A 144,179-nucleotide genomic window follows, 5' to 3' on the forward strand; every position below is an offset into this window, starting at 1 on the left:
TCCCTCCACAACTCCTGTAGTTACTGCGGCTCCCTCCCCAACTCCTGTAGTTACTGTGGCTCCCTCCACAACTCCTGTAGTTACTGCGGCTCCCTCCACAACTCCTGTAGTTACTGCGGCTCCCTCCACAACTCCTGTAGTTACTGTGGCTCCCTCCACAACTCCTGTAGTTACTGTGGCTCCCTCCCCAACTCCTGTAGTTACTGTGGCTCCCTCCACAACTCCTGTAGTTACTGCGGCTCCCTCCACAACTCCTGTAGTTACTGTGGCTCCCTCCACAACTCCTGTAGTTACTGTGGCTCCCTCCACAACTCCTGTAGTTACTGTGGCTCCCTCCACAACTCCTGGAGTTACTGCGGCTCCCTCCACAACTCCTGGAGTTACTGTGGCTCCCTCCACAACTCCTGTAGTTACTGTGGCTCCCTCCCCAACTCCTGTAGTTACTGTGGCTCCCTCCACAACTCCTGTAGTTACTGTGGCTCCCTCCACAACTCCTGTAGTTACTGCGGCTCCCTCCACAACTCCTGTAGTTACTGCGGCTCCCTCCACAACTGCTGGAGTTACTGTGGCTCCCTCCACAACTCCTGGAGTTACTGTGGCTCCCTCCCCAACTCCTGTAGTTACTGTGGCTCCCTCCACAACTCCTGTAGTTACTGTGGCTCCCTCCACAACTCCTGTAGTTACTGTGGCTCCCTCCACAACTCCTGTAGTTACTGTGGCTCCCTCCACAACTCCTGTAGTTACTGTGGCTCCCTCCACAACTCCTGTAGTTACTGCGGCTCCCTCCACAACTGCTGGAGTTACTGTGGCTCCCTCCACAACTGCTGTAGTTACTGCGGATCCCTCCACAACTCCTGTAGTTACTGCGGCTCCCTCCACAACTCCTGTAGTTACTGTGGCTCCCTCCCCAACTCCTGTAGTTACTGTGGCTCCCTCCACAACTCCTGTAGTTACTGCGGCTCCCTCCACAACTCCTGTAGTTACTGCGGCTCCCTCCACAACTCCTGTAGTTACTGCGGCTCCCTCCACAACTCATGTAGTTACTGTGGCTCCCTCCACAACTCCTGTAGTTACTGTGGCTCCCTCCCCAACTCCTGTAGTTACTGTGGCTCCCTCCACAACTCCTGTAGTTACTGTGGCTCCCTCCACAACTCCTGTAGTTACTGTGGCTCCCTCCACAACTGCTGGAGTTACTGCGGCTCCCTCCACAACTCCTGGAGTTACTGTGGCTCCCTCCACAACTCCTGTAGTTACTGCGGCTCCCTCCACAACTCCTGTAGTTACTGCGGCTCCCTCCACAACTCCTGTAGTTACTGTGACTCCCTCCACAACTCCTGTAGTTACTGTGGCTCCCTCCACAACTCCTGTAGTTACTGTGGCTCCCTCCACAACTCCTGTAGTTACTGTGGCTCCCTCCACAACTCCTGTAGTTACTGTGGCTCCCTCCACAACTCCTGTAGTTACTGTGGCTCCCTCCACAACTCCTGTAGTTACTGCGGCTCCCTCCACAACTCCTGGAGTTACTGTGGCTCCCTCCACAACTCCTGTAGTTACTGCGGCTCCCTCCCCAACTCCTGTAGTTACTGTGGCTCCCTCCACAACTCCTGTAGTTACTGCGGCTCCCTCCACAACTCCTGTAGTTACTGCGGCTCCCTCCACAACTCCTGTAGTTACTGTGGCTCCCTCCACAACTCCTGTAGTTACTGTGGCTCCCTCCACAACTCCTGTAGTTACTGCGGCTCCCTCCACAACTCCTGTAGTTACTGTGGCTCCCTCCACAACTCCTGGAGTTACTGTGGCTCCCTCCACAACTCCTGTAGTTACTGTGGCTCCCTCCACAACTCCTGTAGTTACTGTGACTCCCTCCACAACTCCTGTAGTTACTGTGGCTCCCTCCACAACTCCTGTAGTTACTGTGGCTCCCTCCACAACTCCTGTAGTTACTGCGGCTCCCTCCCCAACTCATGTAGTTACTGCGGCTCCCTCCACAACTCCTGTAGTTACTGCGGCTCCCTCCACAACTCCTGTAGTTACTGCGGCTCCCTCCACAACTCCTGTAGTTAATGTGGCTCCCTCCACAACTCCTGTAGTTACTGCGGCTCCCTCCACAACTCCTGTAGTTACTGTGGCTCCCTCCACAACTCCTGTAGTTACTGTGGCTCCCTCCCCAACTCCTGTAGTTACTGCGGCTCCCTCCACAACTCCTGTAGTTACTGTGGCTCCCTCCACAACTCCTGTAGTTACTGTGGCTCCCTCCCCAACTCCTGTAGTTACTGCGGCTCCCTCCACAACTCCTGTAGTTACTGTGGCTCCCTCCACAACTCCTGTAGTTACTGTGGCTCCCTCCCCAACTCCTGTAGTTACTGTGGCTCCCTCCACAACTCCTGTAGTTACTGCGGCTCCCTCCACAACTCCTGTAGTTACTGTGGCTCCCTCCACAACTCCTGTAGTTACTGTGGCTCCCTCCACAACTCCTGTAGTTACTGTGGCTCCCTCCACAACTCCTGTCGTTACTGCGGCTCCCTCCACAACTCCTGGAGTTACTGTGGCTCCCTCCACAACTCCTGTAGTTACTGTGGCTCCCTCCCCAACTCCTGTAGTTACTGTGGCTCCCTCCACAACTCCTGTAGTTACTGTGGCTCCCTCCACAACTCCTGTAGTTACTGCGGCTCCCTCCACAACTCCTGTAGTTACTGCGGCTCCCTCCACAACTGCTGGAGTTACTGTGGCTCCCTCCACAACTCCTGGAGTTACTGTGGCTCCCTCCCCAACTCCTGTAGTTACTGTGGCTCCCTCCACAACTCCTGTAGTTACTGCGGCTCCCTCCACAACTCCTGTAGTTACTGTGGCTCCCTCCACAACTCCTGTAGTTACTGCGGCTCCCTCCACAACTCCTGTAGTTACTGCGGCTCCCTCCACAACTCATGTAGTTACTGTGGCTCCCTCCACAACTCCTGTAGTTACTGTGGCTCCCTCCCCAACTCCTGTAGTTACTGTGGCTCCCTCCACAACTCGTGTAGTTACTGTGGCTCCCTCCACAACTCCTGTAGTTACTGTGGCTCCCTCCACAACTGCTGGAGTTACTGCGGCTCCCTCCACAACTCCTGGAGTTACTGTGGCTCCCTCCACAACTCCTGTAGTTACTGCGGCTCCCTCCACAACTCCTGGAGTTACTGTGGCTCCCTCCACAACTCCTGTAGTTACTGCGGCTCCCTCCCCAACTCCTGTAGTTACTGCGGCTCCCTCCACAACTCCTGTAGTTACTGCGGCTCCCTCCACAACTCCTGTAGTTACTGTGGCTCCCTCCACAACTCCTGTAGTTACTGCGGCTCCCTCCCCAACTCCTGGAGATACTGTGGCTCCCTCCACAACTCCTGTAGTTACTGCGGCTCCCTCCACAACTCCTGGAGTTACTGTGGCTCCCTCCACAACTCCTGTAGTTACTGTGGCTCCCTCCACAACTCCTGTAGTTACTGTGGCTCCCTCCACAACTCCTGTAGTTACTGTGGCTCCCTCCACAACTGCTGGAGTTACTGTGGCTCCCTCCACAACTCCTGGAGTTACTGTGGCTCCCTCCACAACTCCTGTAGTTACTGCGGCTCCCTCCACAACTCCTGTAGTTACTGTGGCTCCCTCCCCAACTCCTGGAGTTACTGTGGCTCCCTCCACAACTCCTGTAGTTACTGCGGCTCCCTCCACAACTCCTGTAGTTATTGCGGCTCCCTCCCCAACTCCTGTAGTTACTGTGGCTCCCTCCCCAACTCCTGGAGTTACTGTGGCTCCCTCCCCAACTCCTGTAGTTACTGTGGCTCCCTCCACAACTCCTGTAGTTACTGCGGCTCCCTCCACAACTCCTGTAGTTATTGCGGCTCCCTCCCCAACTCCTGTAGTTACTGTGGCTCCCTCCCCAACTCCTGGAGTTACTGTGGCTCCCTCCCCAACTCCTGTAGTTACTGTGGCTCCCTCCACAACTCCTGTAGTTACTGTGGCTCCCTCCCCAACTCCTGGAGTTACTGTGGCTCCCTCCACAACTCCTGTAGTTACTGTGGCTCCCTCCACAACTCCTGTAGTTACTGCGGCTCCCTCCACAACTCCTGTAGTTATTGCGGCTCCCTCCCCAACTCCTGTAGTTACTGTGGCTCCCTCCCCAACTCCTGGAGTTACTGTGGCTCCCTCCCCAACTCCTGTAGTTACTGTGGCTCCCTCCACAACTCCTGTAGTTACTGCGGCTCCCTCCACAACTCCTGTAGTTATTGCGGCTCCCTCCCCAACTCCTGTAGTTACTGTGGCTCCCTCCCCAACTCCTGGAGTTACTGTGGCTCCCTCCCCAACTCCTGTAGTTACTGTGGCTCCCTCCACAACTCCTGTAGTTACTGTGGCTCCCTCCCCAACTCCTGGAGTTACTGTGGCTCCCTCCACAACTCCTGTAGTTACTGTGGCTCCCTCCACAACTCCTGTAGTTACTGCGGCTCCCTCCACAACTCCTGTAGTTACTGTGGCTCCCTCCCCAACTCCTGTAGTTACTGTGGCTCCCTCCACAACTCCTGTAGTTACTGTGGCTCCCTCCACAACTCCTGGAGTTACTGTGGCTCCCTCCACAACTCCTGTAGTTACTGTGGCTCCCTCCCCAACTCCTGGAGTTACTGCGGCTCCCTCCCCAACTGCTGAATCGACGGAGGCTCCAACTACTGGACCCACAGAACCACTAATACCAGGTTTGTATGGTGTACTATAAGTAGCTGAGTTTTTAATTTAATTGAACCATTTATATTGTAAACACTGAATCAGAACGTGCAATGTAACTCACTGTGCCTTGTATATATGTATCTATTTTTACCATATTTTTTAGCACTCGCTTGTATTTAAATATGTTTTAGTTAAGTATTGTGTGATTTTGTGTGAAGGGCAGACTAGCAAAGTAAGATTTTCATTGTATGGCAAACTGTTTAACTGTGCACATGACAATAAGCAATCTTGAATCTTGAATCTAATGCATGCTGAAGATCAACAACGTAGACATTTTGATCAATGGCGAGTGATGGAGTTCAAAGTGTTGAGCTATAAATAAGAAGAGTGCTTTTTCTTTGAATTCCAAGATCCTTGCGATCAAAACCCTTGTCCCGAAGAGAGCACCTGCGAGGCTCGCTTCAACGGAACCGTCATCTGCTTGTGTCCAACCGGCCAAAACTATGATGACATTAAGAATGTTTGTGAAAAGGGTGAGTTTCTGTCTTACACCACTACCACGATACTCTTGTCCCATGGTGTTACGCACCCCAGTAAGGGGACGCAACACAAGGCCACAGACAGTTTGCAAAATAATAGTATTTATTTATAAACACAGCAACACAGATCAATGAGGACTACCAGTGGCACCAAATGAAATACAAAAGGAAATTAAATCCCACCCCCCCAAAAGTACAGGTGGTGGTGCTCACTCTAAAGCTGGTGTCTTTAACATCAGGTCACCTACGTGATGCAAAATGTAGACCCCAGGGTATCTTCCTGTCCTCAATGTCCCTGTGTGTGTATAACAAAAGATTAATATATAGGAAAAATAATCACCATTGGCTGGGTGATAAGAGAACAAACAAATATACAAACAGGTTATGGGATAAACAGAAATGTACAACATGCAGGAACATAAAAGGTACAATACTATAGGCAAAGAACCAGAGCCTTGACTAGCTCACACCAAAAATTTGCTCAAACAGAGCTTTGACCAGCTCTGACACAAATGTATCCCAAAGAGCCACAGCTCTATACCACCAAAATGAGAGCTCTACCACCAACACCACCAGATATAATTACCACCACAGACACCGACAGAGCTCTGGCTAACACTGCACACAATGGGATATATAAAGGGAGAGAGAAAGGTTGATTGCTGACGAGCCCCAGCTGTTGCTGGAGTGAGATGGTGATTGACCAGCTGCTGCTGGAACTGAGAGACCCTGAGAGATAGATATGTTACACAGGAGGGAGACAAAAAACAACAAAACAACCTGCCTACATACATAACACATGATATATATATATATATATATTAGAGCTGGGCCGTTAACAGCGTTAACGTGCTGCGTTAACGCTATACTAGTATCGCGCGATAATATAATTAACGCATTAATCTAAAAAAAAAAAAAAAAATGTTTTTTTTTTTTTTTTTTTTTTTTACTTTTTTTTTTTTTTACCTTTATTTACCCAGGGTAGGTTCGCTGAGCACAGATGCTCTTTTTCAGGAACTCCCTGCTTGACATTCACACAGTTCCATTCACACCTGGGATCTGCCCAGTACAACCACAGTTGACACCATTGGCCACTGAGCAACTCCACTGGAGCAGTTGATTCAAGCCATGTCACATAGTTCAAGTTTGAAATGATTCTTTCTGTTTTGCTCCTGAGAGTGCTAGATACTGTACTGTACTGGTAATATTATTTATTTGTGTTAACTTCTGAATAAAACAACTTATTAAACACAAGTACATCTTATTGAACATTATTTTGATATTTCATTACCAATTATCATAGCAAAACAGCTTTTTCAAACGGTCTGTAATGCATTTTGGAAACGGGAGATGGGCTCATGGTGTAATGGGCCACCTGGCCTGAGAAACATAAGGAGGAAAGAAAAAGGAAGGAATTACTTCTGGTCATTATTTGGGTAGAACACACATATTTTGAATGCCTTCGGCAGGTTTTTTTTTTTTTTTTGAGCCATTTTAATCTAGATTAATCTAGATTAAATCCAGGATTGCAGATAGATTAATCTAGATTAAAAAAATTAATCTATGCCCACCTCTAATATTTATATATATGAAATGAAGTGATTTGTAAACCCAAAGCTTATAGGTGTATCAACTACATTACAAGGTCACTGTCATTTCCATATTGTAAACTGTTGCCAGAGAGCTGAGTCTAGCTGAGGCTTTGTGTAGCATCACCCTTGTGCGTTTATGTTTACCCTTAATATTGATTTCAATGGACAATGGTGGAAATTAATTAAATTAAAATACTTGTCGTTGACTGATTTGAAACATATTTGAGAATTGTTGGCCTACAGTATATGTGCGACATTTCATCCAAACTGGATCAGAACTGTATGGCTGGTACAGACAGACACACAGACAGAATCACAGACAGGAGTGAAAACAATGCTTCTTCTCAATGTGTGCAGTGGTGTAATTAATTCATAATTCACACAACCTCATCTTGTTCTATGGTTGTTGATAAATCCTTATTAATATTCATGTACTTAATATTCATGCCACATTTTACAAAATAAAAAAGTAACAAAATGGCTCAATTGTAATATATTTATTATATGTATAGTATTAATAATGCTGAACTCTCTGCAGGCTGGTCCGATGTTGTGTTACTAGGGAAGGCTGTTCTGCTCTAGCCACAGCTCTCGGTTCCAACCCCTCCCACCTGAGAGAGCTGGACCTGAGCTCCAATAACCCAGGAGATTCAAGAGAGAAACTGCTCTCTGTTGGACTGGACAAACTCATGTATGTAAACTGTTGTTATCTCTTGTCTGACCCAGGTACTGTTGTACTGGAGTTCTGGACCAAAACATTGAACAGTGTGGTTTCTAACTTTAAAACTATCAGTGGAGGGTGAATAAAAAGTAATTTCCACAGAGCGGAGACTGTTCTGGTCAAATCAAGTGCAAAACAACGTTGTCATAATGAATAGTTTATTCTGAATCTAACCTTTTATTGAGTCATGTCAGCAGTATACATGTATATACAGTATATAGCTACGAGGTCATTGTCGCAAAATAATTGACCGACACTGCGTTCAGGTGTTCTAAACGCAGTGAAGGTCAATTATTTTGCGACAATGACAGAGTATTAGCTATACATTATCCCGCTTATTACAGGGCTAACTTACTAACAATATACGTATTTCATTTTACACCATCGACAAGACGAGATCAAATGCAGATGCAGTTGTTCTGTTGCTCCTCTGTGATCGCCGGCAGGTGTGTGGACTTGATTGCACCTGATGTAGTGCAGCTGTAGTGCATAATGGTAAAGCTTAGCTTTCGTGACTGCGATCAAAATGCTTGATTGTGATTGGTCAATAGCGCTCTGTTGCCCCTAACAGCGGTCATTATTGCGCGTTGCCCATAGCAGCGGTGAATTATCGAGAAATAATTGACCGCTGCTACGGGCAACCGAGCACTATTGACCAATCACAATCAAGCATTTTGGCGAATGTTAAAACGCCATGTAATAAGGAATATTAATGCAGTCTATTTCCACAGATTAGCTTTAGTTCTTATTTATTTATTCATCCACTGTCATTTCAGTGTTGGTGTATAGGCTATATAGTGTATTTCAATATAAGTTTAATTGATTAATGATATATTCGAAGGAATGCAGGTTTATAGCTATATCAAACAAAGGTCTGTCCCATTGTATACCATTAAAACAGATATGTAACAAATAAGGAATACAAATTCCACAGAAGGCATTAAATAATAATTATTTTCAATCATTTCACAATAATTGCATAATTGTGTTTGAATATCTGAGTAATTAAAGTAATTATACATTTGTCCAAAATAGCTGGTTCAGATATGGTTAATCCAGCTGCCCTGTGATCAGATGAATCCATATTATTAATTTTTCCAACATCAAATGCGTAATTTCTTATTGTACAAATATTGTCATATTTATTTAAATTATGATTAAGTAATTAATTCCAAGGAGGTCTGTAGCGTTGACATGAAGGAATCACTATGAGAACACAGTCTGTCAAGTTAATACAATTTTCAATTAGTCAATCAATCATAAGTGTGCTCCTCAGCACTCTGCTCTCAGCCACGCTCAAATCTGATCTCAGGAAAATTTGGGGAATCGCGCTACCAGCCCTAATATGTCTTAAATGGGCAGAAATCTGTCTAAGAGGACATTTTTGGTCGTAAATCCGTTCGGGAATGAGACTCATTATATTCAGCCACTAACTACAGGATAATAAGATACATACAGCCTCTAGATCCAGGATAATAAGATACATACAGCCTCTAGATCCAGGATGATAAGATACATACAGCCTCTAGATCCAGGATAATAAGATACATACAACCTCTAGATCCAGTATAATAAGATACATACAGCCTCTAGATCCAGGATAATAAGATACATACAGCCTCTAGATCCAGGATAATAAGATGCATACAGCCTCTAGATCCAGGATAATAAGATGCATACAGCCTCTAGATCCAGGATGATAAGATACATACAGCCTCTAGATCCAGGATAATAAGATGCATACAGCCTCTAGATCCAGGATAATAAGATACATACAGCCTCTAGATCCAGGATAATAAGATACATACAGCCTCTAGATCCAGGATAATAAGATGCATACAGCCTCTAGATCCAGGATGATAAGATACATACAGCCTCTAGATCCAGGATAATAAGATGCATACAGCCTCTAGATCCAGGATAATAAGATACATACAGCCTCTAGATCCAGGATAATAAGATACATACAGCCTCTAGATCCAGGATAATAAGATACATACAGCCTCTAGATCCAGGATAATAAGATACATACACCCTCTAGACATACAGCCTCTAGATCCAGGATTATAAGATACATACATGTCTCTAGCTCCAGGATAATAAGACACATACAACCTCTAGATCCAGGATATTAATTCAGGTGGGTGCTATTGGATTTTGTGTTGGTGCTACTAACATTTTCATTTGGTAGCACCATCAGTGTTCCCAGTGGGAAATGTTAGTGTGAAACCTGTAAGACATGCATTATACTGTACTTCCTTAACACTGGAGAATATAAGTATATATATAATATAAATACACTGGTTACATTATTATTAGCAGCAGAGTGCAAGGTACTTTATTCAATAAGACATGGGAAAAGTAACTGCATACAGAACCCAACAAAACTACAACTACAGTACAAACACAGAACCCAACAAAACTACACCAACTACAAACACAGAACCCAACAAAACTACACCAACTAAAAACACAGAACCCAACAAAACTACACCAACTACAAACACAGAACCCAACAAAACTACACCAACTACAAACACAGAACCCAACAAAACTACACCAACTAAAAACACAGAACCCAACAAAACTACACCAACTACAAACACAGAACCCAACAAAACTACAAACACTACACCTACACCAAGTATTCAATAAAAGAAGAAGGTAAGACTGCTATTATGTTACATGAATTAGATGCTACATGGGGGGAAATGGTTAAGGTTAGGGTTTAAGTTAAGCCTAGGGTTAGGTAATGTAAGGGTACTGTTTGATTATCACTGATACACATATAGATATTTAGATGTTTAGAGCTATCAGAGCCATGGGTCTTTCTCATATAGCCTACTCCACCTTTCCCCCCGTTCTAAGATACATTATAGAACAATTACAGTTTTTAATTATTTTACAGAACAGTTGTGAATTACTTTACAGAACAACAGCAATAAGTATGTCTACTTAAAGTATTATTCGTTTTAGGCACAGTGAATAATAAGAAAGCCCAGAGCAGTACTTTGCTCTTAATACTTTTGTTATGGTTTGACTGTGAGACTTTAGCGCAGAGAGAAAGCACAACTGGACAGGTTTCAAGGGTGTTTAATATCAAAAAGGGAGAGTAGTTAGACAAGCGTGAGGGTTCTCAGACGGTGCGTGGGATGACAGAGTAATAGACTGAGGTTTGAGAATAGCCTGCTGTAATGCATTACTCATAGACTGAGGATTGAAAACAGCCTACTGTAATGCATTACTCATAGACTGAGGATTGAAAACAACCTACTGTAATTCATTACTCATAGACTGAGGTTTGAAAACAGCCTACTGTAATTCATTACTCATAGACTGAGGAATGAGAATAGCCTACTGTAATTCATTACTCATAGACTGAGGTTTGAAAACAGCCTACTGTAATTCATTACTCATAGACTGAGGAATGAGAATAGCCTACTGTAATTCATTACTCATAGACTGAGGGTTGAAAACAGCCTACTGTAATTCATTACTCATAGACTGAGGAATGAGAATAGCCTACTGTAATTCATTACTCATAGACTGAGGGTTGAAAACAGCCTACTGTAATTCATTACTCATAGACTGAGGAATGAGAATAGCCTACTGTAATTCATTACTCATAGACTGAGGTTTGAAAACAGCCTACTGTAATCATTACTCATAGACTGAGGAATGAGAATAGCCTACTGTAATTCATTACTCATAGACTGAGGAATGAGAATAGCCTACTGTAATTCATTACTCATAGACTGAGGAATGAGAATAGCCTACTGTAATTCATTACTCATAGACTGAGGATTGAGAATAGCCTACTGTAATTCATTACTCATAGGCTGATGTTTGAGAATAGCCTACTGTAATTCATTACTCGTAGGCTGATGTTTGAGAATAGCCTACTGTAATTCATTACTCGTAGGCTGATGTTTGAGAATAGCCTGCTCATAGACTGGGAGGTTTAGTTTTTATAAATGGCAAAATGTACATTCAATGTAGTTAAGTAAGAGTAACATATATACTTTCAAATGTTGTGAAGTAAAATATATCATTTATATTTAAAATATAGCAAAGCAAAAAATTCAAATAAAAGTACTTGGTATTTGTTACTTAACCTGTTACGTAATTTATCAGATAAATAGTGTGTCCCTTACTATGCTTGAGTAAATTGTAATGAACCAAAGGAGAATATATATATTTTTTAATCATTTAAAGGTGACATGTACTATAAATGTCATTTTTCAGTTTCTAGCATTGTATTATAGTAATAGGAGTTCGTATCAATGTGTTTTAGTGTCTAAATACCATATTGGCGGATTGCTCTGATTCAGCTCAGCCCCTTTCCTCCTCCAGTAAATCAGGCCATTTTGATTTGAACGGCTGATATACGTCATACGGGTAGTGCACAGTGATGCGATTGGCTCTGTGGTTGGAGCTAATGCCCGCCCCCATTCTACCTAGACTAGACAGCGAGTGGAAGCCACCTCCTCATGCTGCGAGGCGGAGTGGGGCCCGATGCCTCTGCGTGCGCTCTGGAGGGAGAGAGGGAGAGAGAGATGGAGAGAGAGGGGGCACTTGGGGGGGGGGGGGGGGGGGACCTGCTGCGCGGCACACGCGGCACTCCCTCCGGAGTGTGTGCACTGCAGAGGTGTCGGGTTTCGCTCTGGAAGAAGCTCTCTCTCTCTCTCCCACCCCCCCCTCTCTCTCTCTCTCTCTCCCTCCGACTCTCCGAGTGTGTGCAGAGGTGTCGGGTTTCGCTCTGGAAGAAGCTCTCTCTCTCCCACCCCCCCCCCCTCTCTCTCTCTCTCTCTCTCTCTCTCTCTCTCTCTCTCTCTCTCTCTCTCTCTCTCTCTCTCTCTCTCTCTCTCTCTCTCTCTCTCTCTCTCTCTCTCTCTCTCCCACCCCCCCTATCTCTCTCTCTCTCTATCTCTCTCAGTCTACCAGTAGCAGACTGTGTGGGCTGACTGTCACTCAAAGTGCTTATGGGCGGAGCCAGGCCATAACAGCCTGAAATCTTGAAGCTGGAAAATGATGGTTTTGAGTACTTGATTAGAAATATAAAACAATGCATTTTTTTGAAAAAAAAACGTACAGATGTCTTCAATAGACTAACAGGAATTGTGTAAAGTTGCCCAAATAGTGCTAGGAATAGCAGTACATAGCCCCTTTAAAAAAGATCTTTGACAGTGAATAACACCATGCTAACATTGACCAGACGTGACAAATCCACTGAGCTCATTCAGCACCTTCTTGAGATAATGTGTACAAAAGATCTAAGCAAATTAATAAAGTGCAGATGATTTACAAGGGGTTTTGTAGATACAGTACAGCATTTTGCCATCCAGACACATGCAATTTGAATATAGAATATAGAATATCAGGCCTATAATTGACCGTATTATGGCCAAGTCATCCATCTATGGATCGGGCCAAATCTCCACTTTCCAATGGCAGAGTTCAATCTGGATTTAGTACCAAAGACCGTGAATGAAATCTACTGTAAGTAACGTTTTTTTTTAATGAAAATAAATGTTGTCTAGATGTTCACAGAAAGGTAAAGAAACAAACTAAGTTCTATTTTATGGCAATAACGTTCAGGTTTGTTCGACCCGTGAGATATAATCGCAAAATGACGTCAGAAATGTTCAACAGCTTTGACAGAGGCTGGCGTGAGCTGGGTAGTGTAGTTTTATCAAATGTCGATGCCCTGGGTCTCTTCTCTCTTAGGACTACAACGCTTTCATGACATCTTACTTCCTCGTGTCTAATTCATCCAGTTTCCGCCGGGATGCGCAGATATATTTATAAACTCATATTTAGCGAATAACTAGTGGTGGGACTCGATTAAAAATGTTAATCGAATGAATTCCAGACTTTATAGTTAATTAATCTAAATTAATCACATTTTAATCGCATATCAATATTTGATGTGAAAAGCAACATTTTTCAATTCAAATGGATTTTGGTATACGAGTGAATCAATGAATATACTTTATACATACGTTTAAGCAGCAACATCCTGTATTAGCTACTACACAGACCAACAGATCAATGCAATTTTTAACAAAGTGCAGCAATTTTAGGAATAATATATATATAGCGCAAAGGACCTTTTGTAAACTCAAGCACTTTCGAGGTAAAAGTAAAACGCAGTACTTTCAAGTACATTCCAGAACAGTTGACCATTGAAAAAAAATAACTCTTCTTGATTCATCTCAATTTCTCTTATTTTTTCAGTATTCTGTATGAACAAACCAGACAAAAAAAAAGTTATTTGCAATTTATTATACTTTATACGTATAGCACATGCATGAGTCTGGTCTCCTTTGAAAGGTAGCATTCTTACACAATAAAGAAAAATCATGATGCGATTAAATGCATACATTTTTTTTACTTTTAATTCTTTCTGTAGTTAATTAATCACAATTAATGTGATAAAGTCCCAGCCCTACTAATAACACTTCAAATCATTGGTAAACAAACGTAGTGCTGAAAATATACACTTTGACTGCTGTTTTGATAGAGTTAGGGTCTTTACTCTATAGGCTACAATTGAAAAAGAACTGTATTGATCTATTTATGAGTGATATTAATTTTGTACCGGTACCGGAACACTCTGGCTTAACACTTTGGATGCCAGCCATTTTAGCCATCCTTCAGTGTGCCACCGCTGTAAAGGATAGGGATTTTCACTGTGCGTCGCAGTGTTTGCAGGGCTATATCTATATTCTATAATATGGAGACAATACTATGGCTTATTTGACAGTAACTATCACTCGTTCAACATGTGAAAAATAATAAGTTTTTCATGTATACGTTCGCGTGTTATACCGTGGTGAATATTGTATAGTTTCAGAGTGATCCTGGCTAATTTCTGGTAATTGCGCTATGGAGCGATATGTGAATTTTGCTAAAAACGTTCACGTTGCTCGCCTGTACACGCTACTATTTCCAAATCAAAGGTATATAATAGGTATTATGTCTCATCATGAATTCATGAACGGGGGGGGTAATTTTTTGATGCTTTGATTGCCAGTAACAGCATTCGTTTTGAACACCACACACGCTGATTAAAAAGAATATTCCAATTGTCTGATCGCAATTTCCAGTATTGATGTCCATCTGGTCCCAGACATAATTTGGCACAACTTATGGATAGAATGTGCTAGATGCGTTTCGAAGTGGTCGGATGAAGCGATTCACTTGGCTTGGTCTACATTCTCCGCCCGGACCATATACAATGTAACACACAGTGTGAAATAAGGTTTCAAATGGTGGGTGATACTGCCACCTAGCAGGATGTGGCCGGTATTGCACTTTGGGGATCTCAGAATGATTTCCTATGGTAACACAGAGGTCCGTGAACCTGTAATGAATAAGAAAATCGAATAAAAGAAAAAACTATGAAAACCCGAGAAATCTCGGGTCTGGCACTCAACCGCTGGTGAGTTAACCAGAGAAATCTGGAGTCTGGCCACCAATGTGTTAAGCGGAAGCGGTTAAGTACAGTACTTGAGTAATAGTTCTTACCTATCAAGGTTGAAAAGTAACTAAGAACATTTACTCAATTACAGACAAATTCTATGAAACTGAAATATCCCTTTAAATAATATTTATATAGTGTATATTACTGTATATAGTATTGATATAACATGAAACTAATATATCATTAAAATAACATCAATAAAATTATATATCAATAGAATAACAGATCAATAACATAATAGATCAATCACTAACTAAGTTTCATCCACATGTTTTTATGCAAATAAAGTGTTATCGAATGAAAAACGTATGATGGAAACAGTAAATCTCCATACAATTTCATGAATATCGGCAAAAGGTTTTTGCACTCAACCTTACCGGATTTTCTCTTTATCAGTAAAAAGGTTATCCACCATGTGTTTCTGCTTTAAATATTAGAATTAGAACCAACAACTAGAGAAGGAGATGGCGAACAAAGGCTATTATACTAAATCTACAGTTATACATCTCCCGTTATACATCTCCATTATGCATCTCCGTTATATATCTCCTGTTATACATCTCTGTTATACATATCATGTTATATATCTCCTGTTATACATCTCTGTTATACATATCATGTTATATATCTCACGTTATACATCTCTGTTATATATCTCCCGTTATACATCTCCATTATGCATCTCTGTTATATATCTCCTGCTATAGATATCACGTTATATATCTCACGTTATATATCTCCTGTTATACATATCACGTTATACATCTCCCGTTATACATCTCCATTATGCATCTCCGTTATACATCTCCTGTTATAGATATCATGTTATATATCTCACGTTATACATCTCCGTTATACATCTCCCATTATACATCTCCATTATGCATCTCATGTTATACATCTTCTGTATTAATCCATATTAATTAGTTTTTGATAAACTTTTTTAATTTTAATTTGTATCTACTTTTTCTCCCCATTTTTCAATTTTTCTCCCGTCCCCAATTTTGTATTGTCCAATTCTACCCTCCCCTGTCTCGAACGTTGTTAGGCCATGCCTCCCACAAGCCGGCTGCAATGTGGACGAAGCCTTGCATCACGTGTCCCCTCCGGTACTTGCGGAGGCAGCCGTCGCATCTTTTCACCTGCACAGCGTGATCTCTCAGCGGCGAGGGTCTGCGTGGGAGGGACACGCCGCCCTCGTCGCTTCCTGATTCTACTGCGCAGGTGCACCAACCGACCTGTAGGAGTTGCTGTCCACAATGTCCGATCCCCACCCACCAGCTTCCCACCCCCTAATACTGCCAATTGTATTAGTATGAACGACTAGCCAAGCTGGTAGCAACGCCGAGAGCTGGGCTCGAACCCAGCATCTCCTGCGTTGGTGGCGAGCGCCTTGCCCACTGCGCCACCTAGCCGCCCAGTTCTTGATAAACTTGATTCCTTTTCATATGTGATTTGGCTAACTGGACAAACATTTGTGTGCACTGTGTGGTTTATTTGCTAATTTTGTGTAAAAATTAAACGCTTAAAATGTATAGGAAATATATTCAATGTAACAATATTTTAGCAAAAGTGTGTTTTTACAGCATGTGACATCATTACACAGGTTTCTATCAAATTTGTTGGATGGAAACACACTTTCACCGGCATAATTCACATTAATGTTTTTTGCAAACTTCAAATAATTTGGCTTTAAATTCAACTGACAAGTGGATGGAAACTTAGCTACTATCTGTTCTTGTTTCTACAGTCTGGACTCTGCTGAAGATTAAATCTGGACAGAAGAAACGTGAGTGTGTGTGTGTGTGCGCGTGCGTGTGTGTGTGTGTGTGTGTGTGTGTGTGTGTGTGTGTGTGTGTGTGTGTGTGTGTGTGTGTGTGTGTGTGTGTGTGTGTGTGTGTGTGTGTGTGTGTGTGTGTGTAGATAGATAGATAGATACTTTATTAATCCCCTTGGGGAAATTCCGGGTATCTCGCAGCTCACACAGTATACAGACATTGACCGTTCTCATTCAGTTATTACACGTTATGTCTGCATCATGAATTAAAAATAAGCACATGATAAAATTCAATTAAATCATATCTATCAATATTAATAGGAGCGTGATTAGATAAAAGCAGGTGTATAAAACAGTGTATAAAAACAGGTGTAAAAACAGGTGTAAAAAACAGGTGTAAAAACAGGTGTAAAAACAGGTGTGTGGGTCAGAGGTCAGGTCCCCCGCACTATATTACGCTGTTGTACAGTCTGATGGCTGTGGGCTGTGTGTGTGTGTGTGTGTGTGTGTCCGTGTGTGTCCGTGTGTGTTTAGGTGTGTGTGTATGTATGTGTGTGTGTTTGTATGGTGATAACTAGTAATGAGGTGTGTGTGTGTGTCTCCACCAGATTTGTGTCTCCTCTGACAGACGGACACACCTCCACACCTTCTAGAGTCTCCTCTGACAGACGGACACACCTCCACACCTTCTAGAGTCTCCTCTGACAGACGGACACACCTCCACACCTTCTAGAGTCTCCTCTGACAGACGGACACACCTCCACAGCTTCTAGAGTCTCCTCTGACAGACGGACACACCTCCACACCTTCTACTGCAGCTTCTCTGAACAGCTCTATCCTGGGTTTAGTGTCCTCATTGTCTCTGTGTCAGAATGATTTCACTGACCTCTTTGATGTCTAACACACACACACACACGCACACACACAGGCACACACACACACACACACACACATACAAACATATACACACCCATACATGTACATGTATGTAATAACATCCTCTTACATGTTAAATAGATAATTTGATCTTTAAAGGTAACATATTATACCTCTCTTTTCTTATACTTTTACTATGCCTTTCAACAAGCGATGACAAACACAAATTTAGCGACAATGCAGATGTTATAATAAAAAAGGCCCATCAGCGTCTGTACTGTCTTCGTAAACTAAACTCCTTTGGAGTCGACCAGAGAATTCTGGCAACATTTTATTCGTCCTTTATTGAAAGTATTCTAACCTTTTAATTTGTATGCTGGTTCACATCCCTCTGTCAAAGAGACAAGAACAAACTGCAAGGTGTTGTCAACCTTAGATCAAAGATTATCGCCAGAACACACAGATTCCTAGTGCAGTTTAACAGCTTAAGTGCTCAAGAAAGCACATAAGATAAATGTCCTTCATGTGTTTTGACCTGCTGCCCTCAGGAAAGCGCTTTAGACAGCCTGCCTGTAAAACAAACAGAAGGAAGTTTGGGTTTGTTCCAGAGGCCATTCGACTGATGAATGGCCACAGTACAAGGAATGGTCAGTTTACTAACATGTCATGCACCTTTTGACCCCTTGATTAAAAAAAAGAAAAAAAAATTGTACTGACCGAATTTATTTATTGGACTTGACAGATCAACAATGTAGGGATCCCATTCTGGCAGTGTCATGTCTCTTGTGCTTTGGTAGTGTCATATGTCTCTTGTCCCCTGTTAAATTAAGGAGAACCACAGGCATTGTGTAAAAAAGGTTGTTTTAGAGTTGATATATATGTGTAATTTTGTATGGCCATGTTGGATATCTGATTTGCCTTATTTCTTTCTTTTCTAATACACAATACACTTTCTCTGCAATCAAGTCTCCTGAGTCTTCATTAAATATTATCATCAGTGTAATTTCTCCTCCTTATTCCGTAGTCGGAATCTTCTGATTATGGTTAGCCATCATACTTGCAAATACATACAGTAAAGGTGTGCCCAATGAGCCATTGCCAAGCTTATGTATGTACCATTTGGTCTGCAGACAACAGGACAGTAGCCAGCAGTGTAACTAGTAAGACTAGGTAAGGGATATGTACAGATATAGTATATGTAAAACTGGATTATATGCAGGTATTTGCAGACATAAATCAATTAAAATCCAATGTGAATATGGATGAATATGAATATGGGGGACCCTGATGTAAACAAGACGAAAGTCTTTCTCTGGTCTGCATCCCCTTAACAATTTTATGTATTGAGCTGTACTGTACTGTACCCATTCTGCAATCTGTTAATAAAGTGTTCAATCAATCAATCAATCAATCAATCATGTATTTGTAAGGCCTGACAACACACGTTAATGTCCCCATGGGCCGGACCCGTCTTCTTTAAACAAGTCAAGAAGAAACATCACAATAAATCAAGAACAAAACAAAAAACACCATGAAATCCAAAAGAAAATGTAAAATAAATAAATGCAACACTCCAAGACATACCCCACGCGAAGGTAAGGAAAAACTAACAAAAAACCTAGCAATAGGAAAAAAGCACCACAGGCAATGTGGAGGGGAGAACCCTTAGAAGGGCCGTTCAAGGGGGGATCTCCCTTCTTAGATGTCGGTGATAGTAGTGTTGCTACTGTATAAAACAGGTGAAACAGTTTGTAAGTATGTACATCAGTGGCGTTGTTAGCCCTGGGCTTCCGGTGCTTTAGCCCCGGATGTTTTTCTCCTAGCCCCGGAGCTTAAAATGTTTTTAAAAAAAAATATTAAAAATAAAGAAATAAAATTATATATATATATTTTTTTTTGGATGGCAGCATCCCCATTGTCTGTGCTGAATGTTTGTTAGTGTTTGTTATTTTCTGTTGGTTTTTAGTACTTTTAAACATCCATTTTTAGTAAGTAGTAGTTTTCATTTGATCCTTTTTTTGTATTTTATTTTTTTATTATTTTTTAAACATAACATCAAATTAGACACACAAGCATTACCAGTAAACATCCAATGAAATCACCATTTGAATCATTATAAGTGTAGTATACGAGATATATACCTAATACTTGCTATCTAATACCCTACATACATATGCTCTTTGTGAGGATTCGCCTGTCCCTGGACCTTTTTCCTGTGTTTTCCCTGTCTACTCTCCTCTACTCTTCACCAGCCCCCACCCTTGCGATGATTTACTCTCCTCTACTCTTCACCAGCCCCCACCCTTGGACATCCTTGATCCTCTACCTTCACGCACCTGTTGGGAGTTTGCAATCACCTCGGGAGAGTACATAGGTTGCAGACTCCCCTCCAGTCCTGGTCGGGTCGTTCTGTGTTCTGGACTCTGTGTTCGTTCTGTATCTGTGTACACTCTGTGTTCATGGAGTTCTGTACGTTACCATCCTGTACGTTACCATCACCTGCCGCGTCTCCGGCGTGAGACGACGTGCCAGCCATCACCACCTGTCGCCGTTTGCCTGGAGTGGGACACCGTCTTCGCTCTCTAATTCTCTACGGGAGGTTTTCCAGTGTTCCCACTCCAGACGTCAAGCCGGCTCGTCATCGCTCCCGATTCCACGGGAGGAAGGCGTCTCTTCGTGATCCTCGTTCCTGGGGGTGAGGCTCGTCGTCGCTCCCTAGTATTCCACGGGAGGACGGCGTGTGCCCATCCCGTTCCCCTTGGACCCAGGCTCGTCGTCGCTCCCTAGTATTCCACGGGAGGACGCCGTGTTCCCATCCCGGTCCCCTGGGACCCCCTTTGTTCTGCGCTGCCCGTCTGCAGCATCCGAAGAGGAGGAGGAGGATCTCCGAGCCAGGCCCCGCTGTCGGGCCCCTGTTCCCGTGCCAGGCCCCCGCCGTCGGGCCCCTGTCCCCGTGCCAGGCCTCCGCCGTCGGGCCCCTGTTCCCTTGCCAGGCCTCCGCCGTCGGGCCCCTGTCCCCGTGCCAGGCCTCCGCCGTCGGAACCCTGTCCTCATCCCTGTAAGCAGCTCTGGCCCTCGCCCTGTCCAAGGCCTTAACCCTGTTCTCTGTCCCTGTCTCCAGCCCGCCTCTCTGGGCCTCTGTCCCTGACCCCCTCTCCAGTGCCCCTGGTCCTGGCCCTGACACTTAGCCCTGGTCCTTAGCCCTGGCCCTTAGACTTAGTCCCTTAGCCTGTTCGCCTCTTAAAGGCACAGTGCCGCATTTTCCAGATTTCCTTGTGTTACGACCCCTGTGAGTCTAAGGGTAAAGGGCTGTAACATAACAGTTGGTTGACAGAAAAGATGGACCAGGTTTGTAAACAACAATGATATTTATTGAATAGAGGCAAAGGAAGCACATGTAGCTCAGGGGTGAGCCCAGGCCAAAACAACAAACAAACACCACTATACTCCAAATAAACACAATCTAATCTATGGTAAAAGAGATTACATTACCTAAACTACTCTTACCTAACCAAAACAGGAGAAAACAATGTCCAAAGGAAATGGCAGCTCACCCCATCTGTGCTTCCTGAGAAAGAGAGAAAAACACATTAATTATACAGAAACAAAAGCAGAATATATCCAAAAACAAACTATGGCTGACAATGCTCTCTCTGTGGCCATACACACACAAGGAAATTACTACTAAGCACCAAAGGCAATAAACGAAATGCAATACTGTCAAAGTTACAGGTTTACCAAAAAACACAACATGCCTAGCCTCATGCCAGAGAGAGAGAAAGACTGGAGTGAGAAGCCATGTTTTAACAGGTGTGGGGGTGATCCATGATTGGGTGGTGTGGATTGAGTGTTGGAGTCTGGAAAGCCATCCACCAATCACTGCTGTGTTGCAATAATGGAAGGATTGGCCTGGCAGGGACCAATGGGGAAGGGAACAATGGCTGGAGGGAGGAAACAAAATGGAGAACACACACACATGGAGACACACACTGGGGAATATATACATTGGGATGTAACACCCCCATACATAAGACAAAAAACATGTCTACATAAACTACCAACTAAACATGTTTTTTTTTCTTTAACAACGAGATAACATCCCCGAGATAACATGCTCCAAAACAAAGAGCTATGAAAAAACTAGCAGCAACATAAAACGAGTCCACAGCAACATAGACCGAGTAGACAGCAAAAATAGATCAAGTCGACAGCACGAGAGATTTAACACCATCAAATGCATTTTGACAATCAGCTGTCCAAATGAATGGTTTGGACGGGCACACAGGCTAGTGAGAGAAGTGACGACAGAAGAAAAGTTCCGGCAAAAACCACGGTAATACCCAGCCATCCCAAGGAATCTACGCAATTCCCGCCTAGTAGTAGGCACTGGAAAAGTTGTGATTGCAGATATTTTTGCATCCACCGGACGCACTTGGCCTTGTCCTACCTGCTTACCAAGATAGGTAACCGTAGCCTTGCCGAACTCACACTTGGCAAGGTTAAGGGTCAGGGAGGCTCCAGCTAAGCGGTCAAAGACAGTTTGCAAGGTTGTCATGTGGTCACGCCAGTTGGTCGAATAGACAACCAGGTCATCGAGATAGGCATTACAATTTGGAACACCAGCCAGGACTAGGGTCACCAGTCGCTGGAAAGTGGCCGGGGCATTACGCATTCCAAAAGGCATTACAGTATATTGCAAAAAATTGTCAGGAGTAACAAACGCCGAGATTTCCGAGGCACGGGGGGTCAAAGGGACCTGCCAGTAACCCTTTAACAAATCTAGTTTGCTAACATAGGTGGCAGATCCAAGGTTGTCAATACAATCTTCCATGCGGGGCAGTGGGAAGGAATCAGGCACGGTGACAGCATTTACCTTTCGGAAATCAGTACAAAATCTAGGAGTTCCATCCGATTTGGGAGCTAACAAGCAAGGTGAACTCCAAGGACTGCAACTTGGCTTGGCTAAACCATGTTTTAACAAATAGTCAACCTCCTGTTGCATCATGGCCCTCTTGGTGATGTTAACACGGTATGCATGTTGCTTGATAGGCACAGCATTGTTAACTTTAATATCATGGGCCAATACAGAAGTACAGGAGGGAACATCACCAAACAGAGCCATGTAGGCCTGAATCAAATTTGTGATGTCCTCTCGCTGCTCCTCAGGTAAGTGTGCTAAGTGAGTGGGCAGGTTCAATAACATCTCAGTGTTGGACAATCTAGCACCCTGATGGGCTGCATTGCGCAACTCCAAGCCATCTACATCCTCACCACTAACGTCAGGAGAGTCCGGAACTATTGGAGTTGAGGCAACAGCAGAGACGGCCAGTCCGGCTGTCTGGTCTGAGGTCTTCACCTGCACACTATCTCTGGAAAAATATGGTTTAAGCATATTGATGTGGCAAACACGAGAGTGACGTTTACGATCAGGGGTGCGAAACGCATAGTCTGTATCACTTATCTTCTTGTCTATTGCATACGGTCCGGAAAAACGAGCGGAAAGAGCAGAACCAAGGATAGGTAACAGGACTAGAACCTTATCACCTGGCTGGAAAGATCGAGAAACAGCTTTCTCGTCATAGTGCCGTTTCATAGTTCTCTGGGAAGAAGAGAGCGCTTCTTTTGCGAGAGAGCACGCCTGATGCAGTCGCTCTCGAAACTGGCTAACAAAATCTAGAACATTAGTGGGTGTGCTGGCATCCTTTGACATGAACCGTTCTTTAAGAACTTTCAGAGGCCCTCTAACAGTGTGCCCAAAAACGAGCTCAGCAGGACTGAAACCAAGAGACTCCTGTATGGTCTCTCGTGCAGCAAATAGAACAAGGGGGACACCCTCATCCCAATCTTTCTCTGTGTCTAAGCAATATTTACGCAGCATGGACTTTAAGGTCTGATGCCAACGTTCTAGAGCCCCCTGAGTTTCAGGGTGGTAGGCACTGGACACTATATGTCGGATACCCAGGGACTGTAACACTTGCTCAAATAACCTAGACAGGAAGTTGGTGCCTTGGTCCGTTTGTACTACTGTGGTATAATATGTCCTCATGTAAATATGTTCCCCTTACCTGTGCCCCCCCCCCTCTCTGTGGAATCACCCCCCTCCCCTGTGTCCCCAAACCTGTACCCCCTCCCCCCCATCTGACCTATCAAATGGGACCACACACCCCCTTTGTTGAACTATAAAGGGCTCCTCCCGACCACAATCAAGGTCTTTACCCGGGTCATTTCAGCTGATCACCTGGGGCGAGAGCCTCAGCCATTCTCTCTATGTACTTACTATCTGTTTGGTTAATAAACCTTTGTTATTATCCAAGCCTCGGTTGACTGAGCACATTCTTCATCAGGATATCTACAAATATCCCACAATTGGCGTCTACGAACTTGTGACAGACTTTTTGCGTCCTCCCGGCATGCTGTATCGTTTCATCTATACAGAGAAAAGTGAGTATATAGACTGGTCGACCAAAAAATTTATGGAAAGGAATTAAAACCTTCCTGCTTTTCTCTGTGCCAGGTGAATATTACAGAATGTTGTCAAATATTGAGATCATGGCTGAGTAAGAATAATGTGCATTAATATATCTGATCTGTATTGAGAATCGTTACCAGGGCGCGCGTGCACCTGGGTCCTTATCAGGCGGTTCTGAAAGGATGGGTTATATGTGCTAGTCCCAAAAGTTTAGGCACAAAGGTTGAAGTGCTATTCCAGGTCGAGTCGGAGCCGACCAAAAGCTAAGGCACACAGTACAGGTTGTTGGATTGCTACCCCTAGTCTAGCTGATGCAGACTAAAAATATAGGCAACAAAAGAAGATACGTGAGCTTATTATGATGTGATATCCTTGAAAACGCTACTCTGTTAAAAACGTTCTGTGATTCCTTTGCAAAGAGGCGGGAAGTAGGACCGAGAAGCTGATGGAATCATAATTAGAAATTACCAGAGTAGCGTCATAATATTCATTGTTTCAACCTCAAACTAAGCTCACAATCTCTTCCATTCCTGAAAACGATGTATTTTGGATTAGATTAACCAATTGATCAATACAGATAGCGGGAAGATGATCACGCGATGTCCTAGTTAGTACATGATTACGCGATGTCCCGGGAGTACGTAAATGTACATTAAACGGGACATCAGTCGCGGAAAGTACATTAAACAGGACGTTAGTCGCGGGTTAAGAGGCCGAGAGTATGATTAAAAGGTATATATAATCTAATATATCGCTGGTAAATTTCGAAGTCAGGTTCGGTCGTTATGATTTTAATAACGATGTGTAGTTATATATCAAGGGTATAAATGCCTTGTCGCAATAGATGTTGGCCGACTAAACGTACAGCGATCCAATACAGTCAGATATACACACACGTTAACTTATATGTATTATTGTTGTTTTGTCTGTTTAAAGTCTCGTTTGTATTTGCGTGCGCCGAGCATTGAGAGACTATTACCGTTATATAGAGAATAACATTGAAGTTCAGGTAATAACATTGAAGTGCAGTTCATGCGGCAAACTAGAATAGTAATTTCCGGAACCGGCCCACGGGAACAACCATTTGGGGAAGTATAGTTTTATCGTTGCAGTTTGTTTACGTTTCACATATGCACAGGCGCGTTCATTCGGTAACAAAACGCTGGTATAGGAATTCCAGGCTATTGAGAGCTCGTTGGAAAAATACTGTATGAATTGCAAAGCGTTATTTCCGAGGCGAATGAGAACGCACGAACGTCGCATGGAGCGATGACGTCACGCTATGCGCGCCGTGAAGCTATGATTTTATATTAAACTATCCATAGGCGAACGTAAAGTTTAATGTGCCCAAGGCCGAAGGTGCGTGAAATCCACTTGTAGTATATGTTTTATTTGTATATGTATGTGCGCGCTGCCATTGGAAAATGTTGAGCTGCGGTGGCGAGATGCGAGTTGCATTATCCCAGACTACCGGAGAAACGAACCGAACATTGCAGCTTTCCCCGGTGAGTATGAAAATCATAAATATAGATGCTTTGATTGATTGATTGAAAACTTTATTAACAGATTGCAGAATGGGTACAATACTGTACAGCTCAATACACACAATTGTTAAGGGGATGCAGACCAGAGGAAGACTTTTGTCTTGTTTACATCAGGGTCCCCCATTTTCAATTCATCAGATAGTCAGTACTGCTACAACTATACATTTATGACATACCAGATTTGCAAATTCAGTACTGTTTGTGATACAAAAGGAGTCAAGAAAAGGGAGTCATTTGACGTAGAAACTGTACATATACACAACTATCATCTCAGTTACAGCAAATTACAACTATCTCAGATCACTTGAGTGTTTATGTTGCTTTAATTTACACATTATAAGTCACATAAAGCTAATTACAATGTCTGTTTCAGAATTATAATACATCTGTGGGCGTACCCTGACCAATACGGGGAGCTAAACAAACACTTCCGGTTCCCAGTATATGGCAGTACAGGAATTGTCCACATAAACAGCGTTAGATTAGACTTTATAAGCTTTCAATGTTAAAAAACGTGGGCACAAACAACATAGATCATGTTTAAAAGTAAGATGTTTAGGTTATATTCACTTGAGTTAATGTGTTTATCTAAAGAACCAATGAAAGATAACTAGCCCTTTCCATTGTAAGACATTTTAAACATGATTCAAAATGTGTGGGTCCACATTCATATGATGCTTGTGTACATATGCGATATGATTGATAAATGATAACACTATCATTACATCCTAGGACGGGATGGATGAGAAATAGCTGATGTTTTGTTAAGCTCACAGACAATCAAGGAGAACCCACTCAGATGGTCTTAGAAAAGAGTGGAAAATTAACATGTGTTTGTATTTACAGATCTGGCTCTGGGTCAAGATGCAGAATGGGTGTAAACACATTGTATCACAAAAGTTGAAACTCCAGTGATTTGCATCTGAACACAGACAAGACACAAAGTGAGACCAGCTACAATCATTTAAATTGAGACCCCAAAGTAATCTACATTTGAACACTCAAACCAGCTGAGGACGATGTGGAGTGAAAGACAATGCAAATAGCCAGTCTGACCACACCTATAGAGACTCAACTTAGTATCTCCACTTAGTATAGTAGGAAGTATCGCTTTAGATGCAGATTTACACTTGGGAGACAAAGCAATGCAAATGCCTACACTCGTGACCACAGACTTGATGAACTCACCTGGCGGTGGATGGCAACAGAGAATCACTTAATTAACATGAATTAGACACCGGTGATGAATTTGCAGTTATGAAAATCTACCTAACTCCCATACTAACAATAACTAACCAGTCGTTTTCATCATCTCTTTTCAAGAGGCACATGAATTAGAGGAGTGCCCGAGATGAAAGATTAATGATGAAAACAACTACTTACAATCCCCTCCTTCTATTCTCTGTTTATAACCAATAACATGCATGACTATTCCTTAGACTATTCTTTTAACAACTAATACATTTCCATGACTGCAAAATATCAACCACAAAATTGAAACACAATTATCTAAATGTACAAGGTATACACGTACATTGATCATTTAGCTGACACTGTATGACAGGACATCAAAAAAGGGCACAACTCTATCAGCTGAGTAACAATGTTCATCAAAGTGTTGAGTGCCACAGTGTAGGTTAGTTTTATTCGTGTTGAGTGCTACAGTGTAGGTTAGTTTATTAGGACAAATGCATGACAGTAAGGTTAGTTAGGGTTAGATGACAAAACGAATGATTGTTTTTCATGCAAAATTAACTGGCTGTCTAGATTTTATGTTTTTTTCCCCCCTATGCCATGATGAGCCACACTGAGATGTGAAGAACGCCAGAGAAGTCGTGGCGAGGTAAGTATCCTGAGGTACAGCCAACGCATCCTGAGGTAAGATCAAATTAAAATTTGACATCACAGACTATGAAGAAAAATAGCTATTTTATCTGATTCAAGACTTTGGCCATTCATTTACAATTTTATTTAAAGCCTAATGCTGTAAGATCTAGTTAGATACAAGATCTGATAAGACTGTAGTGAATGTGACCTTCTTAACATAAAGAATCACTGCTAATGCAATTAGCTTGCATTTCCTATTTTCAATTAAATGATTTTATTTGCAATGAATTGAATAAATCCCAAAATGATTTTCCACTTTAGCAGAAAGGCGTTGAATCATTTATGTGAGGAGTTTTCTAAGGCAGTTTTTATCATCCTCAGATCACGAATTGGTGAGAGGACAGAACGAGGAACACAACCCAGCGACCTGAGCGACCCACGACAGCATACTACCACCAGAGACGCCGCCAAGGAGCTGCGGACACAACCAGAACGACGACAGCAAACGTGGGCGAACCGCCATCCAACCCAGCCCACAGACATCCCCAAGAAAGTGGAGCAGGGGACCACGAAGGAGACTGACCAAGGAGACACTGACGAAGAGGAGATCAACCTTTTGACGGCCTCCACCCCGGCACTGCAGACCACGACAGACCAAACCCATCACCTGCAAACGGGAATTGAAGTCCCCGACCATCAAGGTGGATTCCCATGACAAGATTGTCATCCGTGTGAGAGAGAGCGTCCTACTGACTAGCCACTACACCGGCGGGCCCTCGCCCTCCATCAAGTGGTACCGCAATGACGAGGAGAGGACAGCGAAACCAGCACAACACATTAAAAAACGCCCGCCCCCTCGCCCCTCTAGTACCGCGATGACGAGGAACGGGGGGGACCAACCACCACACAGCACGTTCAAGAACGCCCTGACCACCATGTCTCTAGGCCTGATAGGGGCCAAGCGTGAGCACAGTGGCAGACATGTGATGGTGGTGGAGAACAACATAGGCTGCAGGAAAAGACCACTATAGTTGACTGCTACCGGTGACCCTTGACAAGGTACACAGGGAGCGGACGGCGACCTCCTGTAGGCCCCCTCTGAATGAACGACGACCAGTGAATGTTCCCGACTGCATCGTCAAGAAGAGACATCATCAGAGACCTGTGGAACAAGATACTTCTGAACACACATTGTCCACATTGTTATGTATGTATTGGCCCTGCCACACGACAGACCGAGAACAGATGATCAACACTTCACAGCAACTGTCAGATTCACAAACAAGAACTGTTTCACAGAGTTCATATGTATCTGGAAAATTATTGACTAGGAATATGATGAAATACAATCAGTAAGATTGCATTAACCAATTTTATAATGACAATGAGAAATGATCACAGAGTCACATTGCAAAATGGTATTGTTAAACAGGGCAGAACCAGTTGGATTGTTCCAAGACACCAAGTTTGTTTTGACCATTGATAGTATGCACCACAGAACAATGCATAACGATTATCATAATCACCTTTTATATTAACCACTAGGTTAACGGTTTTCAATTTTATTTTGACACATTAGCCACTAAGGTAATGTCTATTGTATGTATTTATTTAATTTTTATGTGTTACTGTTTGGCCCTGCCACACGACCGACAGAGAACACCTTGTCAACAACGACGCAACATCATTCAGATTAATACCTTCACAAGCAGGAAACTTTTCACACAATTGTATGTATCTGCAAAACGATGAACTAGGGATGTGATGAAAAGAAATCAATGAGAAAGCATTAACAATGGTTAGTAATAATGAGCTAAAATGTATTGCTGAAGGAAGAAGTGACCACATGATCACATTACATCACATTTGAATTACTTAGGTTACAAAATTGTATTGTCAGACAAGAAAGAATCAGTTGTTTTTATTCTCTCATAGAAGAGGACATGTAACGTTGTTTTGCACCTGTATGGTGAACCATTGATAGTATATGCACTAGAATTACATACAGAAGCGATGCATAAGACGTTTTATCTCCTCATTTATAGAGAAGAAATGGAGAAAATTGCCTGATTCTAAGTAAAGACCAACAAAACTGAGGCAATCACAGATGAAAGTGACACTCAAACTCAGGGTAAATACAACTGGATCCTAAGTAATTTCATCAAGAATCATCATAAAACGTGCAAAAATATATATATATATTTTTGAACAGTTTCCCATAATCAATCATGTTAGTTTTATTAACCACCAGGTTAACGGTTGTTAAAATGTTTTTGTACACATTAGCCTTATGTGTAAATCCTATTCCTAATAATTATGCACACAATTTTGTTTTTTCACCCTGTGCACTCTGACCACACAGACAGTGCATGTATTTAATTGGTTTATTACGATGCCTGTATGCACAACGATCACATTAGCTCCCCAGAGTCACGACATGAACGACTGAAGGTATGCCAAGATATTTGCACAGCGATAGCTTCAAATGATTATGTTAATTGTTGTTTGATATCAGAGATGAGGACCACTCATTGATATAGGTATTTTGAGCGATTAATAAAAGAAAAGGGTGACATCTATTCCCACATCTCTGATATCAAAATAACACAGACCGCAGTCCAGTCGATCATGTCATGAATCATGTATATAAATAATACTAGTTTAAATTATTAGGCCAACCAACAGAACACATTGGCCAACATTTTCATTATTTTAATTATTTTCTATTTTTTTCATTATCTGATAACCGATGGATTACATCGGTCCCCACTTTTACCTGTTCCAAACAATCCTGGTATATTATACATTAATCTCACCCACATTATAAGAAAGAAAAGTGAGTATTGTGGTATAATATGTCCTCATGTAAATATGTTCCCCTTACCTGTGCCCCCCCCCCTCTCTGTGGAATCACCCCCCTCCCCTGTGTCCCCAAACCTGTACCCCCTCCCCCCCATCTGACCTATCAAATGGGACCACACACCCCCTTTGTTGAACTATAAAGGGCTCCTCCCGACCACAATCAAGGTCTTTACCCGGGTCATTTCAGCTGATCACCTGGGGCGAGAGCCTCAGCCATTCTCTCTATGTACTTACTATCTGTTTGGTTAATAAACCTTTGTTATTATCCAAGCCTCGGTTGACTGAGCACATTCTTCATCAGGATATCTACAAATATCCCACACTACCTTAGGCAGTCCAAACGTGGAGAAGAACTTCGTCAAAGCCTTAACTATTACAGGCGCTGTAATTCTGCGAAGAGGGATAGCCTCAGGGAAACGGGTGGCGGTACACATTATTGTCAACAAAAACTGATTGCCGGCTTTGGTCCTTGGCAACGGACCAACACAGTCAACTATGACATGTTCAAATGGTTCACCGACCGCTGGTATAGGACAGAGGGGAGCAGGTGGAATTACCTGGTTTGGCTTTCCGGTGATCTGACAAGTACTACAGGTACGACAGTACTGTGCTACATCGGACTTCAAACCGGGCCAAAAGAAATGTTGAAGTATTCTGTTGTATGTTTTAGTGACTCCCAAGTGTCCAGACCAAGGGTGGTCATGGGCCAAGAACAGTACATGCTGACGATAAACTGCAGGGACAACAATCTGATAAACAGTGCTCCAGTCTGGTACCTGATCTGGTAGCCCTATCTCCGATTGTGCATGCTCTGCCAGTCTAGTACCATGGGACCTCCATGTACGCATCAAAACTCCTTCATCCACAAAATAAGAATGCAACTCTCTCCTCTGTTCTATTTCAAGAGAAGAGAAACATTTTGCAAGAGAAGGGTCAGCCTTCTGGGCAGTAATTAGCATTTCACGAGTAACGGGTAACTTCAATGCGTCGGAACTAGTTACAGTTGTCTGTGGGGGTACCTTACTATGAGTCGGTGGTTTGTCAGCGGTATCAGAAGTTGGAGCCAGCAACTCCTCCCTGACAAAAGCTGAAGCAAAAACAGAGTCAGACAAATTAATTTCATCACCTCTCTTTTTCAATTGAGCCCGAGTGACAACACTTGCAGAAAAAACTTCAGGGAAGTTCTGTGACAAGTCATCAGGCAGAGAATCTGTGTCTGGGTGATCCAACACTTCCAGCACAGCGTTCACCTGTCCTCCAGCTAAATCATTTCCCATGATAAAGGAAATGCCTTTAACTGGCAAGGAAGGTCTCATCCCTATTTTAAAGAAACCAGTGACCAAATCAGATTGTACATGAATACAGTGTAACGGGGCTGGCACGAAACCCATCTCAATACCTTGAACTAGGACACTAGAACCACAGGAAGATTTCTCAGACAGAGGTAGTACATCAGAGAGGATAAAGGATTGTGAGGCTCCAGTATCTCGTAAGATCTGAACTGTACACTGATCTTTTGGATCCCCTGTCAAGGAAACTAAACCCTTGGAAGTAAATGGCCTGAAACAAGGATCGAGAACATCCTGATCATTGTGCATCTGTTGATCGGAATCAGGTGCCATTTTAATCAGACCAACCCCTTTGGGTTGTCTAAAGTTCTGAGAGGACGGTTGCTGCTTACGTTTCAATGTTAAACAGTCAGAAATAACATGACCAGATTTATGACAGTAGTAACATGTCCGCTCCTCTTTTGAGCGTGGAGGTGACATTTTTGGTCGGGGGTGTGTGAATTCTGAATGGTTGGGGACAGAAGGTCTCTGAGAGAAATCATGGGGGAGAAACGAGTCACGCCTATCTACAAACACAGTTTTATGGGTTAGCGCAAACTCATCAGCTAATACAGCAGCTTGCTGCAGAGTGGACACTTTCTGCTCACTCAGGTAAATTACAATACGCTCTGGCAAACGATTCTTAAACTCTTCTAATAGAATGAGTTCTCTGAGAGAGTTAAGATCTGAGGCCTTGCTTGCTGCACACCATTTATCAAAGAGAGTTCCCTTCTCTCTAGCAAACTCTACAAAGGTCTGGTTGACAGCTCTCTTGTGACTGCGAAACCTCTGCCTATAAGCTTCGGGCACAAGCTCATATGCACGAAGGATGGCAGCCTTCACAGTATCATACAATAGACTATCTTCTAGGGAAAGTGTTGAACAAACCTCTTGGGCTTTACCAGTCAATTTGCATTGAAGCAACAAAGGCCAGACCTCTCTTGGCCAGCGCAATGAAGCAGCAATACGCTCAAACACATTAAAATAAGTATCAACTTCGGTCTCTCGGAACGGAGGCACCAAAGCAATGTGTTTACTTATATCAAAAGTGTGTGATGAATAAGCTGTGGAGGAGGACATACCCGGGCCTTGTGGAGGAGTCGGTGTAGCAGAGTTGGATCCACTCCTTTGGTCTCCCAGCTCCAACTCCCGCAGTCTGAGCTCTTTTTCCACCTCAAGCTCCAACCTACGGATGTTAATAGCCCTTTCATTTTCCGCCTCAAGCTCCATTTTACGAAGCCGATACTCCACCTCACGTGCTTGTGCCTTCTCCTGAGCCTCCATCTGGAGACGGGCTATTCTAACCTTCACCTGGGCCCCTTCTCGAGACCCAGTTGACACAGGAGAGGTCAAGTGAAAATGTGGCAATGTGACGTTCACACCTGCCTTTTCAGCACCATGGGCTTGCTCCTCAGAAGGCGGTGCTTCTGTAGGTTCACCAGGAGGACTTGCATGTTCATCAGAGACCGCAGGTAAAACAAGCGTCCCCTGCTCCAACAGCTTATCTACCACAAGACACCTGATATCCTGCTTAAGATGCTTTTGTTGAACCGAGAGTTGAAAATGTGTGGCAATCTCCACTAAGTCTGCCTTGCGGCAGCTATCCAGCGCTTCCCAAGTAGGATTGCTCAAGAATTTCCCCAGATCAAAAGTACTAACTGCCATAATTTTTTCTTACACAAAGTAATTAATAACTATACAAGTGTAAACAAACACAGTTCACCAAATCCATCAACCAACAATTGAACACGGGTTACAAAATCCAGGCAGAGCCCCCATTTATGTTACGACCCCTGTGAGTCTAAGGGTAAAGGGCTGTAACATAACAGTTGGTTGACAGAAAAGATGGACCAGGTTTGTAAACAACAATGATATTTATTGAATAGAGGCAAAGGAAGCACATGTAGCTCAGGGGTGAGCCCAGGCCAAAACAACAAACAAACACCACTATACTCCAAATAAACACAATCTAATCTATGGTAAAAGAGATTACATTACCTAAACTACTCTTACCTAACCAAAACAGGAGAAAACAATGTCCAAAGGAAATGGCAGCTCACCCCATCTGTGCTTCCTGAGAAAGAGAGAAAAACACATTAATTATACAGAAACAAAAGCAGAATATATCCAAAAACAAACTATGGCTGACAATGCTCTCTCTGTGGCCATACACACACAAGGAAATTACTACTAAGCACCAAAGGCAATAAACGAAATGCAATACTGTCAAAGTTACAGGTTTACCAAAAAACACAACATGCCTAGCCTCATGCCAGAGAGAGAGAAAGACTGGAGTGAGAAGCCATGTTTTAACAGGTGTGGGGGTGATCCATGATTGGGTGGTGTGGATTGAGTGTTGGAGTCTGGAAAGCCATCCACCAATCACTGCTGTGTTGCAATAATGGAAGGATTGGCCTGGCAGGGACCAATGGGGAAGGGAACAATGGCTGGAGGGAGGAAACAAAATGGAGAACACACACACATGGAGACACACACTGGGGAATATATACATTGGGATGTAACACCTTGACTCTAGTGTTTTTGTGTTTTCCCTTAAAGGGACTGTGCCGCTTTTCGTTCTATAATAAATATTTGCCCTGTTTTGGCTTACTCTCATACCTGTCTTGTGTTGTGCGATTGGGGTCGGTTACAAACCATAACACTCTTGCTCGCTCACCCCCCCCGGACCCCCACTTGGATAATCCATCCATTTTCATTAGTTTCTAACCAGGCACTACAATTCATATGCTAGCTTTTATTCTCTCCACCACTTCTAACCAGATTGCAATGTTGGTTTCACTGACACCTAAAATTCTTGCTGTAGAAATGTCTAGATAAATCACATCGAGATAGGTAAGAACCCATACCTTCCGGCAAATTTTTTCCGGTTGAAACCATCGTGATGCTATCAGCTTTTTAGCCGCTGTGAGACCAGATAAAACTAGTCTCTTTAGCTGTATAGGGGCTGTAAACTGAAAAACATCATTCAACAAAAATACAGAGGGGTGTACAGGTATGTTCAGAAATAAGAATTCTGATAATTGCTGGGACACTTCTTTCCAGAATATCTTAACCGGTGGGCAATCCCAATACATGTGCATAAATGTACCCTCATCCCCATTTGTACATAAGGAACATCTGGAGTCTTGTTTAAGTCCCATTCTGTTCAATCTTTTTTTTTTATCCACTTTTTCTCCCATTTTCTATATTTTCTCCCATCCCAATTTCGTATCATCCAATTCAACCCTCCCCTGTCACGAACGCTGTTTCTTGCCTCCCACAAGCCGGCTGCAATGTGGACTAAGTCATACATAGCACAAGTCCCCTCCGGTACTTGAGGTAACAGCAGTCGCATCTTTTCACCTGCGCAGCTCGATCTCTCAGTGGCGAGGAGTAACGCGTGGGAGGCTCACGCTGCCCCCGACACTTCCTGATTCTACTGCGCAGGTGCACCAACCGACCTGTAGGAGTCGCTGTCCACAACGCCCGATCCCCACCCATCAGTTTCCCACCCCCTAATACGGCCAATGTGTATTAGTACGGACGACCAGCTAAACTGAAAGCAAATGTGGAGCGCTGGGCTCGAACAGGCGAGCCCAGCGTCTCCAGATTTCGTGGTGAGCACCTTGCCCACTACGCCACGTAGCCGCCCGCAATATTGTCGATCTTATGAAAATTCCCCTCCTTAATTGAGTATAAAATCATATTAAGTAATAGGGGTCCTATTACATCCCAGCATGAGAGGTACATTTCTGGTGGGATACCGTCCCTTCCAGGAGCCTTACCACTTTGCATTTCAGATATGGCCTTCCTAAATTAATCTAGTGCAGGGGTAGGCAACCCTAGGCACGCGTGCCTGCATAGGCACGCCGGGGCATTTGCATAGACACAGGGGGCAGCAGTAAAAAAAATAAAAATAAAAATTATATTATAGTGAAATATTTTGCACTGTTGTCGCATTTATCTTGTTGAAATCCTCCCACAGGTTCTTTTTACTACCACATATTTAATTGAGACCCTTTATTTGTTTATTATTTCAATTTAGCTGGAAATACATTGCTACATCTTTCAGTATCATTTGCAGAGCCTTATAACAAAAACATTATTACGGTCACCATTGTGACCAGTGGGATTAATCAACACATTTTATTATTTATTTTTCTATTTCATTGAACATTGCACATGTTAAAAGCCATTTTTTTTAACTAAAAATGTGAGTATTACCAAGTCAACTTGTGTTCTTAAAACAATGACAATAAACATAGTTTTATTAGGTTGAAATAATGTGGTTGTGTACTTATTTTTCTGTTAACTTATTATGGATTGAAAACTGAAAACCTTAATGCACAGTAACTGAACTCAATGTTTTTAAGTTCTGGTAACTTATTATTATTATTTTTTTACAGTGTAGTCTTGCGATCAATCAAAACTTATTTACACGATATACCTCACATTCACCCTCCATTCACATCCTGGTGTTCTCCTTGTGTTCTCCATTAGGCCTGTAGGTGGAGCTATGACAGCACACGTATTATTACATTACATTATTATTATTACAGTATTATTATTACAGTACACACACCGATGGTGTGTGATGTGTCCAAAAATGAATGGGCAAATGTGAGTGAAATGGTCGCACTGTATGCAGCTGTTTGTCTGCATTGCATCCCCCCCCCCCCCCCAACTCAGATTTAGGGTTGATACAACCATCATAATAATATTGTTAATAATAACAATAACAATAATGATGTAATAATGTAAAAATTATCATTAAAAATACCTGATTATGAGAAAAAAAAATTACGATGCATGGAATATTGTTGAGGCACACTAGTTACAACTATATTTCAAACAGGCACTCCATGTCAAAAAGGTTGCTGACCCCTGATCTAGTGTGATGGGTGTTTCTAACTGTTTAGCGTCATCCTCTGATAGTTTGGGAAGGTTAATTTGATTAAGATATATGTCCATTTTGTTTTGATCGAAGGCCATTTCTGATTTGTACAAGTTGGAGTAAATTTTTTTGAAGGTCTCGTTGATTTTTTTAGGGTCTGTAACAAGTCCTTGCTGTGCCTTAATAGTAGGGATATATGCACATTTTGCGTTGGCTCGTATCTGCATAGCTAGTAGGTGACTTGGTTTAGAACCATGAAAGTAATACTGTTGTCTTGTGCTACGTATTTGAACTTCAGATTGTTGTTTTAAAATGGCATTAATCTCTTTTTTTAACACAGTAATTTGAGATTCCAATCGAACCGAGTAGTTGTATTGTAAAGAGGAAAATAACGTAGAGTAAAGCGTTTCCAGCTCTGCCAGTTTTGAACAACGATTCTTGCGTATTTTGGAGGAAAAGACCCCGGTAAAATCCTTGATAAATCCCTTTACCGACATCCATAATATTCTGGGGTCCTGTACCGATTGCGCATTCTCCAGCAGGAATACAGCAAGAGCTTCTTTGAATTGTGTAATGAATTCCTTGTTTTTCAGCAATATCGAGTTAAATCGCCATCTTGGGGCTCGGGATGACAGTATACCAAATGATCCTTTTAAGAGTAAATAACAGTGATCTGATAGTGCATTGGGTACCATTTCCACGTCATAGTTATCAAATAGTCTAACTAGACCATTTACCTAGGTCTAACGGACACCTCGGGGCCAGCTGAAACCAACACCAACAGCAATAGACATGATTATGACGTATTGAATGTGCGGCTGAACTTGTGGACCTTGGTTGTATTATAGTGCCCAGTCACTATAGATTGGCCACCTATGCCTCAGAAGGGTAATATTGTTATTTCAATCGGAGTGACTCCTTCAAAAGGAACCCTATGCCAACCAGGTTTCCATAGCCATGACCTTGTGAATGATTGCATGCCATTTTCTTCTGCTCCCTATTTCGTATTTTTTGTTGTTGCCCCCTTTTTAAATTTTTTATATATATAATTTTCCTTTTTTTTTTTTTTTTTTAACTTAATTTGGTCTTTCTTTTTGTATGGATTTATATACATATGACTCTCTAGGCAGGGTGAGCATATTCAGGGTGCACATGCTCCTCTTATAATATCTGAGGGTCTCAATACAAACAAACCGGATAGTATCTATTGGGTAGTGGGGGTTTTGTATGCATGTTTCAGGAAACACTCAAGGTACTGACTGAACCAACTCAATTTGCACACGCTTCTTTTTACTGTCTGAAGGTACAGGTCTCTAACACTGCCGAATGTAACTAACCACATTACCTCTCTATACATATTTTAGGTACATTTTGAGGTCCCTGAATCGTGTAACCCCTGTAACTGCATATACCTCCTGTTTATTATTATGTTACTCTTTAAATATATGTATATATTTTTTTATTTTTTTATATAGACAGAAGGAGAAAGGGGGAAAAAATAAAAGAAAAAGTGGCGCCTCTTTTTCAACTCTGTTATGGTTTTGCAATTTTTATATCCCTAGGCTTGGTAGCAGGGGCTAGAGACATTCTCCTCGAGCTGTTGTAGGCTGGAGGCGTGCTTTGCCCAGGTCCACTGAATTATAGGTTGACCTACACACACTGGAGCGCCTCGGCTTACTCGTTCACTCTCAACTTTTTATGGGTCACACTCCTTATTGGGAGTCATTGGTAGCGCTTTTACGTCCATGCTCTAATGAATGAGCCCCGAGTTGTGTTGCAAATATCTTTCATTTTTATTCTAATTTAAATTTTTGAATTTAATCATCCCTTTTTTTTGGTTTTTATTTATTTCTTTTTTGGCTGTTCGAATGTTCTTTTAACACAAATTTAAAAGTTTATCCATAACCATATTGGAGGCTGTTCGAAATGAACTGGAGAGAGGGGAAAAGAGGAGTGAGGATGAAGTTTCCACCGGAAGTAACGTATCCGGAGAGGTACAGAGGCTGTTACTGTTCCCTTAGGGACCAAGGGATGTACCCCCGGGTGAGTATGTTTGTGTATGGTTGTGTGGGTGCATGTGTGTGCGTCAACCCCCCCCCCCCTTTCTCTATCCCCCTCTACCTTTCTCCTCTCTTCCAATGTTTTATCTTTTCAACTCAGGTATGTATATACTTAACAGAACATGGCAGTGACGGGCAGGAACATCCGTTTCGTCTCTTGGAATGTCAAAGGGATGAATAACTCTATCAAGGCTAACAAGGTACTTAACCATCTACGGCATCTCAAGGGTGACCTTTGTTTTTTACAAGAGATACACATCTGCACCTCAGATATCCCCCGTATTAAGAGAGCATGGATGGGACACATTTTTCATTCTAAATTCTCAGCAAAAGCCAGGGGAGCTGCAATTATTATACATAGGGATGTACCCTTCGAGCCTTCCACCATTTTAACTGACCTTGACGGACGATATGTTATAGTGTCGGGCAGGCTGCAGAACATTCCGGTGGTTTTGGCCTCAATATATGCACCAAATTGGGACAATGATAAATTTGTATCTAATTTATTTTCCTCAATACCTAACCTTAATGATCATCACATAATTATCGGAGGAGACTTTAATCAGGTCCAAAACATAGAACTGGACAGGTCTTCGGATAGACGTACTACCATCTCCAAAGCGGCGAACATCCTAAAATGTCATATGGAACAGCTTGGCCTTATAGACCCTTGGAGAGCAAAATTTCCTACCGATAAACTTTTCTCCTTCTTCTCCCATGTCCACCACACGTATTCGAGGATAGACTTCTTTTTACTAGATGAAAAACGACTACATAATGTAGTCTCTACTAAGTACCATAGTATAGTAATTTCCGATCATGCCCGACATCCGTTGAAATTAACTTCCCCCAGGGTAGAACACCCTCTAAATTTTGGAGATTCAATTCCCACTTATTATCTGAACCTGAATTTAAGGATTTTATTCATGCACAAATAAAAATCTTCTTTGAGATAAACGACACACCTGAACTTAGCAGTGACATGCTCTGGGAGGCCTTTAAGGCATATCTCCGCGGACAGGCCATCTCCTTTACCTCTCATTTTGGGAAGCAGGAACAATCCAAATTAACGGGTATATCAGATGAGATTAAACGATTAGACATCCAGTATTCGTCTAAACCCACCCCTGCTCTATATAAAAAAACTACTCCAGCTTCAATCACAATATGATTTGCTTTCAACTAGTAAGATCGAGAGACTACTCCTGCACACCAAGCAACGTTTTTTCGAACAGGGGGATAAGGCCGGGAAATTACTTGCGTACCAAGCACGAGTGGCGAGTGCCTCTAGACTGATTCCCAGGATAAAATCCCAATTAGGTGTCACTACAACAGACCCTACGGACATTTCTGAAATTTTCTCTGACTATTATTCCAAACTTTACACGTCGGAGTCTTCCCAGCAGGACTGGGATCGCCCAAACCCCCTCAAGTCTCTCAAGTACCCTCAGGCGAATAAAGCGGAAGCTGAAGAGTTAGGCACGCCTATAACCATCTCTGAAGTGACTGAGGCAATCAAATCTTTACAAAGTGGTAAATCACCCGGGCCAGATGGCTATACTACAGAATTTTATAAAACCTACTCTGTGTTGGTTGCTCCTTTTCTACTGAGAGTATATAACGACTCCCTTCTAAAGGGCCAAATGCCGCCCACGCTATCAGAGGCGTCACTGTCCCTGCTGCTCAAAAAAGGTAAAGACCCTCTCCTTTGTAGCAGTTACAGACCAATCTCCCTTCTTAATGTGGATTGTAAAATATTGGCTAAGGTCCTTTCGTGCCGTCTTCAGAAGGTGGTCCCGTTCCTGATAGACCCGGATCAGACGGGTTTCATCATGGATAGGCAATCCTTCTTTAACACTTTGACTGCCAGGGGGCGTCTTTAGACGTCTTTGCTGGCCATGCTAAAGTTGCCGGGGGACGCTGTACGTCGTCTTTATATCAATATTTCAAAAATCTGCGATCGGATTCATAATGTCCCTCCGCTGGCCTGAGATTCACCAGCAGGACCCACTGAGCTCTCTGGCGGTTCAGGAGCGCCATCTGGTGGCCGATCGGCGCAAGCGCTTAACAGGAAGCGCAGTAGAGGTTGTGCTAGATGTCCGTAGTACTTCCGGCCACTCGGGATAGGTTCCGGCACTCTAGCTCGTCACTCTACATAGCGATCGATTGCCAATAACTCGATAAACAACATGATTTGGACGTATATACCATTATACAAGCTGGAGATGGACCGGGTAATAATATATCCCATAATGATAAAATTTCTACTCGACGATGATCGCCCAACGGCGCGCGGAGACTGGGGTGAGTTTCAGCGTGTAACGTTACCGTCTTCGATAATAACTGATATTATCAACATTTGACCCACATTAGATGATTGGTATAACGCTGCCCACGGAATTATAAACGCCCCCTCGCCCATCCGGTCAACATCAGATGACGTGTAGTAACTTCTAGAAGTACGTCTAGTTGGAATTTTTTATATCGCGCTGATTGCCATCAAACTGTATTTCATCATCAATATAATGCATTTGGGGCTATATATCACGTTCTGGAGAAAGCTGCAGAAAGAGATGAAAACATACTTATACATTAGACCATACTTTACTATGAATATGTGAATGAAAAAGTTTAACGTTGCTACACAATGAACAATACATATAGGACTTTGAATGGGCCCTAATAATGGCAATGTAGCAATAGAATTTAAAAAGTTATAGCCCTGCAAAGAAGGGGACTTTCTCCATAGACAAATAGCGCTGGCAATCTATGGTATATCATTAATTTAACCTTAGGCAACCAAAGTGTTAACACCAGAAGGCTGTTAAATATCCTTTTCACAACCACGACTGGCGCACCAGAAATGGTACTCTCCCTGGATGCTGAGAAAGCGTTTGACAGAGTGGAATGGAGGTACCTGTTCCATACACTTGAGAAATTCGGTTTGGGACAGGGTTTTATTTCATGGATAAAACTCCTATACTCGTCCCCGGTGGCCTCGGTTAATGTGAATGGTACCAAGTCGGGCCAGTTTGCGCTTTATCGCGGCACTCATCAAGGATGCCCGCTTTCTCCCTTGCTCTACACGCTCGCCGCAGAACCTTTAGCCATATGGCTTCGCAGTGAGGACAGATTTGAGGGGATTGAGAGGTTCGGCCTGGTTCATAAACTCTCATTGTATGCCGACGATCTCCTACTTTATGTCTCCAATCCGTCATAGTCCCTCCATGTTATCCTGGATATTCTAGAACAACATAGGCAGCTCTCTTGGTACAAACTTAATCTCCAGAAAAGTGAATATTTACCTGTTAATGCATCTGCGGAACGGCTTCCTCAATCGCTTTTCCCCTTTAAAAGGGCCACGGAAGGATTCACATATCTAGGGATTTTTATGGCCAAATCACAGACGGAGCTCTTCGCAAAAAATGTCCGTCCTCTGCTGGATCGCTTTAAGTTAGATCTGACTAGATGGTCCTCTCTCCCCCTCTCGCTTCTGGGAAGGGTTAACCTGATAAAGATGGTGGTCTTACCCCAATTTTTATACGCTTTTCAGCATATACCAATATTTATTAATAAAGCCTTTTTCACTTCGATTGATCAACTTATAGGTTCATTCCTGTGGGGTAACAAAAGAGCACGTATTAAGAGGACGATCATGCAACTTCCCAAATCGGAAGGGGGTTTGGCTTTGCCCAATCTTCGCTATTACTACTGGGCATGTAATATAAACAAACTCCTTTACTGGAGGACCGGAGGGAGGAAGAAGACCAACCCCAATGGGCTCGGATGGAAGTCTCCTCTTCAAAGTACTCACTCTGGTCTGTGGCAACATCCCAACTACCCATTTCGATCCCTATTAAACAGGTGGCGCGGAACCAAATTGTAACGGATACTTTGAAAATCTGGAATCAGTTTAGGAAACAATTTGGCCTACACGCTCCGTCGGGGCTAGCTCCAATCTCTCACAATCACCTATTCTTACCGTCCTGCTCTGATCCTGTATTCAGAAGCTGGGCGAACAAAGGTTTGCTAACCATTAATGACCTCTACTCCGGAGGTGTGTTCTCGTCGTTTACAGAATTATCAAAAAGATTTGGTCTCCCAAATTCCCACCTTTTCAGTTTTTTTCAGATCAGACATCTTGTTCAGAACCAATTCCCACAATTCCCTGGCCGTCCTCCAGACTCTAGGACTGACCCTCTCCTATCGCTCGGTACCGGGCGGAAAGGGCTCGTCTCAATTATATATGATAAAATATTTTGGATGAACCCAACTTGCTTAGACTCCCTAAAAGCCAAATGGGACGAAGATCTGGGAATTATCATTACAGATGAACAATGGAATCATATATTAGACCTTGTACACACTTCCTCTACATGTGCAAGACACAGTTTGCTGCAGTGTAGGATCCTGCATAGGTTTCACTACACCAATGCGAGGTTAGCAAAGATATACCCGGATAGAACGGATGCGTGTAATAGATGTAAACAATCTCCAGCGGATTATATGCACATGTTTTGGACGTGCCCCAAACTCACAGAGTTTTGGACTGCAATATTTGATACACTGAGTAGGGTCCTGGGTGTGACGTTAGACCCTGATCCACTCACTGCCTTTTTCGGTATCCCGAATACCCCTTCGATCGCATCTAGGGCTGCAAAACGAGTTGTGGCGTTCACTACCCTCCTCGCTAGGAGACTTATTCTCTTTAAATGGATACACCCTTTCCCACCCACTCACAACAGATGGATACATGAGATACTACATTGCATTAAGCTTGATCGAATCAGATTCTCCCTAAAGGGCTCCCTTGAAACATTCCATGTGACCTGGCAACCATTTCTGCAACACATCGATACCCTGACTATCAATGAAGAGACTTAGAAAGGATAGAGCTTTACACCTCTAACTGCACTTCCTTATCTTTTATTATTATTTTATTCCTTTTTTCTAATTCCCCCCCCCCCCCCCCCCTTCCCTGTCCTGGTATGTATGGGTGTGAATGAGACCCCCGGGGGCTGGGTGGGTAACTGGGGGAGGGAGAGGGGAACGGGGGACACAGCTGCAGAAGATCAAACTACTCAAGAATTACCACAATACTATAGGCAGGGGTGGGGGAAAGAGTGAAATAATCTCATTGATGACTTTCTTCCACAGCCACAGCCGTGCTAGAGAGTTTTCTTTTTGTGTTTTTAGTTCTTTCTTTACCTCTTTTTATCTAAATATTTGTGCATAATACAGATGGGTCTGATTGATATTATTATTGTTTTTTGTTTTTCTTTACCAGTAGCATCTATGCTGTATGTTTGGATGTTTTGCGGATGTGTTTTCAACAACCTCGGTGTGGGGGGGATGGGGTGGGTATGAGGGAGGGGAAGGGGAAATGAAAGGGGAAAAAAAGAAATGAGATGGAAAATGTACGATGTTGACAATTGTAAATGTACAAATTATTTTTCCTGCAATAAAGAAATTAAAAAAAGAAAAAAAAAAGCTTGTTTGATGCCGTTTTTGATGTCCAAGCCATAGCAAAGTTATCCAACATAGATAATAAAAAAAAATTAATAAACTTGTCATCCACGATGTGTTTCCTTCATGTACTCTTCGGCCGCTTCAGGCGAACGTAGCCCGATCCTTATTCCATTTCCCCCCACAATGGAAAGAATCGCTGGATAACATAGGCTAGGATGGAGATTTTTCTCATAGAGCTGCTGCATCACATCCTTGTAACAGGCTCGTAGGTTTATAGCCTCCCTGCACATATCTTCGTAGAACGACACTTGTTTACCTTTGTAATTCAATTTTCCCCATTGCTTACGTGCATCCCTGATGATCGTGTCTCTTATTGCAGTTTTACGCAGGGTAGCAATGATCACCCTCACTTTGTTGCCGCTGTGGTCTCGAGTGCTGATTCTGTTACAATGGTCCACTGTCGGTATTGTAGGGAGGGTCTCTGTACCTAGAATTTCAACTAACACTGACGGAAACCAGTCGTCTGTGCATTTGACTGATTCATCCAATCCCACTATACGGATATTAAATCTACGAGAGTAACGTTCGAAATCGAGCAACCTATCCATTGTTTTCTCGTTGTTGTCATGTATCTTCTGCAAAAGCTCCTTGTCACCCTGTTGCATCTCCACCACTAGATCCGCGATTTCATCATGAAGAGCCTTATTGCCCTCATCGACTTTCAGTGTATATTCGCCCACGGTGTTTTCAACTGCAGTAATACGCTCGGTTTGTATTGCAGCCGCTGTTTTAAAATCTCGATATATAACTTGAAAGCGTTAGCATTAGCATCAGCCCTATCAGCAATATTACCAGCCTTGACGTCAGCTTTATCCACCTTTTCGGTCAAGTCCTTTATCAGATTAGTCAGAGACTCGAAATCGGGTGGTGTATTCTCCATGTCTGTCTCGGATGAGGTTGCAGGAGCGTTGGGAACGGTGGTATTGTCGGTTGTTTTCTTCTCAATCTCCACTGCTCTATCCTTCACGGAGCGCATCACCGCCTGGTCTCCCGTTAGATTGTCTGCTCCGTGTCTCTTTCCAGGTTCTTTCTTTGATTCTTTCTGTTGATATAGTTAGTAGAAGGTCTTAGTTAATATATACGTCGAGGTTTAAACACATTAGTGTTGTACAAAGAGGGTTTTGAAGCTAAATTAACGTTAACGGGAGCGGAGCTGTGACCAACGTGACCGCTTACATCTCGTTCTCAAACTGGAAGTTTTCATTTGATCCTATAATTTTTTCATTCACCGATTTGTGGACTGAAAGGCCTGAAAGGCGCCTTATAAATAAAATACATTATTATTATTATCATCTAGGAGGGAAAAGACACTTTGAATAGTAGGGACTGCATCTCTGCCTGTCCTGGCCAGGAAACACTTTGCAACTGTGATCTCCTCTGGCAGTAGTTGGATATTGTAATGTGTGGCCCCGAGGGGTTGCAGCAATTCCACTGAGAGAAACTGGTCTGAGGCTGGATAACATGCCTGCTGTATGAATGAATGAATGAATGAATGAATGAATGAATGAATGAATGAATGAATGAATGAATGAATGAATGAATGAATGAATGAATGAATGAATGAAAACTTTATTTAACAGATTGCAGAATGGGTACAATACAGTACGGCTCAATACACACAATTGTTAAGGGGATGCAGACCTGAGAAAGACGTTTGTCTTGTTTCCATCAGGGTCCCCCATTTTCAATTCATATAGACATTTATGACATACACAACATACATGACATTTATGGCATAGGGACATATAGGTATTTAGTACTGATGCCTCTCATAAGTTGTTCTCCAACTCATGAGAACCTGCTATCAAGCTCTTGCAGCATTCTGTCAAGGACTGGATAGAACAGTCTCTGTCTCAGCTGATCTCCTGTATATACAGCATTATTGTTCATGCTATCATATATAATTAGTCATAAGTGACCATGACACAAGTCCAGTTCACTACCAGCCTGTGACAATCTCTGTTGTCATTGAAAGTCACATCATGATCAGCCTCCCCAGATTTGGTGATTCCTTCCTGGTAATGTTTGGACTAATCTATGCACTACACCTCAGCTACCCCAAGGGACTTACCAACACTTTTGAATTCATTCAGAAGATTTTACTAGGTCTAGAAGCTGGTAAACTGTCGCCCAGGTTGCAGACTCTCAAGAATGACTTGATGATGCAATAATTTTTATTTTTTTTTCTGTTTCTGATTTTTCAATGGATTTTCTCCCCGTCCCAATTAGTCGTTGTGCCAATTCCCCCCCCCCCCCCCCTCCCCTACCTGGTGCTTTATGCATGTTCTCCTACGAGTCGGTATAAGGGCGTCCCGAGTCGATCGCACGCTTCCCCCGAGACGTGCGCCGACAGCCAGTGACGTCTTTTCACTTGGCAGCGAGGGCTCTCATTGGTGAAGTGTAACGCGTGGGAGGGCACGCTATCTCCACCAAGTCCTGCCCCGCTTAGCAAGCGCCAAGACCTAACCTGTAGGCGTCGCTGTCCACAACGCCAGATTCCCACCCGCCAGCTTCCCCACCCCCTAATACTGCCAAATTGTATTAGTGTGAACGGCCAGCCAAGCTGGTGACAACGCAGGGAGTTGGATTCGAACACGCGAATCCAGTGTCTCCAGCGTTGGTGACGAATGCAATCTCCGCTACGCCACCTGACCGCTCTTGCATTAAACTTTTGAAGGTATTATTTTGACATGACAAGGAAATTAATACCTCACCCCACATCCTTCTTTCAGATGAGTTTCTATTCCTTACTGTCATCAGTGACCATGACACAAGTCCAGTTCACTACCAGCCTGTGACAATCTCTATTGTCATTGAAAGTCATATCATGATCAGCCTCCCCAGATTTGGTGATTCCTTCCTGTAATGTTTGGACTAATCTATGCACTACCCCAAACCACTTACCAACACCTCAAAAGTGTGTCTATAGAAACTCATCTGAAATGTCTTGTCATGTCAAAATAATACCTTCAAAAGTTGCTGTACTACTTTGCAGATGTTCTGCCAATAGGTCCAAACTACTCAATGTACCTTGTTCTTTATTTTTTATGTAATATGTTTACATTTGAGAGTTTTACAGTTAGAATTTTCTTAACCGTCTATAGCATTATTGTAATTTCATCCAAGTAAGTTTTAGAGTTGAAAGAGTTTATCAGAATCTCAAAGGCAACATCCAAGTCCCAAACGTTTGTTTCTCGAGGAACAATAGGAGGCAATGGGCATAAATGCCACTCTGCTCTGACTGCTTCCATTGCTTGTAGGCAGTGGTAGAGTTAGTGTTCTCAGTACAGAGTACAAGGCGATATACCAGGAGTCATAAACACAACACAGAAGCGTCATTATTAACATATACAGAATATGAACTTATACAGAATATGAACTGGTCAATTACACAACGAGTGAATAAAGACACAATAATTGATTAATAAAATAACTATTCACCATTAGCTGGACTCAGTTCCGTTTCACTTTAATGAATCGCTTGGGAGTCAGCAGCAGCAGACCATCGATCTTGTATGCTGAGAGTGTGACTGTATCGTTGAGACCTTGTAGGCAGTAGTAATAGTTAGTGTACTGTATAGTGTTCTCAGTACAGAGTACTGTAGTGTTCTATAGTTATCATTCTGCAAACATAGCCTGCTCTAAATGACGGATGGTGCCTCTGACATTCTGACTAACTCTTTCAATGAAAACACCATCTTGTTCCATGATACATCATGGAGCAAGTACAGCTGCATTTCCATATGTAGGTATGTGCACTATTAACAGTATTGCCATCTGTATAGTGTGTAATGTGGATTGGTATTTTGGTTCCACATTGGCAGGACCCAATATACAGCACAACGTTTGTGAATTTTACATGTGCCAAGCGGATTGACAATTTTCAGATAATCTATACATTTTATTCTGTACTGTACATAGATACACTGTGTTATCCCAACGGTCACAATAGTTGCCGTCAACATGTTTGCTCATTCTATGACCACACTATACAAATTTGAGTAATTCAGCCAGGATGTAAACAGCTCTGGTCATGTGCACTGCACATATTGAGACCCTTTATTATTTCAATATTTGCTGGAAATACATTGATACATCATTCAGTAACATTTTCAGAGCCTTATAACAAACATTATTACACTATTGTGACCAGTGGGATTAAATGTGTAATATACATTACATTTTATGTACATGTTATAACATGCATGTATTTATTTTCTATATATATTTTCAGATAATCTATACATTTTATTCTGTACTGTACATAGATACACTGTGTTATCCCAACGGTCACAATAGTTGCCGTCAACATGTTTGCTCATTCTATGACCACACTATACAAATTTGAGTAATTCAGCCAGGATGTAAACAGCTCTGGTCATGTGCACTGCACATATTGAGACCCTTTATTATTTCAATATTTGCTGGAAATACATTGATACATCATTCAGTAACATTTTCAGAGCCTTATAACAAACATTATTACACTATTGTGACCAGTGGGATTAAATGTGTAATATACATTACATTTTATGTACATGTTATAACATGCATGTATTTATTTTCTATATATATTTTCTATATATATATTTTCTATTTTAACATTGCCATAATGTTGGAGAGGGCAACACAATGTTTTTGTAAGATAAATAGATGTATACTCTTTGAATAGAAATAAATATAAAGAGTTTGAAGTTGTAACACAATGTTTTTGTAAGATAAATAGTTTCGATGAAGAACAAAACCTCCTAAATGCATACAAAAAAAGGGGAAAACTTCATATCTGCACTTTGCGAGGCACTAATACCTGGTCGGTATTGTTAACATACGTGTAATATAGTCCAAAAACAGTGTATACAGTGTTTACAGTGTTATTGTACATTGCTAACATACAGTTTATATATTATATATGTATACTCTTTGAATAGAAAAAAATAAATAGTTTGAAGTTGATATAATGTGCTTGTGTAGTTATTTTTCTGTTAACTTATTCACATGGATTTTAAAAGTGAACCTTAAGTTATAGTAACTGCAAATATTTGAGTTGATTAACTTAAAAATTTGAGTTGATTAACTTAAAAGAAATGAGGCATAAGAATGACTCAATTTCTTTGAGTTCTGTTAACTTAATCACATGGATTTAAGGTTGAACCTTAAGTCACAGTAACTGAATATATTTGAGTTGCCTCCACTAGATAACTTTAAGTCACAGTAACTGAACATATTTGAACTGCCTTAACTGAGAACTGTAAGTCACAGTAACTGAATATATTTGAGTTGCCTCCACTTGAGAACCTTAAGTCACAGTAACTGAACATATTTGAATTGCCTTAACTGAGAACTGTAAGTCACAGTAACTGAACATATTTGAGTTGACTCCACTTGAGAACCTTAATTCACAGTAACTGAACATATTTGAACTGCCTTAACTGAGAACTGTAAGTCACAGTAACTGAACATATTTGAGTTGACTCCACTTGAGAACCTTAAGTCACAGTAACAGACCATATTTGAGTTGCCTTAAGGGGAGACACTGCAGGTGAATAGGGTAAAAGAATTAACTAATAGATATCACAATGAAACTTCCCCAGTTGATTACTTATATTAAGACAAGACTTTTTTGTATTACAAGTTTTCTGAAATTGTATGTTTAAATATGCAAATGAGGCATGATCTACTTAAATATGCACTAATTTGCATATAATTCCAGGACAGAAATCTGAACATTGGATAAAGCCATTTTCAAAATTATAGTTTCATTTTGTTGACATATTAGAGCCAAAGGTTATTACAAAGGGGATTTTGGATATGTATTTTTATCACTCCATAAATCAGAAAATACTCCATTCAGTCCATTTTTATGGTAAAATTCCATATTTCGCCATGTTTTTAGGAATAAAATGTGATATAAATCAGGGTATGAATGCGATATCAACAAACCCTTCTGTAAATACCTTCAGAACATAGATATGAATAGAACTGGAAGGTTTGGTGTATGTGAGTGCTACTGAAGTGGAGATTTCTGGCTCAGAGTATGAGGAAAAACTCTTAAAACTCATTTTTGGGAAAACGCCTTCAAAGTTCTGTATTGTAAAATGCCATACTTTTTTTTTTAAACAGATATTTACAAACACAATACCTAATCAAACCATTAGTAATAGACAACCTAAACACATGCCTGATAACTGAATAATAATAATAATGATGTTATTGAACTGAACAGAACTACACACAGGCTACAAACAGTGTAGTACAGTGTAGTACCCCCTAATAGGCAAAAAATATTTGAATAGATATCACTATGAAACTTTCCCAATTTGTTATGTACATATAAACTAAGAAAAAATATATTGCAAGTTTTCTGAAATGTATGTTTATATATGCAAATGAGGCACTTCCCCATTAAATATGTGCACATTTATGGATGCAATAAGGCAAAATTATGTAAAATAAACAACTAAATGTGTGTTATTGATGTTTTATTGTCACTAGTTTCATAGAAGACATGTTTAGGAAGCAAAATATAACAAAATCTCAAAATCAACAAAAAAAGTATATTTGACACCTGCAGTGTCTCGCCTTAACTGAGAATTGTAAGTCTTAGCCAACTGAAAACATTTGAGTTGATCAATTTAAAAAATTTGAGGCAGGAGATTACGTCAATTTTTTTAAGTTCTGGAAATTTATTGGGTTTTACAGTGTATGGATTATATGCAGATGTACCTATAAATAGGTATATAGAAGGATTATGTGCAGGTATATTCAGAGAGATATGGATATATATGAGGTAAACTAAATACAGTATATACACAGCACTATTGTACATGCTGTCATACAGAGTTATGTTGGAGTTAAGCTACAATCTGCTACAAAAACAGTTCCCTTCCTGAAGCACAACTCAAATTGTTCATATTCATCCTGTTGAAAGGGGCGTGGCCTGCCGGCTCGCGGCTCTTCTGGTGCAGCAGATCAGTCTCGAGCCTGCTGACTGTTCTTCTTGTGAGTCCACCATTATTATTGCTTTGGATTCTCCCAGGCCCACGCGCCAGTACGCGCATGTGCAGATCGGTCGGTCTCGAGCCCTGCTGGCTGTTCTTTGTCCTCCATTAAGCGCTCAGGATTCCCAGCCCCACCACGCGCAGGCCCGAAGCAGCAGCAGCGCAGCCGCTCTGAGGTTAGTGCCCTACCGCGCAATCTCCAGCTATTTCAGCCTCTTGGCGCAGCCGCAGCAGCAGCGGCACCGGCGCGTGGAAAAAAGATGCAGATTGTTTTTTAGATGTCGACAGAGACGAGGCGGTTTTAAAACCAAAATGTCGGTTTTTTTTCCTACAATGATATTGTAGAGGCGCGCGACCGACACAACAAGCTAGAGAATAGCTGTGGTGACGTCGCAGGCCGCGCGGGCCTTGTTTTAACGTTTTTAGTCTCGAGATGGCGGCGCGGATTTAGCTGCTAGTCTTTCTGTGTTTCATTTTTTGTTTGTTACCGTTATTAGCCCCCCCGGTGCTGCTGCACACACCCCGCTGTAGCCGTGTTTATGTGCGGACTATAACGGGGGATGACCGCCCGGTAATGTTTACATCCAGTGTAGTTTACCGGTGGCGGATCATACTAAGGACGCTCAGCTAGCTCGCTAGCTAACATTAATTAGCCAAATGTTATGGCATCGCTAGCTTAGCTGGTCATCCTTTTTAGCTAGCCAACCGGTCAGTTGTTTTTAACGTTAGCTTTTTGATTGATTGAAAACATTATTAACAGATTGCAGAATGGGTACAGTACAGCTCAATACATACAATTGTTAAGGGGATGCAGACCAGAGAAAGACTTTCGTCTTGTTTACATCAGGGTCCCCCATTTTCAATTCATCATAGCATGCATGACATACAGATAGACAGTACTGCTACATCTATACATTTATGACATACCAGATTTACAAATACAGTACTGTTTGTGATCCAAAAAGAGTCTAAAAAAGAGAGTATACAGAGTGGTGACTTCTAATGTGAATTGCTATTGTTACACGCTAGGCCTACTGGCTTAGAGACGAGACAATTCAGTGTTAACAGCTTGCCATGGACATCTTTATTATTATCTCTTGGACATCTAACCTTAGTACAAGTGCATGGCTAGTAAACGATACTAGTGATATCCATGGCATTGTATGCAATCGAGCCCATTGGGAATAAGATACATCGTAACTTCTTAATAAAGATAATCTAGTTGGATTTATTTCACTCCCACCCAGTGTTGTTGTTCTCATGTAGCCTGGTCGTTTGCATTGTTTATTTTGCTCTACAGTCGAATGTTACCTGAGTTGTGGATTATTTTCATTCAATCTGTATTTATTAAACTGGAATGACACGCCCTCATCTCACAAAGATGTCCAGTGTACAAAAACAATAGATGCACGATAAAAACAATACGTGTGCAATCGTAAAATAGTTCACGTTTTATTTGTCATGTACATTACACAGTGAAATGTAATGAAAGAAAATGTGCAATAAATTAAAAAATAATTACAGATTGTGGTGGAATGGTTGGTGATCAAGGATCTAAAACTGACCAAAGGATATCAAAGTATTGTTGGTATCCATTATTGATACCTTGTTGTGTGATGTTCCATGTGTCAGCAGCACAGAAGATAAAAGCAGACTTCCCAAGTTCAGTACAAACTCTAGGTACTTTAGTGTGAGAGCCGGTCATGGGAACGTGTACCTTAGGGTCCAGTTCCAGACATCCACTCCAGCACAGAAGTTAGATTAATTGGGCACTCTCAAATGATGGTTTAATACAAAAACTGATGCCAAAGCAGCTCTCACCTCTGGAGTGGATAAACAGCATATTAGAAAGCCATAACGAAGGCTCGTTTTGATGTGAAATTGGAACGGTATGAAGTAGAGACGTCGTTTTTGGCCCAGGGGTGAATGAATGCTGTCAAAAAATACTCCACTCTCATTAGATTAGATTAATTAAAATGTATTGTCATCATACAGCACAAGCAAGTACAGTATAACGAAAAGATGTTTGGCATCCAACCAGAGTGCAAATGTAACAGTAAAGTGCAATAGTAATAATGCAATGTACACGTGGTTTAAACTGGGTATAAAATATATGAATTAGTACTACTGAGTCACTAATCAGATGTATGTACAGAGTTGTAGCATTAATATGTACAGTGATACAGGTATAAAGACACCAGTTGCCGTCCGAGGAGACGGGTCAGGTAACAAAAAAGCGGAAGAATTTTTTTTTAGGTCTGAATTGTGACTCTTTCTTAACCCTTTCACTGCCGCACTACCAAAACGGTTAACCATTTCACTGCGGCAATACAGAAGGTATCACTATCACACAACCGACGGCAATGCTCCATCATTAGCTCCATGAATGCATTGCCGTCGGTTGTGCGATAGTAAAGGGTTAACCTTCTGTCGTGTGGCAGTGAAAGGGTTAAACATTTGAGTAGCAACTGTAACCAACACAATGTGACATGGATCCCCATCAATATTAGGCCCTCTAGTGGTGGCTCTGTGGTACAACGGCCAGAGTCGACCTTATACTGTAAGGTCCATTCTACCACATGTACCATCTAGAATAGTTGTGTGATGTGCATGTTTTAGCCGATAGCAATGAGAGTTGTTCAGGTCTTTCAAACAAGGTTATGCCGCATCGCAAAACAAGGGGGTTCGAAGTTCTGTCCGGGGGGGGGGTTGCAATAAAGAAAGCCATTTTAGATCATTTCCTGCACCGTAGAAACATAATTTCAATAAAATAGCAAACAAAAGTTCCAAATAAGTAATTTGTTGACGTACAGTGTATAAGCTGGCCCCAAGCTTTCACTGCAAAAAAAATGTGATTTAAAAAATATATATACTTTGAGGCACTGGCGTTTTGTCATAGTGACACTGCACCCCTATACCACTGTTTAGGGAAAACACTCACACAGAGGCATCAGCGCATATTATCATTAACACAAGTGTGAATGATGGAGATGCCGTTTGTATCCCCGTCTAAATGACTCCTCTGCGCAACAATGTTTCCCATAAACACTGCCCACATCTCACGATTTCAATGAGCTTTGTTGTCATCGCAGACCATTAACCCTCAGGATGTGTGGATTTCCTACCAATATGGCTGCTTCCTTGAATATTGGTCACCGACTCTTTGATGTGGAAGAAAGTGTACATACATGTTTACTTTGGACTGTTATCCATATTCGAGATGCCCCCGATAATGTCTTTTTATGCTAATCGTCTATGAGCCATATCGCCCTTAGTATACGCTACCGATAGGATGACTTTATACCCTCCGCCCATCAAACCCCACATGGTATTTTATCCTGGCATACATTGCAGGTGGCATGATTCTGTCTCAGACACTTTGCAATAGTTCCACCCTGCTGACATGTTAGTTAGCGTGCGGCAATTACACTAGGGATGGGCAAGACTCACAAAATGACTATAGGGCTGTCACTTTAACAAAAAATCAAATTTGAAATTCGTTGCAGAATTGTAGACAAGTTTGAATTCGAATTTCAGTATATAAAAAAAACTAGGCCTAAAAAAGCTATTTTCAAAGTTTTGGCTTTTTTTTTATACCATGGTATGTTTGGTACTTTGGTATCATTCTTTTCAGCACAGTCTCACCTATATGACCTGACTGTTTTAAACATTTTCTTTTATATTATTATTATAAAAAAAAAAAATTGTTTACATAATGGTGAACATGGGCTAATCAACAAGCGAGGTAGCTGGCTGCTGTCATTGCTGACGCTAGTGGACCAGGCAAGCGTATTTTCGGGAACAAAAGCATTCATTCTGTAAAGTTGCACCACTGATGCTTGAAATGTGTGAATTTAAGTGAAACGACATGGCAAACGTACAAAGCGCTGCTACCATGAAACATCTAAATCCCTAAATGACACAGATTCCACTGAGAATTGTCTCACATTTATTTTTTTGAGTTGGTCGATTGGTTTTCACAATTGGCGACTAGAGAGGCATTATGGGAATTCCTTGATCTCATGTTTATATGAATATCTGCAGATAACAATCAGCGGGCGATTGATTGGGTCATCCCTAATTCCATTACATCATCGTCGCAGGCATCATGGTAGGAAAACAACAGGTGACTGTAATCAGGGTATCTGCGGGGTATTGAAAAGTTCAATTATCAATTTAAGGCCTTAAAAGGTATTAAAAAGTCTTGTTGTTATTGTTTTATTTGCACAGGTATACAATTTGGGGGGGGGGGCATCCCGGCTGTCGGGAGATGAAATAATATTAAATATATGAAACGTTTTTGTATTCGAGTCGTTTTTGTGTGGCTACTGGGAGCTTGGTACGTCTGGCGAGAGCTTATATGGAACGCTTGAGAATTTAAAAAGGTGCAGCCGCCAGTTCAGTGTCGCTATGTTTATATTTTTTTGCTAGTATGGTCATGAAATTGGTATTACATTTAGCTCTAAGTGGTATTAAAAAGTCTTAACTTTAACTTGGTTGAAACCTGCAGATACCCTGTAAAAATAATTGTAATATCAAGATGTACTCGTTTAAATGACAAACTGTGGCCAAAGTGTTCATGGCATTTGCACCATATTGGTAGGAATTACACATCAATTACACACATCATCAGCATACACTAGTAATAATACCCTGACTAAACAGGTGGGATGTGGCCAGACCGTCTGTAACCGTAACGGCATGGTGTGCTGTGTCTGTCTCCACAGTCAGTGTACCCCGGGCCAGCAGTCCACTTCAGGCACCAGCAGGTAATGGAGGACCACACGGTCCACATGACCACCATCGAGGCTCACGCCGTCAGCCAGCAGGTGCACCTCTAGGACCCCCGTACCAGAGTTATATTGATTAGGGATGCCCCGATCGATCGGCCAGCGATCTGTATCGGCCGATATTCACTAAAATAGCTGGATCGGATAATAATAATAAATAAAATAAGAAATAACATGGGTAAATGGGTATTTACATTTATTCATTTAACTCACTCTTTTATCCAAAGCGACTTACAAGTCACCAGGAAGGGCACAACTCAGCTGAGTAACAATGTTGGTTACAATGTTGGTGCTATAGTGTTGGTTAGTATATTAGGACACGTGCATGACAGTATGGTTAGTTAGGGTTAGATAATAAAAAAAATTATTTAATCTATAACAAAACCAAAAACGATCGGTATTGGCCGATATGGCTCATAGAAGATCAGTGATCAGTATCGGTGGCAAAAAAAAAGATCGGGGCATCCCTACCAGTTATTGTTACTGTGGTGTGAGAGGGGGTGGCGTTGTGGTTTGTGTCACGAGTTATAAAATCTATCCCTGTTGTTAAGTGTAAGGAACGCATTGATGGCACCTTTTCAGTCGCTACCGATTCTTAGGCTGTGATCACGTTGGACGCCTTTTTCTTGCGCTCAGACGTAAGGCACGGCCGCGAACAGAATCTAAAGTGCACAGGGATCAACGAGCGATACCACTGATTACCGTTGCTACCTCCGCTAACGTTACATAAGTTACATACATTACCACTGATTACTGTTGCTATCACCACTAAAGTTACATAAGTTACATACATTACCACTGATTATTACTGTTGCTACCACCGCTACATAAGTTATATACAACATTACTACTGATTACTGTTGCTACCACCGCTAACGTTACATAAGTTATATACATTACTACTGATTACTGTTGCTACCTCAGCTAACGTTACATACATTACTACTAGGGATGCCCCGATCGATCGGCCAGCGATCGGTATCGGCCGATATTCAGTATAAATATGAGATTTAGGAATTTCGATAATGCTTTCTAGTCGCTGATTGCGGGGGGAAAAACGATCGATGACGCGTGCGAAAAACATGATCCAATTCTCAGCGGAGTTGGAATCTCGCTGTCTTCTCTCCTACTCGCACACGCTGTGCAGTGCACGCATTGCCCCTCCCCTCCCCCGCAAAGACCAGTCTTGTCAACAAATCCTCTAATTCGCTCCGAAGATGGCAAGAGTCCTAGCCTCCGCAACTTGTCGTGACAGCTCCTCTTTCAACATCACTGAAGCGTTAAACAAAATGGCCCTGTAAACTATTCACTTAGTTTAATACATGAGGCGTTGTCTAACGTTATCTAGCTGGCTAGCTACTGATGGCTCATAATATCAACGTCAGTGATAACATCATGTACCGAATGTTTCTGCTATCTCTCTGATGGGTTTGTTTTGGTTTTCCAGCCTAATGATGGCTTGCGTCACTGATAGTGAAGCTCTCTCGACCTCATATTGAGAGTCGACGGCAACAGATTCCAAATGCAAATACCACACTTGAAATTAACTGCAGACCTTTTGCTATAATAATAATAATAAGGGAATGACGCACACCTGGCCATGGAACAGCTGAGCAGCCAATTACCCGTGGTCCCTTAAAAAGAGGGAGGAGCATATAGAAACGGTTGTAATTCCTACACCGTTCACCCAGTTTGGACGTAAATACCCTCAAATGAAAGCTGAAAGCACACGTTGATTGTTTGTTTCATTTAAAATCTGCTGTGGCGGTGTACAGAGACGGAATGATGAACATTGTGTTGATGTCCAAATATTCCTGGACCGGACCTGTGATCAGGGACTAGACCTGTGATCCCGGACCGGACCTGTGATCCCGGACCGGACCTGTGATCCGGGACTAGACCTGTGATCCCGGACCGGACCTGTGATCCTAACGACCCGCTTGTCCCTCCAGGTCCACGTCGCCACCTACACGGAAGCCACCATCATGATGAGCGCCGATGACGACTCCACCTCCTCGCCCGACGACGACGCCTACGACGACACCGACATCCTCAACTCGGCCGGCACGGACGAGGTCACCGCCCACCTGGCCGCCGCCGGTTAGTGATTGGTTGTGGGGGGGGGGGGGGGGGGGGGGGGGGTAGAATGGGCGGATCCTCTTCAAAGCAGTTCTCCAGGAAAGACACTGGAATGCAGTTAACACTTTCACTGCCGCACTACCAAATGGTTAACCCTTTCACTGCGACAATACACAGAAGGTTAACCCTTTTACTGTCGCACAACAGCAGCTGCTGTTGTGTGGCAGTGAACGGGTTAACCTTCTACCCCCCCCCCCCCCCACAACCAATCACTAACCGGCGGCGGCCAGGTGGGCGGATCCTCTTCAAAGCAGTTCTCCAGGAAAGACACTGGAATGCAGTTAACACTTTCACTGCCGCACTACCAAATGGTTAACCCTTTCACTGCGACAATACACAGAAGGTTAACCCTTTTACTGTCGCACAACAGCAGCTGCTGTTGTGTGGCAGTGAACGGGTTAACCTTCTGTGTATTGTCGCAGTGAAAGGGTTAACCATTTGGTAGTGCGGCAGTGAAAGTATTAATGTCCCCCCCCACCCCTGGACCTTGTCTGTAGTTATTCTACCAGGTTATGTAAGGGATAATGTATAGCTACGAGGTCATTGTCGCAAAATAATTGACCGACACGGAGTTTAAAATACCGAGCCGCCTCGGCGAGGTGTTTTAAACGTCAGTGAAGGTCAATTATTTTGCGATGATGACCGAGTATAGCTATACATTATCCCGCTTATTACATGGCTAACTTAACAATATACCTAATTCATTTGACAAATCGCAGTTGTTCTGTGGCTCTGTCAGCCCAAATAAAGTGATTATTATTATCGCGGGCAGCCCGGCAGGTGTCTGATTGGCTGCACTGAAACAGTGTGAGTCAGTGGGGCTTGATTACTCCAGCTGCGAAAAACAATAATCACCGGTGGTTATCGAAAAATAATTCACCGCTGTTGGGGGCTATTGACCAATCACAAGCAAGCATTTCGGCGAATGTGAAAACGCCATGTAATAAGCTGTAATATTGCATCAGGACCGAGTTGTACCAAAACACTACAGGCTCAAGTTCAACTACCAGTAGTGTAGTGCATCAAGCTGGCCAGCAGGTGGCGCCAGTGGACTATTTTATGCAAACCTCTCATCACGTTCCTTCACATTACCCCCTGCACCCTTTTTGGCCGCCTTTCTTTACCTTTTCTTACAGGGTGCAAGGGAAGCCCATATAAACCTGTTATCCAGATTAGATTAGATTAGATTCAGGTACAGTACAACCAAAATAGGTTTGGCATCCAACCAGAGTGCAAATGTAACAGTAAAGTGCAACAGTAATATATACAATGTGCAGGTGATTAAACTGGATATAAAATATATAAATGAGTACTTCTGAGTAATAGTGCTCATCAGATATATGTACAGAGTTGTAGTATTATTATGTACAGTGATACAGGTATAAAGACACTATGGTAGTAAGTCATACTGGCCAGCAGCGTAACTAGTAAGAGTAGGTAAGGGATATGTATAGATATAGTATCTACAGATATGTAAATAGGATTATATGCAGGTATATACATACGGGAGGAATATAAATATATAGTATATACAGCATTATTGTACATGCTATCGTACAGAGTTATAGACTATAGTATGAGGTAGGTAGTTGTGATTACTATGGTTACAGTGTAGGGCAGTTGTAGACGGTGAAGGCAGTAGGTAGGTATAAATATATAAGTATACATCTGCCCATGAATCAGCGACAGAGTTACTCAATTCCCAAATGAATGCATAGCCCTGATGCGTGTTAAATAGTGTTCCATATGTCTTTCTAATGGAACATGTTGATATATCTGACATTGTTATTATTCAGCCTAAGGCTATTCATTTGTTATGTTTTTCTAAATATAATATATATATATCTGCAGGCATACCAGTTCAAAACCCTCAGAATCGGAGCCAAAACCCTCATGTAGCCCGACAACAGATAAACCTATTCCGTTACCTTATCTTCAACATTCTGAACTTTCAGCAGTATATTTGCTTGTTCTTTTTTTGCATTGACTCGTGCACCTTTTTGAAAATCATCTGACATGAAGATGGAACACATTTTTGTTGTTAATATGATTTATATTACTGGTACTTCATACAAGACATTATCGTCCTCTAAGCCAATCTGCACTTTAACATAGGCCTGGGTTGTTTTTATTTCTGTTAGCGCCGCGGATATAAGAAAGAGGTCTAGTTGAGTCAATGTTGATGGTTTTGTTGAACATTTGTATTTCACAGGAGAGAAACTGTATTCAAAGAAAGCTATTAAAATAGTCTTTGCATCTACATATACTTTCTTTGTGTTGATTTTACATTATTTCCATGATTTTACTCAAGTAAATATCTGTTACAAGCTTCAGTCTTAAGCAGAAAAATGCTATTTTTAATCTAGATTAATTACAGAAAATTGTGAGAATAATTAGTAAAAAAAAAAAAAATTATCTATTGACGGCACTAGTTAAAAGACAGACCTGTTCCTCTCCTCCCTCAGGCCCGGTCGGCATGGCGGCGGCCGCTGCCGTAGCGACCGGCAAGAAGCGCAAGAGGCCCCACATCTTTGAGTCCAACCCCTCCATCCGCAAGAGACAACAGACGCGCCTGCTCAGGTCAGCCTCGCGCCCGGGTCGCTGCGCTGACGTGGCATCTCCCCGGCGACACCGCATGTTTTAAATGATGACGCTCGATATCTGTAGAGCGCTTCCTTTGATATTTAACGTTGCGCTGGCTACATCGATCCACTTATGTGTGTCTACACCTGTTTTTTAATACATTTTCAATGATTAGTATCCATTTGTTGGACAGACAGAGTTCACATTAGTTTCTAAATAAACCAACGGGACAGTAACGCCTTCCGTCACTTTTCTATCCGTTCATTGACGGATCGATGTAGCTGCGGCCTTATTTAGCGCATTGCTTGAACGTACCGCTGCTGGTCGGGACTCGTCCTCAGCTCCTCTCCAGTCGAGCTGCTGGGGGTTTAATCCGAAATAACCTGTTGTGTCGTCTCTTAGAGCCTCCTTTCTCTCCTTCATGCAGAGGAAAATCTACTCTAAATGAAAGTGAAACTTAAGCTACCTTGTACTGCGACCTATACAATAGGTGTGCGCAATAATGTGCGCAGACACATTAACGTTTATAATGTAGTCTGACTAAGTATTGATAACATCTTTGTATTTTACAAATAAATTTTTTTTATATATATATATATATATATATATATATATATATATATATATTTTTTTTTTATGAACATGGGCACTGATATGCGAGAATGAACTAAATGGGTTCTATTTAAAAAGAAAAATTATAATAATAAAAAACATTGAAAAGCATACAGGCAGGGGCGCCCTCGTGGCGCATACCATAGTGCCTTGCGCACCTACGCGGCCGACCCGGGTTCGATCCCAGCTCCCATCGTTATTTGTCGCATGTCCTCCCCACCTCTCCTCCCATTCGCCCTCTCCTCTGTCCAATAAAAGCTGTAAAAATGCTAAAAAATTATATATAAAAAAAAAAGCATACAGGCAAGTAATGTGTTCGGTGGAGCCTGGACAAGGAGTAACGCCGGTATCACCGACGACCACAGAAAGCCCTCTTCACGCGCCTATCGGACTACATCCTGACCGACGCCTCGTCTCTTCAGCGCTAAAAGGCCAACGCCACCCGATCTCAGGAACTCCTACGTGTTGTTCCTATAAACTAGGGTGGTCTGTAATCTGTGGAGCCGCTTTGGATTTGACGTCTCAGTGGTCATTTTCTCTTTCGGCTGCGTCACTCGCTGCTTCTCGTGTATTGCTTTGATTGATTGAAAACTTTATTAACAGATTTCAGAATGGGTACAATACAGTACAGCTCAATAGTAACAACTGCTAAGAGGATGAAGACCAGAAAAAGACTTTCGTCTTGTTTACATAAGGGTCCTCTATTTTCAATTCATCAACTACTAACTGCTACTTGTGAATATACTTGTATGTTTGCATCCAGACAGAACTAAATATATGTATATATGTAACTAAATATATGTATATATGTAACTAAATATATGTATTATACAGGAAACTACGAGCCACCCTTGACGAGTACACCACCAGGGTGGGGCAGCAGGCCATCGTACTCTGCATCTCTCCCTCCAAACCCAACCCTGTGTTCAGGGTGTTTGGCGCCGCCCCGCTGGAGAATGTGGTGAGTGTTACGTTCTTCCTTGGTATAATAAGGAGGTAGCTTACCAATAATGATGTAGTATAAGGAGGTAGCTTACCAATAATGATGTAGTATAAGGAGGTAGCTTACCAATAATGATGTAGTATAAGGAGGTAGCTTACCAGTAAGGGCCATAAAAATTAACAATCCACTTGAATCTTTAAAAGGATTCTCCATGACACTTTGCAACTGGAACAGTTATACTTTGAAGAACAAAGGGGACGTCTTTCTTAGAACTTTGAGAATCCCTCATGGACCTCTGACTGTCCACCAACATCAACATTATTCATTTATTTTTTTATTTAATTTCACCTTTTGTTACCTTCTAAAAATAACCAATAAAAAGATAATTGAAAAAGAAATGAACACTCGTCCTTGGATATATCTTTTAAAATGTGTCTCTGCTCTCCAGGTGAGGAAGTACAAGAGCATGATTCTGGAGGATCTGGAGAACGCCCTCGCGGAACACGCGCCCCCCGGGGGCGACATGGCGTCCGAGCTTCCGCCCCTCACCATCGACGGCATCCCCGTCTCCGTGGACAAGATGACCCAGGTGAGGCCGGGCTCGGGGCGGGGCGTCCCCTGCATCTGGGGCGGTACAGGGCAGCTGTAGGGAAGGTCCCCAGGGCGTGAATACTTTCCCTAAGCCAGTTGTACTTTTGCGCGATCTGATTGGCCACTGACGTTTCTGGTCATGTGACATGTGCGCCAATCGTGGGACGGCATGTTTTGCGCCTATTTCCGGGTCTAACAGCCTGCAAACTACCTAACGCCTAGTTTATCACTGGTTAAAGGGGAACTCCAACATTTTGGGAAATTAGCTTATTTAACATCTTCCCTGGAGTTGGACAAGAAGATACATACCTTTTTTGTCTCTGTGCGTGCATTTTAGCTTTGGGAATAGACGCTCCGTTAGCATAGCTTAGCTTCATCACTGGAAGTGAGGCAGGACAGTAGCCTTACAGTGCCTTACAGTGTATTGCAAGGTCTGACATTGACCAAACTTGATATGCATGACCTTGGTGGGCTCTAGGTCAACTCCTGAAAAGGGGGTCAATGTCAGACTTTGCAATCAAAAGTTAGGGGGCTAATAACCCTTGCCATAATTTCAGTGCGCCCCCTAACTTTTGATTGCAAGGTCTGACATTGACCCCCTTTTCAGGAGTTGACCTAGAGCCCACCAAGGTCATGCATATCAAATTTGGTCAATATCAGACCTTGCAATACACTGTAAGGCACTGTAAGGCTACTGTCCTGCCTCACTTCCAGTGATGAAGCTAAGCTATGCTAACGGAGCGTCTATTCCCAAAGCTAAAATACACGCACAGAGACAAAAAAGGTATGTATCTTCTTGTCTAACTCCAGGGAAGATGTTAAATAAGCTAATTTCCCAAAATGTTGGAGTTCCCCTTTATGCTTAGGCGACTCTTTCGAAGTTGGTTAAGGTTAGAGTTTGGAATCAGGGCTGGTGTTCTATCGGCCTGCTCTAAGACAAACTCTAACCTATTGTAGACATAAGGTATATAAGGTATATACAGCACTATTGTAGACATATTGGCATAGTAGGTGGTAATATAGACAACAAATTTAGCTGGTTTCATCCCTCCTGACTGACATCTTGACTCTTTAACTCGATAATAACTCAAACCAAATTGATTTGTACCAGACCGGGTTTATAGTAAAAGCTTTATTGTTTAGGTGGGATGTTCCTTTAACTCCACTGTTCAGGCTCTCCCAGGGCTTGAGAGATGATTTGAACAGAGCCAGCAGTGGGCCATAAGTCAGACTGTGGTGTTGGTCATACTGTGAACGAGAGTGCAGCTGACTTCATATGGTGCAAGGTCACATCATGAGACTCATGATGTTAAAAGTTCTAGTTGGCTAATGTATATTAAGAGTCACTTTCTCAGTGTTTGAGATCTTATATACCGTATATATGTATCCACATCGGTCTGTATACATACCTGCATATAACCCTTGTTACATATTTATAGATACTATATCTGTACATATCCCTTACCTACTAGTTACGCTGCTGACCAGTATGACTTACTACCATAGTGTGTGTATAGCACATTTCATACACGAATTGTAGCCCAAAGTGCTTCACAGCAGTGATGTACAGTAGACACAACATAGACATAGAATGAGCATAAAATTGGCATATATAATGAGCAGAAAAGTCAAAGCAATGCATAAAGTGCAGACATAAAATGAGTATAAAGGGCGGTCAGGTGGCGTAGCGGAGATTGTGCTCGTCACCAATGCAAGAGGCTGCGGTCTCGACTCCCGGAGAGTCAGCATTGCCTTGGCTCGGGCTGATCGCTATACTAACTCGTTTGGCTGAGTTAGGGGGAGGGGAGCCGTGGGTGGGTCCTGGGCGTTGTGGACAGCGACCCCTACAGTTCGGTCGGGGCGCCTGCTCAGCAAGGGTAGGATCTGGAGAGAAGTAGTGCGACCTTCCACACGTTACACTCCCGGTGAGAATCTGCGCGGCCAGGCTGGCTGCCGGCTGGCTGCACATGCGTCGGAGGAAAGCATGTGACAGTCTCCGGCCTCTCGGACCAACAGTAGGGGAAAGTGCGCAACAACCAGGAAGGGGGTTGGGAATTGGCATAATGACTAACAGTGGGATTGGAGAAAAATCGGAAAAAAGAAGGAGAGGGAAAAAGATAAAAAAAAAAAATGAGTATAAAATAGACAATAATCATAAAATAGACAACATGCATTCATACGTTATCACAATTGATCTGCGCTACGCGTCCTATCAATCAAACGGTCGATAGTATGCTCTTCACCACATCCGCTCAGACCCCAGTCACAAACAAGAGGGTGTATGATGCTCTATGGATCAACAGACTGCATCCCTGGGCTGTGCGCTCTATGATTCAGATTCAGATGACTTTATTCACCATATTGTATATACAAATGGAACGTGATTCGACATTACAGTGCATGATTTTTTTTCACAAATAACAATAACATAATAATAAATAAATTGTTATAAAGTGCAAAACAGGACAGAACAGTGAGACAACGATAAGACAATAAAGTGCAGTGGTTGGTATATACAGTGCAGCACAAAGTTCAAGTCCAAAAGTCCAGCCCTAGCAGCTCGCCATAGAGGAGGGGGGGGGGGGGGGGGACACCTGTCTCGTTTACCAGGCGAGCTGCTGAGGGGAAGAAACTCAGTCTATGGCGGCACTGTAAGTGTCTTGGGCAGCCGTAGCCGCCTGCCGTGGGGGAGAATAGAATAGATAGAATAGAATAGAAATGCTTTTCGAGCCCAGCTCTCCACATTGCTATCAGCTTGGCTGGTCGTTCATACTTACACAATTAGCAGTGTTAGGGGAGGGAAGCTGATGGGTGGGGATCGGACGTTGTGGACAGCGACTCCTACAGGTCGGTTGGTGCGCCTGCGCAGCAGAATCAGGAAGCGACGGGGGCGGCGTGTCCCTCCCACGCAGACCCTCGCTGCTGAGAGATCGCGCTGTGCAGGTGAAAAGATGCGACGGCTGCTTCCTCGAGTACCGGAGGGGACATGTGATGCAAGGCTTCGTCCACATTGCAGCCGGCCTGTGGGAGGCATGGCCTAACAGCGTTCGAGACGGGAGGGTAGAATTGGACGATACGAAATTGGGATGGGAGAAAAAATAGAAAATGGGGGAAAAAAGTAGATAAAAAAAAAAGAATAGAAATGCTTTTATTATCCCGTGGGAAATTTGACACTGCAAATCGCTCAACATTTAAACATTTAGACGGAACAGGTCACGAATAAGAATAATAAAACAAATTATGGTGAAGAGGTTATGACCCGGGTGGGCGGGGTCTGCCATGATCTTCCTCGCTCTCCTCAAGGCCCTGGTGGAGTGTAGGGACTTGAGGGAGGGAAGGGGGCAGCCGACCACCCTCTCCACTGGATCAACATACTGCTGTGTCGCTTCATTCACGCTCGGAGCCACGCTCTCGTTCCACCGCCGCGCTCCGAGTTCTCCGGCAGCTCTCTCTGCGCCGCTCTCTCTGCGCTGCTCTCTCTCCTCCCGCGGGAAGCCGGCTTGTTTACGCCTCTCTCTCCCCCGGCGCTGCTGACGCAGTCGTTGGATCATCGGCGGAGTCGTTGGCATGACACCGGACCTTAGGGGGGGCGGAGCTCGGCGCTCCAGGGAGCACACCAGCCAATCCCGTGGCCCCCGAGAGGTCTGGACCAGGAAGCAGCCTAGTGGCTTGTTGTTCTGGAGCTGGAAGGATGCGATTATTATTAGGAGGAGCGACCTCGCTGAACTCTGCCTGCCAGGTGGGGGGGGGGGGGGTAGTGGCGGAGGTAACCATGCGAGGTGCCAACCTGCTCATCGGGAGCAGTTGGCAGTTAAGTGTCTTGCTCAAGGACACTTTGACACGCTGCCCGGGAATTATTATTAAAAACGAAGGTTCGTACGTCCGTTCGAAAAACCCTGACGAAGTTCGAAGCCCAAAAACAGGCTACGGGGAAACAGCCCTAGTCCAGATATAGTGTGAAGGGGTCTAGGTTGTCCAGATATAGTGTGAAGGGGTCTAGGTTGTCCTCCAGACAGACCTCTAGCACTTCAGGGGAGTCCCTTACAGACGTACCCCAGGGGAAGGCACTGAGGCTGGGCCTCGGGGTCCCCGGCTACTCCCTGGATCGCTCCGGCGGCACATGAACCAGCCAACATGATCCAGGGGCCGCTAGCCTGAGCCAATAATTACCCCCCGCCGGGGCAGACGAGCCCCGCCTCTCTGCATCCTGATTGGACGGCCGGCGTGCAGGGATTAGGATTGGGGGAGGGGATGTGGCTCAGGACAACCTGCCACTTAAACTCTCCAGCCCCTGTAATTACACCTGCCCTCAGGCACACACATACACACACACACACACACACACATATACACACATACATAGAGCAGTAACAGGGGGAGACACCCAGGTGTCTTGTAGGTTCTACCATGTAGTATTATTACGCCTCGTCTCCACTAGTCAGGGTTTAGCCGTGCTGTGGCCTCGTCTCCACTAGCCAGGGTTTAGCCGTGCTGTGGCCTCGTCTCCACTAGTCAGGGTTTAGCCGTGCTGTGGCCTTGTCTCCACTAGCCAGGGTTTAGCCGTGCTGTGGCCTCGTCTCCACTAGCCAGGGTTTAGCCGTGCTGTGGCCTCGTCTCCACTAGTCAGGGTTTAGCCGTGCTGTGGCCTCGTCTCCACTAGTCAGGGTTTAGCCGTGCTGTGGCCTCGTCTCCACTAGCCAGGGTTTAGCCGTGCTGTGGCCTTGTCTCCACTAGCCAGGGTTTAGCCGTGCTGTGGCCTTGTCTCCACTAGCCAGGGTTTAGCCGTGCTGTGGCCTCGTCTCCACTAGTCAGGGTTTAGCCGTGCTGTGGCCTCGTCTCCACTAGCCAGGGTTTAGCCGTGCTGTGGCCTCGTCTCCACTAGCCAGGGTTTAGCCAGGGATTAGCTGTGCTGTGACCTGTCTGTCACACAGTGAGCGTCTCCCATTGTCTTTAGAACCTGGCTGGGACTGTTGTATCATCATGGTTTAGCTTGTGGACCACAGTTGGTGGTGTGCATTTTGAAACGTCGCCTAGCAACGTAATGGAGACACAAACCCAACCGTACCATACCATGTTAGACCATGGCTATAGCCCCAGCCAGGCTGAACATGGCTAATGGAGACACAAACCCAACCATACCGATTCGACCTCACAACGATTCGATTCGATTACGATTCTTCAGGCAACGATTCAATGCATCATGAAATCTCTTCATTTGACCTCGATTCGATACATTTTCGGTTCATTTTCGATCAATCTTCTATCAGTTAATTCCCCACAAAATGTTGAATACACAAATGTGGCTGGGGGAACTGATTCACTCAGCATGAATGGATAGGTCAATAAAAACAATACACACAAAAACAAAAAAAAACAGCCCAGGTAGTAGTATCTGTGTACTTCACAGTTCTACCAGCCCAGGTAGTAGTATCTGTGTACTTCACAGTTCTACCAGCCCAGGTAGTAGTATCTGTGTACTTCACAGTTCTACCAGCCCAGGTAGTAGTATCTGTGTACTTCACAGTTCTACCAGCCCAGGTAGTAGTATTGGTGTACTTCACAGTTCTACCAGCCCAGGTAGTAGTATTGGTGTACTTCACACTGCTACCAGCCCAGGTAGTAGTATTGGTGTACTTCACAGTTCTACCAGCCCAGGTAGTAGTATTGGTGTACTTCACAGTTCTACCAGCCCAGGTAGTAGTATTGGTGTACTTCACAGTTCTACCAGCCCAGGTAGTAGTATCGGTGTACTTCACAGTTCTACCAGCCCAGGTAGTAGTATTGGTGTACTTCACAGTTCTACCAGCCCAGGTAGTAGTATTGGTGTACTTCACAGTTCTACCAGCCCAGGTAGTAGTATTGGTGTACTTCACAGTTCTACCAGCCCAGGTAGTAGTATTGGTGTACTTCACAGTTCTACCAGCCCAGGTAGTAGTATTGGTGTACTTCACAGTTCTACCAGCCCAGGTAGTAGTATTGGTGTACTTCACAGTCCTACCAGCCCAGGTAGTAGTATTGGTGTACTTCACAGTTCTACCAGCCCAGGTAGTAGTATTGGTGTACTTCACAGTTCTACCAGCCCAGGTAGTAGTATTGGTGTACTTCACAGTTCTACCAGCCCAGGTAGTAGTATTGGTGTACTTCACAGTTCTACCAGCCCAGGTAGTAGTATTGGTGTACTTCACAGTTCTACCAGCCCATGTAGTAGTATTGGTGTACTTCAGTGTTAGCCTAGGTCACCTCCCCTCCACCTGTCTGTCTCTTCCATTCAGTCGATGCCTCGACAGCCCTGAGGGGCGTGACGTCCAAGATGATCCGTCCTCCATATACTATTGAAAACTACTATCAGTGGCGGTGGTGTGTTGTCCTGTGTGTCTGTGTGTGTGTGTGTGTGTGTGTGTGTGTGTGTGTGTGTTACAAAATGAGGGAGGGAGGGAGGGAGGGGGGTGGGATTTATTTCTCCCCGGAAACCAAATTTAGCCGGTGATGATGTCGTCAAGGCGGGCAGACGTTGTTGCCTTATCGTGCTGCAACATAATCCATCTGCGATGCCGGGCACATTACCAGGCCACGAGGACGACGGCGCTAAACCCCACCCCCGCCTGTCCCTGTGTGTGTGTGTGTGTGTGTTTCTCTCTGTCCCCATGCACACACCCTGGATGCGTTGTGTATTTGTGTGTGGAGTGCACTTTCCCGGAACGCTCGAGTGGGTGCACTCGTGTGTGTGTGTGGTGTTGGGGGGGGGGGGGGGGGGGGGGGGGTTGCAGAGAAGCAAATAAGATTACATTAAAGTCCCTCCACTGGGACCCTCTTCATCCTCTCATGACGAACGCAGCAATCAGCCCTCCATTGTGTTCTCATCACAATCTGCCGGCGGCTGAAGAGGCTGGTCCACATCAGTGCTGCTGCTCTCACTAATGCTGCTCTCTCTCACTAATGGTGCTCTCTCACTAATGGTGCTCTCTCTCACTAATGCTGCTCTCTCTCACTAATGGTGCTCTCTCTCACTAATGGTGCTCTCTCACTAATGGTGCTCTCTCTCACTAATGCTGCTCTCTCTCACTAATGGTGCTCTCTCTCACTAATGGTGCTCTCTCTCACTAATGGTGCTCTCTCTCACTAATGCTGCTCTCTCTCACTAATGCTGCTTTCTCTCACTAATGCTGCTCTCTCACTAATGGTGCTCTCTCACTAATGCTGCTCTCTCTCACTAATGGTGCTCTCTCTCACTAATGGTGCTCTCTCACTAATGGTGCTCTCTCTCACTAATGCTGCTCTCTCTCACTAATGGTGCTCTCTCTCACTAATGGTGCTCTCTCTCACTAATGCTGCTCTCTCTCACTAATGGTGATCTCTCTCACTAATGGTGCTCTCTCTCACTAATGGTGCTCTTTCTCACTAATGGTGCTCTCTCACTTATTGTGCTCTCTCACTAATGGTGCTCTCTCTCACTAATGGTGCTCTCTCACTAATGGTGCTCTCTCTCACTAATGGTGCTCTCTCACTAATTGTGCTCTCTCACTAATGGTGCTCTCTCACTAATGGTGCTCTTTCTCACTAATGGTGCTCTCTCACTAATGGTGCTCTCTCTCTCACTAATGGTGCTCTCTCTCACTAATGCTGCTCTCTCTCACTAATGCTGCTCTCTCTCACTAATGCTGCTCTCTCACTAATGGTGCTCTCTCTCACTAATGCTGCTCTCTCTCACTAATGCTGCTCTCTCACTAATGGTGCTCTCTCTCACTAATGCTGCTCTCTCTCACTAATGGTGCTCTTTCTCACTAATGGTGCTCTCACTAATTGTGCTCTCTCACACTAATGGTGCTCTCTCACTAATGGTGCTCTCTCTCACTAATGCTGCTCTCTCTCACTAATGGTGCTCTCTCTCACTAATGGTGCTCTCTCTCACTAATGGTGCTCTCTCTCACTAATGCTGCTCTCTCTCACTAATGCTGCTTTCTCTCACTAATGCTGCTCTCTCACTAATGGTGCTCTCTCTCACTAATGCTGCTCTCTCTCACTAATGGTGCTCTCTCTCACTAATGGTGCTCTCTCACTAATGGTGCTCTCTCTCACTAATGCTGCTCTCTCTCACTAATGGTGCTCTCTCTCACTAATGGTGCTCTCTCTCACTAATGCTGCTCTCTCTCACTAATGGTGATCTCTCTCACTAATGGTGCTCTCTCTCACTAATGGTGCTCTTTCTCACTAATGGTGCTCTCTCACTAATTGTGCTCTCTCACTAATGGTGCTCTCTCTCACTAATGGTGCTCTCTCACTAATGGTGCTCTCTCTCACTAATGGTGCTCTCTCACTAATTGTGCTCTCTCACTAATGGTGCTCTCTCACTAATGGTGCTCTTTCTCACTAATGGTGCTCTCTCACTAATGGTGCTCTCTCTCACTAATGGTGCTCTCTCTCACTAATGCTGCTCTCTCACTAATGCTGCTCTCTCTCACTAATGCTGCTCTCTCACTAATGGTGCTCTCTCTCACTAATGCTGCTCTCTCTCACTAATGCTGCTCTCTCACTAATGGTGCTCTCTCTCACTAATGCTGCTCTCTCTCACTAATGGTGCTCTTTCTCACTAATGCTGCTCTTTCTCACTAATGGTGCTCTCACTAATTGTGCTCTCTCACTAATGGTGCTCTTTCTCACTAATGGTGCTCTCTCACTAATGGTGCTCTCTCTCACTAATGGTGCTCTCTCACTAATGGTGCTCTTTCTCACTAATGGTGCTCTCTCTCACTAATGCTGCTCTCACTAATGGTGCTCTCTCTCACTAATGGTGCTCTCTCTCACTAATGGTGCTCTCTCACTAATGGTGCTCTATCTCACTAATGGTGCTCTCTCTCACTAATGGTGCTCTCTCTCACTAATGGTGCCCTCGCACTAATGCTGCTCTCTCACTAATGGTGCTCTCTCGCACTAATGGTGCTCTCTCTCACTAATGGTGCTCTCTCACTAATGGTGCTCTCTCACGAATGGTGCTCTCTCACTAATGGTGCTCTCTCACTAATGGTGCTCTCTCTCACTAATGGTGCTCTCACTAATGGTGCTCTCTCTCACTAATGGTGCTCTCTCTCACTAATGGTGCTCTCTCTCACTAATGCTGCTTTCTCTCACTAATGGTGCTCTCTCACTAATGGTGCTCTCTCTCACTAATGGTGCTCTCTCTCACTAATGGTGCTCTTTCTCACTAATGGTGCTCTCTCACTAATGGTGCTCTCTCACTAATGGTGCTCTTTCTCACTAATGGTGCTCTCTCACTAATGGTGCTCTCTCTCACTAATGGTGCTCTCTCATTAATGGTGTTCTTTCTCACTAATGGTGCTCTCTCTCACTAATGGTGCTCTCTCACTAATGGTGCCCTCTCACTAATGGTGCTCTCTCTCACTAATGCTGCTCTCTCTCACTAATGGTGCTCTCTCTCACTAATGGTGCTCTCTCTCACTAATGGTGCTCTCTCACTAATGGTGCTCTATCTCACTAATGGTGCTCTCTCTCACTAATGGTGCTCTCTCTCACTAATGGTGCCCTCGCACTAATGCTGCTCTCTCACTAATGGTGCTCTCTCTCACTAATGGTGCTCTCTCTCACTAATGGTGCTCTCTCGCACTAATGCTGCTCTCTCACTAATGGTGCTCTCTCACTAATGGTGCTCTATCTCACTAATGGTGCTCTCTCACTAATGGTGCTCTCATTAATGGTGCTCTCTCACTAATGGTGCTCTCTCGCACTAATGGTGCTCTCTCACTAATGGTGCTCTCTCACTAATGGTGCTCTCTCTCACTAATGGTGCTCTCTCACTAATGGTGCTCTCTCACGAATGGTGCTCTCTCACTAATGGTGCTCTCTCACTAATGGTGCTCTCTCTCACTAATGGTGATCTCTCTCACTAATGGTGCTCTCTCACGAATGGTGCTCTCTCACGAATGGTGCTCTCTCTCACTAATGGTGCTCTCTCTCACTAATGGTGCTCTCTCTCACTAATGGTGCTCTCTCACGAATGGTGCTCTCTCACTAATGGTGCTCTCTCACTAATGGTGCTCTCTCACTAATGCTGCTCTCTCTCACTAATGCTGCTCTCTCACTAATGGTGCTCTCTCACTAATGGTGTTCTCTCACTAATGCTGCTCTCTCACTAATGGTGCTCTCTCTCACTAATGGTGCTCTCTCACTAATGATTCTCTCACTAATGGTGCTCTCTCACTAATGATTCTCTCACTAATGGCGCTCTCTCTCACTAATGATTCTCTCACTAATGGTGCTCTCTCACTATTGGTGCTCTCTCTCACTATTGGTGTTCTCTCTCACTAATGGTGCTATCTCTCTCTCACTAATGGTGCTCTCTCTCACTAATGGCGCTCTCTCTCACTAATGGTGCTCTCTCACTATTGGTGCTCTCTCTCACTATTGGTGTTCTCTCTCACTAATGGTGCTATCTCTCTCTCACTAATGGTGCTCTCTCTCACTAATGGTGCTCTCTCACTAATGGTGCTCTCTCACTAATGGTGCCCTCTCACTAATGGTGCCCTCTCACTAATGGTGCTCTCTCTCACTAATGGTGCTCTCTCACTAATGGTGCTCTCTCACTAATGGTGCTCTCTCACTAATGGTGCTCTCTCTCACTAATGGTGCTCTCTCACTAATGGTGCTCTCTCACTAATGGTGCTCTCTCACTAATGGTCTTCTCTCACTAATGCTGCTCTCTCACTAATGGTCTTCTCTCACTAATGCTGCTCTCTCACTAATGCTGCTCTCTCGCACTAATGCTGCTCTCTCACTAATGGTCTTCTCTCACTAATGCTGCTCTCTCACTAATGGTCTTCTCTCACTAATGCTGCTCTCACTAATGCTGCTCTCTCACTAATGGTGATCTCTCACTAATGGTGCCCTCTCACTAATGGTGTCCTCGCACTAATGCTGCTCTCTCACTAATGCTGCTCTCTCACTAATGGTGATCTCTCACTAATGGTGCTCTCACTAATGGTGTCCTCGCACTAATGCTGCTCTCTCACTAATGGTCTTCTCTCACTAATGCTGCTCTCTCACTAATGGTGCTCTCTCACTAATGGTGCTCTCTCTCACTAATGCTGCTCTCTCACTAATGCTGCTCTCACTAATGCTGCTCTCTCACTAATGGTGCTCTCTAATAATATTAATAATAATTAATTTAATTTATATAGCGCTTCTCAATAATCCGAAGTCGCTGACAATAGTCGGGAGCAAGAGTACAAACAAAGAAACAAAAGCAAAGAAACAAAAACAAAGAAACAACAAAGAAACAAAACAAAAGGAACATGGGACCATGGGGGGAACAGGGAAGACAGCATGATAGCACAAAAAAGACTGGAGACAGACATCAATCAGGTTGGAGGGGGGGGGGGGTTTATGGGTGGCGGGGGTTGAAGGCAAGGGAGAACAGGTGGGTTTTGAGGCGAGCTTTGAAGTTGTAGAGTGTAGGGGAGTCTCTGATGGACTGGGGGAGGGAGTTCCAGAGTCGGGGTGCAGTACGAGAGAAGGCCCGATCTCCAAAGTTTTTAAGCTTGGATGTCGGGACAGTGAGGGAAGCAGTGGAGGAGGACCAGAGGGAACGAGTGGGGTGGTCACTAATGGTGCCCTCTCACTAATGGTGCTCTCTCACTAATGGTGCCCTCTCACTAATGGTGCTCTCTCACTAATGGTGCTCTCGCACTAATGGTGCTCTCTCATTAATGGTGCGCTCTCTCACTAATGGTGCTCTCTCACTAATGGTGCTCTCTCACTAATGGTGCTCTCTCACTAATGCTGCTCTCTCACTAATGGTGCTCTCTATCACTAATGGTGCCCTCTCACTAATGGTGCTCTCTCACTAATGCTGCTCTCTCACTAATGGTGCTCTCTCACTAATGCTGCTCTCACTAATGGTGCCCTCTCACTAATGGTGCTCTCTCACTTATGTGCCCTCTCACTAATGGTGCTCTCTCACTAATGGTGCTCTCTCACTAATGGTGCCCTCTCACTAATGGTGCTCTCTCACTTATGTGCCCTCTCACTAATGGTGCTCTCTCACTAATGGTGCTCTCTCTCACTAATGGTGCTCTCTCTCACTAATGGTGCTCTCTCACTAATGGTGCTCTCTCTCACTAATGGTGCCCCATCTCTCTCTCCAGCCACACACTCTACAGCCTCGGACGGACGTTCATTTAGTCTACCGATATAATAATAATAATGAGAATAACGAGGACAATTGTGGTTTGCGTTTCCCACAGAAGTCGAATCAATCGATATTGGAACTAACTTGGCATTATTCTTACCGTGTGTGTGTGTATATATATATATATATATATATACACACACACATGTGTATATATATATATATATATATATATATATATATATATATATATATATATATATATATATATATATATATATATACACACACACATCTGTCTACATACCGGTACCTGCATATAATCCTTTTTACATATCTGTAGATACTATATCTTGATCCAGAGTCAAACTAACAATGATTGCAGTCGCAGACGAGTGCTCCCACTACTTACACACTATTGTCCAAACCGTTAGCTAGTCTGCTCACGCGAGGCTTTGACAGGATCGACGGCCACCGACTTGTGTCGGATCAACCCCCCCGCCCCCCCTCGCCAGTGTCTGCTGAGGGCAGCCTGGAGCCATGGATCGCTCCGTTAATACACGAGGAGTGGGGTTGTTTCTTCTTTTAGAAAGACCAGATCTATTTCTGGACCTCGTCCTCCTCAGCACCAATCAGCAGGTAGCTGATCAATACCCCCCCCCCCCCTCTGTGGTCTCGCTGAAGGGCAACGCATGTGAGAGGGAGAGAAACTTTCTCTAGTGTTTCTTGACGAATTAATGACAAGTGTTTTAGATTAGATTCAAATGTATTGTCATCATGCAGCACAAGTACAGTACAATGAAAATAAGTTTGGCATCCAGCCAGAGTGCAAATGTAACAGTAAAGTGAAATAGTAATATACAATGTGCAGGTGAATACTGGATATAAAATATATAAATGAGTACTAGTACTGAGTAATAGTGCTAATCAGATGTATGTACAGAGTTGTAGTATTAATATGTACAGTGATGCAGGTATAAAGACACTATGGTAGTAAGTCATATTGGCCAGCAGCGTAACTAATAAAAGTAGGTAAGGGATATAGATATAGTATCTACAGATATGTAAAAAGGATCATGCAGGTATGTACAGACAGATGTGGATATATATATATATCTATATTGTACACGCTATCATACAGAGTTATATGGGTAGACTATAGTATGAGGTAGGTAGTTATGATTCCAGTGTAGGGCAGTTTTAGACCGTGAATGCAATAGGTAAGTATACATTTAGTACAGGCAACAGAGTTCTTTCTCTCTATATACTAGGGCTGGGCAATTAATCGAAATAAAATCACGATCTCGATTCATAGACCTATGCAATCTCATTTCTAAATTATGACGATTTTTTTTATTAAAGTTACAATTTTTTTAATTTTAATTTTACTTAAGTAAACTTTTTTAAATGATGACGATTCTGACTTGAGTTATTTTGTATGTTACAAGAGACTTTTAAGTTTAAGTCAAGCACTTTCATATATGTTATGTTGTCTGTTTAAGAAAGAGTGCAATCAATTATTATATTAAAAAAATAAGAATCGTGTGAGAGAATCGTGATCTCAATTCTTAGAGAGAGAAATCATGATTCACATTTGAGCAAGAATCGCCCAGCCCTACTATATACTCTCTCTATATACTTTCTCTATACCGGAGTCTCATGGCCAGTACAGAGCGACTCAGAAAGACCTTCTATCCCCAGGCCATCAGGATGCTCAACGACAATAACACTATGTAACAAACCATCAAATACACTCACTGCACACATATCCATGCGTACACACTCACTTTAAATAAATACGCACCGTAACACCCACTTTAACACACTTTATATTTATTGGTAAAGAGATTTTCACTACAATTCATACCTCATTGCACCTTACCCTAAGTTGTACCTCATCACATTTCTGCATTGTACTGTATACTGTATTGTACTGTAACTCACTGTTACTATTTTTTTTACTCTGTATTGTATATTGTATATATGTATATTGACTGAACACTTTTTGTTTACGGACTTTTGACTTTCTATTTTATACTTTTTATCTATTTTTATCTATCACACTCCATTTAATGGAAAAGTATTCTGTATTTCACTATGCCAACTAATAAAGAAACTTGAACTTGAAACTATATATATATATATATACTCTCTCTATATACTCTCTCTCACTCTATAATCTCTCTCTATATATACTCTTATCTCTTTCTCACTCTCTATATATATATACTCTATATGTACACTCTATTCTCTCTATACTCTCTATATATACTCTCACTCTATATATATATTCTCTCACTCTATATATATATTCTCTCACTCTCTATATATATACTCTCACTCTATATATATATATTCTCTCACTCTATATATATATACTCTCACTATATATATATATACTCTCACTATATATATATATACTCTCACTCTATATATATATATTCTCTCACTCTATATATATATACTCACTATATATATATACTCTCACTATATATATATATATATATTCTCTCACTATACTCTCACTATATATATATATTCTCTCACTATATATATTCTCTCACTCTATATATATATATATATATATATATATACTCTCACTCTATATATATATTCTCTCACTATATATATATACTCTCACTCTATATATATATTCTCTCACTCTATATATATTCTCTCACTCTCTCTCTATATATATATATATACTCTATATATATATTCTCTCACTCTATATATATATACTCTCACTCTATGTATATATATATATTCTCTCACTCTATATATATATACTCTCACTCTATATATATATTCTCTCACACTATATATATATATATTCTCTCACTATATATATATACTCTCACTCTATATATATATATATTCTCTCACTATATATATACTCTCACTCTATATATATATTATCTCACTCTATATATATACTCTCACTCTATATATATATTATATCACTCTATATATATATATACTCTCACTATATATATATATACTCTCACTCTATATATATATTCTCTCACTATATATATATATATATATACTCTCACTCTATATATATACTCTCACTCTATATATATACACTCACTCTATATATATATTCTCTCACTCTATATATATACTCTCACTCTATATATATATATACTCTCACTCTATATATATATTCTCTCACTCTATATATATATATTCTCCCCCCCTCAGGCCCAGCTGAGAGCCTTCATCCCAGAGATGCTGAAGTACTCGACGGGTCGAGGGAAGCCCGGCTGGGGCAAGGAGAGCTGCAAGCCCCTCTGGTGGCCAGAGGACATCCCCTGGGCCAACGTGCGCAGTGACGTGCGCTCAGAGGAGCAGAAGCAGAGGGTGAGGGGGGGCTCCTGTCAATCAGAGAGAGGGGGAGGGAGTATAAAGTGGTGCTCCTGTCAATCAGAGAGGGGGAGGGAGTATAGAGCGGTGCTCCGGTCAATCAGAGAGAGGGGGAGGGAGTATAGAGCGGTGCTCCTGTCAATCAGAGAGAGGGGGAGGGAGTATAGAGCGGTGCTCCTGTCAATCAGATAGAGGGGGAGGGAGTATAGAGCGGTGCTCCTGTCAATCAGATAGAGGGGAGGGAGTATAGAGCAGTGCTCTTGTATAACTCAAGGGTTCCCAAAATGTTAGTGTTAAGATACATACCTTTTTCTTCTCTGTGCATGCAGTAGGAGTAGGAAGACGCGCACCGTTAGCCTAGCTTAGCGTCAGTCACTGGAAGTAGGTTCCTCCAGTAGCCTAGTTCCCAACGTCTTCCTACTCCTACTGCATGCACAGAGAAGAAAAATGTATGCATCTTCTTGTCTAACTCCAGGGTAGATGGCAAATAAGCTAATGAGTGTTCCTTTAAACAAAGTATTCTCTCTCTCTCTCTCTCTCTCTCTCTCTCTCTCTCTCTCTCTCTCTCTCTCTCTCTCTCTCTCTCTCTCTCTCTCTCGAGCTTGACAAATAAAATCTGCTCCAAAAAAAGGTTCCCTTCCTGAAGCGCAACTCAAGTTGTTCATATTCATCCAGCTTGAGAAAAGGACATTTTTACTAAAAAAGTACTTCCCTTACTTACGTCCTAGTAAACAGGGCGGTAAATCAAAAAGTGAACCTCGTTCTCAATTTCACCTCTTAACTCACACACCCAACAAGGTCTGTCCTCCTCTAGGTGGCATTAAACATGCCAGTCTCTACACTGTAAAAAAATAAATGTTTTTTCATGGGAAATTCACTGTATTATTTTACAGATTACTTTTGTTTTTCTACTTTAAGTGTAAATGCCATAAAAATACAGTAAATTACCTTTTATCAAAATATTAACCATTAAATAAAGGTTGTAATCTGTAAATGTATTTGATTTTACTGTAATTTGACAGTAAGTATTTGGAAACCATTGATACCGTTTTCTTGCAGCTTTTTTTTCTTACAGTGTAGGACTAGTGGTGCTGTCTGTCCTCCTCTAGGTGGCATTAAACCTGCCGGTCTCTAGGACTAGAGGTAACGTCCCTGACCGTATCTGTGCACATAGGGATCTTTTGTCATTGGTTTAAATGACACTTAACATACGTTTCTGCACGTCTACATCGAGGTGTTTTCCGTGTCCCCCCCTCCCAGGTGTCGTGGACACAGGCTCTGCGGACCATCGTTAAGAACTGCTACAAGCAGCACGGCCGCGAGGACCTCCTGTACGCCTTCGAGGACCAACAGATCCCCACCCCCGTCACCCAGCACCACCTGACCGCCGCCCAGAGCATCGCCCACCTGGTGCCCTCGCAGACCGTGGTGCAGACCATCAACAACCCCGACGGAACCGTCTCACTCATCCAGGTGAGAGGAGACGCTTCTTTATCGTCTTGTTGTTGTTGGTACGGAAGTGTGTTTTGTGTCAGAACAACACGGTACTGCGTTTACAAAAGAACATAGGACAACCATGTTACAGCAGAGACAGACATACAGACAAGAACTCAGAGAGACAACCATGTTACAGCAGAGACGGACATCAGAGAGACAACCATGTTACAGCAGAGACAGACATCAGAGAGACAACCATGTTACAGCAGAGACAGACATCAGAGAGACAACCATGTTACAGCAGAGACAGACATCAGAGAGACAACCATGTTACAGCAGAGACGGACATCAGAGATGCAACCATGTTACAGCAGAGACGGACATACAGACAAGACATCAGAGAGACACCATGTTACAGCAGAGACAGACAGACAGACAAGACATCAGAGAGACAACCATGTTACAGCAGAGACAGACATACAGACAAGACATCAGAGAGACAACCATGTTACAGCAGAGACAGACATACAGACAAGACATCAGAGAGACAACCATGTTACAGCAGAGACAGACAGACGGACATCGGAGAGACAACCATGTTACATCAGAGACAGACATCAGAGAGACAACTATGTTACAGCAGAGACAGACAGACAGACATCAGAGAGACAACTATGTTACAGCAGAGACAGACATCAGAGAGACAACCATGTTACAGCAGAGACAGACAGACAGACGAGACATCAGAGAGACAACCATGTTACAGCAGAGACAGACATCAGAGAGACAACCATGTTACAGCAGAGACGGACATCAGAGAGACAACCATGTTACAGCAGAGACGGACATCAGAGAGACAACCATGTTACAGCAGAGACAAACATACAGACAAGACATCAGAGAGACAACCATGTTACAGCAGAGACAGACATCAGAGAGACAACCGTGTTACAGCAGAGACAGACAATACGTCAGAGAGACGACCATGTTACAGCAGAGACAGACAATACATCAGAGAGACAACCATGTTACAGCAGAGACAGACATCAGATATACAACCGTGTTATAGCAGAGACAGACAGACATACAGACAAGACATCAGAGAGACAACCATGTTACAGCAGAGACAGACATACAGACAATACATCAGAGAGACAACCATGTTACAGCAGAGACAGACATACAGACATCAGAGAGAAAACCATGTTACAGCAGAGACAGACAGACAGACAGACATCAGAGAGACAACCATGTTACAGCAGAGACAGACAGACAGACAGACAAGACATCAGAGAGACAACCATGTTACAGCAGAGACAGACAGACAAGACATCAGAGAGACAACGATGTTACAGCAGAGACAAACATACAGACAAGACATCAGAGAGACAACCATGTTACAGCAGAGACAGACATACAGACAAGACATCAGAGAGACAACCATGTTACAGCAGAGACAGACAGACAGACATCAGAGAGACAACCATGTTACAGCAGAGACAGACATACAGACAGACATCAGAGAGACAACCATGTTACATCAGAGACAGACATACAGACAGACATCAGAGAGACAACCATGTTACAGCAAAGACAGACAAGACATCAGAGAAACAATGTAATTAACCCCTTCCTTCCCTCCCAGCCAACATTGTTCATTTGATGTGGCCCAGTCCCATAAGTCCATGTTGCACAGCCCTTTTATGTTGCACTGTTCCGTAGGGCTGAGCCCGAACGTTCGAACGTTCAGACCTTTGTTCCTTACGTTGGCATTAGAATCTTAATGAATGGGTTCGAACCTCCGCTTTTCTTTTCTTTTTTTGTTTCTTTTTATTTTACACAAAAAATATATATCAGAATGTGATATATATCAGAATATCACAGTACTATGTTGTGTTTACAATCATTTGAAAGTCACGAAAGTCAATCAGCGTCTTCAAATATGAAGCTGAAAGGGCGATTAATTTAGCGCCCACCCCAAGCAGAGTCAGTGTGTTGGGGAGTGGGGACTGACATGATGACGACAATGATGAACACCCTGAATGAAATGAAAATGAATACAGCAATCAAATGTTGAAATATATATTTTTTTAATTAAGAACAGCTATATATATCCATGGGATATTACAATACTATCCAAAGTGCACTGGATAAAATGTATACGTTCACACTAATAAAACTAATTGTCTATTGGCTGAGCCCGTGGCATTCGTGTGACATCACGTCAACCAGGAAATAACTAACGCTAATAGTTGTTGTCGTCATCGTCGAAAATGTATAATAATCACACAAGATACGCGACGGCTCTTCCAATTCAGGCGATGTTCTCCCGGCAGCAAAAACAAATTTGTCTTGGCTTCTGCGTTATGATATTATGATATGAAAATGTAATTGTAGTGCTGTCCGACCCGGATACAGGTTGTCTTTTCCCTTTATTTTCTTCTCTGAATGCTTCGTTTACATGTTAAAATCACAACGATTTTCCTCTGTGGGACAATGCCCACACACACCCCTACAGGGTTTTGGTTTACAAACATATCACCTTTTTTCATCAGTTTGCAGGTCTGGTTATATACTGTAGTTACTGAAACTGAGTGAATATTTTTCACCAACCACCACTGGAAACAACCTTTTTCACCGATAGTCGCCCCCCTATAATGATTGAATTAATTAATTAAAAACGATGGTTCGAACATCCGTTCGAAAAACCCTAAAAACAGGCTTCGGGGACCACACTACAGAAGGTTAACCTTTCACTACCACACTACAGACAGTGGTAGTGAAAGGCTTAACCTTCTGTAGTGTGGTTGTGAAAGGGTTAACCCTTGTTGTGTGTCAGTGAAAGGGTTAACCGTGTGGTAGTGAAAGGGTTAAGTAGGCTTTATTGAATGAGGTACTTCCATCGTTAGGCTACATGGCGTTTGTTTGTGACATGTGTTCCTGCCTCATACATAGCATAGTTAAAGGTATCCGACTTTACAAGGAGTTGTCTTGTAAACAGTTTGCTTTTGTTTCCGTTCACATTTCCACCAACTAGACAGATTGTTGGAATTACTGAGGTCATTATCTCTTTCATCTCTATCTCTATCTATATCTCTATCTATATATCTCTATCTCTTTCTCCATCTCTCTCATTCCCTCTCTGTCTCTCTCATTCCCTCTGTCTCTTTCTCTCTCTCTCTTTCTCTCTCATTCCCTCTCTCGGTCTCTCTCATTCTCTCTCTCTCTCTCTCTCTCATTCCCCCTCTCTCTCTGTCTCTCTCATTCCCTATCTCTATCTCCCTCATTCCCGCTGTCTCTCTTTCTCTATCTCTTTCTCTCTCTCTCATTCCCCCTCTCTCTCTCGGTCTCTCTCATTCTCTCTCTCTCTCATTCCCTCTCTCTCTCATTCCCTCTGACTCTCCTTTCTCTTTCTCTATCTCTCTCTCTCTTAGGTGGGCACAGGGCATACAGTTGCCACTTTAGCAGATGCCTCTGAATTACCGGGCGTAACGGTGGCACACGTCAACTACTCCACAGTGACTGATGGAGAGGTAGAGAACACAAACACACACCTACACACTAGGGGTGTAACGGTAAACAAAAACCACGGTTCGGTACGTACCTCGGTTTTGAAGTCACGGTTCGGTACGGATTTTCGGTACAGTGGGGGAAAGTTTGGCTTTCCATGTTCCACTCAGGGGTGATGTAGTGTGCAGTAACTAATTATACTTGTAGGGCTGTCAACGAATATTCTATATTGAAATTAATAATCGACTTACTAATTAATAAATTATAATAATTATATTAGATTGTGGGGGAAAAACAGCCCCCGGTGGGCGGTCGTTAGTGGTTAACATACCGTTGTATTCGTTCTGTACACAGCTGTTCGGTACGGTACGGTACACACTGGAACGGTTCGGTACGGATACGTGTACCTTTACACCCCTACTACACACACACATAGACTTCTACACACCTCAACAAACACACACACCTCTACATGCTCTTATCCGTTCCCATCCGTAGTGATGATTTTGAATCTGAATTCTGAATCCTAAATCACCTACTGGTCTCTGTGCTCTTCTGACCATCTGAGAGAATATGGTAGATGGAACTAATAACCATCTGATGGAAGGTGGGAGATGGAACTAATAACCATCTGATGGAAGGTGGGAGATGGAACTAATAACCATCTGATGGAAGGTGGGAGATGGAACTAATAACCATCTGATGGAAGGTGGGAGATGGGACTAATAACCATCTGATGGAAGGAGGGAGATGGAACTAATAACCATCTGATGGAAGGAGGGAGATGGAACTAATAACCATCTGATGGAAGGTGGTAGATGGAACTAATAACCATCTGATGGAAGGTGGGAGATGGGACTAATAACCATCTGATGGAAGGAGGGAGATGGAACTAATAACCATCTGATGGAAGGAGGGAGATGGAACTAATAACCATCTGATGGAAGGTGGTAGATGGAACTAATAACCATCTGATGGAAGGTAGTAGATGGAACTAATAACCATCTGATGGAAGGTAGTAGATGGAACTAATAACCATCTGATGGAAGGTGGGAGATGGAACTAATAACCATCTGATGGAAGGTGGGAGATGGAACTAATAACCATCTGATGGAAGGAGGGAGATGGAACTAATAACCATCTGATGGAAGGTGGGAGATGGAACTAATAACCATCTGATGGAAGGTAGTAGATGGAACTAATAACCATCTGATGGAAGGAGGGAGATGGAACTAATAACCATCTGATTGAAGGTAGTAGATGGAACTAATAACCATCTGATGGAAGGTAGTAGATGGAACTAATAACCATCTGATGGAAGGTAGTAGATGGAACTAATAACCATCTGATGGAAGGAGGGAGATGGAACTAATGACCATCTGATGGAAGGTGGGAGATGGAACTAATAACCATCTGATGGAAGGTGGGAGATGGAACTAATAACCATCTGGTGGAAGGAGGTAGATGGAACTAATAACCATCTGATGGAAGGTGGGAGATGGAACTAATAACCATCTGATGGAAGGTGGGAGATGGAACTAATAACCATCTGGTGGCAGGTAGTAGATGGAACTAACAGAGATCATTTTGTTTGGCCCCCCCTCCTCCACCAAAACACTCCAATAGCCCAGGACAACTCTCCACCCACCTCAAGCCCCACGTCAAGAGCCTGGGCATGATTTTTGACCCAGAGCTCAAATTCGACCGGCAAGTGAATGCCGTTGTAAAATCCTGCTTTTTCCAACTCCGCAACATCACAAAAGTTAAAAACAATCCTTTTACCCATCGACCTGGAAAGAGTAGTAAACGCATTCATCACATCACGCCTTGACTACTGCAATGCCCTCTACACCGGCATTAGTCAGGCAGCCATGTCCCGCCTTCAAATGGTCCATCACTCTGCAGCTATAGGTTCCTTACCGGCACCAGAAAGAGAGAGAACACATTACACCAGTGCTAGCCTCCCTACACTGGCTCCCAGTCCCATTTAGGATAGAATTCAAAATCCTCACTGGGCGGCCGGGTAGCGCAGCGGACTAAGTGTCTGTCTACCACCACAGAGCCAGTGGGATCGAATCCGGCTGTGGTGCCTCCGGCTTGGCCGACCGTCCATACAGACACAATTGGCAGTGTTAGAGGGTGGGATACCCGGAGAGGGTGGGTCCTGGTCGTTGTAAACAGCGACTCCTACAGTTCGGTCGGGGCGCCTGCACAGCAAGGGAAGGATCTAGGAGAGGTCGTGTGACCTTCCACACGTTACACTCTCCCAGTGAGAGTCCGCGCTGCCAGGTGAAAAGAAGTGGTGGGCTGGGTACACATGTGTCGGAGGAAGCATGTGATAGTCTCCGCCCTCCCAGACCGACGGTAGGGGGTAGAGTGCGCAACGACCAGGAAGGGGATTGGGAATTGGCATAACGACGAAAAATAATTCAAAATCCTCCTCCTGGCCTTTAAGGCACTATCGGGTGCAGCACCCCTGTACATCACAGAGCTCATAACCCCCTAGTCGGCGCCCAGGTCGCCTGAATACTTTTACCAACGGATTTCCAGTTCCGCGTTCGTGTTCTGCGCTCTGATTGGCCACTGACGTTTCTGGTCGCGCCAATCGTGTGACGCCTGTTTCTTTCACTGGTTAAGCTTAGGCACTCTTTCGAAGTTGGTTAAGGTTAGAGTTTGTCTTAGAGCAGGGCGATAGAACACCAGCCCTGATTCCAAACTCTAACCTTAACCAACTTCGAAAGAGTCGCCTAAGCTTAACCAGTGATAAACTAGGCGTTAGGTAGTTTGCTGCTGTTCGAGGCTGTTCATGTCACATTGGCCAATCAGATCGCACCAGAAACATCAGTGGCCAATCAGATCGCAGAACGCGAACGCGGAACTGGAAATCCGTTGGTAAAATAATAGACGCACCCAGGTCGCTAAGATCCTCCAACCAGCCTCGGCTGGTCCCCCCCCACCAGACTAAAAAAGAGAGGCGATCGCTCTTTTAAGGCTGTGGCCCCCAAGCTGTGGAACCAGCTACCCCTGGAGATCAGAACTGCCCCCTCGCTGGAGACATTTAAGTCCCAACTAAAAACTCACTTTTACTTTTACTAGATGTAACTAATAACTAACTAATGTGGTAGGTGTAACCAGTGATTTCCCTTGTCTGACTCCATGCTTCTCGAGGTGTGTTGGGTTTAGTAGTTGATTGAGAGGAGAACAACATTGTCGTCCCACTTCTCCTTAAATTTTTTTTGGAAAGGCGTCTTTACACTAGGGATGTGCATGACTGACTAAAATCATTTTCGAATAGTTACTGTTCTTAACACATTCTATGCCACGCAGTTTGCCCATCTTATACCACTCTCTGCCAGTGCTGTAAGCCTATGGAGTCGCTCACCTTCTTTGCAGGGCTATAACTTTTTAAATATTATAGCTATATCGACATTACTATGGCCCATTCAACATCGGGTATCTATCATTCCGGATGTGGGAACGTTATATTTTTCCATTCATACATTGTTGTGTTAGTACCGTCGTGAATATAAGTATGTTTTTGGAGTGTATAGCAGTAATTCCTAGAACGTGAGTTATAGGCCCAGACGCATATTATACATAATCGATTGGCGTTTCGTTCCTATACACGCTATATTAAAAAATTCAAATGCATATGCTCGGTATACATTATGCTCCATCATGCGTGAAGGAAAGGGGGGCGGGGTCGTTTATGATTCCTTGATTGTCAGTAACGGCTTTCCTTAGTAAGACATCATACGTTGAGCAGATGGATTACAATAAAATAAATGGACAATCGAGCTGGAATTAACGTTAGATTCCTCTTACCTGTGGCCAATGCGTCTGGAGAAAAAAAATTCCAATATTTGATGTCGATCTGCTACATCCATTTTTCGTTTGGATGACACAATAAACGCAGAAAGCATATTGATTCTTGTGTCTCGAAAGCGATCAAATGCACTTGAGTGTTTGTCTTGATCAACATAACAAGATATCTCTGCCGGAGGATTTTCCCCGATGCACAGAGCGCCACATCCGGTTTAGAGTGGAGTGCAACTCACCCGAAATCCACCAGGCGGTGGTATTGAGGCGTTGAAATATCAGACAGGGTCCAGCTGGCTCCCGGAGCCTTCCTGGATGAATTATGAATGCCAATAGCGAATAAACGAAATAACGATCATAAAAACGAGTAAACTCGTTGTTGGCGTTATTAGATTGGCGGGCAATAACAAGTATACTCATTTTGGCGCAGAAGCAGTTAAGACAGAATATTTGAAAAATCGATTGTTTGATTGCTTGTTGTTTTCTGTTTCAGTTTAAATTCAGTTAAAATGTTCAGTTAAATGCAGTTATTATTTTTAATAGAATGGATCATTCAAATCAAAGGGCATTGCACATAAATAGGCACTTCAGATAATCAGAACGTTGATCGACTCAGCCGACCGACAATAAATCAAAATGACACCATTCACCATCGTAGCCTATCAACCGGTTTAAAAGATTTACAAAAATAAATATATTAGTAATAATTATATATATATTTTCCGACTCTGACATGAAAATGTAATGTGGAGACTGGCACGACTATTAGAAAAACTCTAACTCCTCCCTACTCGACACGACGGCAAACACCCTCGAGACCTTTTCAATCCGGTTTCAGTCGCTAGGCAACGGCATCGTCGCTCCAGGTGGACGCCATGACGGCTGGTGATCAGCTGATGTAATGTGACACCTGAAGTGGTGAACTGTTGACATGTAAACATGTTTAGACCCTTAAAACCAACTCTTTCTCTCACTTCAATGTACAAGTAAATGTTTATTTTGTTTTACACAAGGGCCCCTTGTGATGAGATAGTTCTTTATCGATCCTTTTCGGGAAATCCGGGCGGCATGGGGGGAGGGGAGGTACAGGTATGGGCAGGGTAATAGCGGCATGGGGGAGGGGAGGTACAGGTATGGGCAGGGTAATAGCGGCATGGGGGAGGGGAGGTACAGGTATGGGCAGGGTAATGGTAGAAAGACATAGATATAGGCAATTACATTTGATCTGAATGAGGGGGGGAAATAAACGGTGTAAACAATATAATTTCTTCTGAATATAAAAATATGAGAAAAATAAACAGTGTAAACATATATACCGTATATATATATATATATATGTATGCATAACTCAAGAACTACTAGGAATGTCTGACCACTAAGTGTGTCTGACTCTTAACCACCAGTTAGGGTACCTTGTGTATACTTCGCCTGGTGTATACTGTTTACTTTTAATCTTACTCATAGTATACATTCAGATTTAAAAAAAATCGATTGTGTGTATTTATTGTAACGTATAATATAACCGATGGGGCATATTATCATCTGCACCTTTTGTTTACACTGTTTATTTTTATATTCAGAGTTAATTATATTCTTTACACTGTACATTTTTCTCAGATAAAATTGTATTGCCTATATTTATGTGTTTCTTCTATTACCCTGCCCATACCTGTACCTCCCCTCCCCCTTGCTGCTATGACGCCAGGATTTCCCCACAAGGGGATCAACAAAGGACTATGTTGGACATGTTTAAAATGTCTTTATTTTTTTATTTACTCTCAGGACAGAACAGTTACTCCATATATCTATATAATGTACAGAACAGTTACTCCATATATCTATATAATGTACAGAACGGTTACCCCATATATCTATATAATGTACAGAACAGTTACCCCATATATCTATATAATGTACAGAACAGTTACTCCATATATCTATATAATGTACAGAGCCGTTACTCTATATCATGTACAGAACAGTTACTCTATATCATGTACAGAACAGTTACTCTATATAATGTACAGAACAGTTACTCTATATCATGTACAGAACAGTTACTCTATATAATGTACAGAACAGTTACTCTATATCATGTACAGAACAGTTACTATATAATGTACAGAACAGTTACTCTATATAATGTACAGAACAGTTACTATATAATGTACAGAACAGTTACTCTATATCATGGTATAAATGTTTAAATGGACATATTTGTTTGGCTCCTCCCCAGATGGTGTGTCGTGCGTTACCGTCGGACGTGTCGCCGATCATCGTAAGATAGACCTGCTCACCACACCTCCTCCTACTACTCATCACACCCTTTGTTTACTCTTTTGCATGACCACTTCATCTCTTCTCTCTCTCATTCATCTCACTCACCCTCTTCTTTGACTTTACCTGCATCTCTCTTCACCTCTTCTCTAAACTCTCTCACTTCCTCTTTTCTTCCCCGCATCCGCCACGCCTCCCCCTCGTCTCTCTTCCTCCCCCTATCCCCTCCTCCCTCTCTCTCTGTCTCTCTTTACTATTTTGCATTATGACCACTTCATCTCTTTCTGTCGGGGGGCGACAGTGGCTCGGGAGGTAGAGCAGTCGTCTGGTAATCCGGATGTTCCTGGTTCGATTCCCGCTCCTCCCGCATGTCGAAGTGTCCTTGAGCAAGACACTTAACCCCCTAACTGCTCCTGATGAGCAGGTTGGCACCTTGCACGGTCGCCTCCGCCGTCGGTGTGTGAATGTGTGAGTGAATGGGTCAAATGTGAGGAACAGATTGTAAAGCGCTTTGGATAAAAGCACCATTTACCATTTTTTCTCTCACTCTGTCTCTCTGTTTCTCCCTCTGTCTCTCTGTCTCTCTCCCTCTCTGTCTCTCTCCCTCTCTCTGTCTGTCTCTCTCCCTCCCCCCTCTCTCTATCTCTCCCCCCCCTCTCTCTCTCTCTCCCCCTCCATCTCTCTCTCTCTCCCTCTCTCTCCCCCTCCCTCCCCCCTCTCTCTCTGTCTCCCTCTCTCTCCCTCCCCCCTCTCTCTATCTCTCCCCCTCTCTCCCCCTCCATCTCTCCCTCTCTCTCTCTCTCTCCCTCCCTCCCCCCTCTCTCTCTCTTTCCATCCCCCCCTCTTTCTCTCTCTCTCTTTCTCCCCCCCCCCTCCAGGTGGAACAGAACTGGGCGACCCTCCAGGGGGGGGAGATGACCATACAGACGACTCAGTCTGAAGCCACTCAGGCTGTAGCGTCTCTGGCGGAAGCGGCCGTCGCCGCCTCCCACGAGATGCAGCCCGGGGCCACCGTCACCATGGCCCTCAACCGGTGGGTGCTGCCCGTAGATGAGGGGTCAGGGGGAGCAGGGGGAGGAGCCACCGTCACCATGGCGCTGAACAGGTGAGTGTTGCCCGTGGGGGGGGGACACACACACTCATATCTGATGATGTACAGAAATATCACCATGTAAATTACTAGTCATGTTGACAGAAGATTACTGAACTAGGGCTGAGCCCGAATGCAGCAATCAAATGTTGAAATGTAAATTTTATTTTTTTAAATAAGCTATATTATACAGGTGCAGCTCAATAAATTAGAATATTGTGGGAAAGTTATTTTATTTCAGTAATTCAATTCAAAAAGCGAAACTCTCATAGATTATAGATAGGTATTCGTTACACACAAAGTGAAATATTTCAAGCCTTTATTTGTTTTAATTTTGATGATTCAGTATCTCAGAAAGTTTGAAAATAAAATGTATATAGAAATGTCGGCCTTCTGTTCATGTATGTTCACTTGGTTGGGGCTCATTTTGCACAAATTACTGCATCAATACAGCGAAATATATGAACTTTTCCACGATATTCAAATTTATTGAAATTGTTTTCACAATATTACAATACTATCCAAATGTCACACTAGGGATGTCTGATATTATCGGCCTACCGATATTGGCATTAAAATGTGATATCGGAAATTATGGGTATCTGTTTTCAAAAAAAAATTGTCTATTGGCTGAGCCCGTGGCATTCGTGTGACATCACGTCAACCAGGAAATAACTAACGCTAATAGTTGTTGTTGTCCTTGTTGAAAATTTATAATAATCACAAGATACATTCAGTGCTGGATCTAACTAAATGGATATATTGGAGACACTTTTATGGAAAGTTCAAGCCCGGACCACAAAGCTTCTGGAAGGGTTAGCGCGACACGCGACGGCTAAGGGTTCTGTACAGACAATTATGTTTGTTACTTTCCTGTCTGCAAACGAGTTCCTGTTAGATAGCAAGTAAACAGTGTTGATGTTGAATAAACGTTTAGCAAGATTTTATTTTACAAACTATATTTTGTGTCGTCGTTTTTAGTCAACGACATTTGGATGAATAATTGTCACGTTAGTGTCACATGATCTCCGTTAACGTCAGGGGGAAAAGCTTCGTTGACGACCATATTTAGTCATCATTTTTATTGGCTAAATTAACACTGGTGTTAAATGCTCGTTTGTAAAACGAAGTCAATAAAGAATAATTTTAGATAAACGTACCTCCTTTGTAAGTATTTTATTTTCTCCATCTTTATTTTTCTATTTCAACTTTTCATATATTTTTCCTGACGTAAAGCAATAACTATGAAGAAGATAAAAAAAAAACACAGAAAAATCGCATGGACTCCTTTGAGCTCTTAATGTGTGAAATAACGTGCTTTTATTGTGAAATCTGTGTCCGCTGTGTCGACCTTGGAACACCTAGAGAGCTTCCTGGGAGTTGAGGCTGTGTTGCACGTCGTAGATATTGAGATGTTGGCTTCTCTCTCACTGTGGTGATGCCAGGGCGCTAATCTCTGTTGTGTATCGGTGTTTCCCCCTGGGGGCTTGTTACCTGTACCACCTGAGCCCCTGCCCCCCCTCCCTGCTGCCCCCCCCCTCCCTGCAGGCCAGTTACACTGAGAGCTCTGCTCAGCAGAAATCACCAGGACATTATGTCCCTGTTATTCCCACTATGGGGGGGGTTGCTTTTCACCTCGCTGTCCTTTACTCTCTCTTTCTTTCTTTCAATCTCTCTTTCTCTTTATATATCTCTCTTTCTCTGTCTGTCAGTGTCTTTCTCTCTCCTCTCTCTTTTTCTCTTTCTGTGTCTTTCTCTCTTTCTCTGTCTTTCTTTCTTTCTCTCTCTCTTTCTCTTTCTGTCAATTTCTTTCTTTCAATCTCTCTTTCTGTCTTTCTTTTTCTCTGTCTTTCTTTCTCTCTCTCCCTCTCTTTATCTTTCTCTCTCTCTTTCTTTCTTTTCAATCTCTCTTTCTCTTTATATATCTCTCTGTCTGTCAGTGTCTTTCTCTCTCCTCCCTCTCTTTCTCTGTCTTTCTATCTCTTTCTGTGTCTTTCTCTCTTTCTCTGTATTTCTTTCTTTCTTTCTCCTCTCTTTTTATCTTTCTGTATTTTCTTTCTTTCAATCTCTCTTTCTGTCTATCTCTCCCTCTCTTTATCTCTCTCTCTTTATCTTTCTCTCTCTCCGGCTATCTCTTTCTCTGTCTATCTCTCTCTCTCTCCCTCTTTCTCTCTGTCTCTCTGTCTGACCTTGACTGAGAACCACCTCCTCTCTGTCTTGCTGTAAAAAGATGTGTTTTATCAACTGAGATCTCAGATATTCTGATGTCGTAGTGTATTGTTATTTATATTGAAGGCTTCCTGGATATCATTACTCTACTGTACATCACAAGTTAAGCACAGACTATTCTTTTTTAGAAGCCGCTTCTATAAAAACGTAACGCAAGATGACTAATAGAGGAAGATTGAACTGAACAGAAAGGAGTGAAAGCAGAATGTTAACTGACGGTTCTGACGGGCAGCTCTGACTCCACTGGGAGACATCCTGATGGAACAGCTTTGTTAGAAACCTCAGCACCTGTCTTCAGGGAGACGTGACAGACTCCATAAGAGGCCCAGGGAAAGCTGCTTAGCCTGCACCCCCAGCCCCCCCTCACTCTAATAACCCCCAGCCCCCCCTCACTCTAATAACCCCCAGCCCCCCCTCACTCTAATAACCCCCAGCCCCCCTCACTCTAATTACCCCCAGCCCCCCCCCCTCACTCTAATAACCCCCAGGCCCCCCCTCACTCTAATAACCCCCAGCCCCCCTCACTCTAATAACCCCCAGCCCCCCTCACTCTAATAACCCCCAGCCCCCCCTCACTCTAATAACCCCCAGCCCCCCTCACTCTAATTACCCCCAGCCCCCCCCCCCTCACTCTAATAACCCCCAGGCCCCCCCCTCACTCTAATAACCCCCCAGGCCCCCCCTCACTCTAATAACCCCCAGCCCCTCCCCTCACTCTAATAACCCCAGCCCCCCCCCCCCTCACTCTAATAACCCCCAGGCCCCCCTCACTCTAATAACCCCCAGCCCCCCCCCCCCCCCTCACTCGAATAACCCCCAGCCCCCCCCTCACTCTAATAACCCCCAGGCCCCTCTCACTCTAATAACCCCCAGCCCCCCCCCCCTCACTCTAATAACCCCCAGACGTGAATCTGGACGTGATGTCACACGAATGCCAGCCGCGCTCAGCCAATAAGACTATTTGTTTTATTAGTGTGAAGGTATACATTTTATCCAGTGCACATTTGGATAGTATTGTAATATTGTGATATCCCATGGATATATATAGCTGTTTTTATACATTTCAACATTTGATTGCTGCATATATTGAGTTCTTTTTCGTTCTGTTTTTTTCAATACAATTCTTTGATATATATTTTATATTTATATATATTTATGTATGTGTGTTGTGCATGCGTTGAATGTATGTGTGTGCATGCGTTCATGTATGTGTGTGTGTGTGCCTTCATGTATATGTGTGTGCCTTCATGTATATGTGTGTGCCTTCATGTATGTGTGTGTGCTTTCATGTATATGTGTGTGCCTTCATGTATGTGTGTGTGTGTGTTGCAGCGAGGCGGCCGCTCACTGCGGTAGCGACGCTCGCCGAGGCCACCCTGCAGGGCGGAGGGCAGATCGTCCTGGCCGGGGAGACAGCGGCAGCGGTGGGCGCTCTGGCGGGGGTGCAGGACGTTAACGGTAAGTCACACCGCAGGACGGGAGGCTAGAGAGTAGGGCTGGACGGTATGGTCTCAAATGTATATCACGGTATAATTTGAAGCATAGACGGTAACGGTATATATCACGGTATATTCATTTATCTTAAAATGTCTATATAAAGGCTTCTGAAGGGGTAAAACACTGGTATGGCAGCTATTACTGTACTCTTGTATTACTAGGGACATATTTCACACAGTACAGAGGTATTTTAATAACATTTATTGTGCAAAACTTCAATAGAAAAATGCAAAACCTTTTCTCAAGTTACTTCCATCTCTGAAAAACACTTTTTTCATGAAATACAAACTACAGGAGGTTTCTTTCCCTCAAACAACTCAAACACAATACAACTCCAACATAACTTAACTTTAGTGTACATGTTTGACAACGTAGAGAGAGAGCGAGAGAACGTGATGTTTGAGCGTCCTAAGTTGCCGTAGTTGATGATGTCACACCAGGATGTCATTGTCAACACACAGAGTTGGAAATGGGAGCGGCCCGATGGCTAAAGCGATATAAAGAAACGAATAGCCAATAAATGTGAAGTTATCTTTGAACCTCTGTTGCCAAGCCTCGTCAATATAACCCCCCCCTTCATCACTAATGGAACTGGTGCCGCGGAGTCACGTTAGAACGTTAGTTAGCGGCTAACGTTAGTTAGCTTAGCGGCTAACATTAGCCTGTTGCTGCGCTAAAGCAAGTCTCCTCTCAGCCTCCTTAGCCAAATTGAAATGCCAAAACTATATGGCAAGGTCCGTGAGCAAGTGGAGAAAGACTCTGTACAATTAAACACTATGCTATGCAACGACCACTGCAAACGTCGAGTGAATCGTCAAGTAGCGTTAGCGGGAAGAAAAAAGCTGGTTACGTCATTGCTACTTTAAGAGCTGCTCTAGTCTACGGGTCACAAGGTATAGTCAAAATGCATACCGTAGCGCAAATTCATACCGGTGTACTTTCTATACCGTTTATACCGTCCACCCCTACTAGAGATATAGTTGATGCTAGAGATATAGTTGATGCTACACTAGAGATATAGTTGATGTTAGAGATATAGTTGATGCTAGAGATGACCCTACTGTCATGCACTTAATCCTAATAAAATAACCTACACTGTCAAGTCAAGTCAAGTCAATTTTATTTATATAGCACATTTTCAGGCAGCGGCAGCTGGCACCAAAGTGCTTCACAGGCAAGTTGATAAAAACAAAATAATGTGATGCAAGATATAAGATTAAAAACATAATAAAGCAAGGCGGTCAGGTGGCGTAGCGGAGATTGCGTTCGTCACCAACACCGGAGACACTGGATTCGCCTGTTCGAATCCAGCTCACAGCTCCGGCGTTGTCACCAGCTTGGCTGGCCGTTCACACTAATACAATTGGCTGTATTAGAGGGTGGGAAAGCTGGCGGGGTGGGTCCGGGTCGTTGTAAACAGCGACTCCTACAGTTCGGTCCGGGGCGCCTGCTCAGCGCGGATAGGATCTAAGGGGGGTAGTGTGATCCTTCCACACGTTACACCCTCTCAGTGAGAGTCCGCGCTGCCAGGTGAAAAGAAGCGGTTGATTGGCTAGACGTGTGTCGGAGGAAGCACGTGATAGCCTCCACTCTCCCAGACCGACTGTGGGGGGTAAGTGCGCAGCGACCAGGAAGGGGATTGGGAATTGGCATAACGACTAACATTGGGATGGGAGAAAATCGGAGGAAAAAGGAGGGGGGAAAAGATGAAAGAGAAAAAAAAAACATAATAAAGCAATGAAAGTAATAAAAACAAAATAATATGATGCAAGATATAACATTAAAAACATAGTAAAGCAATGAAGTAATAAAAACAGGTAGGACACAGTAAAACAAAGAGGATAGAAGGGCCAGGGGTCTAGTGGTGATTAAGTGGGGGGGAAGGCCAAGGAGAACAGGTAGGTTTTTAAAAGCCTGCACGGTCTGGGCGGTCCGTACGCTGAGGGGGAGGCTGTTCCACAGTCTAGGCGCTGCGGTGGAGAAAGCTCTGTCTCCCCTAGTCTTGAGCCTAGTTCTAGGCACCACCAGTAGCAGCTGGTCAGCTGATCTGAGGGATCGTGGGGGGTGTGGCGGTGCAGGAGTTCGGACAGATAGGGAGGAGCCGTGCCATTTAGTGATTTAAAAACATTTAGGGCTAATTTTAAATCGATCCTAAAGCGGACAGGCAGCCAGTGGAGCGAGGCCAAAACTGGGCTGATATGTTCATGTTTTTTTGTTTTGGTGAGGAGGCGGCGAAGCAAGATTTGTCGATGCCCGTGTAAAGGGCATTGCAGTAGTCGAGGCGAGTGGTGACAAAGGCATGTATCACCGTCTCTAGGTTACTTTGGGAGAGGTATGCCTTTGTCTTCGCCAGGGGTCTAAGGTGGTAAAAACTGTTTTTGATTACGGCGCTGACCTGTTTGTCAAATTTTAAATTGCTGTCGAGATGACCCCGAGGTTCCTGAAAAAAAAATCTGTTTCAACAATGTTGACTGCAAACAAGTCATTGATAAACGACAGGCAGATTAGACACATAGCCATAATTTAGAGAGAGAGATTATGCGTTCACAACGCTATCATTGAAGTGGGTGCTGGCATTTAACCAGTTTTTCCCATGTTAATGGCTGGCACTCAAACTGTTTTTTTTTAAACTTTTTCTTTTCATGTCAACGTTCACACGCACAATATATGCTTACCTAGGCCGAAAACTGTCGAAATTGTAGTTATTTGAAGTTTGGATTTTTTTTCACGACTGAGGTAGGTAAATTACATTTCTTGAGACTAAAGTACCGGCAACACTTTGATGAACATTGTTACTCAGCTGATAGAGTTATACCCTTCTTGCTGTCTTGTCGCACAGAACTTGTAAGTCGCTTTGGATAAAAGCGTCAGCTAAATGACTAAATGTAAATGTAAATGTAGGTACCCATCCCTAGTCGTAGAGTAGCAGCGCTCGCAGTTCTACTACTAACGCGCTCCGACGTACAGTACCAATGTATATAACGTGAGATATACAACCATCAAATGCACACAGCACACACACCCACACGCACACACTCACTCAAACAAACAACACACTGCAGCACCCACTCTCCACACTTTAGATCACACAAACACACTTTACACTTTATATTTATTGATAAAGGATTTGCACTACAACTCGTACACCTACTGTGAATTGTACCTAAATTGCACCTCGTCCCATTTCTGCCTTGCACTATATAGTATTGTATATTAGTACACTGCACAGTATTGTATATTGTATGGTAACTACGTCTATTCTGCATCGAACATTGTACATATGTCTAAACTGAACACTGTGCCCTCATTTTTTTACTTCTAATTTTACTATGTTATTTTATTTCATACTTATCTTGTCTTGCACAGTCTCTGGAGCGTAACAGTAAGAAGCATTTTGTATAAAAGTATTCTGTACTTCTGTATGACAAATATTAAAGAAACTTGAAACTTGAACTTGAACTTGAGATGAACTTTGTGAACTGAACATTCTAACGATGTCCTCTGTCCATTTGAAATCTACGGAGGTCGGCAATCCCAAAATAGAATTCTTGAGGGACCCTAAAGTGGTCTGCACACGGCGGGCGACAGACGTCGCCTGGCGATGCGATCGCCTGTTGCTCAACGACAATCGCTTATCCCCCCACACCAGAGGCGACCGTCGCTCTGTCTAGCTGGGGGTGTGGTTACTTGTTTCCCCCCGGGAGATATAGGAGGACGGACCGCCGGGACCGGACGTCATGTTGTTGTGAAGTGAGCATATTAGCAGCTCTTCACTAGCACTAGCAGGTAGCTGTGTTGCGCGTTACGAGGGAATATTAACCTGTAAAACCCATATTGAGCTGGAATTAAACCACCATATACGAATACAACCTCTCCTCATTCTTCCTGACATTACTGCATGCCTGATCGCTACGATACGTTCATTACCAACGATTGGACAAGTATTGTTATGCAGCTGCTGAGAGAGTGTATTTTTCACGGAAGACGCAAACTGTTTTGTTCTCAACCATAATTTTCTTTGGACAATAAACCTTACAAACTACATCAGCTGCAGCCTGGACATTAAACTCTGTCAACATCCACAACTTCTTTTGTTACCCGAGTATAAAAACACTAGTAGATGCATCGTGGCGCATTGTTCATTTATTAGTTAATGACAAGCGGCCACTACAGCTTCTCAAACTAACGTTATTTATTTAAATTGTTCCCATTAATAATAATGAACATAAGTAGCATGGTAATAATACGGAGGTTATTGATCAATGAATGTATTGAATGATACATTAATGGTGTACAAATGATACACCAGTAGAACTACTTAGAAGTCATGTTATTTCCTCATTGTCCTGCCTGCCGTCGCCTCCAAAAATAGGATCGAGGCGATTTTGAGCGAGGCGACAGAAATAGCTGCGCGACCGTCGCTTCAGAATCTCCTGCCGTGTGGGTTCTCTCATTCATAACAATGAAGGCGATACAATTCTGTCTGTCTGCTCGCTAAAAAAATCGGTCGCCTGGCTAAAATCGCTCGCCGTGTGGGGACCCCTTAAGAACCATCCAGTCATCGGAACAGAACATACTTGAGGGTTTCTAAGAACCGTCATTAGATAGAGTCGAATAGGTTCCAATATTCCAATCTTAACAGTGAAGAGATATAAAGAGGTTGCTTACCAATAAGGGCTTTAAAAATTAACAAATAGCAGTGTTTGTTGAGCCTTTCTGCAAGAGAGGACCAACCCACCCTGCCATACAGGACACAGTGGTGCGCATCATATCCGTCCCCAGTAATACATCTAAGAGTGCAGCTCTTAGCAAAGTATTTTTCCATCAGGCCCACCATCCAAATGTACACTTGAAATACAGCCACGGAATTAATTTGTTATGCAATTTACTTTTGCCTGTTTGACCTTCAAGATTGAACTTGAAGCATATTATTTTACTAATCGCAGCACTACTCGGAGTGAGACTGAGTTTGTTTGACCGTGGGACTAGTAGCTGTCAAAAGGCAAATTATGTGAGTTGTAATAATAATTCATCCCTAATATAAAATTAGATTAGGACTAATGTACTGAGGAGAGAGACGGACACGGCACCCACAGAAGGAAGGTATGAAGGACAGAGCAGGAGAGGAGAGAGGGAGCATCAAACCTTTCTGTCTACAGCTAGGTTGATTAGATTAGATTAAAATGTACTGTCATCATGCAGCACAAGTACAGTACAACAAAAAGAAGTCTGGCATCCAACCAGAGTGCAAATGTAACGGTAAAGTGCAACAGTAATATACAATGTACAGGTGATTAACCTCCTTGTCTTTAGTGTTGAGCCTCAATAATGACATCAGGAGCCCTTTCTCCTCCGTGTCTTTAGTGTTGAGCCTCAATATGACACTAGTTTCCAGTCGCTGCCCTGCGTTTGACCCCTAGGAGTCTGGCAGCTGCTCTGCTCTAGAATTACATTTTAGGATCATGTGACTCATTTAACCTCAGGTGTAATGAAAACCTTCAGTGTAAGCGGAAGCTACTCTGGAAGTATAGTTTTACAAGCTACCTGTTACTTCACACTGGAAGGAGTTGAACTACAGCAAAGCTACCCTCAGGGGAAATATAGTTTGTAAAAGTAGTCCAAACTATTTATATATATATATATATATATATATATATATATATATATATATATATATATATATATATATATATATATATATATATATATCAAATCCACACGTGAAATGTAATAACAAAGTATAATCGCTTTAATCCTATTTGGGTTCTTCACAGAACTGATGAACATTTTCATCATAACTTTATCATAACGACGGTCTGAACAATGAGCTTGTCAGTGTAGTTGTCAGAGCGGAATCTCTTACTTATGACACACAAGCAAAGTTCTCTCAAACTTCCTGTTCAGCCTCTCAAAGTCCCCGTTTAGCCTTTCAAACTTCCTGTTCAGCCTCTCAAACTTCCTGTTCAGCTTCTCAAAGTCCCCGTTCAGCCTCTCAAGCTTCCTGTTCAGCCTCTCAAACTTCCTGTTCAGCCTCTCAAACTTCCTGTTCAGCCTCTCAAACTTCCCGTTCAGCCTCTCAAACTTCCTGTTCAGCCTCAAACTTCCTGCTCAGCCTCTCAAACTTCCTGCTCAGCCTCTCAAACTTCCTGTTCAGCCTCTCAAACATCCTGTTCAGCCTCTCAAACTTCCCGTTCAGCCTCTCAAACTTCCTGCTCAGCCTCTCAAACTTCCTGTTCAGCCTCTCAAACATCCTGTTCAGCCTCTCAAACTTCCCGTTCAGCCTCTCAAACTTCCTGCTCAGCCTCTCAAACATCCTGCTCAACCTCTCAAACTTCCTGTTCAGCCTCTCAAACATCCTGCTCAACCTCTCAAACTTCCCGTTCAGCCTCTCAAACTTCCAGTAATGAACTAAACCTCAAACTAGCTTAAAAAAAAACTATAATCACCATGTACATTTGGATTTAGTTGAACTACAGACAAACTACTGTAATTAAATACCCCCTCCCCCCCCCCCCCCCCACGCTGGATTTAAATGAGCTAGTCGCCTGTTGATGGAATGTTCAGTTCTCCAACTCCTAGCCACACATGTGAGGTCCTGGCCTGAAAGGGCTGTTGTTTTAATGGTGTCTCACTCTCTGTTCCTTTAATGGTGTCTCACTCTCTGTTCCTGTTCCAGGTGACGACGAAACGCAAGACACCCGCAACGTTTTCTACTTGAGAGGAAGTGAATTTCAAAGTAAGGCTGTAGCTGTTTTTTTTGTTGTTTTTTGCAAAATGGCTACCCTTGAAAAATATTCAAGCTGGCTGAATAACATGCCCTGCCATACATGTGTACAGTATTGAGTCTTAGGATCTTGTTTTTCTTGACAACTGGGGAAAATCTGGACAATTGGGGGGGGGGCATCAAGAAGAGAGACTGTGGTATTGAAATAAGTGAATTCGCCTCGCCCCGTTGACCCTGTTCACACGGTGGCTTTCAGGGATCCCAACCTGTGCATGACATGGGAGCAAAATGGCCGGCGTGTGAGTAATGGTCAACTGGCAAATGTTTTCACTTGCCTTGATATTTAAGACTCGATACGACATTGAATTGCTGGTTAAGATGTTGTTGTTGTTGTTGTTTTGTTGCAATCTGCGCATCGTGCCAGTTGCTACCTTTGGTCCTTAGTAATACTAATATAAAAATTACTTATCAGCTGGATTTAATTTAATTTTAAACCTTTATTTAAACTTAAAAAATATACAGAGTTAAGCAAAAAAAATTAAAGGCATATACAATCACACAGCATATACAATCATAACAATTAGACAAGTATGGATAACAATCAATTAAATCACGTACAACTTTGATTGACAGACAGGTATGTAAAGCTACACCACTGTATCGCCCGTCTTCACAATATGCGGTCGTCTCACTTATATCTGAGCGAGCGGCGGACGACCCGGAGCCAGGGGTCGTATCGCTGCTCCGGGACTGTTGACCTTTAGCTAATCACCGCCGCGGGGGGGGCAGGGGAGAGGAGAGCACCGCTTCTAAGTGCGCTGCGTTAGACGCTACTGATTGGCTTGTGTGTGTAGAGACCCTTCACTGGCACAAACGCACACCATGCGCACACACAGACGCACACATCTCGGGGGCCACAACAGGCCCTCAGTGTCAGTAATGAGTGGCTGCTGGAGCCACTCGACTCGGTGCTGTTGTTACCTCGCCAGGCCAGGCCTGAGCCCCTCTCTGCTCCGCAATCACCGCTGGCAACAAGGACCTGCATCAACACAGTCAGTCAGTGAGCCCTGCCAGCGCTGTGAGAACCCTCTGTAGAGGAGGGGGCCTCTCTCACCCCCTCTCTCTCACCCCCACACAGAGGAGGGGGCCTCTCTCACCCCTTGATTTTTGAATATTCCAATAGTGGTCAAATTATTTTAAAGAAATCAAATAGTTCATGCGAATATTGTTTTGGCTCCAAAAAAAAGATATTCCCCCTTGGCAACTACACTGTGTGGTGTATTGAGAGGGACCCTATTAACTGTTACACCACTGAACCGCATGCTGGGTACAGCCCGCTAGCTAGCAGGGTAGCATAACGGTCTTTTAACATGCTGGGTACAGCCCGCTAGCTAGCAGGGTAGCATAACAGTCTTTTAACATGCTGGGTACAGCCCGCTAGCTAGCAGGGTAGCATAACAGTCTGTTAACATGCTGGGTACAGCCCGCTAGCTAGCAGGGTAGCATAACAGTCTGTTAACATGCTGGGTACAGCCCGCTAGCTAGCAGGGTAGCATAACAGTCTGTTAACATGCTGGGTACAGCCCGCTAGCTAGCCAGGTAGCATAACAGTCTGTTAACATGCTGGGTACAGCTCGCTAGCTAGCTAGGTAGCATAACAGTCTGTTAACATGCTGGGTACAGCCCGCTAGCTAGCCAGGTAGCATAACAGTCTGTTAACATGCTGGGTACAGCCCGCTAGCTAGCCAGGTAGCATAACAGTCTGTTAACATACTGGGTACAGCCCGCTAGCTAGCCAGGTAGCATAACAGTCTGTTAACATGCTGGGTACAGCCCGCTAGCTAGCCAGGTAGCATAACAGTCTGTTAACATGCTGGGTACAGCTCGCTAGCTAGCCAGGTAGCATAACAGTCTGTTAACATGCTGGGTACAGCCTGCTAGCTAGCCAGGTAGCATAACAGTCTGTTAACATGCTGGGTACAGCCTGCTAGCTAGCCAGGTAGCATAACAGTCTGTTAACAGCTGGGGGAACGGAAAGGAAAGATGAAGAGAGAGAGACCGGACACGTTACATGGTAGCAACGTTTTGTACGTTTGCCGTGTTGTTTCACTATGTTTAATTACAAGCATCAGTGATGTACCTTTCAGAATTAACGCAAATCCGGAAAATACGCTAGCCTGGTCCGCTAGCATTAGCTGTTAGCAATGACAGCAGTGTTGGATTATCTGGGATCATCCCCTTTTTTTTATCCACTTTTTCTCCCATTTTCAATTTTTCTCCCATCCCAATTTTCATATCATCCAATTCAACCCTCCCCTGTCTCCGAACGTTGTTTCTTGCCTCCCACAAGCCGGCTGCAATGTGGACTAAGTCATACATAGCATGAGTCCCCTCCGATACTCGAGGTAACAGCCGTCGCATCTTTTCACCTGCGCGGCTCGATCTTTCAGCGTCGGGGGTCTGGGCTTTGGAGGGGCCCCGCCCCCGTCGCTTCTTGATTCTACTGCACAGGCGCACCAACCGACCTGTAGGAGTCGCTGTCCACAACGCCCGATCCCCACCCTTCAGTTTCCCTCCCCGTAATACGGCCAATGTGTATTACTGTGGACGACCAGCTAAACTGAAAGCAATGTGGAGAGCTGGGCTCGAACAGGAGGCATCCTGTTCGAGCCCAGTCTCCAGCATTCGTTGCGAGCGCCTTGCCCACTGCGCCACGTAGCCGCCGTATCTGGGATCATCCCTATGTTCCCCGGGTCCTATGTTCCCCGGGTTCTATGTTCCCCACTTTGATTGATTAATAGATTGAAATTTTTATTAATTTTTATTATTTTATTAATTATTAATGTCCGCCTTGTTTCGAACGGTTAAGCTTAGGCCCTCTTTCGAACTGGTTAAGGTTAGAGTTTGGAATCAGGGCTGGTGGTCTAAAATGTTCAATCAATCAATCAATCAAAGTGGGGAACATAGATCCCGGGGAACATAGGACCCGGGGAACATAGGACCCGGGGAACATAGACATGCTCCCGATTATCTCACGTTCGATATTTAGTAAAGACTCCATCTTAATTAGATTAGTATTCGAATAGTTCCCAGTGACTATCGAATAGCAATTCTGTGAGTTTTGCGACGGGACTGAATCTTGCTTGTCAGTAAATGGAGCCGCGCAGACGACTAGTTACTGACCTTTTATCCTCGCTGCCACTCTGACAGCTTGTGGGGCAGAGACCCACGTGACTGCAGCAATAATCCCCAGGACGCACACACACACACACACACACACACACACAGCTGGGCAGGGGGGGGCAGAGCGAGGCTCAATCGGACCATTGTTCAGCAGTGCTGTGTCTCTAACATGGCGGCCTGGCTGTCGCACACAGTTACCTGGACTTTACTGCAGAACTGGCCCGGCCTCTCTGTCCATAACGCTGCATGTTCTGTATCGGGGGGGGGGGGGGGGGGGGGGACTAAAAGACAGAGGAGCAGGTGTCTGTTTTAAGAACAGTATTACTTTACAAACCTATTCGCCTTATAATGAGATGGATTGTTTTGCCCACAAAATTCTGTGTTGATTAATTTCTATATAACTATTAACCCTTTCACTGCCACGCTACCAAAACGGTTAACCCTTTCACTGCGGCGACACACAGAAGGTTAACCCTTTCACTGCTGCACGACAGCCGGTTAACCCTTTCACTGCCACATGACAGAAGGTTAACCCTTTACTATCACACAACCGACGGCGACCGTAAAGGGTTAACCTTCTGTCGTGTGGCAGTGAAAGGGTTAAAGTATTAATTAAAAATAAAAAAAAGGTTCGTAAAGGTGCTGTAAGTGGTATTCTTCTGTTAAAATAAGTGTTAAGTAGCTCTACATTCCAACAGCCATCACTGAGAGTGTGTGGTCAATAACATGGGTCTCCCAGTCCCTCCACTCTGCAGTATAGAGTGTCTGGTCAGTAACATGGGTCACTCAGTCCCTCCACTCTACAGTAAACAGCCATCACTTATATAGAGTGTCTGGTCAGTAACATGGGTCTCCCAGTCCCTCCACTCTGCAGTATAGAGTGTCTGGTCAGTAACATGGGTCACTCAGTCCCTCCACTCTGCAGTATAGAGTGTCTGGTCAGTAACATGGGTCACTCAGTCCCTCCACTCTGCAGTATAGAGTGTCTGGTCAGTAACATGGGTCACTCAGTCCCTCCACTCTGCAGTAAACAGCCATCACTTATATAGAGTGTCTGGTCAGTAACATGGGTCTCCCAGTCCCTCCACTCTGCAGTAAACAGCCATCACTGATGTAGAGTGTCTGGTCAGTAACATGGGTCTCAGTCCCTCCGCTCTGCAGTAAACAGCCATCACTTATATAGAGTGTCTGGTCAGTAACATGGGTCTCCCAGTCCCTCCACTCTGCAGTAAACAGCCATCACTGATGTAGAGTGTCTGGTCAGTAACATGGGTCTCAGTCCCTCCGCTCTGCAGTAAACAGTCATCACTGATATAGAGTGTCTGGTCAGTAACATGGGTCTCAGTCCCTCCGCTCTGCAGTAAACAGTCATCACTGATGTAGAGTGTCTGGTCAGTAACATGGGTCTCTCAGTCCCTCCACTCTGCAGTAAACAGTCATCACTGATATAGAGTGTCTGGTCAGTAACATGGGTCTCCCAGTCCCTCCACTCTGCAGTAAACAGCCATCACTGATATAGAGTGTCTGGTCAGTAACATGGGTCTCTCACTCAGTCCCTCCACTCTGCAGTAAACAGCCATCACTGGTCAGTAACATGGGTCTCCCAGTCCCTCCACTCACACAGAAAATACATGGTCTGGTATCCTTTTCCCACTTTATCAGGAGAGAGAATCCTAGATATTTTAACTTATTTCAAGAAATCTTACCAAGTCAAATTTGCTGGCAAATTATGTTCATTGTTTCAAGCACATATTTGTTTTTATTTCTTATTTTTGTCGGACCATTTTTGCTGTGTGGAGTTCTCTCTCCTGATTGGTTCAAGTGAGAACAGGATACCATAACATGTATTTTGTGTTTACTGCAGTGTCGAGGGACAGACTATATCAGTGATAGCTGTCAGAATGCAGAACTATTCTTTTAACATGTTGACTACTTATTCTAACACATAGACCACTTATTTTAACATGTAGACCACTTATTTGAACATGTAGGCCACATATTTGAACATGTAGACTACTTATTTTAACATGTAGACTACTTATTTTAACATGTAGACCACTTATTTTAACATGTAAGCCACATATTTTAATATGTAGAAGACTACTTATTTTAACACGTGGACCACTTATTTTAACATGTAAACCACTTATTTTAACACGTAGACCACTTATTTTAACATGTAGACCACTTATTTTAACATGTAGGCCACATATTTTAATATGTAGAAGACTACTTATTTAGGGGAGCTCCAGTAGCTCACCACGTACCGCGAGTGCTATTTCAGCGCCGTGGACAACCGTGCTCGTCACGGATCTGGGGCTGAGCGAGTTCGAATCCCGGACTGCAGCCGTGCCTTTCCCAGAGTGTCTTCCCCCCCATCTGAACCCTTTCAGCCTGCTTCTGTCGGTCAAACTTGACCAAGTATAAATGCGATAAACGTATAAAAGAGCCAGGGAAATGGCCAAAGTTTAAAAAAAAAGAAGACTACTTATTTTAACACATAGACCACTTATTTTAACACGTAGACTACTTATTTTAACATGTAGACCACTTATTTTAAGAAAGAAAATACCACTTACAGCACCTTTTTAAAATGTGTCACTTTAACCAATCAGGAGAGAGAACTCTACACAGCAAAAATGGTCTGACAAAAATAAGAAATAAAAAAGAATATGTGCTTGAAACAAGGTGTCATGTCCGTCTCAGGTGTGTGGGTGTGTGTAAGAGAGACCCCGCTGTGTGTAACCTCTCCCTCCCTCCCCCTCTCAGGCCTGGTCCAGATCAGCATGTAACCTCTCTCCCCCCCCTCTCTCTCCCCCCTCTCAGGTCTGGTCCAGATCCCCGTCAGCATGTACCAGACGGTCGTCACCAGCCTCGCTCAGGGGAACCGGCCCGTCCAGGTTGCCATGGCGCCCGTCACCACGCGCATCGACAACACGGTCACGCTGGACGGCCAGGCGGTGGAGGTCGTGACCCTAGAACAGTGACATTAAGCCCACTCCTCCGCGACCCTACGACCCCTATCCTGCATCGTGTGAGGAGTTTGTACAAAATGGCTGCCCTGGACATTTTTTTTTTTTATTTTTTTTTCGCCATTTTCCACATTACACTCTGTACAATGTAAAATATATTTTTAGATGTACATCTGCAGGGGAATTAAAAGTGACAGATCTATCAGTACATCATGTTTACTATGTAAAGATGTTCATGTTTTTGTTTTTCCATTAGCTGCGTTGTGTTTTTTTTTGTTTTTCTTAGTATCGTGATGTCGACAATTGTGTTACTTGAGAGGTTAGAGAATTTAGTATTTATTTCCATAAACACTTAACAACCGTTTAACAAAAAAACAAAAACAAAAAAATGATGAACCAAAAAGCCACCTCCTCCTCTTGCCCCTCATTGTGTGCCGGTCTCTCTCCTCTACGTTGGTACTAAGTGTCTTGTCTGCTTCACTTCCTGTCTGTATAGAATGCGTTTACCGACTCAGTGCCATAGCAACAAGCCACTCCTCTCTGTCTGAAACCTCATCTATTATATCTGACTACTTCCCATCACTACTTCACAACCTTTGAAGAGAGCAGCATCGAACACACACTCACAGACATTTCCCCTGATCATAATTGTTCTGAATGAAAACATGTAACTGTGGAATGCCTCCTCTTGTTTGTGCGGTTGTTCCCTGTTCTCTACTAGTCCACGCGCCCCACATGATGTGAAGACTCAGGATATGAAGTGAGCTGTTTTCTACTGCTGGATGAGCTGAGCTTCTCTCAGCAGCCATTTTGTCTACAGAGTCCCATGGGTTTCTATTAATGCATGGGCTGGAACATCCCTCTTCCGTTTTCCTTTTACCCTCCTCTGTGCGTAGGACCGGGGGGTCTTCTGCGATGTTTTGTAAATCAGGGACCGACTGATGATCCGTGATGAGATGTATATGATGATCTGAGACATTTCTTCAAATCTCACGAGAGGGGGGGAAAAAAAGCTAACTGTTTGCAGAAAATCCTCTCGTTTCTCAGTTGTGATGACGAGTTGCTGGAATCGCACCACGCCTCTGTTAAAATGAACCAATAAACTGGCTGCTGTTCACCTCTCGTCCTTCTGTTGCTCCGTGTTAAACAAACACCAGCGGTGTGAAAAGTACCCAGAAATTATACTTAAGTGAAAGTATGGGTAGCGTCTCAAAATTGTACTCGTAAAAGTCAAAGTATCTGGCTAAAAACAAACTTGAGTAAAAGTAAAAAAGTTTCTACTTTTAAATGTACTTAAGTACTAAAAAGTAAAAACTTTTTTTCTGACTGTCTATTCTTCTGATAGCAGGTATTTAATCAAAGATCCCCGCTTTCTAGTCTTGCACAAGGACCAATCAGCATGGGTATGGGCGGGTTAATTTTCCATTGATGGGGATTTGATTGGCTGTTTTTAAATAAAGTGCGGCCGCAGGATTAATAACATTAACGTTAGTTCGGCCAGAGAAACAATATACTAATTAAAATGTTTGGACCTGCAAGATTTGTACTTTGTAGGTGTGCATTTTTAATGTAAGGAGTAAAAAATATGTTTTTTTTCTCTGAAATGTAATTGAGTAAAAGTACAAGTATACAAACCTAATAATACTCAAGTAAAGTACAAATCCCCCAAAACAGTACTTAAGTATTGTAACAAAGTACAATTACTCAAGTACTTTACACCCCTGACAAACACCATGTTGTTCAGTTTTAAACAAACACCACGTTGTTCAGTGTTAAACAAACATGTTGTTCAGTGTTAAACAAACATGTTGTTCACTGTTAAACAAACATGTTGTTCAGTGTTAAACACCATGTTCAGTGTTAAACACCATGTTCAGTGTTAAACACCATGTTCAGTGTTAAACACCATGTTCAGTGTTAAACACCATGTTCAGTGTTAAACAAACATGTTGTTCAGTGTTAAACAAACATGTTGTTCAGTGTTAAACAAACATGTTGTTCAGAGTGTTAAACACCATGTTCAGTGTTAAACAAACACCATGTTGTTCAGTGTTAAACAAACACCATGTTGTTCAGTGTTAAACACCATGTTGTTCAGTGTTAAACACCATGTTGTTCAGTGTTAAACACCATGTTGTTCAGTGTTAAACAAACACCATGTTCAGTGTTAAACAAACACCATGTTGTTCAGTGTTAAACAAACACCATGTTGTTCAGTGTTAAACAAACACCATGTTGTTCAGTGTTAAACAAACACCATGTTGTTCAGTGTTAAACAAACACCATGTTGTTCAGTGTTAAACAAACACCATGTTCTGTGTTAAACAAACATGTTGTTCAGTGTTAAACAAACACCATGTTCCGTGTTAAACAAACATGTTGTTCAGTGTTAAACAAACACCATGTTGTTCAGTGTTAAACAAACACCATGTTCAGTGTTAAACACCATATTGTTCAGTGTTAAACAAACATGGTGTTCAGTGTTAAACACCATGTTCAGTGTTAAACACCATGTTCAGTGTTAAACAAACATGTTGTTCAGTGTTAAACAAACATGTTGTTCAGAGTGTTAAACACCATGTTCAGTGTTAAACAAACACCATGTTGTTCAGTGTTAAACACCATGTTGTTCAGTGTTAAACACCATGTTGTTCAGTGTTAAACACCATGTTGTTCAGTGTTAAACAAACACAATGTTCAGTGTTAAACAAACACCATGTTCAGTGTTAAACAAACACCATGTTGTTCAGTGTTAAACAAACACCATGTTGTTCAGTGTTAAACAAACACCATGTTCAGTGTTAAACAAACACCATGTTCTGTGTTAAACAAACATGTTGTTCAGTGTTAAACAAACACCATGTTCAGTGTTAAACAAACACCATGTTCAGTGTTAAACAAACACCATGTTGTTCAGTGTTAAACACCATATTGTTCAGTGTTAAACAAACACCATGTTCAGTGTTAAACAAACACCATGTTGTTCAGTGTTAAACACCATATTGTTCAGTGTTAAACAAACATGGTGTTCAGTGTTAAACACCATGTTCAGTGTTAAACACCATGTTCAGTGTTAAACAAACATGTTGTTCAGTGTTAAACAAACATGTTGTTCAGTGTTAAACAAACATGTTGTTCAGAGTGTTAAACACCATGTTCAGTGTTAAACAAACACCATGTTGTTCAGTGTTAAACAAACACCATGTTGTTCAGTGTTAAACAAACACCATGTTGTTCAGTGTTAAACACCATGTTGTTCAGTGTTAAACACCATGTTGTTCAGTGTTAAACAAACACCATGTTCAGTGTTAAACAAACACCATGTTCAGTGTTAAACAAACACCATGTTGTTCAGTGTTAAACAAACACCATGTTCAGTGTTAAACAAACACCATGTTGTTCAGTGTTAAACAAACACCATGTTGTTCAGTGTTAAACAAACACCATGTTCCGTGTTAAACAAACATGTTGTTCAGTGTTAAACAAACACCATGTTCCGTGTTAAACAAACATGTTGTTCAGTGTTAAACAAACACCATGTTGTTCAGTGTTAAACAAACACCATGTTCAGTGTTAAACAAACACCATGTTGTTCAGTGTTAAACAAACACCATGTTGTTCAGTGTTAAACACCATGTTGTTCAGTGTTAAACAAACATGGTGTTCAGTGTTAAACACCATGTTCAGTGTTAAACACCATGTTCAGTGTTAAACAAACATGTTGTTCAGTGTTAAACAAACATGTTGTTCAGTGTTAAACAAACATGTTGTTCAGAGTGTTAAACACCATGTTCAGTGTTAAACAAACACCATGTTGTTCAGTGTTAAACAAACACCATGTTGTTCAGTGTTAAACACCATGTTGTTCAGTGTTAAACACCATGTTGTTCAGTGTTAAACAAACACCATGTTCAGTGTTAAACAAACACCATGTTCAGTGTTAAACAAACACCATGTTGTTCAGTGTTAAACAAACACCATGTTGTTCAGTGTTAAACAAACACCATGTTGTTCAGTGTTAAACAAACACCATGTTCCGTGTTAAACAAACATGTTGTTCAGTGTTAAACAAACACCATGTTCCGTGTTAAACAAACATGTTGTTCAGTGTTAAACAAACACCATGTTGTTCAGTGTTAAACAAACACCATGTTCAGTGTTAAACAAACACCATGTTGTCCGCAAGGACGACTTCAAGCTGGAAATGGTAACAACAGATGAGGTACTCAATAAACTGAGCGCCCTCCAACCTAACAAGGCCACTGGCCATGACACATCCCCTCCAAATTCCTCAGAGACTCAGCAGCCGCCATCACCCCAATCATCACACACATAATAAACCTCTCCATAAAACAGGGACACGTCCCCAAGGACTTCAAAATTGCGAGGGTGACCCCTCTGCACAAAAAGGGCAGCAAATTAGACCCAGGCAACTACCGCCCTGTTTCTATTCTCACCTCCATCTCGAAAGTCATGGAAAAAATAGTCTACGAACAGGTCGAAAAGTACCTAGCGGAAAAAAAACGAATCTACGAATTCCAATCTGGCTTCAGAACATCCCTCTCCACTGACGCATGCCTTCTCTATTTGAATGACCACATCAAACAAGAGGTGGACGCAGGCAAATACTGCGGCATGGTCATGCTGGACCTACAAAAGGCCTTTGACACGGTCAATCACTCCATTCTGATTGACAAGCTAAAAGCAATTGGTTTTGATAGTCTATCAGTGAGCTGGATGCAATCCTACCTTGAGGGGAGGGAACAGATGGTGGAGGTAAACGGTACCCTATCCCCCCCCCTCACAGTGAGCTGTGGTGTTCCACAAGGAAGCATACTAGGACCGCTACTGTTCCTAATTTATGCAAATGACATGTCGTCAGCTTGTGACTGCAACTTGTTCCTGTTTGCGGACGACTCAGCCCTGCTGGTCTCTGACAAGAACAAGTTACAGGTTGAAAAAACCCTCAGCTCGGAACTAGGCAGAATCTGCATATGGCTCGCTGATAACAAACTATCATTACACATGGGCAAAACAGAGTCCATTCTCTTCGGTTCAAATAACAAACTCAGCAAGACCGACGGCTTCTCAGTTACAGTGGGTGACAATATTGTCACAAGGAAAGAAGAAATTACCTACCTGGGTTCCATCCTAGAGGCAAATCTTTCCGGTGACAAAATGGCATCCAATGTAATAAAAAAAGTCAACCAACGAACTCGATTCTTGTACCGGATCTCCTCACTGGTAAACAAGAATACCCTGAAGACTCTGGCAGGAGCACTCATTCAAGGGTACTACGACTATGCTTGCACCTCATGGTACCAAAGCACCTCAAAGGCGCTAAAAACAAAATTACAAACATCTCAAAACAAACTGGTCAGACTACTGCTTGACCTTACTCCTAGAACCCACCTCACCCCTGCCCACTTTGACAACCTAGGATGGCTTAGAGTAGACGACAGAGTACAGCAACTTGCAATGGGCCTGGTCTACAAGATACACTACACGACCAAGGTACCCATGTACATGTCAAAATACTTCCCAAAGGTCAGTGAATACCACGATCACAACACCAGAGGGAGCTCCACAAATCATGTTAAACCCAGATTCGGCTCAAACAAGGGACTAAACACGTTTCGCAATTATGCCACATCAATGTGGAACGCCCTACCCAAAGCTGTAAAGGAATGTGAATCACTACCCACTCAGATTCAAAAACACTCTAAAAAAACACCTACGGGAGACTGCAATTCGAAACTGGCCCCTGTAAATGTCCTAACACAACCCCCTCCAATGTACAGTAAATGACCAAGTATGGTCTTGTCAATATTCCAATGTACAGTTTTGCTTGTACAGTTGTACAGTGTCCCCTACCCAACCTCCACCCACCGACCCAACCACCTCCAATGTACAGTCCTACCCAACCTCCTCCAATATACAGTTTCAACGTCAAATGTATATACTCTCTTTTCTGGACTCTTTTCGTATCACATGTATTTGCAAATCTGGTATGTCATAAATGTATAGATGTAGCAGTACTGTATCTGTATGTCATATATGTTATGATGAATTGAAAATGGGGGACCCTGATGTAAACAAGATGAAAGTCTTTCTTTGGTCTGCATCCCCTTAACAATTGTATGTATTGAGCTGTACTGTACCCATTCTGCAATCTGTTAATACAGTTTTCAATCAATCAAGCTGTATGCTCTATGAATTAACAAGTTGTTAATACTATCATTAGCGGTTTGCTCTATGAATTAACAAGTTAATACTGTATCCATGAGCTGTTTGCTCTATGAATTAACAAGTTGTTAATACTGTATCATTAGCTGTTTGCTCTATGAATCAACAAGTTAATACTGTATCCATTAGCAGTTTGCTCTATGAATTAACAAGTTAATACTGTATCATTAGCTGTTTGCTCTATGAATCAACAAGTTAATACTGTATCCATTAGCAGTTTGCTCTATGAATTAACAAGTTAATACTGTATCCATTAGCAGTTTGCTCTATGAATTAACAAGTTAATACTGTATCATTAGCTGTTTGCTCTATGAATCAACAAGTTAATACTGTATCCATTAGCAGTTTGCTCTATGAATTAACAAGTTAATACTGTATCCATTAGCAGTTTGCTCTATGAATTAACAAGTTAATACTGTATCATTAGCTGTTTGCTCTATGAATTAACAAGTTGTTAATACTGTATCCATGAGCTGTATGCTCTATGAATTAACAAGTTGTTAATACTGTATCATTAGTGGTTTCCTCTATGAATTAACAAGTTAATACTGTATCCATTAGCTGTTTGCTCTATGAATTAACAAGTTAATACTGTATCCATGAGCTGTATGCTCTATGAATTAACAAGTTGTTCAGACCCCAGTCACAAATGAGAGGCACCTCAATTGATGCTATGAATCAAAATACTGCATCCCTTGGCTATATCTCTGTCGCTTTGACACCACACATGCTCAGATCACCAGGGCCCAGGAGTTCAAAACTTTTAATCCCTATCTGATTGGATCAGATTTGGATTCATTCATTTCAACGCATTATGAATTGAACATGCGGCACCCTGATGTAAACAAGACTAAAGTATTTCTCTGGTCTGCATCCCCTTAACAATTGTGTGTATTGTACTGTACCGATTCTGCAATCTGTTAATTAAAATGTTCAATCAATATGGATTAAAAGTTTTGAACTCCTGGCCCCAGGGTATTAAAAAGTATTAAATTCATAATTCTCAAGGGCGGCTGAGTGGCGCAGTGGGCAAGGCGCTCGCCTCTAACGCAGGATATGCTGGTATCGAGCCCAGCTCTCTGCGTTGCTACCGGCTTGGCCGGCCGTCATACTAACACAGTTGGCAGTGTTAGAGGGTGGGAAAGCCGGTGGGTGGGGATTGGACGTTGTGGACAGCGACTCCTACAGGTCGGTTGGGTGACGCCGGTGTGGCGGAAACAGGAAGTAGCGGGGGCAGCGTGAGCCTCCCACACGTTACTCCTCGCCACTGAGAGTTCGAGCTGCTGCGGTGAAAAGATGCGACAGGCTGCCTCCTCGTGTACCGGAGGGGACACGTGATGCAAGGCTTCTATCCTCACTACAGCCGACCAGTGGGAGGCATAGTCTAGCAACGTTCAAGACAGGGGAGGGAAGAATTGGAAACACGAAATTAGGATGGGAGAAAAATAGAAAATGGGGAGAAAAAGTGGATCAAAAGAAAATTCATAATTCGCAATTTAAGGCCTTAAAATGTATTAAAAAGGCTTACATTTAATTTGCACAGGTATTACATTTTTGGGGGGCATCCCGGCTGTCGGGGCCCAGGTGTAGATGGTCTTAACAAGCTGGAATCTGAGCAGTCGGGGACAGAGGAGAGAAGTGGGGGACAGAGGAGAGCAGTGGAGGACAGTGGAGAGCAGAGGGGGACAGAGGAGGACAGTGGGGGACAGAGGAGAGCAGAGGGGGACAGAGGAGAGCAGTGGGGGACAGAGGAGAGCAGAGGGGGACAGAGGAGAGCAGTGGGGGACAGAGGAGAGCAGAGGGGGACAGAGGAGAGCAGAGGAGGACAGAGGAGAGCAGAGGGGGACAGAGGAGAGCAGAGGGGGACAGAGGAGAGCAGTGGAGGACAGAGGTGAGCAGAGGGGGACAGAGGGGACCGACGGCTTCTCAGTTACAGTGGGTGACAATATTGTCACAAGGAAAGAAGAAATTACCTACCTGGGTTCCATCCTAGAGGCAAATCTTTCCGGTGACAAAATGGCATCCAATGTAATAAAAAAAGTCAACCAACGAACTCGATTCTTGTACCGGATCTCCTCACTGGTAAACAAGAATACCCTGAAGACTCTGGCAGGAGCACTCATTCAAGGGTACTACGACTATGCTTGCACCTCATGGTACCAAAGCACCTCAAAGGCGCTAAAAACAAAATTACAAACATCTCAAAACAAACTGGTCAGACTACTGCTTGACCTTACTCCTAGAACCCACCTCACCCCTGCCCACTTTGACAACCTAGGATGGCTTAGAGTAGACGACAGAGTACAGCAACTTGCAATGGGCCTGGTCTACAAGATACACTACACGACCAAGGTACCCATGTACATGTCAAAATACTTCCCAAAGGTCAGTGAATACCACGATCACAACACCAGAGGGAGCTCCACAAATCATGTTAAACCCAGATTCGGCTCAAACAAGGGACTAAACACGTTTCGCAATTATGCCACATCAATGTGGAACGCCCTACCCAAAGCTGTAAAGGAATGTGAATCACTACCCACTCAGATTCAAAAACACTCTAAAAAAACACCTACGGGAGACTGCAATTCGAAACTGGCCCCTGTAAATGTCCTAACACAACCCCCTCCAATGTACAGTAAATGACCAAGTATGGTCTTGTCAATATTCCAATGTACAGTTTTGCTTGTACAGTTGTACAGTGTCCCCTACCCAACCTCCACCCACCGACCCAACCACCTCCAATGTACAGTCCTACCCAACCTCCTCCAATATACAGTTTCAACGTCAAATGTATATACTCTCTTTTCTGGACTCTTTTCGTATCACATGTATTTGCAAATCTGGTATGTCATAAATGTATAGATGTAGCAGTACTGTATCTGTATGTCATATATGTTATGATGAATTGAAAATGGGGGACCCTGATGTAAACAAGATGAAAGTCTTTCTTTGGTCTGCATCCCCTTAACAATTGTATGTATTGAGCTGTACTGTACCCATTCTGCAATCTGTTAATACAGTTTTCAATCAATCAAGCTGTATGCTCTATGAATTAACAAGTTGTTAATACTGTATCCATGAGCTGTATGCTCTATGAATTAACAAGTTGTTAATACTGTATCATTAGTGGTTTCCTCTATGAATTAACAAGTTAATACTGTATCCATTAGCTGTTTGCTCTATGAATTAACAAGTTAATACTGTATCCATGAGCTGTATGCTCTATGAATTAACAAGTTGTTCAGACCCCAGTCACAAATGAGAGGCACCTCAATTGATGCTATGAATCAAAATACTGCATCCCTTGGCTATATCTCTGTCGCTTTGACACCACACATGCTCAGATCACCAGGGCCCAGGAGTTCAAAACTTTTAATCCCTATCTGATTGGATCAGATTTGGATTCATTCATTTCAACGCATTATGAATTGAACATGCGGCACCCTGATGTAAACAAGACTAAAGTATTTCTCTGGTCTGCATCCCCTTAACAATTGTGTGTATTGTACTGTACCGATTCTGCAATCTGTTAATTAAAATGTTCAATCAATATGGATTAAAAGTTTTGAACTCCTGGCCCCAGGGTATTAAAAAGTATTAAATTCATAATTCTCAAGGGCGGCTGAGTGGCGCAGTGGGCAAGGCGCTCGCCTCTAACGCAGGATATGCTGGTATCGAGCCCAGCTCTCTGCGTTGCTACCGGCTTGGCCGGCCGTCATACTAACACAGTTGGCAGTGTTAGAGGGTGGGAAAGCCGGTGGGTGGGGATTGGACGTTGTGGACAGCGACTCCTACAGGTCGGTTGGGTGACGCCGGTGTGGCGGAAACAGGAAGTAGCGGGGGCAGCGTGAGCCTCCCACACGTTACTCCTCGCCACTGAGAGTTCGAGCTGCTGCGGTGAAAAGATGCGACAGGCTGCCTCCTCGTGTACCGGAGGGGACACGTGATGCAAGGCTTCTATCCTCACTACAGCCGACCAGTGGGAGGCATAGTCTAGCAACGTTCAAGACAGGGGAGGGAAGAATTGGAAACACGAAATTAGGATGGGAGAAAAATAGAAAATGGGGAGAAAAAGTGGATCAAAAGAAAATTCATAATTCGCAATTTAAGGCCTTAAAATGTATTAAAAAGGCTTACATTTAATTTGCACAGGTATTACATTTTTGGGGGGCATCCCGGCTGTCGGGGCCCAGGTGTAGATGGTCTTAACAAGCTGGAATCTGAGCAGTCGGGGACAGAGGAGAGAAGTGGGGGACAGAGGAGAGCAGTGGAGGACAGTGGAGAGCAGAGGGGGACAGAGGAGGACAGTGGGGGACAGAGGAGAGCAGAGGGGGACAGAGGAGAGCAGTGGGGGACAGAGGAGAGCAGAGGGGGACAGAGGAGAGCAGTGGGGGACAGAGGAGAGCAGAGGGGGACAGAGGAGAGCAGAGGAGGACAGAGGAGAGCAGAGGGGGACAGAGGAGAGCAGAGGGGGACAGAGGAGAGCAGTGGAGGACAGAGGTGAGCAGAGGGGGACAGAGGAGAGCAGAGGGGGACAGAGGAGAGCAGTGGAGGACAGAGGTGAGCAGAGGGGGACAGAGGAGAGCAGAGGGGGACAGAGGAGAGCAGAGGGGGACAGAGGAGAGCAGAGGAGGACAGAGGAGAGCAGAGGGGGACAGAGGAGAGCAGAGGGGGACAGAGGAGAGCAGTGGAGGACAGAGGTGAGCAGAGGGGGACAGAGGAGAGCAGAGGGGGACAGAGGAGAGCAGTGGAGGACAGAGGTGAGCAGAGGGGGACAGAGGAGAGCAGAGGGGGACAGAGGAGAGCAGAGGGGGACAGAGGAGAGCAGAGGGGGACAGAGGAGAGCAGAGGGGGACAGAGGAGAGCAGAGGGGGACAGAGGAGAGCAGTGGGGGACAGAGGAGAGCAGAGGGGGACAGTGGAGAGCAGAGGGGGACAGAGGAGAGCAGTGGGGGACAGAGGAGAGAAGTGGGGGACAGAGGAGAGCAGAGGGGGACAGAGGAGAGCAGTGGGGGACAGAGGAGAGCAGAGGGGGACAGAGGAGAGCAGAGGAGGACAGAGGAGAGCAGTGGAGGACAGAGGAGAGCAGAGGGGGACAGAGGAGAGCAGAGGGGGACAGAGGAGAGCAGAGGGGGACAGAGGAGAGCAGAGGGGGACAGAGGAGAGCAGAGGGGGACAGAGGAGAGCAGAGGGGGACAGAGGAGAGCAGTGGGGGACAGAGGAGAGCAGTGGGGGACAGAGGAGAGCAGTGGGGGACAGAGGAGAGCAGAGGGGGACAGAGGAGAGCAGAGGGGGACAGAGGAGAGCAGTGGGGGACAGAGGAGGACAGGAGAGCAGTGGAGAGCAGAGGGGGACAGAGGAGGACAGAGGAGAGCAGTGGAGGACAGAGGAGAGAAGAGGGGGACAGAGGAGGACAGAGGAGAGCAGAGGGGGACAGAGGAGAGAAGAGGGGGACAGAGGAGGACAGAGGAGAGAAGAGGGGGACAGAGGAGGACAGAGGAGAGCAGTGGAGAGCAGAGGGGGACAGAGGAGGACAGAGGAGAGCAGTGGAGGACAGTGGAGAGCAGAGGGGGACAGAGGAGAGCAGAGGGGGACAGTGGAGGACAGTGGAGAACAGAGGGGGACAGAGGAGAGCAGAGGAGGACAGAGGAGAGCAGAGGGGGACAGAGGAGAGCAGAGGGGGACAGTGGAGGACAGTGGAGAACAGAGGAGGACAGAGGAGAGCAGTGGGGGACAGAGGAGAGCAGAGGGGGACAGAGGAGAGCAGTGGGGGACAGTGGAGAGCAGAGGGGGACAGAGGAGAGCAGAGGAGGACAGGAGAGCAGAGGGGGACAGTGGAGAGCAGAGGGGGACAGAGGAGAGCAGAGGAGGACAGAGGAGAGCAGTGGAGGACAGAGGAGAGCAGAGGAGGACAGAGGAGAGCAGAGGGGGACAGAGGAGAGCAGTGGAGGACAGAGGAGAGCAGAGGAGGACAGAGGAGAGCAGTGGGGGACAGAGGAGAGCAGTGGAGGACAGAGGAGAGCAGTGGGGGACAGAGGAGAGCAGTGGGGGACAGAGGAGAGCAGTGGGGGACAGAGGAGAGCAGTGGAGGACAGAGGAGAGCAGTGGGGGACAGAGGAGAGCAGAGGAGGACAGAGGAGAGCAGAGGAGGACAGAGGAGAGCAGTGGAGGACAGAGGAGAGCAGAGGAGGACAGAGGAGAGCAGAGGAGGACAGAGGAGAGCAGTGGGGGACAGAGGAGAGCAGTGGGGGACAGAGGAGAGCAGTGGGGGACAGAGGAGAGCAGTGGAGGACAGAGGAGAGCAGTGGGGGACAGAGGAGAGCAGAGGGGGACAGAGGAGAGCAGAGGAGGACAGAGGAGAGCAGAGGGGGACAGAGGAGAGCAGTGGGGGACAGGAGAGCAGAGGAGGACAGTGGAGAGCAGTGGGGGACAGTGGAGAGCAGTGGGGGACAGAGGAGAGCAGAGGAGGACAGAGGAGAGCAGTGGGGGACAGAGGAGAGCAGTGGAGGACAGAGGAGAGCAGTGGGGGACAGAGGAGAGCAGTGGGGGACAGAGGAGAGCAGAGGAGGACAGAGGAGAGCAGTGGGGGACAGAGGAGAGCAGTGGAGGACAGAGGAGAGCAGTGGGGGACAGAGGAGAGCAGTGGGGGACAGAGGAGAGCAGAGGAGGACAGAGGAGAGCAGTGGAGGACAGAGGAGAGCAGAGGGGGACAGAGGAGAGCAGTGGGGGACAGAGGAGAGCAGAGGAGGACAGAGGAGAGCAGAGGGGGACAGAGGAGAGCAGTGGGGGACAGAGGAGAGCAGTGGGGGACAGAGGAGAGCAGTGGGGGACAGAGGAGAGCAGTGGGGGACAGAGGAGAGCAGAGGGGGACAGAGGAGAGCAGTGGGGGACAGAGGAGAGCAGAGGAGGACAGAGGAGAGCAGTGGGGGACAGAGGAGAGCAGTGGGGGACAGAGGAGAGCAGTGGGGGACAGAGGAGAGCAGAGGAGGACAGAGGAGAGCAGAGGGGGACAGAGGAGAGCAGAGGGGGACAGAGGAGAGCAGAGGAGGACAGAGGAGAGCAGAGGGGGACAGAGGAGAGCAGTGGGGGACAGAGGAGAGCAGTGGGGGACAGAGGAGAGCAGTGGGGGACAGAGGAGAGCAGTGGGGGACAGAGGAGAGCAGAGGGGGACAGAGGAGAGCAGAGGGGGACAGGAGAGAGCAGAGGGGGACAGTGGAGAGCAGAGGGGGACAGGAGAGAGCAGTGGGGGACAGAGGAGAGCAGAGGGGGACAGAGGAGAGCAGTGGGGGACAGAGGAGAGCAGAGGGGGACAGAGGAGAGCAGTGGGGGACAGAGGAGAGCAGAGGGGGGCAGAGGAGAGCAGAGGGGGACAGAGGAGAGCAGAGGGGGACAGAGGAGAGCAGAGGGGGACAGAGGAGAGCAGAGGAGGACAGAGGAGAGCAGAGGGGGACAGTGGAGAGCAGAGGGGGACAGAGGAGAGCAGAGGGGGACAGAGGAGAGCAGAGGGGGACAGAGGAGAGCAGAGGAGGACAGAGGAGAGCAGTGGGAGAAGAAGAATGTCTTTATTTACATGTACATTTTTACATACGCCAGGAATTTGTCCTCTGCATTTAACCCTCCTAACTGTATAGGCTGCAGGTCAAAGTGGCCCCAATCTGATTTCTTTGCTCATTATGTGACTCGGATCTGATTTCTTCACAACATTTATTTTTATTGAAGTGTGTTTTTAGTCGACAGTGAAAGATTGGGCAGGTTTCAGCTGTCCTGACTGTGGTGGGAAGTTCTAGCGAGAATAGCCTGCTTCTCTTTGTTGACCCCCCCCGGAGCTCGGATAGGAGTGGGTCTGAGGTAGCCAGAAGATGCAGAGCGTAGGGGTCTTGAGGGTGTGTAGTTAGAAGATGCAGAGCGTAGGGGTCTTGAGGGTGTGTAGTTAGAAGATGCAGAGCGTAGGGGTCTTGAGGGTGTGTAGTTGGAAGATGCAGAGCGTCGGGGTCTTAAGGGTGTGTAGTTAGAAGATGCAGAGTGTAGGGGTCTTGAGGGTGTGTAGTTAGAAGATGCAGAGCGTAGGGGTCTTGAGGGTGTGTAGTTAGAAGATGCAGAGCGTAGGGGTCTTGAGGGTGTGTAGTTAGAAGATGCAGAGCGTAGGGATCTTGAGGGTGTGTAGTTGGAAGATGCAGAGCGTAGGGGTCTTAAGGGTGTGTAGTTAGAAGATGCAGAGTGTAGGGGTCTCGAGGGTGTGTAGTTATAAGATGCAGAGCGTAGGGGTCTTGAGGGAGTGTAGTTAGAAGATGCAGAGCGTAGGGGTCTTGAGGGTGTGTAGTTAGAAGATGCAGAGCGTAGGGGTCTTGAGGGTGTGTAGTTAGAAGATGCAGAGCGTAGGGATCTTGAGGGTGTGTAGTTGGAAGATGCAGAGCGTAGGGGTCTTAAGGGTGTGTAGTTAGAAGATGCAGAGTGTAGGGGTCTCGAGGGTGTGTAGTTATAAGATGCAGAGCGTAGGGGTCTTGAGGGAGTGTAGTTAGAAGATGCAGAGTGTAGGGGTCTCGAGGGTGTGTAGTTATGAGATGCAGAGCGTAGGGGTCTTGAGGGTGTGTAGTTAGAAGATGCAGAGTGTAGGGGTCTTGAGGGTGTGTAGTTAGAAGATGCAGAGTGTAGGGGTCTCGAGGGTGTGTAGTTAGAAGATGCAGAGCGTAGGGGTCTTGAGGGTGTGTAGTTAGAAGATGCAGAGTGTAGGGGTCTCGAGGGTGTGTAGTTTGAAGATGCAGAGCGTAGGGGTCTTGAGGGAGTGTAGTTAGAAGATGCAGAGCGTAGAGGTCTTGAGGGTGTGTAGTTAGAAGATACACAGCGTAGGGGTCTCGAGGGTGTGTAGTTAGAAGATGCAGAGCGTAGGGGTCTCGAGGGTGTGTAGTTAGAAGATGCAGAGTGTAGGGGTCTCAAGGATGTGTAGTTAGAAGATGCAGAGCGTAGGGGTCTCAAGGGTGTGTAGTTATAAGATGCAGAGCGTAGGGGTCTTGAGGGTGTGTAGTTAGAAGATGCAGAGCGTAGGGGTCTTGAGAGGGTGTAGTTAGAAGATGCAGAGTGTAGGGGTCTTGAGGGTGTGTAGTTAGAAGATGCAGTGTGTAGGGGTCTTGAGGGTGTGTACTGTGTAGTTAGAAGATGCAGAGCGTAGGGGTCTTGAGGGTGTGAAGTTAGAAGATGCAGAGTGTAGGGGTCTCGAGGGTGTGTAGTTAGAAGATGCAGAGCGTAGGGGTCTCGAGGGTGTGTAGTTAGAAGATGCAGAGCGTAGGGGTCTCGAGGGTGTGTAGTTAGAAGATGCAGAGCGTAGGGGTCTCGAGGGAGTGTAGTTAGAAGATGCAGAGTGTAGGGGTCTCGAGGGTATGTAGTTATAAGATGCAGAGCGTAGGGGTCTCGACGTGTGTAGGTGGGAGCCGGTCCCTTCGCTGCACGGTATGCCAGGACATCATCATCAAGCAGCCAGGCCACATCTCTGGGTCCTTTAGTCCCGTACCGGTGTAGTTACCGTGCCGTGTAAAAAACCCGATGACCTCCAGGCTCTCCTCTGGACCGTGCACCATCCCATCCCCCCCCCCCTCCCCTCCCGTGACAGACAGGCACCGGGGTTACATCATAAGCCGTGTGGGCCCGCCCCTCCCCCTCCCCTACTTTTAAAGCTTGGGATTTGCTAGCAGGGCCCTTCTGCCACAGAGCAGGGGACACACGGGGGGGAGGGAGAGAGATCCAAGGCCTTAATCCGCTAGGCGTCACCGCAGATTCCTGCCTCCAGATTAAAGCGGAAGCAGGTTATGTTCTCCCAGATGAAGAGGTCCCTGCATCCCCCTCTTCCTCGCCTGCCCCCCCCCGCGCCTCATTCCCAGATGGGACCCCTCGTTGTGACCCCCCCCCCCCTCCCCATCCCCCCTTAATTTACAACGTGGACAAACGGTGTGAGGATGGTTTCGTTGATTAAAATGGTAAATGGTGCCTTTATATATATATATCCCTTTTATATCCATGGCGCTTTACAATTTTTGTTTCTCAAAAAAAATTACCCGCACGTTCACACACCGGCAGCGGAGGCGACCAGGTGCAGCAATTAGGGGGTTATTGCTCAAGGACACTTCGACACGCTGCCCCCCCCCCCCCCCCCCCCCCGGGAGGAGCGGGGGGAATCGAACCAGCGGAACCTCCGGATTACCAGACGACCGCTCTACCTCCCGAGCCGCCGCTCACGACCCCCATTCAACATAGTGTGTGCGTAGTCGGTATACGAGCGCGCGGAGGGGGGGGGGGGGGGGGGTCCCTGTCATTCTGTCGCAGCAGATTAGGCAGGTCTTATTAGCAACTCTTTCTGAGAAACAGACCTGGTCATCCTGGGCTCCCCCCCCCTCTCCCTCCCTCCCCTCTCCCTATGTCTGCCTCTCTCTCTAAAACCCAGAACCGATCTGCACGGCAGCAGTACACAGCCACCGCAGACTGCTAGCGGCTGTGTGTCGTCGAAGCTATGAACATAATGGAGTATATTAAGATAAGATATTCCTTTATTGATACCCCTTGGGGGAAATACAGGCATCATGGGGGGAGGGGGGGGGGTACAGGTATGGGCAGGGTAATAGTAGAAAGACATAAATATACAGTAGGCAATCAAATTTGATCTGAATATTAAAAGTATGAGAAAAATTAACTAAACAAAAGTGCATATTATGAGGGTCTGTCAGTTAAATTATACATTACAATAAATATAGGCAATAAAAATTTGTATCTGAATAATAATAATAATAATCTTCATTTATATAGCACCTTTCATACACGGAGTGCAGCAGAGACACGTATATATTGTATTAAAAGAAATGCACACCCGAGCCACTAGAGGTCGGCAAAGAATCATCCACATGTGGGCCCTTGGATGTTAAGAGGTTAACACTATGATCGCCGTGAACGAGTTTTCACGTCATTCCGAGCCATGCTCATTCTGCCGAAGACGCCGTAACTCGTCTTTGATGTCAATATTTCAAAAATCTGTCATCGAAATCATATTTCCTTTCCGGAGCCCTGAGACACAGTGCAAAGCTCCACTCAACTCTCTAGCGGTTCAAGAGTGCCATCTGGTGGCCGATCGGCAGATCGCCAGCCGGAAATTAACCTTTGAACCGGTAGTGCTCATCCATATGTGGTCCGACCACTCGCTATAGCTCCCGCGACTCCATCTTGAAACACTGGATAATAGATCGCTCGCCCTAACTCAATAAACAACGTTATTTGGACGTATATACTATTATACAACCTGGAAATGGATCGGGCATTTCTACATCCCATAATAGAAAGAAAACTGTTCCACGCTCATCTGCCAGCGGCGCGAGGAAGCCACGGTAAGATTCAGCGTTATTTTCTAACGTCTTCAATACTAACTGATCTGATGAACATATGACCCACTCTGGATGAATCATCTAACGCTGCCCACGGAATTATAAACGATCCCCCGCCCATCCGGTCATCATCAGATGATGCGTAGAAACTTCTAGAACCACGTCCAGTTGAAACTTTTTATCTCGCACAGATTCCTACCAAACTGTATTTGATCATCAATATAATGCATTTGGGGCTATAAATCACGTTCTGAAGAAAGCTGCAGAAAACGATAAAAACATACTTATACTTTAGACCATATTTTAGTATGAATATGTGAATGAAAAAGTTTAATGTTGCTACACCCTGAACAATACATATAGGACATTGAATGGGCCATAATAATGGCAATTTAGCAATAGGATTTAAAAAGTTATAGCCCTGCAAAGAAGGGGAACTTCTCCATAGACAAATAGAGCTGGCGAGGGATGGTAAATTATGAATTTAACCCATGGCGATTAAAGTGTTAATGTTTAAAAAAAAAATTGTAGCCAAGAGTAAAGACCATAACCCTATCAAAAACAGTCAAAGTGTATATTTTCATTTTTACCAATGTTTTATACGATTTATCGGAAATATGAATTTATCTGAAAATGCTAATTATCGTAAAAACCGCAAGGAAATGACTAAATCCAGATTCAACCCTGCCATTGGAAAGAGGAGCATTTTCCCTATCCATAGATGTATGATTTGGCCATAATAAGGTCAAGGTCAAGTTCAAGGTCAAATATGAATTTATAATTAAAATCGATTATCATTAATTACTGTATCTACAAATCCTTCTGTTTAATCATCTTCCCTTTATTCATTTGCTTAGATTTTTTGTACACATGATCTCAATAAGGTGGTGAATGAGCTCAGTGAGCATTTTCTCGTACCCCGCAGATTTAACATGGTATTATTCACCATCAAAAATGATAAAATAGGGAGCTCCAGTAGCTCACCACGTACCGCGAGTGCTATTTCAGCGCCGTGGACAACCGCGCTCGCGCGGATCTGGGACTGAGCGCGTTCGAATCCCGGACGGCAGCCGTGCCTTTCCCAGAGTGTCTACCCCCCCATCTAAACCCTTTCAGCCTGCTTCTGTCGGTCGAACTTGACCAAGTATGAATGAGAAGAAAAAGCGATAAACGCTAAAAGAACCAGGTGACTGGTCAAAGTTTAAAAAAAAAAAAATGATAAAATAAATCATAATTTATATTCTCCTTTTCTTCATTACAATTTACTCAGCCTAGTAACAGACACAATATTTCTGACACTGGAAATACATACCCCCAGGTCCCTAGATGTTCCTAGATACCAATAACATGCAAATTTACCCTGCAGAAGTGGAGCAATCTTCCATTTACTTAGGCATGTACCTAAATATTCCTACAGCTTAACAGGTTAAACAAGTCAAGAAGAAAAAAACACAGTAACACAGTAAGTCAAGAAAAATCAAGAATACCATAAGGTCCATAAGCTCAAAATAAATGCATGCATGCATGCAACACTCCCAGACATACCCCACACGAAGGTAAGGAAAAACTCACTAAAACCTAACAATAGGAAAAAATGCACCACAGGCAATGTGGAGGAGAGAAACCTTAGAAGGGCCAATTCAAGGGGGGATCTCCCTTCTTAGATGTCGGTGATATTAGTGTTGCATGTTGCATTAAAAAGAGGCGAACAGCTGGTAAGCATGCACCCATGTGTGTAGTGAAACAGATGAGTGCATGCGATAGCAACTGAACATTTTGAAAAATTAAATATAGAGCTGATAGTGATAACAACTGAACATTTTATAAGATTAAAGATAGAACTGATAGAGGCTCCAGCCGAGGCACAGGGGTGCGTCCTCCCGGGACGTTCCACACTCCGGCCACCACTCCGAGACAGCCGAAGACAGGGAGACCGGAGGCGACGCAGAGAGGGCTGCATCCCCCCGGCCATCACGGGATGTCGAACACTCCGGCCACCACCACGAGACAGCGGGAGACGGGGGCATGCAGAGGGGCCAGCAGGGGTCGCATCCTGGGTGGGTGTCATCATGGGACGTCCAGCACTCCAGTCATCACTCCGGCCGGAGACAGGGGGGCACGCAGAGGGGGATCGCATCCTGGGTGGGTGTCGTCACGGGACGTCCAGCACTCCGGTCATCACTCCAGGACAGCCACCCACAGGGAGACGGGAAAGGCGTTAGACTGCATGCGTGATTGTGATGGTGATGAGCCCTGGAGGGGGGGGGGTCACGGCTCGGGCAGCAACAGGCTACAGGCTACACAACCACCAGGAAACACTCACCACGGTGGTGTAGTGGTTAACACTGTCGCCTCACAGCTAGAAGGTCCAGGGTTCGACCAGGTCGCCGTGTTGCCAGGTACCCAGGTGGGGTATCTCCCGGGCCTTTCTGTGTGGAGTTTGCATGTTCTCCCAACGTGTGCTCGCAAGGGTTTCCCCTCCCGATAAGATAAACCCAATGGAAAAACATGCAGAACAGATCGCTAACGCTGCCGGGGGGATGGATCAAGCACATAGAGACATTTCATGGCATGTGTGTGTTCCTGTGTGTGTTAATCTGCATGACAAATAAAGACTTCTTCTTCTTACATGTGTGTGTTAATCTGCATGACAAATAAAGACTTGTTCTTATTAATACGTGTCATTCTGCTGGTTCAGTGACGTCCACATTGGCCTGCGTGCATATCTGGGTTTATAATGACTACAAGAGGTGTAGACTGCTGGTTTATAATGACTATACAACAGGTGTAGACTGCTGGTTTATAATGACTACACAACAGGTGTAGACTGCTGGTTTATAATGACTACACAACAGGTGTAGACTGCTGGTTTATAATGACTACACAACAGGTGTAGACTGCTGGTTTATAATGACTACACAGCAGGTGTAGACTGCTGGTTTATAATGACTACACAACAGGTGTAGACTGCTGGTTTATAATGACTACACAGCAGGTGTAGACTGCTGGGTTATAATGACTACACAACAGGTGTAGACTGCTGGTTTATAATGACTACACAACAGGTGTAGACTGCTGGTTTATAATGACTACACAACAGGTGTAGACTGGGCTGTATTGCAAGTGATACGGACGACGTATGATGTATATCCTGCCAGTTAGGAAACCTTATGTATACTGTTTACTCTTACTCATAGTATACATTCAGATTCAAATTATTTATTGCCTATGTTTATTGTAACGTATAAAATAACCGATACGGCGTACAGACCCTCATCTACATCTTTGTTTACACTTTTTAGACATTTGTTTATTTTTCTCGTAATTTAATATTCAGATATTATTATATTTATGTCTTTCTACTTATTACCCTGCCCATACCTGTACCTCCCCTCCCCCATGCTACTATGACGCACCCGAATTTCCCCCAAGGGCATCAATAAAGGAATATCTTATCTTGTAATAGTATTATATGTTACATCACCCCACAACCCATCACAAACGCCTAACATTGAATGACTTCAGATGGGTCAGATGCCTCTAACAGCTGGAGGGAGACCTCCATGGCCTTCTGCCCTGCAGGACATCTTACTGCAGCTCACCAGGGAAGCGGTGATATCGATTCTCCCCGACTGAGGGACAAGGCTGTGAGCCGGGCTTCGGTGGACCGGCTCCATGGGGGGGGGGAGTGGGGGGGGGGCGTCGTGTCGGCAGACTCCAGGGCAGAGCTTTAATCTCCACTAATCGTTTCTTAATACGTGCATCCTGGGCCCTGCACCCCCGCACACACTGTGCATCCCTGCACCCCCGCACACACTGTGCATCCCTGCACCCCCGCACACACTGTGCATCCCTGCACCCCCGCACACACTGTGCATCCCTGCACCCCCGCACACACTGTGCATCCCTGCACCCCCGCACACACTGTGCATCCCTGCACCCCCGCACACACTGTGCATCCCTGCACCCCCGCACACACTGTGCATCCCTGCACCCCCGCACACACTGTGCATCCCTGCACCCCCGCACACACTGTGCATCCCTGCACCCCCACACACACTGTGCATCCCTGCACCCCCACACACACTGTGCATCCCTGCACCCCCGCACACACTGTGCATCCCTGCACCCCCACACACACTGTGCATCCCTGCACCCCCGCACACACTGTGCATCCCTGCACCCCCGCACACACTGTGCATCCCTGCACCCCCGCACACACTGTGCATCCCTGCACCCCCGCACACACTGTGCATCCCTGCACCCCCGCACACACTGTGCATCCCTGCACCCCCGCACACACTGTGCATCCCTACACCCCCGCACACACTGTGCATCCCTGCACCCCCGCACACACTGTATGACTGTATGTCTTTATACCTGTATCACTGTACATATTAAATAATACTACAACTCTGTACAGATACATCTGATTATAGCACTAATACTCAGTAGTACTCATTTATATATTTTATACCCAGTTTAATCACCTGTACATTGAGTTATATATACACATGTAGTATGTACAAGGAGGTGACCATGACTTCACTAGTAAATAAGATAAGAAAAGATATTCCTTTATTGATCCCCGTGGGGAAATCCAGGAGTCATAGCAGCATGGGGGAGGGGAGGTACAGGTATGGGCAGGGTAATAGTAGAAAGACATAAATATAGACAATAAAATTGTATCTGAATATAAAAATATGAGAAAAATAAACTGTGTAAGCAAAGGTGCAGATGAGGTTCTGTATGCCCTATCGGTTATATTATGTTACAATACTGTAAATATAGGCAATAAAAGGTTTGTATCTGAATAGATATACTATGAGTAAAAGTAAACAGTATACACAAGGTGCAGGATACACAAGGTGCCCTAACTGGCCTGATATACGCCAATGCTTTATGCTCAGATGTAAACGTGTTTTATTAACGCTTTATGAATTAATGAATGGTTTATTTTCGGTCTTTGTTTACAGACAAATCAAAAACACACTTGTGTGGACTTACAAAAAGAAAGACAAAAAAATCACAAATATACACATTCAAAGTAAGCTCACACACAAAATCCAAAATCAATGACCCAAAAAAGGAATAGGCTGAAGCACATGCTTATTTTTGCCTATCCTTTACAATTCCTAAAAACTAAATATATTTTAATATAAAAAATAATATTTTTAAATATGCTGCAAGATATAATTCCCTGAAAAGAAAAAAATAATTCTGGGAAAAAACAAACATGTTTAGTCAATTTTGATAGGAAACTTCGATTCAACATCTTGACCTTTATACAGCACCGTTTACCCCGTGCCCAGATTCCCAAATCACGGCTGGTGTGGCACGGCCGGTGTGCCATAGCTCCGGTGAACGTGCCGCTCTGTGCCATCCTGGTTCACACCTCCGTCTCCCCGCAGTCCAGACGCCGGCACTGCGAGAGGGACGGCTCCTAATCTCATTTCACTAATGCTCCACCGGCCGAACACAAGCGAGCTCTGTCTGTCTCGCCTCTACCCTGAACACCACTCACCGACCTGGGAGAGAGAGTGGCTGTGTGTGTGTGTGTGTGTGTGTGTGTGTGGGGGGGGGGGGGGGGGGTAGAGAGGCTGTGTGTGTGTGTGTGTGTGTGTGTGTGTGTGTGTGTGTGTGTGTGTGTGTGTGTGTGTGTGTGTGTGTGTGTGTGTGTGTGTGTGTGTGTGTGTGTGTGTGTGTGTGTGTGTGTGTGTGTGTGTGTGTGTGTGTGTGTGTGTGTGTGTGTGTGTGTGTGTGTGTGTAGGGAGAGAGAGGGGGTTGAAAAATGCAGTGTAACCTGAGAGGAACAACCCATCTGGAGAGAGCTCACATTGACACAGGTTTTATCCCACAATGCACTTTGCCGCACAGTCGGATCGTTACAGGCGGCGTAAACACAAAACACAACGGACCTTTTGAGAATATTTATTTATCACAGATCTACAGATATACAGATATACAGGTATACACACAGATATACAGATACAGATCTACAGATATACACAGATATACAGATACAGATCTACAGATATACACAGATATACAGATACAGATCTACAGATATACAGATATACAGGTATACACAGATATACAGATACAGATATACAGATACAGATTTACAAATATACACAGATATACAGGTATACAGATATACAGGTATACAGATATATATATATACAGATATATAGATAGATATACAGATATATAGATATACAGGTATATAGATATACAGGTATACAGATATATAGATATACAGACATACAGATATATAGATATACAGGTACAGGTGTATTTGCTTTCACGTGTTAAAGAGAACACGCTACACATCTCATGTGTTGTGGTCTGCAGTATAAGATAAGATATCCCCTTGGGGGAAATTCAGGCGTCATATCAGCACAGGGAGGGGGGAGGGGATGGGTACAGGTATGGGCAGGGTAATAGTAGAAACCGACATAAATATAGGCAATAAAATTCTATCTGAATTAAAAAATATATATGAGGAGATAATTGGTGTAAACAAAGGTGCAGATGAGGGTCTGTGTGCCCTATCGGTTATATTATACGTTACAATAAATATAGGCAATGAAGAATTAGAAGGTGAATATATACTATGAGTACGAGTGAACGTGAGACGCCAGGACAGAGCTAAAGCCACTCCGCTGTCTGTCTGTCTGTCTGTCTGTCTGTCTGTCTGTCTGTCTGTCTGTCTGTCTGTCTGTCTGTCTGTCTGTCTGTCTGTCTGTCTGTCTGTCTGTCTGTCTGTCTGCCTGCCTGCCTGCTCTGTCTGTCTGTCTGTCTGTCTGTCTGTCTGTCTGTCTGTCTGTCTGTCTGTATGTCTGTCTGTCTGTCTGTCCGTCTGTCTGTCTGTCTGTCTGTCTGTCTGTCTGTCTGTCTGTCTGTCTGTCTGTCTGTCTGTCTGTATGTCTGTCTGTCTGTCTGTCCGTCTGTCTGTCTGTCTGTCCGTCTGTCTGTCTGTCTGTCTGTCTGTCTGCACACTGAGCTCCTTTATGTCAGCTTGTCCGACGGCATATCGGCACCATCTCACCGCTCCACTCGTCTCTCTCTCTGGTTTAATGGCCTTCCCTCCCTCCCTCCTCCTCCTCCTCCCCTCCTCCTCCTCCCCTCCCTCCCCTCCCCTCCCTCCTCTCCTCCGACTCCCCTCCCTCCCCTCCTCTCCTCCTCCCCTTCTCCTCCCCTCCCCTCCTCCTCTCCTCCTCCCCTCCTCCCCTCCTCCTCTCCTCCTCCTCCCCTCCCCTCCTCTCCTCCTCCCCTTCTCCTCCCCTCCCCTCCCCTCCTCCTCTCCTCCTCCCCTCCCCTCCTCCTCTCCTCCTCCCCTCCCCTCATCCCCTCCTCCCCGTACAGAAGCTAAACCACCTCCGAGCCGCTCCGGTATCCACACAGATCAAATATAGCTAGCCGGGGGGGGGGGGGGGGGCGCACAATGACACACCAGTAACAATACAAATCATATTAGCCAGAGCTGGAGTGGAGGCCATGGGACGGGATTTATGCAAAGGCAGCAGATAAAAGTGGTTTTAATCCCCAGATCCCCTTGTCACCTACATTAACAGACTCTGTGGTTTTAATCCCCAGATCCCGCCGTCACCTACATTATAACAGACTCTGTCTGACCCAGGATCTGTGGAGTGCAGCGGCGTTACAGAGGCTGGGATGGAGCTCTGCAGAGAACCAGAACCAGGAGAACCAGAGTCAGGAGAACCAGAGTCAGGATAACCAGAGTCAGGAGAACCAGAGTCAGGAGAACCAGAACCAGAAGAACCAGAGTCATGAGAACCAGAGTCAGGAGAACCAGAGTCAGGAGAACCAGAACCAGGAGAACCAGAGTCAGGAGAACCAGAACCAGGAGAACCAGAGTCAGGAGAACCAGAGTCAGGAGAACCAGAGTCAGGAGAACCAGAACCAGGAGAACCAGAGTCAGGAGAACCAGAGTCAGGAGAACCAGAGTCAGGAGAACCAGAACCAGGAGAACCAGAGTCAGGAGAACCAGAGTCAGGAGAACCAGAACCAGGAGAACCAGAGTCAGGAGAACCAGAACCAGGAGAACCAGAGTCAGGAGAACCAGAGTCAGGAGAACCAGAACCAGGAGAACCAGAGTCAGGAGAACCAGAGTCAGGAGAACCAGAGTCAGGAGAACCAGAGTCAGGAGAACCAGAACCAGAAGAACCAGAGTCATGAGAACCAGAGTCAGGAGAACCAGAGTCAGGAGAACCAGAACCAGGAGAACCAGAGTCAGGAGAACCAGCATCAGGAGAACCAGAGTCAGGAGAACCAGAGTCAGGAGAACCAGAACCAGGAGAACCAGAGTCAGGAGAACCAGGAGAACCAGAGTCAGGAGAACCAGAACCAAGAGAACCAGAGTCAGGAGAACCAGAACCAGGAGAACCAGAGTCAGGAGAACCAGAGTCAGGAGAACCAGAACCAGGAGAACCAGAGTCAGGAGAACCAGAGTCAGGAGAACCAGAGTCAGGAGAACCAGAACCAGGAGAACCAGAGTCAGGAGAACCAGAGTCAGGAGAACCAGAGTCAGGAGAACCAGAACCAGGAGAACCAGAGTCAGGAGAACCAGAACCAGGAGAACCAGAGTCAGGAGAACCAGAACCATGAGAACCAGAGTCATGAGAACCAGAGTCAGGAGAACCAGAGTCAGGAGAACCAGAGTCAGGATAACCAGAGTCAGGAGAACCAGAACCAGGAGAACCAGAGTCAGGAGAACCAGAACCAGGAGAACCAGAGTCAGAAGAACCAGAACCAGGAGAACCAGAACCAGGAGAACCAGAGTCAGGAGAACCAGGAGAACCAGAACCAGGAGAACCAGAGTCAGGAGAACCAGAACCAGGAGAACCAGAACCAGGAGAACCAGAGTCAGGAGAACCAGAACCAGGAGAACCAGAGTCAGGAGAACCAGAGTCAGGAGAGAACCAGAGTCAGAAGAACCAGAATCATGAGAACCAGAACCAGGAGAACCAGAGTCAGGAGAACCAGAGTCATGAGAACCAGAGTCCGGAGAACCAGAACCAGGAGAACCAGAGTCAGGAGAACCAGAGTCAGGAGAACCAGAGTCATGAGAACCAGAGTCAGGAGAACCAGAGTCAGGAGAACCAGAGTCAGGAGAACCAGAGTCAGGAGAACCAGAACCAGGAGAACCAGAGTCAGGAGAACCAGAGTCAGGAGAACCAGAGTCAGGAGAACCAGAACCAGGAGAACCAGAGTCAGGAGAACCAGGAGAACCAGAGTCAGGAGAACCAGAGTCAGGAGAACCAGAACCAGGAGAACCAGAGTCAGGAGAACCAGAGTCAGGAGAACCAGAGTCAGGAGAACCAGAGTCAGGAGAACCAGAACCAGGAGAACCAGAGTCAGGAGAACCAGAACCAGGAGAACCAGAGTCAGGAGAACCAGAGTCAGGAGAACCAGAGTCATGAGAACCAGAGTCAGGAGAACCAGAACCAGGAGAACCAGAGTCAGGAGAACCAGAGTCAGGAGAACCAGAGTCAGGAGAACCAGCATCAGGAGAACCAGAGTCAGAGTCAGGAGAACCAGAGTCAGGAGAACCAGAACCAGGAGAACCAGAGTCAGGAGAACCAGAACCAGGAGAACCAGAGTCAGGAGAACCAGAACCAGGAGAACCAGAGTCAGGAGAACCAGAGTCAGGAGAACCAGAGTCAGGAGAACCAGCATCAGGAGAACCAGAGTCAGAGTCAGGAGAACCAGAGTCAGGAGAACCAGAACCAGGAGAACCAGAGTCAGGAGAACCAGAACCAGGAGAACCAGAGTCAGGAGAACCAGAACCAGGAGAACCAGAACCAGGAGAACCAGAGTCAGGAGAACCAGAGTCAGAAAGGTCTTTATTTGCAGTCACACGACACACATACAAGGAATTTGATGTCTGTGTTTTTTGGTCCGACATTAACGGACAGACAATTACGGTGGAATAAAATAAAAAGGTGGAATAAAATAAAAAGGTGGAATATAAACTAAATTAAAATAGAAGCACAATAGAATAAATGTAATTAATTAAGTAGGCACGGGCTGTACAATTGTGCACAATGTGGTCAAGTATATACATTAGAATAAAAATAACAATACAGTGGGATGGAACCAACAACCCAACATCTGAGAAAGACTCACTCTCCTATCTTTTTCCCAAGCAGGTTGGGAGGGAGGAGGAGGAGGAGGAGGAGGAGGAGGAGGAGGGGGAGGAGGAGGAGGAGGAGGAGGAGGAGGAGGAGGAGGAGGAGGAGGAGGAGGAGGAGGAGGAGGAGGAGATGTGTGTGAGGGGGGGGGGATTGAAAGAGAAGGGTAAACTGACACCACACGGCTTTGCCAAATATTCCTGGGATTTCAAGAGAGGCGCCCCTATTGGTTGGACCTGGCAGGGCAGCCTTTATAACCCCGGGGGCGACAGCGAGCGCTGAGTGCCAGAGAGCTACTCCTGGCTGCACAGGCTCACATTCCCAGCCCTGCACTTACATCTGAAGTCAGTGCAACTTGACGACCGATGACTTGAATACTACGTTTAAGAGTTGAATACTACATTTTGGGGTTGAATACTACATTTTAGGGTTGAATACTACATTTTAGGACTCAGCGTTACGTTCTGTAGATGATCTGTACTGTGTGTAAGATTTTTGCCATCGCTGACTGTCGGCCATTTTCACGCTCAGGTTGGGTTCTTTTTCCAACCCTGTTCCCATCTTGGATCGGAACAGGGTGGGGAAAATTGCCGCCGTGTGAATAGAATGAGGACCGTGTACAGTACACTCAACCGCGTACTATTATGGAAGGAATGGAGGAATAAGCGTGTGATTTGGTGGTTGAGTCTACTCTACACAGTACTCGTTCGTCTGGCTGCTGGCAGTGAGGACCGCGTAGACTCAAGCAACGTGCTTATTCCAGGTAGATAGTTGAGTCTACACGGTCCTCGTTTCAGATTATCTGAAAATCTTACCTTTAAAAAGGAGCAGTTCACCAGGGCGGCTAGGTGGTGTAGTGGGCAAGGCACTCGCCACCAGTGTGAGACGCTAGGATTCGCGTGTTCGAATCCAGCTCTCCACATTGTTTTCAGTTTAGCTGGTCGTCCGCAGTAATACACATTGGCCGTATTACGGGGAGGGAAAACTGAAGGGTGGGGATCGAACGTTGTGAACAAGCGACTCCTACAAGTCGGTTGGTGCGCCTGCGCAGTAGAATCAGGAAGTGTCGGGGGCAGCGTGAGCCTCCCACGCGTTACTCCTCGACACTGAGAGATCGAGCTGCGCAGGTGAAAAGATGCGACTGCTGTTACCTCAAGTACCGGAGGGGACTTGTGCTATGTATGACTTAGTCCACATTGCAGCCGGCTTGTGGGAGGCAAGAAACAGCGCCCGTGACAGGGGAGGGTTGAATTGGATGATACGAAATTGGGATGGGAGAAATATAGAAAAATGGGAGAAAAAGTGGATAAAAAAAAAAAAAAGGAGCAGTTCACCCAAAATAAAAGATAAAAGGAAAAAGCACATTTTGTCCATCCAGATAGTTTCCAGAAACCATGCCCCAATTACTCACGATAATCCACAGGCCTTGTACCCCCCCCCCCCCCCCCCCCCCCATTCATTATCACAGGGGTGTAGTTCAGTAGAAAATAGTTCCTACATGAAACTGCTCACAGCAAGGTCTGTGGATTATCCTGTGATTTCTGGAGAGACGTCGCGTTTGAGTCTTTAACCCTTTCACTGCCACACTACCAAACGGTTAACCCTTTCACTGCGACAATACGGAAGGTTAACCCTTTCACTGCCATACGACAGCAGGTTAACCCTTTCACTGTGACAATACGGAAGGTTAACCATTTCACTACCACACGACAGCAGGTTAACCATTTCACTACCACACTACCGAAAGGTTAACCCTTTACTATCACACTACATGTGATAGTAAAGGGTTAACCTTCTGTAGTGTGGTAGCGAAAGGGTTAAAATGGCTTTGAGCGCCACACAAACCATTCGGACGGCAGACATCTATCTCTACAGCGGATATCTCCAAAACGTACTAAGCGAATCACACCGAAACTGCATCTGGATGGATAGATGATGACACTCCTGGTATGTCGTTTTTCTTTTAGATGTTTGGGTGATGTGCCCCTTTAACCCTTTCACTACCACACTACCAAAATGTGGTTAACCCTTTCACTGCGACAATACAGAAGGTTAACCCTTTCACTGCCACGTGACAAAGGGTTAATCCTTTCACAACCACACTACAGAAGGTTGACCTTTCACTACCACACTACAGAAGGTTGACCTTTCACTACCACACTACAGAAGGTTAATTGATTGATTGATTGATTGATTGATTGAAAAGTGTATTAACAGATTGCAGAATGGGTACAGTACAGCTCAATACATACAATTGTTAAGGGGATGCAGACCAGAGACTGTACATTGGAATACTGACAAAGCCATACTTGGTCATTTACTGTACAACTGGGTTAGGACATTTGTAGGGGCCAGTTTCGAATTGCAGTCTCCCGTAGGTGTTCTTTGAGAGTGTTTTTGAAAGTGGGTAGTGATTCACATTCCTTTACAGCTTTGGGTAGGGCGTTCCACATTGATGTGGCATAATTGCTAAACGTGTTTAGTCCCTTGTTTGAGCCGAATCTGGGTTTAACATGATTTGTGGAGCTCCCTCTGGTGTGTGATCGTGGTATTCACTGACCTTTGGGAAGTATTTTGACATGTACATGGGTACCTTGGTCGTGTAGTGTATCTTGTAGACCAGGCCCATTGCAAGTTGCTGTACTCTGTCGTCTACTCTAAGCCATCCTAGGTTGTCAAAGTGGGCAGGGGTGAGGTGGGTTCTAGGAGTCAGGTCAAGCAGTAGTCTGACTAGTTTGTTTTGAGATGTTTGTAATTTGGTTTTTAGTGCCTTTGAGGTGCTTTGGTACCATGAGGTGCAAGCATAGTCGTAGTACCCTTGAATGAGTGCTCCTGCCAGAGTCTTCAGGGTATTCTTGTTTACCAGAGAGGAGATCCGGTACAATAAACGAGTTCGTTGGTTGACTTTTTTTATTACATTGGATGCCATTTTGTCACAGGAAAGATTAGCCTCTAGGATGGAACCCAGGTAGGTAATTTCATCTTTCCTTTTGACAATATTGTCACCCACTGTAACTGAGAAGCCATCGGTCTTGCTGAGTTTGTTATTTGAACCGAAGAGAATGGACTCTGTTTTGCCCATGTGTAATGATAGTTTGTTGTCGGCGAGCCATATGCAGATTTTGCCTAGTTCCGAGCTGAGGGTTTTTTCAACCTGTAACTTGTTCTTGTCAGAGACCAGCAGGGCTGAGTCGTCCGCAAACAGGAACAAGTTGCAGTCACAAGCTGACGACATGTCATTTGCATAAATTAGGAACAGTAGCGGTCCTAGTATGCTTCCTTGTGGAACACCACAGTTCACTGTGAGGGGAGGGGATAGGGTACCGTTTACCTCCACCATCTGTTCTCTCCCCTCCAGGTAGGATTGTATCCAGCTCACTGATAGACTATCAAAACCAATTGCTTTTAGCTTGTCAATCAGAATGGTGTGATTGACAGTGTCGAAGGCCTTTTGTAGGTCCAGCATGACCATGCCGCAGTATTTGCCCGCGTCCACCTCTTGCTTGATGTGGTCGTTCAAATAGAGAAGGCATGTGTCAGTGGAGTGGGATGTTCTGAAGCCAGATTGGAATTCGTAGATTAGATTTTTTTCCGCGAGGTACTTTTCGACCTGTTCGTATACAATTTTTTCGATGACTTTCGAGATGGATGTAAGGATAGAAACAGGGCGGTAGTTGCCTGGGTCTAATTTGCTGCCCTTTTTGTGCAGGGGTGTTACTCTCGCAATTTTGAAGTCCTTGGGGACGTGTCCCTGTTTTATGGAGAGGTTTATTATGTGTGTGATGACCAGTGATGGGAATAACGGCGCTATAAGTAACGGCGTTACTAACGGCGTTAGTTTTTTCAGTAACGAGTAATCTAACGGATTACTCTTCCAATCTCAATAACGCCGTTACCGTTACTGCAAATAAATCCGGCGCGTTACTATGAATGAACCTGTTTCTTTCATCAGACAGATATCTGCGCTGAGAGGCAATTGTTCTTCCTTGTTTAGTGGGCAGTGCGCGAGTCAAGCAGATACATGCTGACGATTGGCTGAGGCTGAGTAAAATGTCATGGTAAGCCAATCAGAGGTAGAGGTGGGCGGGTCTAACGCATCCAGAGTCTGAGCCACAACACAAGCGATTCATTCAGCGTGAGACCGCGGGTCCGTGTAGTGTACGGTTTGAGCCCAAATAATCCAAAACGAATCCAACGGAACAACATAATAAGCGAGCAGTCAGCGTGAGACCGCGGTTCACTCTTGTTGTGTTGCAGCGCAGGGCAGTAGTGGCTCTACTCATAGATATATATATATATATATATATATATATATATATATATATATATATATATATATATATATATATATATATATATATATATATATATATATATATATATATATATATATATATATCTATGGCTCTACTGCTGACAGCTCAACATAGTGCTGCACTTCCTGGTTTAATAGCACAGTCTGGTGCGCAGAGATATATATCTGTACGTCATGCATGTCTTAAATGTCATGATTAGATTAGTTTAGAATGATTCGATTAGATTCTTATATCTGTATGTTGTGTATGTCATGAATTGAAAATGGGGGACCCTGATGTAAACAAGACGAAAGTCTTTCTCTGATCTGCATCCCCTTAACAATTGTGTGTATTGAGCCGTAGTGCTGTACCCATTCTGCAATCAGTTAATTAAAATGTTCAATCAATCAGTATATTATTTATTTTTGGTATAGTGCTTAACAAGCATAATTTAATGTTGCCCAGTTGTGGCCTGTTGAGGGGCAATACATATCAAAAGTTCCAAAACATCTATTGTATTTGTATGATCCACTATATAAACATAGTAATTATAATATCTACATACATGGCATTTGATGGAGGCTAGTCTCACTTTGTCCCCACAGCAACATTAAAATAGTTTAGATTTGTGTATGTTGTTTATGTAAAAAAAAATGAAAGTAACGCAATAGTTACTTTCTGAAGTAACTAGTTACTTTTATAATTTGTAACTGAGTAAGTAATTTAGTTACTTTTGGAAGAAGTAACTGTAACTAGTTACTTTTTTAAAGTAACTTGCCCAACACTGGTGATGACTGGGGTGATGGCGGCTGCTGAGTCTGAGGAATTTGGAGGGGATGTTGCCATGGCCAGTGGCCTTGTTCGGTTGGAGGGCGCTCAGTTTTTGAGTACCTCATCTGTAGTTACCATTTCCAGTTTGAAGTCGTCTTTGTGGACGCCTAGGTTCTTGTAGTATGCTACTATGTGTTCTACCCCATACTGCCCTGAGTGGGAGGGTAGTTTGTTTACCAGTGTTGTGGCTATGTTTGTGAAGAAAGTAATTGGCTACATCCAGCTTGTCTGTGATGAGCGTGTTGTCCGTCTTTATGTTTATGTTTGAATAACCTGGTTTTAAGTTTTTTGCTGCAGCGTAGTTGATTATTGAGTAATTTCCAAAGTTCACATGGTTATTTTTGTTTTCCTCAGTTTGTCATTGATGAAAAAAATTTAGCAGTTTTTATCATGGAGTTTACGTCATTTCTTAGTCTGTTTCTTTCTAGTTTGAGTTCAGTCACGTGGGCTTGGAGTTCACTGCTCGTGCTTTTGGTAAGCTTGATTGATTGATTGATTGATTGAAAACTTTATTAACAGATTGCAGAATGGGTACAATACAGTACAGCTCAATACACACAATTGTTAAGGGGATGCAGACCAGAAGAAAGACTTTCGTCTTGTTTCCACCAGGGTCCCCCATTTCAATTCATCAGGATTTGACTGACTTTTACGAAACTCAGAGCATTTTTGTCTCTGGCTTTCATAGCGGTCAATATTTCAGTGTGCATCCATGGCTCAGCGCGATTTTTTACCCTGGTGGTTCTTAGGGGGCCATGTTGTTTAGTATTGTTGAGAATTTGGTTTTGAAGCCAAGCCAGGTTTCTTCAACCAGTGTACCATTGAGCTCATCTGACCAGTCCAGGCTCTCTTAATTCTTTCACTACCACACTACAGAAGGTTGACCTTTCACTACACACTACAGAAGGTTGACCTTTCACTACCACACTACAGAAGGTTGACCTTTCACTACCACACTACAGACGGTTAACCTTTCACTACCACACTACAGAAGGTTGACCTTTCACTACCACACTACAGAAGGTTGACCTTTCACTACCACACTACAGACGGTTAACCTTTCACTACCACACTACAGAAGGTTGACCTTTCACTACCACACTACAGAAGGTTGACCTTCTTTCACTACCGCACTACAGAAGGTTGACCTTTCACTACCACACTACAGAAGGTTGACCTTTCACTACGACACTACAGAAGGTTAACCGTCTGTTTACTTAAACGCTTTAGCCTCAGTGTCTGGCGCGTCTTCCAGGAAGTGGCTAAAGACGGGTCAACAGGTGCGCCAGGTCCCTCTCTAAGTCTCCCCTGTGAGGAGAAACCCTGTCAGGTCCAATGAGATGAGAGAGATCACTCGTCGCCTCCTCAGGGCGCTGAAGGGTAAGTCAAGTCAAATCAGCTTTATTTTTATAGCACGTTTACAAATGACTAAAGCCAAACCAAAGTGCCTCACAGGTACAGTATATGATAAAAACACATACAATGCAGTAATAAGTAAAAATGCACTAAAATGACAGAAAAGGGTATTGTACAATTGTAACGGATGGTATTGTGAAGCGCAGTCAAGAAGGGCTGGGGTGAGTAGCGGTGCTATGGGTTAAACTCACTCTCACATCCTCAAAAGACGCATAGACCCATTACTTAGAAGTGAATTCACCTCTTGGTATAGCGGTCTGTGTTGCTGCCCGCGGTGTGGGAGACCGGGGTTCGAATCTCCCTCGGGGCATCGAAGTTTGAGGTGACGTTGTCACAACCGTTACACAATTAAGAAAACAAGAGCAAGGTGCAATATAAAAGAGACAAGAAATTAGTAGTGCTGTCAGGCGATTAAACAAATTAAATACAGGATTTGTAATTAATTAATTGCATTTTAATCGCATAACCATTTTAGGCCTGATATTCTATATTCTATAATCATATTTCAAATTGCATGTGTCCGGATGGCAGAATTCAGTACTGTATCTACAAAACATTCTGTTTAATCCTCTTCCATTTATCAATTTGCTTAGATTTTTCAGGTCTGGTCAATTTTAGCATGGCGTTATTCAGTCAAAGATAAAAAAAATATGTAATTGATATTCTCATTTGGCTCATTACAATTTACTCAAGCCTAGTAACAGACACAGTATTTCTGACACTGGGAATAAATTCCCTGAGATCCATAGATGTCCCTAGAATCAGATACCAAGAACATGCAAATGGTCCATATTAAAAAAAGGTCTGTAAATGTGTATTCTACGTTCTTATGGAATGAATGAGATAAAGAAATTAAATTATAAAAAATAAAATAAAATAAAAAATTGGAATACATTTTGAGTTCATTTTCATAACGCGATAATTTGCTGTGTAATTAATTAATCTAATTAACGCGATAAACTGACAGCCCTAGAAATGAGATAAAAAGTCCAGAGTAACAGCGGATGTCATGTACAAGTGGCAGGCTAACTCTGGTCAGTCTCCCCTGGTTTGGAGCCTGGTCCTGGGCACCTCCAGCAGCAGCTGATCAGCAGACCTTAGGGTAAGACTAAAGGTCCGCTTCAAGGCCCTCGACCTGGCATACCGTGCGGCAAAGGGAACCGCTCCCGCCTACCTCCGGTCAATGGTCTCTAACTACACATCCTCAAGACCCCTAAGCTCTGCATCTTCTGGCCGTCTCAGACCTACTCCTATCCGAGCTCCGGGAGGGTCATCAAGGAGAACCTGCCTTTTCTCAGTCCTTGCCCCACAATGGTGGAATGAACTACCCACCCCAGTTAGGACAGCCGCAACCCGTCCAATCTTTCGCGGTCGACTAAAGACGCACTTCTTCAACCATTATCTGAAATTAAAGAAAAGGGAAAAAAATCTATTAAAAAAATCTAACTCTAACTAACCTTGCACTTGTCCTAATATACTAACCTACACTGTAGCACTCAACACTTTGATGAACATTGGTACTCAGCTGATAGATTTGTGCCCTTCCTGATGACTTGTCGTACAGAACTTGTAAGTCGCTTTGGATAAAAGTGTTCAGCTAAATGACTAAATGTAAATGTAAGACGTGTTCTCGACACGCCGTGAGACCGTTCCTCGCCACTGGAGTTCTGGAGCTCTGAGACCGAGGTGTGTAGGGGAGGAAGACCAAGATTCACCCCGCCCTTCATCACCCACAGCCACTCACTCATGTAGGGAGTCTAGCTCCCTCTGGTTCTGTCTCGGAGGCGAGACCCGTAAGTTACTTTCTAAGACCGCGGAGCGCCTGGTGGTTCTTCCTTCGGCCGTCCGGTGGCGGTGGAAACTCTAAAGCAGTAGTTGGCAAGTCTAGAACCACCGGATCCACCTACATCAACCAGTGTGAGTTCTACCATTGCCAAACACCGCCAGAGAGCTGCTCGCTCGGGCCGATTCGGGTCACCGTCGGTGACCTAAACGCAGTTACCTTTGGATTGGACATGAGATTGGTACCAGGAAGCGTCTCTAGGATGACGTGTTGCCGTATATGTCTTGACTTGAATGAACAAAGCGAGGCTAGCGTCGCTTCTCTTTGATGAATGAAACGAGCCAACTGTCAGCCTAATCTCGCTGGAAAATTATGTAAATAAAGTACTTATCGACCACAGGAAAAAGGTACATATTGTACACATTACAAATAAGTATATATATTACATATTACATTTTTCTTAACTGTTTTCAGAAAACATTTGAGTTACTCTGCTAAAGTGCCTTTACCTCAAGACAAGACACACTTTTCTGATAGCCTCACCCAAACCCTAACCTTAACCTTAACCACACTGTTACCTTAAACTAACCATAACCTTAACCTTAACCACACTGTTACATTAAACTAACCATAACCATAACCTTAAACATAATCTTGATCTTAACCACACTGTTACCTTAATATGCCAATACGAAATGTAAATATACAATAAGTAAATACATTACTCATGGCTGTAACATAACGTACATTATGTATCTGTTTTCCTGCGGTCGATTAGTGCTTTATTTACGTCTTCTGATGAGACCGTGTTGCAACTGTACATGTGAGGAGAGAACAGCCAGCTCTGTGTTTTATCATTCATTTTCAGAAGCACTCACACACGCACTAGACTCAAGCGCCCTCAGAGTCAGACCCACTCCTATCCGAGCTCCGGAAGGGTCATCAAGGACAAGCCACCTATTCTCAGTCCTTGCCCCACAATGGTGGAACGAACTGC

General features: G+C 44.1%; 1 protein-coding gene across 1 annotated transcript; it reads left to right on the plus strand.

The window, feature by feature from the left end:
- The first annotated feature begins 51,313 nt into the window (after nt 1-51,313).
- nrf1 (nuclear respiratory factor 1) lies at nt 51,314-108,363 on the plus strand. Its single transcript, XM_084331163.1, is given in 15 exon segments — nt 51,314-51,364; nt 55,916-56,017; nt 57,931-58,078; nt 60,583-60,697; nt 62,147-62,273; nt 62,704-62,844; nt 78,193-78,351; nt 79,615-79,827; nt 83,226-83,324; nt 89,357-89,398; nt 90,276-90,502; nt 94,049-94,064; nt 94,066-94,174; nt 100,890-100,949; nt 106,947-108,363. Coding segments are annotated over 14 exon segments (1,674 nt in total). The 5' UTR covers nt 51,314-51,364; nt 55,916-55,960; the 3' UTR covers nt 107,108-108,363.
- The last annotated feature ends 35,816 nt before the right edge of the window (nt 108,364-144,179 follow it).

This window comes from Notolepis coatsorum, assembly GCF_963971535.1.
Source record: "Notolepis coatsorum genome assembly, chromosome: 15".
Taxonomy (NCBI): domain Eukaryota; kingdom Metazoa; phylum Chordata; class Actinopteri; order Aulopiformes; family Paralepididae; genus Notolepis; species Notolepis coatsorum.